The sequence below is a fragment of the Myodes glareolus genome, chromosome 9, assembly GCF_982192425.1.
Source record: "Myodes glareolus chromosome 9, mMyoGla1.1, whole genome shotgun sequence".
Lineage (NCBI taxonomy): Eukaryota > Metazoa > Chordata > Mammalia > Rodentia > Cricetidae > Myodes > Myodes glareolus.
In genome coordinates this window covers 74814235-74936341 of record NC_142034.1, presented here as the reverse complement: position 1 = coordinate 74936341, position 122107 = coordinate 74814235, and the positions used below count along the sequence as shown (strand labels likewise).

At 46.4% G+C, this 122107-nt stretch overlaps 2 protein-coding genes across 7 annotated transcripts; both read left to right on the top strand.

Moving 5' to 3' along the window:
* The first annotated feature begins 6434 nt into the window (after window positions 1-6434).
* Window positions 6435-47776, top strand: Mapk9 (mitogen-activated protein kinase 9). Of its 6 annotated transcripts, none has more exons than XM_085694887.2 (12): window positions 6435-6635; window positions 15666-15835; window positions 24815-24944; window positions 26458-26516; window positions 28678-28816; window positions 35543-35708; window positions 36703-36774; window positions 40999-41181; window positions 41591-41715; window positions 42877-42940; window positions 43706-43774; window positions 44711-47776. In XM_085694887.2, exons 2-12 carry the CDS (start codon window positions 15714-15716, stop codon window positions 44851-44853), a joined length of 1272 nt encoding a protein of 423 aa, XP_085551013.1. In that variant the 5' UTR covers window positions 6435-6635; window positions 15666-15713; the 3' UTR covers window positions 44854-47776. The 6 variants fall into 6 exon arrangements, with proteins under 6 accessions (XP_085551013.1, XP_085551012.1, XP_085551014.1 ...); XM_085694886.2 differs by lacking the exon at window positions 36703-36774 and adding an exon at window positions 37123-37194 and having other exon boundaries at window positions 6438-6635; XM_085694888.2 differs by lacking the exon at window positions 36703-36774 and adding an exon at window positions 37123-37194 and having other exon boundaries at window positions 6438-6635; window positions 44706-47776.
* Window positions 47777-59400: 11624 nt separating this feature from the next.
* Rasgef1c (RasGEF domain family member 1C) lies at window positions 59401-121850 on the top strand. Its single transcript, XM_048451784.3, has 14 exons — window positions 59401-59530; window positions 99607-99789; window positions 99935-100057; window positions 101253-101390; window positions 103210-103410; window positions 104031-104105; window positions 109926-110015; window positions 111776-111878; window positions 112310-112389; window positions 112471-112566; window positions 113615-113710; window positions 117893-118016; window positions 120525-120597; window positions 121118-121850. The coding sequence occupies exons 2-14, from the start codon at window positions 99613-99615 to the stop codon at window positions 121140-121142; spliced, it is 1401 nt and encodes a 466-aa protein (XP_048307741.1). The 5' UTR covers window positions 59401-59530; window positions 99607-99612; the 3' UTR covers window positions 121143-121850.
* The last annotated feature ends 257 nt before the right edge of the window (window positions 121851-122107 follow it).

The window sequence follows — 122107 nt, the reverse complement described above, 5'->3', positions numbered from 1 at the left end:
TTTTTTAAGAGCACTGATACCGTTCATGAGGGCTTTTCACCTTCATGACCCAATCACCCTATAAAGCACTGACTTTATGTGTGCAGATGTATATACATGCTCATATGTGTGTGGGAGCATGTGCATGTGTGTGCGCAGAGGTTAACACTGGGTATCTTTCTGGATTGCCCTCCACTCTCTTTATTGAGGCAGTTTCTCTTTCTGAGCCCAGAGTTTACTGTTTTGGCTAGTCTAGCTACCCAGCATGCCCTAGGGATCCATCCCCATCTCTCCTTCCTAAGTGAAGGGTTGCAGGCAGGCCACCACACCATCCTGGCTTTTATGTGCATGGTTCTTCATGCTTACTCAGCAAGTGCTGGATCCACTGAGCTACCTCCACAGCCCAGGCCCCACTTTCATTACCAACATATGGGGTCCTCCAGGGCCATAAACACTGGTTTGGAAAAGAGATACAAATCCAATAGACCATGGCAAGAGGTAAATTTTGAGACCTTAATAGATCAGGAAACTATTACACTTCAGTGAAGGTTTGCCTAATGTAGACCTGCAAGTCAGAAAAAAAACAGTTCTTAGAATTTTCCATTCTCTTGTTCCTTGTATTGTTATTGAGTCTAAAATCACCCTGATACGTCTTTGTCAGTCTTTCATTTCTTAAAATTTTCTTTTTGCTCCTGATGTCCTCAGATATTGCAGTGAAGTGCCTTTATTTAATGTTAAGCTCAGTCAAGAAATGACTTCACTTCAGGTCTGGGAGAGAAAGAGATTAGTTTATGTGTAAGCCCACGTATGCCATGTGATTGCCTGGTGCCTATGATGACCAGAAGAGGGCATGAAATCCCCTGTAACTGGGGTTACAGAATATCGTGGGTGTGGTGGGTACTGGGAATCAAATCCAGGTCCTCTGGAAGAACATCTAGTGCTCTTAACCACTGAGCCATCTCTCCAGTCCCAGAGTTCTGAAAAATCTCGAACTACTTTGTTAGAGAGCTCTGTTCCCTTTCATCTGGCCTCTTGCAAATACAATGCCTGATTCAGAGCTTGAAGTTTTTTGATGGGATGAGTCTAAGTCTTCTTTCCTGTTGTCGGTCTTGTCTTTTGGTTCAACTAGTTAGGAAATTTGTTTAATTTTGTCTCCCTAATTATATCTATTACCCTATCTACAACCCACCTACCCACTAGTAAATTACATCAAGTGTTAAGGAGCACAGGCAGGGATCGTAGACCGTCCACCACTTGTGTTTGTCTGACGCTTTCCTAGTGGTTGGAATGGGTTTATGGAGCTGGGGGTGGAAGAACAACATTCTCTTCACTTCATTCCAGGATACAAACCACTGACGATCTTGGCCCCCGTGGTGTTAACCTTCATCTGATATTAACCTACCTGGAGCAGTCAGTGCCAGATTTTGCGTCTGCAAAGATCCTGTGTCAGGTGCAATTTGCTGAGATTCTAGCTCTGGCTGCCGGGAGCTGTTTGAGTTGGCCTCTGTGTTTCTGACACGCCCCCATCATTCTGAGTCTCTGTGTATTTTGTAGGTGCTTCCTGGTTTACACTACACTGAACTCCAGTCTGACTTGTGCATTTCCTAACCAGCCCTGATCTACCACATCTACTGGCTCTTGGCCGCTTCTGTCAGAGAGTACAGAAGCAAAGACCTGAGCTCTGGGTGTGCTTTCTGCTACAGGGACGTCATTACTTCTAGGTCACCTCACCTGAGACCAAGGACATGTATGAGCATTCAGAATTGCTTCCGAACTGGCTCTTGTCTCAAGGGTGTGATATATTTTCAGTCCCTCTGAAGCCAACAGTAATATTCTTTTTTCTTTTGGAATTTATCCTCTGCTTGGTCTCTCTACGAGGTAAGATTCAGTTTTCTGTTTGACTGTATTAATATTCTCTTCCATATGACCTTGGACTGTCTTGCCTGGGTTCAAGGTAGGCTGATCAGAAGTTTCGTGGACACATCTCTTAACACGGCGTTCACTGATAGAAACCCCTAGATGATGGGGGCGTGTCATAGCGTCAATGTCCTCTTAGAAACCTGTCAGACTTTAAGAAAAGCTGTCTGGTCGTCCAGATGGGAGTCAGGGTCAGCCACTGGCACTCTGGAAGATGCCCAGAGGAAGAGGGCTGAGGGTCAGAGCAATCAATCTCGGTTATACAGCTCCGAGTGTCTGCTTCCACTCAGCACAAGTCCCCTCCATGTCACCTCTACACCCTCTGGTTATCAGAGAATAGACCCCAGACCACTGCTTTTCCCAGCCAGTTCAGTCACTTGTGATGCCATATGAGCCCGCGTCCAACCCTGATGTCACATGTGTCGAAGCCATGAGAACGGCAGCTCTCTGAGCCTTTGAGTTGTCAAGACAGAGGGCTCTTGCTCTGAAATGGTGGAAGAGCAGACTGGAACCCAGGTGGCAGGCATCCCACAGCAAGAGAAAGATGCTGACCCAGAGAAGAGCAGGATGCGATGGAGAGTAGACCCCTCTCTGGCTTCTCCGGCCCTGGCTCCTGAGCAGATGGTGGCTGAGCCTTGGCTTTCGCCACAGTGTGCAGCGCAAGAGCATCCCAGGACATGTCCTGCTGTGACTGGTGGGTTGTGAGTGACCCCTAGGGCTACTGTGAGGCAAGAAGAGCTGGAAAGTTATTTTGATCACGGTGTTTAGAGGTGAGGCTTAGGGGGGTGATTAGGATTGGATAAGGTCATTAGGATTAGAACAGACTTCTGGTGGTTTTATGAGGAAAAAGACCAGACAGACACACATATACAAGTATGCAGTCTCTGTCTCATACAATATGGTGTCCTGAATTGCCTGGAAACTTTGCCAGCAAGAAAGCCATAACCAGATAAGGCCACTCAACCCTGTACTTCCAACCACACAGCCCCCCTTCTCTGTCGCTCGCTCTCTGTCTCTGTCTCTCTCTCTCTCTCTCTCTCTCTGTGTGTATTCATGTGGTCTCCAACCAGAAGTCAACTTTGGGTGCCATTCCTCTTCAGATGCCATCCATTTTGCATTTTTTGAGATAAGACCTTTTGTTGGAACCTCAGGATCACAGGATAGGCTGGCTGGCCGGTCAGCAAGCCCCAGGAATCTTCCTGTCTCTGTCCACCTAGGTTTAAGATTATAAGTAGAAGCCAGCATGCCCAGCTTTTAAAATGTGTGTTCTGTGGGGGGGGTCTGGATTCTGGTCTTCCTTTGAATGATCACTCCCGCCACTTCTTAGGGTTTCTAGTTTAGCTCTAACTCATGGTACCGGGGACTGAAGCAGGGGCTCTCACCTGCCAGGTGCTCTTCATTGTCATCACCGTGGTAAAGTAATGGACAGGGACAATTGGGGGGAGAGTTTCCTTCGTACATGGTGCCAGAGACTCACTCCGTCCCGGCAGGGAGAGCCTGGAGAACAGGGCGGTTGATATCCTAGCATCTGGGAGGCAGAGAGAGGGGATGCCCACACTGGGGCTTACTCTGCCTTCCCTCTTTTGTTCCATCTGGGACCCCAACCTGTGGAGTAGTACTCACACTCAGGGTGTGTGTTCTTCCCTTAGACAGTCTTGGGCAGTAGTCTCAAAGACATGTGGATGCGTAGTTTACCAGTTTCCCAGTCACTTCTTAATCTAATGAAATTCATGGTAAAAAATTAACCATCGCAGTAGGCAAGGGTTCTATCACTGAGCCAAAGTCCCTGGTCCCAAATTTGTTTCTAAAGTGGCCTACCTCTGGTATTTCCTCCCTGCTCTCCCTCTCCCTCTCCCTTTCCCTCTCTCTCTCTCTCTCTCACACACACACACACACACACACACACACACACACACACAGGGCAATACTTGTCCCCATTGGTTTATGAGCAGATTTCGCCTCTACAAAACACTTTTGAAAACGGTCCAGTTAGATTCGTCAGCACTGGTAACAGTTGGGGAGAAGAGAAGAAAGACTGGAGAGGATCAGGAAGGGAAGAGAGAGAGACAGAGGAAGGAAGCCAGCAGAGGCATTCTCAGGCCTCTCTTATCACTGCATCCCCTACAGGCTGTAATTACTATTTCCGACAGAATTGGCCTTGGAGGAATTAAAACCTCGCCCACTGCTGATAAGAAGAGTTAGATTGGAACACAGACCCAGGAAATCTGTCAGTCCAGGGATTGCCTGGAAGCAGGCCTCTGGACAAATCCTTGTTATCCAGAACCCCAGCCTAGGACTCAGGCCTTCTGTGTTCTTTCCTTCCTGGTAAAGAGGTCAGTGTGGGACAGGGAAGTGGGTGGTGTCTTTCTGTCTGCCCCAGCATCAGGATTGTGTAGAGCGGAGAGTCACAGCAAAAGGGAGAAAAGAAGTCAATGAAGGGCGGAATGGGATTTCTGAATGGCATGCCCAGTGTATTTTTAGCTTTATCCAAAACTGCTGTACTATTCTGCAAAATATATTATTCTGCCTTCCCGCCAGCAGGGCATGAGAGTTCCAACTGCTTCATGTCACCACCGACACTGATATTAAACTTTAGTGCACTAGTCCCAGTGGCTGTGTAGTGACAGTTCACTGCAGATTGATTTCTAGCTCCCTCAAGTCTTGAAGCAGTTTTAAAGGCAATTCCTTCCTCTTGGTACCTACAACCATGGCCCCAGCCAAAGCTTCAGGTTCTCAAAATGGCCTTTGCCTTAGCCCTCGATCAGTCGTGTGGCCTTAAGCCCACCGTTCTTCAAATCTTACAAGTTCTAGTGATCTTTCTAAAATACATATTGAATCATACTCCTTAACCCCTTGCTTAACACTCTCAATGACAACTCTTTACCTCCATGCCTGGTTTCCACCCTGTCGTGCTGCAAAGGTCACCAGCTAAGTGTGAAGCTGTGGCAAAGTGGTGGGGAGGGTCATAGGAAGAACAGGGTGGAGAAAAGCTGGGGCCTCACCTGAGGGGTAGCTTCCACGCAGTCCTCATGGCCACTACTCTTTATGTGAGCAAATGACTCTGTAAGATGGGCCTATGAACAACTTAATGGCCCCAGCCATCCCTAATCAGCAAGACAGGAAGTGGTGTTCAGCCATGGCCTCTGCTTCAGTTCCTGCCCGCAGGTTCCTGCCCTGAGTTCCTTACTTCCTTCAGGGGGAGTGACACCTGAGGGCTGTATTCCGAAATAAGCCCTTTCCTCCCCAAGGTGCTTGTTAGTCACTGTGCTTTGTCATAGCAACACAAAAGCAGTAAAAGATAGGGACACCATGACTGACTGAATCCCTTTCTCCATCACTGCTCCTAGGAAGCCAATGCTTCCACCACCCTAGCTGGCTCAGTACTTGAAACCCGAGTCACAGGATTGCAGCTCTCTTCAAATTCTGCCGAGAATCCTCGGGGGCTCCTAGTCTCTTGACCTTCTATATGCAGGTTACTGCTCCCTGGCAACTCCTTGGCATCCTGTGACTACAGCTGTACCACCATAGTCACCGTTTTTTCCAATCCCCCAAAATCCAGCTCTCAGTCTATCCTGTTTATAGCGCTCAGAGCTTTTCCCCAAAGGGTCAACCTCCCTGTCTCACTTGCAGCCTTTCTATCAAAACTCATATTGGTCAGCATCCCAAACTCTGTGCTCGCCAAACATACAACCTCAGACCTGCTGGAACCTATCTAAGAGCCCGAGGGCTACAGGAGAGGTGGCAAAAGCCCAGTGTCAAAGACCCCTGTCTAGGTCTAGAAGCCCTTCAGCACTGAATGTCCTCCTGGCCCCCATCACCGAAGCAAAAGTTTGTCCCTCACAAGAGTTCCTCTCCAGGCCATACCCCATCACTGATTCACTAGGGTTATGGTCACCATCTTCCCAACCCCCACTCTCTGGTCACGTGGCCGCACCCCTGTTATGAGCCCATTCAGTGTGGCATGCGCAGCACACCAGTCTTAGCGAGCAATAGACCCTAAGGCCTCGCGCTTCTTCTTCCTCCTCCGGGAGGTTCCTGGACCCCAAGGTCTTGATCCTGCCCCAGGATCCTGTGTAACCCGGTCAGTTCACGTCTTTTTCCAGGCCCCCTCGCCACTTGCACCTGCTGCCACCGAGGCCTGACTATTGCTCTTTAACTGTAGCAAAGCCACGCCTTGCCCCTCCCCGGCTCCCGATCGCCTTGGTCCACGCTTTCCGGCGCATGCAGTCCCCTGTCTCTGGAGGGCTGGCTCAGGAGATGGTCTTAGCTTGGCCAGGATCTCCAGCCTACTACGCACATTGGCGAACGCGCTTACAGCAAGCAGCCAGCCAGGCCCGGGAGCAGCCTAGAGGGCGCCATTCGGCACTCGAGTCCCCATCGCCCGCCACGGGCCCCGCCCACATCAACCCTACAGCCTCGCCCGTACTGCCCAGCTTTGACCCGCCCCCTTTCGCGATTGGCCCCGCCTGCCAGACTCTCCTTGCTCTAATTGGCTGGTCTGAGGATCCGTCAGACTGAGCGCCGCGGCAGCGGCGGCGGCGGCGGTGGCAGCGGAGCTGAAGGGAACCGGACCGGAAGGGTCGTAGCGCCCCGCGCCCCTCACACCCACTGCGGCGGCGACGGGGCGGAGCAGAGCGGGGCGGGGCGGCCGGGTCCGGGCCGCGAAGCCGGGAGCCGCCAGAACACATCGCCGCCTGCGTGCCCTCCCTCTGCCTCCGGCGCGGCGGCGCGGAGCCGAGGTGAGCCCGGCGGGCGGCTAGGCCTGGCGGGGCTGCTCGGGTCGCGCAGGGGCCTGGGTTGCGGGGCGCGGGGCGTGGGTTGCTCAGTACCTCCCGGTTATCCACGGTGCCGCAGTCGCCCACTCCTGCCTGGTGTCTGTAGCCCCGGGCTGCGGACCCGCTGTCTGGCCGGGCCCCAGTAGACCTGCCCGCAGGGATCTGAGGGCGCTTTCCCTCCAGCTGTGAGGAACGCAGCTGCACCTCGCGTCGTGTCCAGGAGCCCAAGCTCTGGTCCCCGCGACCTTGGCGGTGACTCTCAACCCTCACCGGCCCTCTGTTTTCCCTTTGGAGAAGTGTTAGACTGTCTCGGGGTTTGGTCGGGGTTGTGTGACCGTCTCAAAGCGCTAGGGCAGAGACCTAAGGCGCACATTTGTGGGCATCTGGGTGGGTGAGTGCTCCCTTGCTAGCATGAGTGTCGTAGAAACTCTCCCTCATCCGCTTCGAGTCCTCCCCCCACCACTTCTCTCTCCCCCCCCCCCGCCCCCGTGCCTTGTCATTCATCTTCAGTGCCCAGCAAAGCCAGAGTGGGCCCTGCCCACCTCTTTTGCCACTCCCTCCCCTCCCCTCTGTAGAGAAGCAGAGCTCTCCTCTCCTACTCTCCTCACTTGCCTTGGGTATGCCAACATCATTTATTTACCTCAGGACCTTTGCACGTCCAGTTTTCCACGTTAGGAGTTGTTCGTAAGACTCTTGTTACCTGCTGTCGCTCACGGATCGATCCCTCCTGGGCCTCAGCGTCTTGTTTTTGATGAGACCCGACCATCCTTTTCCCTCGCTTAGTCACGCTAGTTCATCAGTTTTTTTTGATTTTCCTTCTAACACCTACTCTAGTCTGACGCTCTCTGATTTACTGACTCGTTCGTTGTCTGTAGCACTGTGAATGGTAGTTGGCTGCTGCGTTCACTCTTCGGTAGTGTCCGCTCAGTGAGCAGTAGGACCATCCCTGCCTGCCTGTTTTGTCTGTTTTGTCCATTTATGTTGATGGCTTTTAACTTGTGAAGCTTGTTAGCAAATAGACTCCTATTCTCATTTTGTGAAATAGTTTGATGCTTTTTTTATCTCTTTCTAATAGCTGTCAGAACAATTTATGATAAACATTTTTTATATTTTGCTAAGAGTTTTGCTCGAGCCTCCTCCCACACATTCAGGAGTTATCTACTGAATTCTGCACTATCTAGGTCATGCTTTCTACTGGGCTCTAGGGACACAAAAGAGATAGCAACAGGGTACCTTCCCCTAGAGAGCCCAGGAGCCCCAGAGAGCAGGCTGACACACACACAGTTCTAGGCCAGGATATGACACCTGCTGTAGTGAAGGGTCTGTGCCCTAGAAATGCAGGACATGGGGTGGGGGTGCTGGTGAGCCTTGAGCAGGGGCAAACATAGAAAATGAAAGAGCAAGATCAGCAAGGAACTTTGCCCCCACGTGGAGCCAGGAATCAGCCCTCCAAAGTAAGTGTGAGGTTGTGGAGTGGTCAAGACACCTGGAGGCCCGGAACTTCTCTCAGCAATTTTTGTAAAAGCTAGGTTTCCAAGTTTGTGTCTGGACTCTGATTTTCCAGTGTTGGCAATAGCTAATTGAAACTAGTTACTTGGTGCCAAGCCGAATGCGGACCTCATGCAGCACTGCTAACCTCCCGAGCAGGCTGTGTGGGAGGGAGCAGCGGTGAGGAGCAGGAACAGTAGCCCGAGGCCAGAAGGGCTAGGCCCTGTTCTGCCAGATACCAGCCAGGTACTCACTTGAGGGTGGCTGGCACTTCACAGAGGAAGAAACAGGCTCACTGAACTTCTGTAGTCTGCTTCACCTTAAGCAGCTGGGGAGAACTTGAACCCAGATCACACAAGATCTACGGTTCTCAGCTCTATTTGTGTTTGGCTTTCAGTTTGTTCTGAAAGAACAATAGCCAATCTATAAATGTTTCCCCCTCCCTTCCATAAAGAGTCCTGCCTGGTTAAAAATAAGTGTCTTTTTTTGGGGGGCATAATCTCCAGAGAGTTTTGGTTTTCCTGAGGTTTTAATTTGCAAGTTGCCAGGGCTTTATAATAACTTGTTAACAGATGAGAATGGCTTTGCTCCATCCCTTAAATAAACGGTCAAGGGTTTACTTGAATATGTCAGTTTCAAATGGAAAAAAAAAACAAACTTAACTTTCTGCAAGGAAAAAAATGCCAAAAAGTGATTATTTATGAGCAAACCGGTTTGTAAAAAAAAATTATATATAAGATGAAACAAAAATCTGATTTTTAAGGAAAACCTTTGATTTGTCAGTAGGGCTGCTGTTTTTTGTCTAATTATGAAGTTAGCTTTCACACCTGAGTAGGAAGGTAGCAATTTTATTTTTAAAAATTTCTTAATGATTTGTGATTTGTACTTGACCTTGGTGTGAACTGATTTCAACAGCAGTCTGTTATTTTAATTGTTTATGGTGGGGACTTTCAAATATGTTCAAAAATAGACAGCTTAGTTTCAGTGTCTGCAGGTTGGGACTCTGGCAGTCTTGTTTTACCCTGCATCTCAGAGTGTGCGGAGCAGGCTCTAAAGCAGGACTCTGAATACCACTGCTGACTTCTCAGTCATGCCATAAAAGATAGGGACTCCCTCCTACTTTACAAAGCAGTAATTCTTTCATAGCATCGAGTGACCGGTCAGAATGCAAATTGTCTCATGTATTTTACTCAGGATGTTGAATAAATATTCATTCAAGGTGTGGAATTCAGTATTCAAGGTGTCTCACATATTTTATAGTTTCTGTAATCATTTGAAAGGAGAGCCAAGGTTATGTTGTGGTTACTGATGTCTTTTTGATTCTCTTCCTCTGTTGACTTTTGGTCTTTGGTGTTTATTATCATTATCATTATTATTATTGTTTTCTTCTTTCAGACATAATTTCACATTGTAGCCCAGGGTGACCTCAAATCCATGGCAGTCCTCCTATCTCAGCTTCCCATGTGCTAGAATTACAGGCAGAAGCCACCACATTCAGCGACGTTTCTTTAATTTGTTGCTTTTTCCTTGTAGTTTACTGGTGGAAGCAGCTGGTGGTTTGGAGTACCTCCATGGTTGGAGTTCACAGATACCATCTCTGTGGTATAATATAGTGTTTCAATATTCTGGAGAAGTAGTAGTTGAATCTAGATGACACTCACTCAGATTGAGGGTGACTCAAGTCAGAGTGCCTTCTCAGGTCAGCTGACACTCTCACCTAGAGGTGTCCTGAGGTTCTGTGTTCATCTCTGTTTTACAGATGAGGGTAGTTGCGTGGCACTGGGTGAGTGACTGGCCCACCACACGCCTGACTGGAAACCTAACCTTAACCTGTTCCACAGTGCCTCCCACATTTATCCTTTTACTTAACTTTGCTTTTAGTTGACATTGCTTGGACTGTATAATCGACCAGGCTTCAGGAATAGTCAGGTACAGCCTTTATCACTGGTGGGCTTCCCACACTAAATGAAAGGAGCGCTCGTTGCTGCTTAAAAGGAAAGGCCGAGTAGGAAAACGTGCATGAGAAGCAGGTGCTTGAACTAGGTTTTGAAGGAGGACGAATGCTGGCTGGAGGAGCAGAAGGGACAGAGAGGTCAGCCCAGACAGATGGAGCTGCTGAGCAGAGGCCTGCAGGTGTCTGGTGTCCCAGAACAGCCAGGGGGCTTGCAGCCTGCTCTTATGCTAAGGACTTCAATCAAGCTCTCAGAGTCACTATCAAAAGAATTCAAACAGAAGAAGGTTGGGATTACTGTATATTTTCAACAAATTTCTTTTTTAATCCTTTACTGTGAAACAATTACAGATCTACAAGAAGGTTGAAAATTCCACTCAGTTTTCACCATTGATTGTATCTTTACATAACTCCAGTATAGTACCATAACAGGAAGCTGGCATTGCTACAGTGTGCGTGTGTGTGTGTGTGTGTGTGTATGTGTGTATGTGTGTTTGTGCACGTGCGCGCAATTTAGTGTCATTGTATCATGTGCAGATTCCTGAACCAGTGCAGGATATGGAACCTTCTTAACATCTCCAAGGTCTCCTGTAGCCCCTTTGTAGCCTGCCTAACTCACCAGCTCCCACCTTTGGCAACTGAGATCTGTTCTATATGTCTACAGTTTTGTCATTTGAAGAATCCCTGTAGGCTTATGAAGTGACTTTCCGAGAGTCACTTACTTTAGTAAATACAGCTGTTTCCCAGCTTCCTTAGGGGGATTGGATCCAGAATTCCCAGATGAAGCCAGGCAGTTGGTAGTGCACACCTTTATCCCAGCACTTGGGAGGCAGAGGCAGGCAGACTCTGTTTGAGGCCAACCTGGTCTACAGAGTGCATTCCAGAACAGCCAGGACTATTTCACAGCGAAACCCTGTCTCGAAAAAACAAAAACAAAGAAAAAACAACCAAACCAAACCAAAAAAACAAACAGACCAGAATTCCCAGATGGATGCCACAGTCCATGGGTGTTCCAGTCCTATAAAATGGTGTAGAATTCGTGTACTTTCTCCGATGTGTCTTCCACGTCTCTACAGTAACTATAAAGCAAATGCTCTGAGGTTATATTATATGACTTGAGGGAAATGACAAGAAAAATGTGCTCTACACATTCAGTACAATTACAGTTTCCCCCAAATGTCACTTTTAATTTATGATGATTTTAATTGATACATGAAAATATGAAATTATGCCTGTTAATGGTGTGCTGTGTGATTTTTTTTGATACACGTAGTGTTTAAATTAGGTCAAATCACATCTAGATCATTGAGCATCTGTCATTTTGTGTCATAAAAACTTTCCAATGTCTTTTAGCTATGTAAAGTATGCATATATTAATGTGATTTGTAGTTAGTTATACTACTATCCAAGCACATAGAATTTCTTGTTCTACCTAACTGTACCTTAGTGAAGTTGATCTTACCAAATATTTCCTACCTATGGTTGGTTGAATTTCAGAAGTTCAGAATCCATGAATATGTGTACGACATTTGAGATCTACCTACCCAGTGGTCCTTTCCGTGCTGGCTAGTATTCCATGGTCTAGATATGCAGCCATGCATATTTGCACTCTTTCTAGTTTTGATATGTGTCAGAGTTCTGAGTATCTGTGGGCAGTTCTTATGTGGGCAGATAGCTCTCAGCTAAGGGGCCTGATACCTGAAAACAGGGCTGCCAGACAGAAAGCTGCCAGAGTCCTTAGGTGGTGCAGTGAACACCATGTCCTGTATTGAGTATATACTGTAATACAAAACAGAAGTTCAGAAGGGAGGCCCTGGTTCTTGAATATCAAACGGTTGTGTGTCTACCTGATGAAAGTGCAGCATCAGGTCTTGAAATTGGCTGTGGGAATGTCACTCAGTGGTAGGGCACTTGCCTAGTGCTCTACCACTCAGTCCTCCCGCTCAGTCCCCAGCATGGGGGCAGTTTAAATTGCCATAAGCTAGGGTTTTTTTCCCCATGAGAATTGTCATAAGGCAGTGAAACTTTATGAGAAAAATGTAAAGAGCATGTTTTAAAATAGTGTGACTTAAGAATCTGCTTTTAGCCATAGCAATGGGTCCTTAGTCTTGGGCATCCTGAAGCTTCAATGTAATTAGAGGGTTAATTGAGTATGAATCACTCAGTCTTCTTTAGAGAAGAAGTGTGTTGGTGAGGGAAGCCCGTTTTGCTCTGGCTTGGTACTGACCAACCCTTGGACGCGTGGCTTTATGTCCTACATTAATTAGAAACGCGTGATTGGTGTGCAACGAAGAAGGAGTGTGCTGTGGTCAGATACACCTCAGTTCAGTTTTGGGCCACACTGGGAATTGGGCAGCTCCTTACTGTCTGGAAACCTCAGCTTTCTCCTTTGCTGTCAGGGTGGCAGTGCACCTCTCACAGTTGCTGGAGAGATTTGTGAATGTGTCCCTCAGAGCCTGAGCTGTTTTCCCCACCCCAGTGTCATCCATTTGTCTCAGGCTCACCCTTCCTGAAGATGCATTTTGTAGCTTTTCATTTTCATTTTAAAATGTTTATTAGTTTTTTTATATAAACATGTGCTTAAAACAGAACAGGAAGTTCTAATGGAAACATTCCTAACGTCCCATTTATTTCTCTGTTCTTACTGGTATAAAGTCTATGAAGTGTGTGTGTGTGTGTGTGTGTGTGTGTGTGTGTGTGTGTGTGTGTGTGCATACATGTGCATTATGTGCTCATGTGTGTATTCGTGTTGTGTGTTTATACTCAGTGCACACAGATTGACATTATGTGAACTCTAATTCAACTTGCTTTATTTCCTTTGTGTATCTTAGATATCTTTCTAAGCCGGTACACACAGTCCCTAGATTCTGTTTAATGACTTCATTGTACTTTATGTTTTGAATTGTTTATAGTCTTACTGGTTAGCTATGCTCTGTTCTTGTACAGATAGCTTTGAGTATTGAATACCTACTCACCCCGTACATTTCTAGACTTGTAGTTGCTGGGTTAGGATTTACATGCATGCACATTCTTAGCTATAGTTGTATGATTTGCTACCTTAGAGTTCTCATCAGTATTCATAAGTGTCTTTGTCCATAGTGTGAACAAACTTGAGGACAGGTCTTGCTTTTGTGATGCCTTCCTTCATGACAGTCTGTACTGTTCTGCTCACTCCTTGCTCTTGTGTTCTTCTCCTACCCCACTCTGGAATGAACCCAGGGCCTTATGCCCGGCAAGCACTCTACCAGTGAGTTACCTGCCCGACTCGTTTCTCCCTACTTTGTGAGAAGAAGCTCATGGCCTGGGGAAAAGACAGCTATGAAAACCTTTATAGCCCCAGCTCAGCATGTTGCCAAGACTGTGGAGTGACATGGATGGAGCACTGTGTTGGACCCATGCTGGTGGCATGTCAGAGGCAGCACATCCAGGTTTGGATGTGTGGCTAATGTGGTTGCTTGAGGAATACTTGTACTTGCCTGCTTGTAAAATGGTTTTCCTGAGCCCCAGTTTATGGATCTTTTATTTAAAATATCATTCCCGCTAAATAGATCCATTGGTAGCTAACTTATTATGTTTTCTCAAGTTGTCTTGTGTGTGTGCGCAGGGGTCTAGTGGGGGGGGGTCTTTGTTTTGTTCTCATGCAGCCCAAGTGTAACGGGGGGAGTGGCTTTGAAAGGTTCGTTCTTAGATGTTCCCCTTACCTAACAAGAGTATTTATCTTAATTTTAGAATGATTTTAAATCTTGGGATGAAATTATATTAATAATTACTGAGCTCTAGCCCCCAAGTTCAAGGAAATTGTTCTTGTATTGTACTAGTCCAGCTGTGGATGTGAGCAACTGAAGAAGAGAGCTGCCAGAGAAGACTGAGATTTGTGCCAGTACAGCATGGGCAGGTGGTCCAGAAATAGGGATGACTTTGCACCACAAGGTCACTCAGTAATCTGGTTGGTGGGCAGTTCAACTGTTTGAGGCATGTGATTTCCATTGCTTGTTTGACCTCAAGCCTTTGTTTGTGCCTTTACTAGCTTATTTTCAAGTTTAAGGGAAATTCTAGGCATCATTGTGTTGAGGAGAAAATTCTTATTGCAGAAAACTCACCTGGTGGATATTAAATATCAAATGGTGGAACATAAAGGTAGGGGCTTGGCAGAGCTGTAGAAATAATGATGCTGTAGAAAAAAATTTGCTTATGAAATGTTTGCCTCTATGACTTTGTTTCTGGCATCTTAAATTAAAAGACCAAAATAATAACTCACTAATTTTCCAGATAATACCATCCAGCCTTTCACAGGGTGAGCACATCAGTCACATCTCTCCCTTTGTAGTCGCTGTCATGGAATGCATGACAGCAGCTTAGGGGAGAAAGGAGGTCTTCTGACTCATGGCTTATAAGATACAGCCCACCCTGATGGAGTATACAGTGGTGGGAACCTGCTGCTGGGATTACTCAGACTCCACAAACCAGGGAGCAATTTGTTCTGGAAGCAGTGAGACCATTACCCTCCATGCTGTCCTCCAGCAACCCACTTTGTCTGGCCAAGCCACACCTCTTAAAGGTTCTTTATCCTCCCCAAGCAGTACCCCCTTCTGAGGACCAAGTGTTCAAACATGAGGCTTTGGAGAACATTTTACACTCAAGCCAAACTGGGAATCAGCTTGCCGCCCAAACCAGAAGGAAACTACTTTCTGAAACCACTGTTTTATAGCCATATTTGTGAATGTACTTAGAGTGTAGATAATTATTTTACTGTGAGCTATAGCTGAGTTTGGGGTGCAAGAATGAAGGCCACCTCTGGCACCACCTTCATGAAACAGACCCATCTGTGGGGTGCACACCTCACATCAGTGTTTCTAATCCTTGTAAGAGCCTTTTGCTTTGGCATTATAACTCTCACTTTGTGATTTATCATGTTAGCTTGAATCCAAACACTTAGATGACCAGTACTTGCTATCTACAGCAATTCTAGAATCAGTCATTCTGAAATAATGCTCCCGTATGTAGCCAAGACTTCCTAGACTTAAGCTGATCCCACAGTAAGGAAGTGGATGAGACACATTTGTGACATAGTGGTTGTACCATGGCTGGGAATAGTGTGTACGTTCTTTTCTCCAGAGGTGGGTATTTCACTACTGCCACGTGTTTTTCAGGTAAACTCACTGCCTTGTACATGCTAGCACTTGACGACTGAGCCCCAGCCCCAAGATAGTTTATTATAATTCAGTCCTTTAAAAATGTGGCCTTTCTGCATCTCAGAATTCCTTCTTTTCAGGGCTAGAGAGTTGGCTCAACAGTTAAGAGCACTGGCTGCTCTCCCAAAGTACCCGGGTTCCATTCCTAGCACCCATGTACCGACTTACAGCCGGCCATGCACGTACATGCATGCAGACAAAGCACCCAGATACATAAATAAATGTTAGAGAAATTTTGTTTTAATTCTTTCTTTTGATGGTCTTACACCATCAAATAAATAAAATGTCTATTTATTTATTTATTTATTTATTTTGGTGTGTGCCTCTTGCTTAACTCTCAGTTCATTGTGTTTTCCTCTTCAGGCTCTGACGACGGTACCAGCTCTTTGGAATACTGTATGACACTACATCATGAGTGACAGTAAAAGCGATGGTCAGTTTTACAGCGTGCAAGTGGCAGACTCAACTTTCACTGTCCTAAAACGTTACCAGCAATTGAAACCAATCGGCTCTGGAGCTCAAGGAATTGTTTGGTAAGTCTAGGTGTTCTAATAGCATAGACTAAATCTTTAGTAAAAAGTAAAACTAAATCAGAGTTTAGAAGCACTGATTAAAAAATACCCCCGTTGCAGATTAGATTTTGAGCTAAACTAAATCAATCCTTGCTGTAGTTATATGTAGTTATATTTGTAGGATACAGACTCAATTTTTCTTTTGCTTTGTTGTTGGTTTTATTTATTTATTTATTGGTTTCTTTTTCTTTTTTTCTTTTCATTTGCCCTGTCGTTATGACATCAGAATAATTGGTATAACAGTGAAGAGTAACAGGAATTTGGCGTTTTATTCATTTCTTCATCATGGCCACCTTCTCCCCCCTCCTCCTTTTATTCCCAATCACTCCTATTCATTTCCAGGCGCCATCATTGCAGTGCCTTGCCATTCATTGGCAGGATGAGGCCAGGCAGTATCATTATCACACGATGGATTAACCAGGAAGGGCTGCTGTGTGAGGGGTTGGGCTGGCCGTCTCTTCTTTGGTGTCTCTCTTCAACTATGTGTCCAGCCCAGGACATCAGAACCATTAGTCTGACCCCTGAACCTTAGGCTCTTGCATGGTAAGACAGTCAGCTGCTGCGACGTCACTGGCCAGACAAAGGTAACGTTTCTCACGTGTTTTCTAGACTACTGTTATCAGCACCTCAAACTTTAGACCATAATTTTCTGGAGAAAGCTTTTTTTTACCCTCCACTGATTAACAAAACTATTTTTGTCTTTAAAAGAAATTGTGATAAGATAAAACATTTAATGTTATCAGCTGGTAGGCAAAGAGGATTGAAAATGAAAGACCTCTCCTAAGCATTCTGGGAGGAGGGCTTGGGTTTTCCTGTGAAGACGCTGAGTGTGGCATCATCAGTGGGCGTCAGCTGATGCTGTACTGCTGAGACTCTGTTTTCCTCAGTGTAGGCAACTGGGGCCCTGGTGCTCACAGACGGTGCTGCATGGAAGGAGTGCCAGCTATGTGCACACAGCGGGGTCTTAACTTCAAGTGTTAGCGAACATTAGTGCGGACGGAATGTCTTTTCTTTGAGCTGCTCAGAAGCAGAAGTATTTCTGGGCTTAGATTTTTGTAACATTTTTCAATATTTGTATTTACTGGTGGGCATCTCGAATCCCAAAATCTAAAATCTGAAATGCTCCAGAATCTAGCACTCTGAGCACCATGGCCATGCTCAAAAGGCTTCTTCAATTTTGGAGCACTGAGATTTTTGAATTTACTCTGGAGACTGTCAAACCAGACTTAAACCCCTTGTGACAAGAAAGGTTTTAAAGTCAGTGGATGACTCAGGTAAGGAGACATGGTGATAGGAAGTTATGGGTGTTTACTTGATTTGTAAATAGACAGTAATTTGACAAGAGGATGGAAAAAGGGGGAACATGAATTATCTTGGAGGAGTTTGCTTTATAGGGTGGACAGAGCATACATATTAAATATGGGTTTCATTTATTCACTTGGCCTATTATTGACTTGTTTTTGAAGGTTAAAAGTGAAGTAAATAGTTTATATTATGTAATCACATGGATTCTGCCATGATTATGCATGTGGTGCAGTTGAGGACTAGCTCATTGACCTTTCTCTGTCCTGTGGATTTTAGGATAGAGCTGGGTCTAAACCACCTGTCGATCTCTTGGGATCTTATTACATTTAGCTAAAGCTTGATAGTTTAAATCTCTGATACTTTTTGTATGAACAGGATTGTGACTTAATCTCTATTTAAGATCTTCATAATAATAAACAAATCAATATTCATTAAATACCTCTTTAGAAATTCTTAATAAATTATATTCATTGCCATAGGACGATTGAGACGATTATATAAGAACTGTTTAGGGCTAGAGAGGAAGTCAGTGGTAGACTGCTTGTCTAGTGTATGGAAGTACCTGGGTTTCTTGCCAGCACCAAAATCATCTATTATATGCATTCATAATACATATACACACATATGCACATATATGTATATGTGTATACATACTTGTATACATACAAGTATATGTATTTGTACATACACAGATACACCTATGCACACATACTTACACATGTATACACACATGCATGTATACGTATATATATATGTGCCTATGTATACATATGTGCATATGTACATACACTTTGATTTTGTAACTAACTGACAGTTCTTTTTGTTATTATTCTACTTGTACTTTAAAGCTGTTCATCAGTGAACCTTTGGGGATGCAATGGGCAGAATAATGCCTCCTCAAAGATAGCTACATCCTAACCCTGGAGTCCTGTGAATGGGTGACCTTACAGGACAAAAGGAACTTCGCAGACTTGATGAAATCAATGATCTTAACATTCAAGTCCTGAAAACAGAAGGATTACTTTAAGTGGCAGATCAGGCTGGGCCACATAGTGAGTTCAAGACCTTCCTGGGCTACAGAGTGAGACCCCATCTGAAAAACAAAGCAACAAATCAGTGATCTTGCAGTGGGAGCATTGGCCAGGTGGGTCAGTATGATGAGAAGTTGTTAGGAAAAAGGGAGTCAGAAATGTCTTGGTCAAAGAAGGAAATGTGATCACAGAGTGTGGAGTGCTGTGCAACAGGAATGCAGGAAGCTCCTACAAGTTGGAAAAAGGAAGGAAATAGAGTCTTCCCAGAGCATCCATGAGGATCATAGCTCAAATGACCTTAATGTTAACCCCTTAGGACTAATTTTGGACTTCTGAAGTGTAAAATAAGAAATTTGTGTTGTTTTAAATCAATAACTGTGGCCATTCAGTAGCCATAAGAGCAGCACTGGAAGCTTATGTAGAGGAAGCAAATGTAGTTTTACAGTTTTGAGAAATAAGATGTCTTAGCACTACTCTGTGGTTTCTAAACCAGTTAGTTTTGTTAAACTAGACCGTTGTAAACACCTATGGTCAGATGTGCATGGAAACCACAGTGACCTGAAGAGTTAAGTGTAATAGCTGGAGCCAAAATAGAATATTCTGACCCTAATTTTACTTTTGCTTTTGTTTGCAGTGCCGTCAGGCTCAGATTCAGATGTGCTGGGCAAGCCTCTGTTGTTGAGCGGCATTCCAAGACCCACCCCCTTCTGTTCTGAATTGTCTTTACAGTTGTTGGCTTATTTTGATTTGTTTCTATGTTTTTGTTTCTTAGAAGAACTTATTAAGAAATAAGTTTTTAAATGTTACCATTTTAGAGCATAAATACCTATGAAGTTATTGTACTGTTGACTCAAGATTTAGTGTGTACTTTTCCTTTCTCCTTCTAAAATCCTAAGTTGCTCAGCCCAAAATGTAAACCTTTGATTCTATGACATGCTTACCCCTTTCCTTAAGTTTTTGATATTGGGTGTGGCAGTTCCTAGGAGTAACAGTTACAACCTTGATGCAAAATAATGAGTATAGATAGATCTGCATGCTTTCCTTCCAGCTTTCTGTAAGCATGAACATTCATCTGTCTTTAAATGGTCTTATTTATCTCTATTAATATAAGCAAACCTTAAATAATGTCCAGATTAACATGTTTTTGATAAGGAGGTTTTGGTGTGAAGCCCAGAATGACTGTGAGATAGGAGACTTGGCTTTTGAACCCAGTGCAGATGCTCAGCTAGAGTTCTTTGGTTCTTTATGACCTTGGGCAACCCACTATGTCTTTATGAGTTTTTATATTTTCACCTCTGAAATGATGGCGAAACTTCTGACTTCAGATGGTAAATCAAAGAGCCAGACAAAAGAGAATGACAATAATCTGTAAACAAAAATAATTGTGATAAATTTCTGCAACATTAAACTAAGCTGGGGTCTTGATGCAGATAACACTGCAGAGGAAGTGAGCGTAAGCACAGAGCTGATTGTAGCAAGAAAGGAAGCCTTTCCACCACAGACCACAGAGGGGAGAGGCTAGAGCCAGGAATATTAAAACACGTTTATGAAACAGATTCCACTTTGCCACCAGCATTCCCATTCTGTCCTCCACGGTCAGTGTTTTCCCCTAGAGAGCTAGTAAGTTCCTGAAGAGCCAGTGTCACATCCATCAAGCCTAGTATAGGAAGCCCAGCCTTTGGGCTGGCTGTTTCTTGGGATTATTTAAATTCTGAAAGGGACTATTGTAGTAAAGAGGAATGGCGGGCTGCATCCTGCCCGGCTCCCATCCACCCAGCTAGCTTAGCCTCCGAAATAATTACACGGAAACTGTATTCATTTAAACACTGCCTTGGCCCATTAGTTCTAGCCTCTTATTGACTAACTCTCACATCTTGATTCAACCCATTTCTAATAATCTGTATGTCACCACGAGCTCGTGGCTTACTGGGAAAGATTCAGCATGTCTGACCTGGCAGCTTCATGGTGGACTGTTCTCTGCCGCTTTCTTTCTCCCAGCATCCAGTCCTGTGACTAGAGAGTAGGAATTAGATCCTGAGGCTTTCTTCTAACAGGGCCTCTGAGAGAAAACTTCCTCTGCTTTGTTTTGGGTCCCTTAAAAGACCACTCCCTAGAAGTAATAGGGTTAGCTTGACTGAGGCACTGGCACTCAGCATCCAGACATCACCCTTCACAGAGGTGAGTCTAAGCTGTTAGTGCCCCCACATGCCCAGCAGAAGCAAATGTCAATCCTGAGAGAGGATAGCGCTATCTTGGATGTCAGAGTATTTCTACAGCAGCCTTATAAACGCAGCATCTTAACACAGTAAAAATGTCTAGACCTACAAGGAGATGAGATAGAAAGGTTAGGTCAGCAAGTGGTTCCAGCATCATCAGATCCAGAATTTAAGTAGCTGGGGTAATGTGTTCAAGATGATAAAAGCCGAGATGAAAACTTGAGTGGAAGAATAAGAACTTCAAAAGAGAGAACTAAGTGGGTTTTACAGAAGCGAAAGTGAAAGCTATGGTAACTGAATTACAAACTTAAAGAAAGAGCTTACAAATATTAGATGTAACTGAAGAGAGAATGACTGATATGGAAAATACCCAGATGAAGCTTCAGAGACCAGAGTAGGGATACAGAAGAGAGATGTGTTAGTTCTTATTGCTTCATAATTAATTACTACAAGATTAATGGTTTAAAATAACTCAACATGTATTTATCTGATGGTCATTGTTCATCAGAGAATGCAAATTAAAACATGATGAAATACACTCAGCCCAGAGGGTAAAAAGTGAGTTGTTTGTAATACCAAGTGTTGGTGAAGATATTCACATACAGCTCTCAGACATGGACTCTTGGCATACTGCTAATGGACATAGACATTGATGAAACCATGTTGGGAGACAGTCTGGCTTTATCTATTAAAATAGAATCTGTGCATTCCCACTTGACTATGTGCATGTCAGAGATGCTTGCTTGGAGGAATGGAGCCACACACATGAATGCCAATGGCAGTGAATCTTATCATCACTTGAAAACTGAAAATAACTAAAGTAGGAATATGACAGCAATGACAAAGTGAATTATAGTACTCAAACTCGTGGGTGAGTCATAAACACAGTGCTGAGTGACGTCAGAAACTTCTAAAAAACAAGCAGAAATAAGCCATAGATATGCATATAAGGGCACATATTGAATTTGTGAAAGCAAGAAAATGATTGTCATAAAAGTCAGAAATTAGGCCAGACTTGGTGGTACACACCTTTAATTCTAGCACTTGGGAGGCAGAAGCAGAGGATCTCTGAGTTTGAGACCAGAAAATCTGGTCTACACAGTGAGTTTCAGGACAGCCAGGACTATGTAGAGAGCCCTTGTTTCAAAATACCAAAAAGTTAAATAAAAATAAGATAGGAAAAAAACTTCAGAAGTTATTTTTGTCTTTGGTGGGCAAAAATTATAACAATTAGGAGGGGTTGTTAAGGGAACTTTTGGGGCACCAACAGAGCATGGCTTTCTGTGATATATCATTGAGCAGAGGAACAGAAAACAAAACGAAGCAAAGGAGTGACTGTTGGAGAAAAGCCTCCCTCACCAGCAGCCCCCAAAGCTGGAAAGCAGTGGCCTTAATGTTCTGAGAGAAAAATGGTTTTCAGCTTAAAAGACAGACTGTCAGCCAAAGATGAGGACAGAGTAAGATAATTTATCTTCAGTGTATGCTGTCTGAGAACATTCTTTAAGGATAGACTTTAACAATTAAGACAACATGAGAACATGTGTTACAAGAAGGCAGTTAAATACAGGAGGCCAGAAATGGAATCGCTGGATAAGTTCTGTGAAGCAGGCTTTGAGACATCTTCAAAGGATGGATCGATTTCCAAGCATAGATGTCTGAGTGGTAGGGCATGGTACCAGTGACAGGCTTTGGGAGATGAGCTTTTCTTCTCTCAGAAAAAAAAGATGTTTATTAGAAACTTGTGGAAAGAAGTATAGAAAGAGGCATGGTCCACGTAAAAAACAGAAGGGCAGGTTGTTCAAGCAACTGATAGGCTGGAAGGACAGAGAACCCATCTGACCCCCATGCAGCAGACATTCTAATTTTGGGTGTGTAATTGGCAGCAAAGATTGTGTGATCTTTGGAAAATGAAGCATAATCCCAGCTCTGCAACTAGTAGTATTTGCATGTGTGTATGTACTGTCCTGTTGGTTGTCTGTGTTTATAGACAGCTGGGAGAAGCAACACAGAGGCTTAGCTTAGTTTAAAATAAAGATGCTAGCAAGCTTGAGTGTTTAAGACAAAGGTTTGGAGGAAGAGAGAGGAAGATAAAGAGATGGAAGAAAGCAGGGTGGAGGATAATAGTCACCTTCTCTTGTGGAGGAAGAGCAAGATAAGGTGTGTTAACCCCCATACAAAGAAAACCCTGAAATACCATTAGGACAAAGCTGGAGGTGCCAAGTAAGTACCTAAACCTCTGTCTCATACTAGGAAGTGTCTGTAACTTTTAGTTAAAGGTGTGCACAAGGACAGAAAACATGAATAGCTGAAGGTCATTGTTTCTAGAGCTAGAACAGGAGTGGAGAAGCCTGTCTCCAAGTGCTTAGAATTAGTCCATTTGACTCATCTTATACATCAAAGAAGGTTTAATTGACCTAGGTATATATGTTTATTTTATTTAGGTAGGTTTCTATTGCTGTGATAGAACACCATGACCAAAGACAACATAAAGGAAGAAAGGGGTTATTCATCTTACAGCTTGTAGTTCATCATCCAGGGAAGTCAGGGCAGGAACCTAGAGGCAGAAACTGAAGCAGAGGCCATGGAGAGTGCTGCGTATTGGCTTGCTCCTCCTGGCTTCCTCAGTTTGTTTTCTTATACCACCGCAATGGGCTTGACCTCCCATATCAGTCATTAATTAAGAATACCCCACAGGCAAGTTTGTAGGGTGCATTTTCCAATTGAGATTCCCTCTTCCAAAATAACTCTATGTCAAGCCAAAAAAAAAAAAAAAAACCTGGCCAGTACTTACATACATACATGCATACATGCACACATCTATACATAGTGTTTCAAAATACATATACAGTATAGAATAGCTAAATTCAACTAATTTGCATACACATGTCTTACATGTTTTCTGTAGTAGAAACACTTAGCATCTACTCTCTTAGCAGTTTTCAAGAATACAGTATAAGAAGGGAATGATAGTGCATGCCTTTAATCCCAGTGCTCTGGAGGCAGGGGTGGGCGGATCTTTTGAGTTCAAGGCCAGCATGCTTTACATAACAAGTTTCAGGACTACATTGAGAGACCTTGGCTCAAAAGAAGAAAAAGAAAGTAAATAAAAACAACACAGTATAGTAGTGTTATTACTGAAGACGCCATGTTATTCTGTAGAGCCCTTGAACTCAGTCATAACTCCTTTTTGTGTGAAAATTTAGACAAAACCTTTTGAGATCAGAAAGGTGAATCTAAGGAATACACATACATATAAGTGTACACATACACACAGACACGTTAATGACTTCTCTCACAATAGATTTTCATCATCATCCTATATTCATATGAGTAGTAAGTTTGCCTATGAGCATGTCGGCTTACCTATGACTTGTATATATGTACACATATATAAATTTAATACATGTAGTGGTTCTCCTTAGCCAGTTCTACCATGCACAGCCTTTAACTTAGAAACAGGTTGAATTAAGTTAAAGTTGTGCAGCAGAAAGTATTATTAACAGAAAGGAGTAAAAGTAAGCAGATTACAAAGTAGAATAAACACAGAAGCAGGGCTTGGAAGGATACCTGGGCTCGCAGGTTGTTAGCAGCCCTGAGCCCCCGTTGAGCCCTCAGAAGGCCTCACACTGATGACACTGTATACTACTAGTTGAAACCTGAAAATGTGTCATCTTATCACTTTTTTTTTTTTATATCCAATTTCTGGAGAAAACCAAATTCCGTGAAGGAATGTGAGAGCTGGAAACTGAAGCTTTAGGTTTTCTCTTACTATAAAAGGAGGCAGTGTTTTCTGCAGAATTTTATATATAGCAAGTGCTTTATATTGGTACTTTGTGTCCTGGGAATTTACCGTGAGCTGAGACTTGGGCTTCTGTGCCTATTTAGATTCTTTGGCCTGGGAAAGCATAACCAGTCAAAACTTAGATTTATTAAATTCCTTCCATGAGCTCAACTACAGAATCTGCTCTGATACTCCAAAATATACTGGCATTTTCATCAGTGATAATAGGGAAGTTTTCAATTTCTTGATATGTTTAAGCTGAGAATTTCATTCCTTGACCTGTGTTACATACTTTGGATTAAGTTACCTGGTTCTATGAACATGCTAATCTTAGCTAATTGAAAATTCAATATACAGAGAATTGCTGAATCCTGCTAGAACTGTAGCTGAAAGGCGTGTTGCCTTTGGTTGAAGGGGGACTGTTAGTCTGTCCTGCCAGCTCAGCCACTTCACTTTCCGTATGTAGATAAAGCTTGACTGGGGGAAAACAGACACATTTCTCCTTGTCTGTTATTTGCTTTGTAAGATAATGCATTGAATGTATATTCTCCATTGCTATTTTCAAAGGCCATTTTAATAGAATGTTTATTATATTTCCTAATTATAGTGCTGCTTTTGATACAGTTCTTGGAATAAATGTTGCTGTCAAGAAGTTAAGCCGTCCTTTCCAGAACCAAACGCACGCAAAGAGAGCTTATCGTGAACTCGTCCTCTTAAAGTGTGTCAATCATAAAAATGTAAGTTATAGGTGCTCCTTCTATGTGCTTTGATGTTAGCAGACTGATAGATTATAAGCTGTAAGCTGAAATAAACCCTCTCTTTCCCAGGTTTGGTTCCAGTGCATTTTCTTTTTATATGTTTATGGGTGTATGTGTCTCTGTGTGAATATTTTCATGTGTGTAGGCACACCTGTGTGTGCAGCTCTGCCATGTGTGTGGTTGATATCATGGGTCTTCATGAATCACTCACCACCTAGTGTGCTGAGACAAGATGTCTCACTTGAACCTAGAGCTTGCCAGTTGGGCGATATAGCTAGCCAGCTTGCTCCAGGGCTCCATCTTCTGAGCTCTGAGATTACAGTACAGTGGACCACCATTCCCATTGACATTTATGTGGGTGCTGGGAGTCTGAACTCAGTCTTAACTGAGCCATCTCACGAGCTCCAACTAGTTTTTATTTTATTGAAAGTTTGATTTTTCATGGTTGTGGCTCTATTTTTCTCTGAAACTGTTTGGTGTCTTTTAAATTTATTTATCGGTGGTTTATGCATCAAAGTTATTAACCTTTTTCATTCTTGGATTTTGCTGTGTAGCCCAGGGTAGCCTTGCACTCTGTAGCTAGACTCAAACACACATATTCTTCAAATGAAAAAAATAGGATGGAAATAGTTAAAGCTGGACGTGGGTTTCATGTCTTCTAAAATTACATGTGATATGCCACCCATGCCCAGCTTCAACTATTCTTCTCCCCATTTTAACACTTGACTTCATATGTTGCTTTAGTCATGATAATTTTTTTATTGTTGAATTTTGTTTTGTTTCTATGTAGTTAAATATCCTAGGTTTCCTGTCATGCTTAGAAAAGATTTTATTATACCTGAACAATAGAAATGTTTGCTCATATTCTTTGCTTTATACTTTAGTGTTTTAGACTTTGTTCCAGTTTGCTTCCCAAAACTGAAAGGTAGATTCAGCTTTCTTTCCCTTCCCACAGTGTATGTAAGAGTAATTCACCTTTCTCTAGTTCATGTGAAATGATTGCGGGTGTGTACTTGAAACATGTGATTTGTAAGCACAGAGCTTGCTACAAGGAGTGAGCAGTGAGGTCTACTCTGTAGCCCTCTCAAGGGAACATAAGGCCATGGAGCCTCATTGTCTTGACCATAAAGTACAAGCTCAGCCTTCATATTTAAAAACTTCCAGAAAGTTATATATAGAATTTAACTTTCCAAAGTTAGCATAGTACTTTATTTTAGTGTGTTTCTAACCATTATTTTTACTCTTTTATATATATGTAAATTCCGTAGTAATGATTAAGTTACTGGGAACATGAATGATTCTATTTAAGCACATCTTTCAATAAATGGTTAAGTTTTCCAATGCTTTCTACTAGAATGCTTTGATTATAGCCATAGTAATGATGAATATTGAGTTCTGCCATTACTTTTCCATCTTTTAATACATTTCAATATTCAACCTAATTTTATAATCCATCTGACATATTAAAGTATAATGAATTTTCTCTTTACAGATAATTAGCTTGTTAAATGTGTTCACACCACAAAAAACTCTAGAAGAATTTCAAGATGTGTAAGTATCTTTTACATTAGATTGGAAATTTAGAAAGTTAGTGATTTTTATGCTTGTGAAACAGTAGACCCTAGCAAGCTCAAGACCCTAGGATACTGCCAGTGAGACTCAGTCCAAGTCTAAGGGCCACGGAATCAGGAGCCACTGACTATGTCAGTGGTGTAGCTTTTAGCCTGGGGCTGAAAGCCTGAGAATTCAGGGAGTCGCTAGCATTTTCATTTTGATATAAGCCCTAGCATTTTGATTTCAAAACAATGGGAAAAGTCTGTCTCAGCTCTCAGAGAAGAGATTCCTCCGTTCTCTAGATTTGATCTTCCTGGGTCTTGCTCAGTTGGATAGTGTTCATACACATTGAGCACTATGCTTCCTTACTTAGTGCATTCAGACTCACAAGATAGTTACTGCTCCAAACACCCTCCAAGACACACCTCACGTAAGGCTTTAACACTGCAGTCTTCCTTGACCTTCTATAATTCACCATTGCAGGGTAGATGGAGAAAGACTGGCATTAGGAGAAAGGCTTAGGGGAGGTGAGGAGTTTGTCCTACAGATACTGGGACGAGATGTAATTGAGAATGAAGGAGTAGCCAGAGCAAAAGAGCAGCAATGGAGCATGACTGATGTGTGCTGCTACCAACAAGAGGCCTGTGTGGCTGGAGTGGGGAAGCACACAGGGCAGAGAGGGTGGGCTTAGAAGTGGCATGCAGATAGGAAAGGAGTCAGAATGACATTTCCAGCAGAGCAGTGATCTCACCTGGCATGTTTTAAAAGAGCAATTTTTGGGATGGGGGAGGAGCTGAGAATCCACTGTGAGAGGTAGGAACAAAAAGCCTAGTTAGTATGAGGAAGGCATCACAGCAATGCATGTGAGAGGTTCAAGTGGATAACAGGGTGAAGGCATGAGATTAAACACAAAAGCTATTTGAAGGTGAGACATAGGATCTGCTGACAGCTAAATGTGAGAGAACTGGAAAGCCACACATGAAGGCTTACAACTGAGGTAGGAGAGCTGTAAGAGGACTAGATGGGGTGGTGAGCAGGTAGAATCAGGAGTATAGTTTTAGACATGGACTCAGAGATGTCTGTTGCCTATTCACATGGAATGGTGAAGTGGGTAGATGGGAAAGATCCTGAGTTCAGAAGAGAGGCCTAGATTTAAAGGCATCAAGGAATTTGTAAGTGGTCCTTAAAGGCATGGCAGACTGGATATCACCAAGAAAAAGTGTTGTGAGAGGAGAGCCAGCATCTTATTACAGCCACCCCACAGGAAGAAGTAGTTGGTTGCAGAAACATTGACCTTGTGGGTCTCTGCAAATGTAGAAACCTTCAGTTTTAGCAGAGAATTGGCATAGGCCACGTCAGAATGGCATGACACACAGTGGGAGGAGAATTAGAGAGGATGTGTCTAAGCACCTCTTTGGGCAGGGCTATGCTTTCACAGTGAGCCAAAAACATGTGCTGACTGTGGACTGTGAGCTTGAATGTTTTCTGTTTATTGTTGTATGTTCAGTTTTGAAGAATACTTTTCAGCCAGGTGATGGTGGAGAATACCCTGATCCCAGCGCTCAGATGGCAGAGGCAGACAGATCTCTGTGAGTTTGAGGGCAGCATGTCTACAGAGTGAGTTCCAGGACAGCCAGGTCTACACAGAGAAACTCTGCCTCCAAACAAACAAACAAAAAAATTCATTTTTTGAGCAGTCCAGATACATAAAAAACCTGAGCAGAAAGTTCAGAGTTCCCATTTACCCCTATGTAGTAGAATTTCACATCAGCAGCCCTACCAGAATCATGTGTTGTTAAAGATCAAGGAATCTATAGCAGCACAGTGTAGATAAAGGAAGGATGATCTAATAGAAGATAGGTAGGTAGGTGGATGGATAGGCAGACAGGTAGATAAAAAAGAAAAGTAGAAAAGTTTGTATAAAATTGTTTCTGTGATATAAAAATTGTTTCATTTATAATTTCAAAGAAAGACATTGAGTAAGTTAGTTAGTTGTGTGTTCATTGGGAAATTTTACAAAGCAAAACACCTTGTGTTTTTACTTCTGCTGTGCAGTAATTATATCTCATTATTACTATCTCATAATAATTGTAATCTAACAATTATGAAGGGATTTAAAAATATTAATGAATATGGTTGGTCTCTTTTGAATATTCAGGTACTTGGTTATGGAATTAATGGATGCTAACTTATGTCAGGTTATTCATATGGAACTGGATCATGAAAGAATGTCATACCTTCTCTACCAGATGCTCTGTGGCATTAAACATCTACATTCAGCGGGTATAATTCACAGAGTAAGTAAGCACATAATAGCTTTATTTTAAAAATAATCACCATTTGTTGTCACAGTTAACAAAAGAACTTAATATTTTTGTGTGAGAGTGTGAGTGTGTGTGGTGTATGTGCACATGTGTGAGTGCACACTTATTTACATGTGTTTAGAGGCCAGAGAAGGATATCAGGTGTTCAGTCTTGGCCTTATTTCTTGGAGGGAGGCTGGTGGCTAGCAAGCCCAGGGATTCTCCTGATTCTACTTCTCCCCGGCCCCATAGTTCTGGACTTACATTACATCCGTAATTACATCGAGCTTTTTATGGGGGCACTGGGGATTTGAACTCTGGTCCCCATGCTTGTATAAAAGCAGTCTTACACATCAATGCATCTCCCCATTCTTATAGAGAAAAACTACAAGAATAGGAAAGAACTCCAAAAAAACCAATGACCCTATGTGAAACTATTGTTAATATTCTTGCCATATTTGAAACTTCCTTTTTAATGAGCAAGAAAATTAGATTTGGAGGGCAGGAGAAAGCCAATGGCCAAGGAACATAATGGTGTTGTTACTGTCAAGACTTGAAATGTGAAGATTGGAGAGATAATGTGGTTGATACTCTGAGCTGCTTTTATAAGTTTTTGTGTTTTTTTAAAATTTGTACTGCTATATGAACAGAAAATCATGATAGAATTTTAAAAATACCTGGTACTAGAGACCTGGCTCAGAGGTTAAGAGGACTTGCTGCCCTTCTAGAGAACTTAAGTTTGGTTCCCAGAACCCAGGTCAGACAGACAGTTAGCAACTGTCTGCTCTAGAGGATCTGAGGCCCATTTTTGGCCCCCAGGGCTCCTGCACACATGTGTACAGAGTACCCACGTGCATGTATCACTAAAAATAATTTTAAAATATACTCAACAGGTTGCATGAGACAAGGAGCAGAGACCATAATTGGGATTTTACTGGGAAAATCACAGCTTTCTTTCTCTTAACTGCTTCTAGGCTTCTTTTGCATAGACTGCCTCCAGACTCTTTGTTCCAACAGTAAGAAGTCCCCTTCTGCAGGGAAACTACGATGAGATACAGAAACAGAGCTTTGGGCAGAATTCTTTCTGATCAGTTAGGCACCAAGAAAGGTTGGGTCTATCACAGGCCACTGAACAGAAACCTCCCAGGGTGTATTCCCATGCCTGCCCTCCCACCTGGGAAGGTAGAGACCTGAGCCTCCCTACATACTGTGTCCAAAAGCCTATGTTAGGGTCAGCATTTCACTCCCTTGTGCACTGCCACAACCAAGTTGTTATTCAGAGTATAGCTTTTGCTGCCACCAAGTGGTCGTTCCAAGTGATAGACATTATGATGGCAAAGTTCACTTTTAAAATAGTAACTAAAACATTTCCAGTGAACCGTTCTATTTCTAGAAAATTCTGCCAGACCTCTAAATAACTGAAGGGATCCTTTTCAGTTTTATTTAAGATACTGAATTTTCCACCAACAATATGATGCTTATAAAGTCCAATCCTGTTTTCTTCTCTTGTACAGAAGGCATTTTTCAAAAAAAGGTATATTCATTTTATTTTATGTGTATGGATATTTTGTACCACATGCATGAATGGAGGCCATGAAAAGGCACCAGGTCTTCTGGAACTAGAGTTATAAATGGTTTTGAGCTGCCGTGTGTCAGGTACCAAAACATGGTCCTTTGGAAGAGCAGTAAGTGCTCTTAATCACTGAACCATCTCTCCACCCACCCACCTCCCAAAGGTATTCTTAATGTCTCCTAAATATGTTGCCTCTGTGTGATGCTGAGGATGGAACCTAGGATCCTGTTCAAATGAGGCATAGACTGAACTATGTCTTCAGCCCTCTAAATACACCTTTAATGAAATGCATGCCTTATGATAATTTCCCAGATTTACAAGCTGTATTAATTTTTGGAGGGGAAATGTTTTCCCTTTCTTGTTTCTTCCCCTGAAATCAGAGGTAAGGGCAGGAAGAATGTCCCCAGTTCCTGGAGATTTCATGAGACTGTGACATGTACTTACCTTTTCATGGAATATTTGTTCCTTTATTGGAGGGACAGCATTCCTGCCTACAAGCAGGTGAAACAGGGTCCAAAGAAGTATATATTTTGCTTAGCACAGTGTTTAGAGCCCATGGCGACCTGAGAAAATGTTCTATGGTCACCTTGTTCTCTGCCCAACACCTCCACCATATCTTACCAATTCCTTCTGGATCCCTTGTACTCTCCTGCCTCATATACTCACTCCTGTGTCTACTTGGAAAAGGTATGAGCTGCCATTGAGGAGATATTTCATATATACAGGTACATTGATGTACCAACACTGAAACCAACCAGTACTGAAACCAGCATTGATTTTAAATGCACAGGTTCATTAAACTGGATGACAGGCCTGGGTGAGGAGCCCAAAATAGCTTCAGAGTGCCAACTGTTCAGTGTAAGCAGTGCTGGCCCCCTTTCTCTAAACAGCATCTCTCACGGAGGTACATACCTTCAGTTTTGTTGTTAAATTGATTTGTCACACACCTGTAATGCCAGAACTCAGATGTTAAGACAGGCGAGTCATAAGTTCAGGGACAGCTTAAGCCATATACTCTGTCGTGAAGAAACAAAAATGGTTTCACAATAAACAGAACTTTTACTTATTGAAAGTTTTTAGAGTGAAACATGGCAAAAGGTGAAGTTTTATCCCTCACCCTTACCACTTTTGCTTTATAATTCGCAAACTTTGGAAAAATGAAAGCCTCTGCCAGCCCTCCAGCCCCCTGGAGCAACCTGCACCTCCTTTCAGCTTTCTGCAGATGCTTCCCTATCCACCTGCACCAGTGCAGGCCTGCCTGCACACACGTCCATCATTGGCTAAGAGTTTTCAAAGTTGGAATCCTCTTGACAGAATAGTGTAGCTTGCTGACCAAATTGGTTGGTTTGGTATTTGTACTTTCATTAAAGATCAAATAGTTATATAAAAATTCATGAAAACCGGATCCTCTCTTCTCTTTGCTTCTATTTCCATCTTCCTTTAGAAGTGTTTCAGATTTATTTTGTTTTGTTTTGGATGTGGTGCCAGAGATGGAACTGGAGCCTTGTGCATGCTAAGTAAGCTCTTCACCACCGAGCTATATAACCAGCCCGAGTTTTAGTTCTTTTCCTGAATTCTATATTCAACGAATTCATTTCCATATCTCAGTGTGTTTAGATCTTGCTGGCCCTTTTCAGTTTGGGACATAAGATAGTGATGTAGTCCTCATCCACAAACCCAGCCCTCATCCCTGTAACTGTTTCTTCCCCTGCCCTTCCACTTTAGTTAGAATTTGACTCTGTTCGAGTTCATGGTATTTTATATCCTCGTAATCATATGAAAAATTTTCAAAGCTGAGCTTTATATAATACTTTGATTATATTTCTTTCCCCTTCAATATTTTGTTCCTGGAGTTAATAGTTATCCTCTATTTGTCCAAGTTCTGTGTTTCCTTGTTTTAAGGGGGTTAGGACTATAGGTTATATGTGTCCTCGTGTTATTCATGTTCATGTGTTTGGGGATGTGTGTCTGTCTGTCTGTAGAGGCTCAGAGGTCCACCTGAGGTATGGTTCATCAGGAACTGCCCGTCTTGTTTTTTGAGTCTTACTAGGATGATCCCCAGAGATCTGGCTCTCTCTTTCCCAGTGCTGGCTTACAAATATTCACTGTCATCAGATTTTTACATGGTGCTGTGGATCAAACTCAGAACCTTATGCTTGCGCAGCAAACACTTTACTAGCTGAGCCTCCTCACCAGCCTGAGACTGTGTGTTCTTATTACTCTTAGAACCCTACATTTTCTACCACATTGTGAACACACCCAGAGGCATCTCAGTCAGTGCTGGATCTTCAGGCTTGCTTCCTCTGGACTACTGTCCAAATACCTAATGCAGGGGTGTCCCTGAGTCTCCCCTAACACTTTTTTCCCCACTTCCCTCCCATGTTGGATTCCATACTTCCTGATCCTCATTCACTCCTTCTCTTTGTTTACTCCCTTCTTTGGATGTACTGTGTCATCCAATAACTGCTTAAAATACTATGTGGGGAACCATCAAGACGGTTCAGTGAGTAAAGGTACCTTCCATCAACCTGATGACCCAGGTTCAGTCTCTGAAGACACACATGGTAGAAGGGGAGAATTGACTCCTGTAAATTAACCTCTGATTTCCACATGTGTGCCATAACATGTATACATGTATACATGCGCGCACACACACACACACACACACACACACACACACACACACACACAGTATGCAGGAGGGAAAGTGAGGCCGCAGATTTTTTCTGTCAGAAGTTAATAGTGGGGTAAGATGTGGGTTCTTAGTTACACATTAGTCTCCTGCAGTAGTGGACATGGTACCCCACAGTGAGGTATTGTAAGCATCTCCGGAGCTTTCTCATGCTCTTTTTACTGCTTCTTTGTAAGACAGTTTTTTGTACTTTTTCTCAGTGTGGACCTTTCCGTACTAACTGCACCGAGCATGTGGCTCTTCAGTCTGGGAAGCACATGCTGTCGACATCTAAGAAATCTGAGTTTCTTCCATCTTTACTTATTCTTTCTCAGAAACATTTTAGCCAGCACATCTCTGTTAACATCTTTAAGTTCCTTTCAGTGGTGCTTGTGCTAGTTGCCTGAGTGCTCTGTCATCTCTGAGTGTAAAAATTTTGAAGTATTTTATTATTCAGTGCATTGATTTTCCTTTTCTCTGAGTTCCCTTTTAATTTGTTTAGTCATGTACAAAGCTTTACATAAATGTCTGTGTATCTTTGCCTCTAATAACAAGCAACTTGGACATTGGTTCTTTGACCTGTGAGGTAAGTGCTACAAATATGGGGAAAGCCAGATAGACACCTGAAGCTACCTCATTAGCACACAGCTCAAGAGACTCATTGCACCCTGTGAGTGTACAGACAGATAGATGTTATTAATACCACCATTAAAGTCTCAGGGATGCAGGAATCGGGGTCCTTCTTGTGACTCAGTATAATTCACTTCTCTGGTCCTTGAGGATACTACATGGATCCTGGAGGATGTCTATGACCACTACATATGGTTGCAGTTTCTGTCCTGGCTCAGTAGATACAAAAACGGAGTAGTAAGACCTTGGGGATGGCATATCGATTATGCCGATGCATTCCTCCTGCTGATTGCAAGCAGGGGTAAGAAACCATTCCCACTTGTATGAGATAGATGGTGATTCTCTCTTGCAGTTTCCCCAGGTCTGTGTTAACTCTCCATCTGTATCCTAACATCTAAGGGGATTTGGTGCAGACTCCAGTTACTCCCTGACCTTCACCAAACTCCCCCAAGTAGAGGAGGTGTGTACTTAGGGTCTTCCAGCTCAGAATTTGTATGCAGTCATCCTCAAAGTTTCTATTCATTCCCATTTCCCACTATGCTGCCTCCTGAATAATAGGCTTGTTACCTATGAGCAAGGACCAAGGAAATCCAGACAGTAAACACTTGTCATGATGTGTAAGGTTCTCCTTCCTAGGACATCTCTTCAGTTGGTGGTTCTGTATTTGGAGTTGAACAAGCAATAGTGGTGATTAAGCTGGGGTTTCTCTTTCTCTCTCTCTGTCCCTCTCTCATACACACACACACACACACACACACACACACACACACACAGCTTTTTTGTTCTTCCCTATTTTGGGTCTTTCTGTTAGCCACCCCTGTGGTGACCATGTTGTACTAACTATTCCCATGACCCTCTGCAGATCTAGCATGACCTGTGGGTCAACTATCTTCCTGTCTTTACCTATGTTTTTATAATTTTCTGGGTTTTGGATGGGCCTCAAGATTTGAAGGGGCAGAACTGTCTTGATTCTTCCACCTTGGCATTGAAAATGTGTCTTTCAAGTCACTAGATAGTTGAGTTTTGAGAAGCTGACTGTTTGTATTGTGAAGGCTGTGGGTGTGGGGAGAGCTGAGGAACCTTAGTGACCTTTTCCCTTACTTTTTTGGCAGGCATCAGTTGCCTCTCACGCCTTGCACAGAGCATGAGGTGTCCTGACACATCCAGAGCTGTATTTTTATTATCCTAGTTGTCCAGCAGATGGCAGTGAAGTGGAAAGCTGTTCCCATCACTATAGTTTTTAGACTAGGGGCTGTTTTCCCATTCTCTAAGGCTCCTTTGACAGATGAAGGCTTTCACTGTTGAGTGGTTTCCAGTGCTATATTTGCTTGTCTTTGTTAGAAGCAGTGCTGTTGCAACCATCCTTGCTCATGCAGCCTAGATGCCACTAGGCTTCACTACTACCTTCCGTACCCTTGGATTCTACATCCATGGATTCGGCTGACCGCAGATCAAAAGTGTTTGGAAAACAAAAGTTTCATCTGTACTGAACACATACAGACTTTATTGTGTCTAATTATCTCTAAACAGTAACATTGTTATAGGTATTATAGTCATATAGAAATGAGTTAAGAGGATCCCAGAGGCTGTGTGTAGTTTACGTGCAGATGTCACCCCACGATGATAAGAGACTTGCAGGCTCTCAGGTTTTGAACAAAGAAGCAAGTGGTAGTGAGAGGCCGGCTGATTTGTTTGGAGGCGGAGTTTCGCTTCCCCGTGATGCCATTCTACCTCCCTCCTTCCCATTCTCTCATGCTTAGATAGCTACTCACAACCCCTTGCCAGTATCAATTATGTCTTTAGTATGCTGTGATTCATTTAAATAGCTAAACTATTTGTCTTCTAGGATTTGAAGCCTAGCAACATTGTAGTAAAATCAGATTGTACTCTCAAGATCCTTGACTTTGGCCTGGCGCGGACAGCCTGCACCAATTTTATGATGACTCCCTATGTAGTGACTCGCTACTATCGCGCTCCAGAAGTCATCCTGGGCATGGGCTACAAAGAGAATGGTAAGTACAGTTAGGACTACAGGCACTAAACAGTGAAGTAGTGCCCTCGTCCTCACTCAAGGACCATGTGAGATGCAGTGTGAGCACTGTGCTGTATATAGATGCCTGTAATCCACAGATAAGAAATCATTTATTTTGTATTTCCATTTGTCAAAATCTTTTTTTCCCCCCCAACTCTGGCTGTCCTCAAACTCACAGAACTCTGCCTGCCTCTGCCTCCTGAATGCTGGGGTTAAAGGCTGCTACTATGCTGGTCTTGAAATATTTTACTTGTGATTAGAGTAGCGTGTGCTCACAGAAGTGCAGCGCTGAGTGTGCAGCACACCCACATGGCCTGCAGCCCTGGGACCTGTGTCCCCTGGTCACCAACATTGTGACTGGGTTTACTGCTTCCTCTTTTTTTTTTTTTTTTTTTTTGCCTTAATGTGAATGGAATAATGAACTGTGTTTTCTTTCATGTAAAGCTGATATTTTTGACATCAAAACTTCCCTTGCTCTAGCAGTGTCTACTAAATATAAGTGAAATTTCAGCTTTTAACAAGTGTGTATGATTATAACATATTAAAGAGTAACAGAAAGAACAACAGTAGAAACTCACTGAAGTTAAGTTTGAGATAAGTTTGGCTGTGAATTTATGTAGATGCTTTGTAGCCTGCTCTGAGAGGCACAGTGCCCTCGAATAGCTGCCTGTGTTTAGCTCTCTCTTCCATGGCTGAGGCACAAGATTCAGCCAAGCCCCATGCTTGACCCCAACCAAGACAGACACCACAGAATCATGTTCAAGCAGGGCCTTGCCCTGAGTCCAGCTTTCCCTTATTGGCTGCTGCCTTTCTCTTGTGGCAGTTTAGAAAATGATCATTCAGATTCGGTGTTAGGATTTTACAGAAGTTCCGCCTGATGAGTATTTACTGGGGCTACCCGTGTTTGGGAGGTGGTTTAGAAACAGAGATGCAAGGCTCTCTGGCTGTTTTTTTAACCACCTGGTATTTGGTAGTGGACATCTGGTCTGTCGGGTGCATCATGGCAGAAATGGTCCTCCACAAAGTCCTGTTCCCAGGAAGAGACTGTATCCTTCACAAGGAGAGACCAGCCCTCAGCCATGGAGGCTGGGGTGGGCTGGGGGGTGTGGCCCTGAGTATTCCATGTTATTGGCACTTTCTGTGTCTGTTTTTTTGTTTGTTTGTTCCTTTTTTGTTTTTGTTTTTAAGCTGTAAAGTATTGGCACTAAAACCACAGATTGCTGCAAACTGAAGGCTGAAGTAGAGAGCAGCAATCCTCATCATGTGTAAAAAGTTCACCCTTAGCCACTTACTCTTCCATGTTTGTGTGTCTACTACACTGTGAGAATTCCTTTTTCCTCACTTTTGTTTTGTTCATGACACTTCATAATTTTATCATTTCATTTTATTTTCAGTTGATATCTGGTCAGTGGGTTGCATCATGGGAGAGCTGGTGAAAGGTTGTGTGATATTCCAAGGCACTGACCGTATCCTTCCCCAGGACCTTGACTGTGGCCATGATTTCCATGCCAAGGGCAGCATGGTTGCGCCTACTTACTGAACGCTCAGAAGGAACTGTCGGGATGCAGACTGCGTTCTCAGGGGGCCTTCGTTACATTTGTTAAGTCAGTGTCACAGACCAAGTGGTTCAGTTTTGCATTTTCTTCTTTTCACTCAAATACCTGTGACAGTTTTGTAAAGACTTAGAGTTAAGCTAAAGCAGTCATAATAGCTCTTTACCAAAATAGCTGGATGTGTAAAATTATTTATCTTTGATAAATATATTCTGGTATTTAAGTAGAAATACTATTTTATAAATTAGTTCATTCCATTAACCGGAAGAGGTGCATTCTAAATTAAATAGGCTAACATGCATGTGTTATTTAAGTCATATATGATTTTGTTAGTTACTGGTGTGATATCAGAGCTACAGCAGACTATACAGACTTAGGTGAAACGGTTAGATGAAAATCTTGTCAGGATCAATATATCACGCTTTCACATTTGTTGCTTTGATGACATTTTATAGACATTTCTCAAGACTCCAGGTAGCAGGGTATCTATGACACACTGGGGAAGGTAAATTTAAACACACAAGATGACTCATCCTGTGGTCAGCAAGTCAGATAACGTGGAGGGTAAAGGGAGCAGACAGCACAGCGGCGCTAGCTCTCTCCCTTTGTGCGTTCTTCCATCTTTCACGTTCTTTACGCTAGCGTACGTCCTCATGCGTACCTTTCCATTTGTGTTCTAACCCTCATATTTTCACTGGCCTTTGATTTTGTGTTTGTTGTGAAAGCTTGTAGTGACCTCTGTCTGGTAGCAAGGGAACAGGCCCTGCAGTCAGGGTTTGGAGTATGTCTGCTTCACAAAAAGTGCTTTTGTTTTTATAATTTCATGAAGACAACATACTTAAAATATGAATTCCTCACAACATGTGCTTAAGATGAAATACTTTATTCCACTCATTTTACATTTATTGTTCTTTACATTTTCCTCATGATAAGTTATAAAGTATGCAAAATTAAATATAGCATTTTATTTTGCTCTAATAATTTCTCTGACATTTTCCCCATAACTTTACCTTGGATTTATCTGTTCCAAACTTATAAATAAGTTTATTTTACAAGTAAAATCAACTAAGGAAAGTCAAGGTACTCTGAAGCCAGTGACTTAGGAATACCATGTGGACTTGTGAAGGGGGCTTACTGTGATGGGCTACAAGTAGCAGTTAAGATTAAATTTGTGCCCGTTCTTACTTGTTTTCTACATTTTTTTCCATTAAGAATTACTTTTCCTGCTGGGCGGTGGTGGCACATGCCTTTAATCCCAGCACTTGGGAGACTGAGCCAGGTGAATCTCTGTAAGTTTAAGATCAGCCTGGTCTAAATTCCAGGACAGCTAGGGCTACACAGAAAAACCAAAACCCAAAACTCAAAACAAAAACAAAAAAAATTAAAAGTACTTTATGTATATGTTACAAGAGCTGATGTTTTATATATAAGGACACCTAAAGTGCTTTAAAGTCACACAGAAATTAATATCATTTTCTAAAGGAAGTTTTGCTCACTTTTTCAAAGATTAGGTTGAAAATTTGGGTGATACAGAAACTCCAGAAACCAAGTTGAGGTTCTCTAGAGGTTTGCCTGTGATGCTGGCAGAAAAGTAACTGCTGTCCTTACTGTGACTTCTGAGAATGAAAACTCTTCAGCCTACCTACCTGAACCCACGTTCAGATGATTCCCCATGCATCTGTGCATCCTGGGGAAACTCAGGGCCATAGCTTCCTATTTTTTTTTTAAATGAAAGACCTGTGTTCCATCTACCCAGAAGGCCCACCATGGTTTCCCAGGTAAACTCACTCCCACCCCATGCTGCCTCCCCGCTGTCTATCAAAATGATCCTGTAGCACTAATCCAGATATACATATATTGAGCACCTGCCCATTTCTAGGTATTTCATCCAAATGAGGGTATAAAAGTCTCACTGCCAAGCTGACTAGAGGACAGTAAAAACAGGAGACACCGCAGAGACTGTTTGTCACCCAGAAAGAGATGGTGGGGGCCCTGGAGTCTGCTCTTAGGGTATAACCTTCAAATGACTTTGTGGACTCCTATCTAATCTATCAAGTGTGCAATTCAAGGCAAAGATTTGGAATAAAGAAAGGAATGTGGAAATCATTGGTCTGTTGATAGCACTGAAAACTTGAGCTGGTGCTAAGTGTGGAAGAGGCAAACAAAGGATCAAGGACTAAGGAAAAGGAGAAAGGACTCAGAACTGACCCTTGGGTGTAGTGTTTGCCCCTGGCAACCTAATGGTAATGTGAAGGTTCTCAAGGTGACTGGAGGGAAGCCTGTTGAGAGGATGTTAGGAGAGGATGAGAAGTGAGAATTAGGCACAGGAGAAGTGAGAATTAGGTACAGGTATCAGTAGCAGGCTAGGGTGTCTCAGGAAAGAGGTTGTTGTTAACTTGGAAGAGAGCATCTGAATGATGACAGAAGGTTCCAGTTGAGATCTTGTTGGGGGTGGGGCCGTAAGAAATAAGAGACATTTGTCCTTCAGTAGGTGAGAAGGAGGTAGGTGGGCTGGGCTTTTAGCCAGAAGCCCAGATGGTTCCCAGTGGTAAGTGGCACAGAATATGGGGGTGGGGCATCCCGTCACTCTTAGGATTAGTCTTCGTAGTGAGGGATGAATTTGAAGATGAGGTGTTAAAAGTATTCGGGGAGAGGGATAACATGAGCCAGTTTTCCTGTTTTTGGCCAAGCAACTAAATAAAATTTGTGCACAATCCCAGTTTGTCAAAGTGTGTGAAAAGAGAAGAAGGAGGGTGCTCAGGATTTCACCTTCTGAACCCATTTCCTGAGTAGGTCCTCCACAGGAACACTGAAAGACTGAGTTTGTGTGATGTTCCAGTGGTATAAGTGCATGTTCTGAGGAAGCCTGTCACTTTCCAAACTCCTGCTCATGTGATTTCATGGCTTGCATTGTCTCGTATGACTGTTTACAGCTTCAGCGTCACCTTCCACAAACATTGTCCCAGTCACCCTAAGCCTCATGAGCACCCTGAGAGCTAGGCAGCGCTGGTGTCACCTGCACATACCAGTGAGGAAGTGCTCCTGAGGAGGACTGACTCCAGCGACCTTGAGAGGAGGGTAGTACACACTGACTCTGAAACCACTTGTCGCTAGATGCTGAGGGGCTGGGCTGGTGCCACCTGAAGCAGAATGGCCTCTGAAAGCATCATTGTCTAAGGCGCTTTCAGGAGGAAGTATGGTCTAAGGGAAAGTCCAGCGCCTGGGCCCCTGCCCTTCCCTCTCCATGCTTCCCTTGGGCAGCCTGTCTCACAGGCTCTGCTACCCAACTATGAGAGAGGCCAGAAGGTCTCTTCAGTTTTTCTCTCCTTTAGAGACCTGTGAGTCTAAGGGATCTTTAGTATGAAAATTAATTTCAGTTTGCTTATGTAATATTTATTTCATTTTTACCATTAATATCATAGGCTGAATCATTTTTGTCATAATTTTATTTTGAATTATAACAGAAAACATATAGATTATGTTGATTTAATGAACCATGATCATAGTTTTTAAGATGCAGAGAGTAAGAGTTTTAGTTAAGTAATTTAGAAACTCAAACCTCATTTAAATATTATTCTAAAATGTTTTTGCTAATCCTGTGGGGTGGCCTAGTTAATTGTCTATGGATATGAATATAATTTTCCTTTGCATGATGGTACTGTATGTATTTTTGACTATGAAGCATTTCAGTTATATTTTCCTCAAGAGAATCCTTAGATATTGATCAATGGAATAAAGTTATTGAACAGCTAGGAACACCATCTGCAGAGTTCATGAAGAAACTTCAGCCAACCGTGAGGAATTATGTGGAAAACAGGCCAAAGTACCCTGGAATCAAATTTGAAGAGCTCTTTCCAGATTGGATATTTCCATCAGAATCAGAACGAGACAAAATAAAAAGTAAGGCATTCTTTTATTCTGCACTTGTCTCTCTACCATTTGAACTGGGTGCTGTGAAGGTCCTTACATCAGTACACAGTGCTCATAAGCACTTCATGCCCACACCCTGGCAGCGCCATAATGAGAGAGGCTTTTGCTGTCTTCTCTGCTGTGGCTTCATAGCTTCAGATCGTCTGAACACTGATCTGAGGCTGCCACCTGTAGTGCCTCTACCTCACGTGACAAAAGCCTGGTCTGTAATAGTGGCCATTGGACTGTTAAAGGTTTGAGCTGTGTTGATCTTGAACCCCTTAAGCTTTTCCTAAGTCAGCGTATCTCTGTACCCTCCACTCTCACATTCGGTTTTCTATTGTGTGGTTTCCTCTTTTCCACGGTAGCAATGTAAGTACGTCATTTGTTTGCACCCTAGCGAGTCAAGCCAGAGATCTGTTATCGAAAATGTTAGTGATTGATCCCGACAAGCGGATCTCTGTGGACGAAGCCTTGCGTCACCCGTATATTACTGTTTGGTATGACCCTGCTGAAGCAGAAGCGGTAAGTGTCTGGAAAAGATGTCTGTATAGAGGGCTCACTACTTTTCTGTCCAGGGCCCACTGTCTGTTAGTCCAGCTACATGAGGATAGCAGGTCAGGGCCCTGACTTTAGAAACAGAACAAGTACTATCTGAAGTCTAGGTTGGTACCCTGGAGGGCACTTGCTCCTAGAGCTGTTGCTGCAGAATTGAGTACTCAGGAGTGCACAGGAGTGTGCTGTGGTGATCAGTTGGCCTTAATGGTTATAAAGCTGATATGTAATAATAATTCATGGAACATCTGCTTCATACTTGGCACTAAGCCATGTAAGGGCTTTGCTTACATCTTATTCAGACCTTTGAATCAGGGAGGCTAAGTAAGTAGCCTTCCCAAGTGACTCACTAGCTCACACCTCCGCCACTGCATCTAGGCATCTCACCCTCTCATCTGTTTTTCGTGTGTGAATGATCTTTAGCTATGAGTAAAATAACACAGTGGAGCATTTACTTCAGGCCAGCTGTGAAACACACTGTCCTGAGTATAGATTTAACTACCATTTTTGACATTATATCAGAATAATTGGATTTAAGAATAGCCAGTTGTGAAATTTTCCATTCATAAACTTGTGGCTTGGGCATGGGTGTCCTGTCATAAAGAATTGTAAACTAAAGTGTGTCCTAAGAAAGTACCAGACCTCACTCAGCCTTGTCCCTGGGAACCTCAGGCTGCCTGTGCGCTATGTCTGCAGAGCGTCTTGAGGTTATATGATTATTGAGGTTTGTCGTTTGTAGCTTGCTTTTGGTTAACTCTAGTTGTTTGGGTTTTTTGTTTTGTTTTGTTTTTTGTTTGTTTGTTTGTTTTGTTTTTTGAGACAGGATTTCTCTGTATAGCTTTGGTGCCGGTTCTGGAACTAGCTCTTGTAGACCAGGCTGGCCTCGAACTTACAGAAATCCTTCTGCCTCTGTCTCCTGAGTGCTGGGATTAAAGGCGTGCAAAAACACCACCATCTAATTGTTTGATTTTTTTTAAAAACTGGTAGAATATACTTACAAAAAATTTTACAACATGTTAATTAAACTAAATCCATGTTATAAGTAGATTCAAAACATTCTAAGTAGTGTTATCTGCCCATCATACCCTTTTAGTTTTGAGCTATTGACCTGACATCTCATTTAATTTTCAGCCACCACCTCAAATTTATGATGCCCAATTAGAAGAAAGAGAGCATGCAATTGAAGAGTGGAAAGGTAAAGAAGTGTATTTTGATCCTTACTTAGGACATTTTCATAGTCCTACAGAACCTGCTTTCACTATTTTTTGATATTAACATTTTGGGAAGGACCATGAGACTCAGAAGCCCTAATGTCCTCTCCTCCCACTTCTCAGCTGGGGAAGAAGGTAACTTCTAGCAATGTCTGTGACATCTTAGTTTGCTTCAGGTGAAACCCAAGGACTTTTCATGTGACTTTCCATTATCACATTCTGATGTGTGGCCGAAGTGACTTGATAATATGGGAGTTTGTGGAGCAAACCCAATGTTCAGGCCACATATTCCCTACAAAGATGCCTGTCTAAGCAGGTATGCAGGAGCCCAACTGTGGGTCATGTCTTTATCTACTAAGTCATATAGTTTTGCTTTAAAATCTAGTTTGAAGGAAATTGCCAAAAATGGGCAAGAAGGTATCACTAGTACACAGCCACATAGCCACAGTGAACTAAATTGGTTAACAAAGAAACAAAACTTGAAAGCTTTCATTCAGAAGGAGGGTCATTAGAAACTAAGGGCCATAGTCAGCATTGACTGTAGACTTTGCAGACTGGCATGCCGGCAGCCCACACAAGGACAGACTCATGGCAGTGCTCACAGTGTATGCTTGCAGTGTGCTAATTTGAGCCTCTAGTAACTTATGTGATAGCCAAAGGAAGCTGAGAAATGAGCTCCGGGAATGTGGAGGTAGAGTTCAGGTGCAGGGGAAATGAGACAGCATCTTAACTTCTGTTTCTCTTTGAAGAACTAATTTACAAAGAAGTGATGGACTGGGAAGAAAGAAGCAAGAATGGTGTAAAGGACCAGCCTTCAGGTTGGTGATTGCTTTAATTTTGTTGTCTAATATTTTGCCTATTCAATGTTTATAAATGGCAATGATGTATTAATGCCACTTGGGCCACCCTGGTGTGACATAGTCACCTTCTTGCATGTCCTGATGCAGTCATTTTTTTTGAGGTGGCAGGCCCTAACTAACTGCAATTGAGACATTCCTGTTGTGACTTGCAGCAACTGCTGCCAGCTGTTTAGAGAGGAAGAGGTTAGATTTGAAGACTTAAAATGTGTGGCCCTCTCTGCACTGTTCCCATCCAGTTTAGAAAAAGATGGACATCTGTGCATGCCTAAGATCCTGACTGTTTTATTTTTGCTCAAGCCAGACTGACACATGGGTAGTAAGAAATAGGACAGCTTTATTTACCTTTGAAATTAAAATAATGTTTTAGACTCGTTAAACAGAAATAAAATTCATAGCAGGCACTAACCTTTTTTCTTTTTAGGCATATATATCAGGAAGCATTTTTATCACAAAAGATTTATTTGAATCCTGATGCTTTTTTTCTGTAGATGAGGTGTGTCTTGTTATAAATGAAATGTCCCCTGACACTTGACTTCTACTCAGGCCTAAGGCTCCTGTGGTAATTATGGGATAAATTCATCCATTTTCTTTTAAGGTCTGTTTGAAGTCAGTGGGTGTATCTTTTAAGTAATCATGATCATACGTAGCCACATACACACTGTCTACAGGAAAGAGAAAGAGAGGATTATAGGAAAAGCCAAGACTGGAAACTGAACTGAAGGACTCAAGGGAAATCCCAGAAGCTCAAAAGTATAGTTGACTGGCTTCTTGGTTCTGTTGATCATTAGGATCAGGAAATTTCAAAATATAGTGTAGGAAGTAGCCTGGTGCCCTGTGCCTGGCGTGCAGGACGCTGTGCCTCAGGTTTTATTCCGTTTGGTTCTCTTAGCACAGATGCAGCAGTAAGCAGCAAGGCCACCCCTTCTCAGTCGTCATCCATCAACGACATCTCGTCCATGTCCACTGAGCACACTCTGGCCTCAGACACGGACAGCAGTCTCGATGCCTCAACAGGACCCCTTGAAGGCTGTCGATGATACGTTGGAGACAGTGCACTTGTCTGTGAAGGAACTCTCGCTTCCATGACCCCGAAGCACATGGGAGTTGATGGAACCAAATTGAAAAACTCCATGTTCTGCATGTAAGAAACACGATGCCTTGCCCCTGCTCAGTTCCAATAGGATTGCCTGCTTAGACTATAAAATGAGGCAGACTATGTCTGAAGAAAAAGTACAAACCACACTGTTAGAAATTTTGTTCAAGATCATTTCAGGTGAGCAATTAGAATAGATGAGTTTCTTTTCCAAGTTGTGTGGTGTCCGTGGTGACAACTCATGTGTAACCGTGGGGACTCATATGCATGTGACCACAAATGCTTGCTTGAACTTAACCCATGTAGCACTTTGGGAATCAGTATTTAAATGCCAAATAATCTTCCAGGTAGTTCTGCTTCTAGAATAATCTCTTAATCCTCTTTAGTAATTTGGTGTCTGTCCACAAAAAAATAGATTTATGTATATTAATTGGCCACCATCATATTATCATATTTTATCCACTTTTATGGTATGATTTATTCTATATTTTGTATTTCAGAAGAAATATAATTAAATTTATTTAATAAATAAAAATATAGCTTTTCTTAAATTTGTGATGTTTTGGGCTGAGAATTACCGCTGCTGAAACCAAGTTCTTTATATAGACACTCTGTGTCCTTTAAACTGCCCCGTGTGGGATAACTTTACATACAGTTTTCTGCATGACAAAATTTCCAGTTGTATTCCGTGCTGCTTAAGACATATATCACCTTGCATCCTGCCCACGCATCTCCTTTTTCTTTGTCCTCTGGTCATGGATTTAGAATCCTCCTTATCACAAAGCACCCATCTCAATAGACGCTGGTGGCAGAGATTCCTGAACCCACGGCCTAGTGTTGGCCTAGAATGGACAGTGGCTATCCAGAACAGCCACTGGACAGTGCTTCCCTCCCCAGAGCCCCCCATTCTCTGCTCCCTTCTCTTTCTTCAAGGATGTAAGGTGATTGGGTCTCATAGCCTTTCCTTCTGGTCTTTCTCACTGACAGAAGCCACACCCAACAAGAGCACGTGGTCTCTTGGGAGGCCAGGCTCACTCCCTATGCCTGTTTGCTGCTGCCATTTTCCATTTTGTGGAGGCATTTCCTTTTCTTAAGGGGAATCTATGAATGTTCTGGAAACATTCTTCAGAAGAGTAAGAAGAAATACCCTAGAGAGTAGCGATTCACTCTTGAATATTTTCTGATTTAAAACTGCTCACCTGAAATCGATACTTTCAGATCCTGGTCTGTAATTACTCGGGATTTAGTAAGATGCTGAGTGTTCTGTGCTGCAGAAATGGAGTTGGGATGGTCATGCCTTGGCTGCCTGTGCTTGGAGTGTCTTCTCCCGTGAGCTTATTTTGTTAACAATTCATATCTTGTGTTCAGTTACTTTGGGAGCTATGGAGTGTATTCTTGTAGGAAATTTGATGAGAGCTGTTATGAGAAGTGCCATCTGATACATGATTCTGTCTGCACCAGTTACATCCTAATGGTTGGTCCGATCACTGGAACCTTTTAATGGACAAAATTAATCTTGAAATAAGGACTAGCTTTCTATCATGTATGGACATTTGTAGGTACAAAGTGGAAGTGCTAGGGTGGGTGGAGGCAGAGACAACTGTTTATGGCTTCAGGTTATTTAGACCCTGGAAGCCTAAAGTCACAGGTATGAATGTTACCACTATACATATGTAAACATGTTACAGTGGTCTTCTCTCTGATCCACATTCTTTTAAAAGACTTCATTAAATTTGTCTTTAAGAGGAAATATAGAAAGCGAGCTTTTAAGCTGCATTATCTGCCCTACACTGTAAAGGGAGCATGCTGTGGTTGAGGCTCATCCGAAGTCCCACTGACAGGAGACACCTGTCATTGGAGCAGGGTGCCCCCAAAGAGTGGCTTTCTGCTCCCCCCTTACTCTGCATACCCAATGAGCCTGTTGTGGATAGAGCCTGTGCTGGTGTGGACAGGGTCTCCTGCAAAGACCCTCTTCCATCAGGCAAGTGCACCTATGACTGGCCACAGAGCTCCAAAGAAATACCTCACCCCAGTTTCAGGGTCCTCCCTCCTGAGCCAGGGTCCTGGGACAATGCGAAAGGTTTCGAACTGACCTCTGTAGGCAAATGCCGAAGTTGGATGAAGAACTGAAAAATGTGCTCAACTTTTTCATCTTTTCTATTTTATTTTTGTAATTTATATTGTACACACCCTGGAAGTCACTATTTTGGACATGTATTTTTATAAACCAGGTAATTGATGATTATCTGGAATTTGCACTAGGTTAGTTTTTGTTATTGTTGTTGGCTTAGTTTTCAGCCAAAAGTAGAAGGACTGCCCTTTCCAGATCTGGGTTTCCATGTGAAGCCCAGGTCTGGAGGGCAGACATGTTCAGCCAGGGTAGGAGAGTGGCCTCGGAACACAGGCTGCATAGTGCCTCGAAGCTTTCGGCCTGCAGTCAGAACCAGGCTGTGCTCTCAGCTTGAGAACACAAAGCCCAGAGCCCTGGTGTTAGAAGGAGAAAGCCCTCCATAGGCCCTTACTGACAGTCAGGGCTGCATCCAAAACAAAAACAGCCTGGGCTGCGTGATGTGTGAGTCATACTGATGGTGTATGAGTTCGTCTGGTTAGTTTCTGCTGTGACTCCTCCGGTGTCTCATGCTGGTTAGTAAATACAGGTGTGACCTTTCAAATTGCTTATCTCAAAAGTAACATTGCCTAATGTTTTATAATAAAATATATTATGTGTGTTTTGATTGGTGGAAAATAATACAAACTACATTTTAAAAGAGAAATGTACAGCATGTCCAATTCCTGTGTGTTTTAAAGTGACAATTGACTGACTGTATCTTTCCACATCACCATTTTGATTACAAACTTAACACAAATAGATGTTGAAGTGTCGTGATTTCGGACATCCACAAATGTTTTCAAATCCTAAGTAAGAATGCTGCTCTGTTAGATCTGTTACTGAAAGTCTTCTGCAAGTCCCTGAATCTGTTTCCAAAACAATGGCAGTAAGTTTTGACTTAAAAATTGTATAATATGCTCAGAATATTGGTGAAGTTTTATTCTCACAAGCTGTAACCAAGAGAGCATGCCAAGCTGTCTCTATTTATGTGTCTTAAAGCCTTAATGGTGCCTGCGTGCTTGTAATTTTGTGCACGGGATGAGCCGTTCTCGTCTCACCTCTGTTTCCAAACACTGAGGACACTTGACACGTCAAACCACAGGAGCAGCAGGCTTCCCTCCCGAGGCTCGCTTTCTTTCTCTGTCAGTTCTAGAACCTGCCCAGATGGTCGGCACCAGTTTTGGTGTTAAGGTCTAGGTTGGGAAACTCTTCTCTTGACCTACCATCTCTCAATGTAGACAGCTCTAGAACTGTTTTGTTAACTGAGATGGTCTGTGTTGGTAGGGTTTTGTTTTTTTGTAGTCGGTGTACTTGTATTTAAGAGTAGTGAGTGATCAGCTACTCAACACTGTTCTGAAGACTGTCTTCTCCTGTGAATATAAGCATAAGATTACCTTTGACAGTAAGGTAGAGGATAGATACATATTTTTTGTTGTTGCTATGAATCAGCAGTCAGCAGCAACATCAATAATGAGATGGCAGGGTGGAGAATTACATCCTTTGAAGCAAAATGTCACCATGATGTAAAAGGGATACTCTTAGAACCATTGGGAACTGGTCCCGTGCTGTGCATCAAAGCCGGGAACAGCATACTCTTCTGTGGTTTAAAAGCCCAGGGATCAAGTTGACTCCCAAGCCTGACCGTTAAGGATACTGTTTGTCCCAGAGGTTCACGTGATGACAAGTTGGTCCCCAGTATAACCAGAATTGAGAGGTGGTGATGCCTTCAACAGGTGGAGCCTAGTGGGAGGTGATTGGATCTCGAGAGGCTCTCACGATGGGACTAATGTCTTTCTTTAGAAATGGGGTGTGTTCTCTTAAGTCTGGGTTGAGTCTCATGAGAGTGAGTTAAGTATTGGATTAGGTTAGTTGCCCCTAACCTAGGGTGGATTGTTACCAAGCAGGTCACGGTCTGCGTTGTTTCTGGTGAGCATGCACCTGCACCCCTTTCTGCACTTCTACTGCACTCTCTTCCAGCAAGAGGCCCTCACCTGAGGATAAGCAGTGCTGCTTAACTTCCAGAACTGGAAACCAAATGCATTTCTCTATAAACTGCCTGACCTTGGGTATTGTGTTAAAGCAGCAAAAAACAGGTTAAAACAGGTTGTCCTGTAAGCTGTGCACCCTCTAGCCACATGTAGCAGCTTCTGAAAGGTTACACTGACCTTTCTTTCCCTTTCTTCAATTTTCTGGAATCCGGGAGGTATTCTCAGACAGGTTCACACGATCTTTCATAATCATACATTTAAGTAATGATGTGTTAAATCACACCCAAAGACGTTACGTATCTCAGTGGCCCACTGCCATAGATCACTCAAGCTGACCACTTGACTAGAAGGATGACAGTCTAATCTCAGTTAGGTCTCCTCCTGTGATGAGAAGCCCGTCTGCGTGGGCTTACCTTGGGGACACCCCATCTGTGACACTTTTCATGCTGTCAGTCTTAGCTGATCATCACATGTGAGCGGGAATCTCATGGGGCCTTCAGGAAGAGTGACTTCCTCAATTCGTCTATCCAGGTGACTGTCATTTGCTGTCAGGAAGCACGTCTTTGCATCAGCAAGGACTGCTTCCGGAAGATGGCCTTTGCGCTTTGTTCTTTCTGTGTAGTCCTTGGTGTTCAGATGGGCGCAGCGTGAAGGCCACTTGCATTGTCTCACTGGAGACTCTTTTTCTTTTCTCTCTGAACATCTCCTTATTCCTTCTGAGACTTAAACGGCCACAACTGTGCCCCCCAAAGCTAATTCCTGTGCCATGTTGATTGATCCCATTAGTCTTCAAGTATTAATTTTGAAGTAACTTCATACTGATAAAAAAAAAAGCAGAAAGAATAGAACAAAGAATTCTTGTATATTCTTTTCAGACCCTCAGATGTTAACATTTTTCCACGTGTCTGTTATACTCTGTCTACACAATTAGACCCATAACACACATATGAACACACATGTATTTTTAATAATATATAGTCATTGATATCCCATTGATTTTTAATTTATTTAATTTTGGTAAGCAACCAGTTTTTTTTTGTTTGGTTTTGTTTTTCTCTGTGTTATAGTTCTGGCTGTTACAGAACTCACTCTGTAGTCCAGGCTGGTCTGGAACTCACAGAAATCCACCTGCCTCTGTCTACTGAGTGCTGGGATTAAAGGTGTGCGCCACCACTGCTTGGCTAAAACAGATTTTTTAATGTCTGTTAGTTAATGTATACAAAAGGTATACAGATCTGATTTTTATAGGCAGAGCTACAAGCAGAGGTATGTTTGTATCTGCTGATATACATACGGTGTTCACAGTGACCGGCATTCATGTAGCTGCATATATCCACATTAACTGTAGAGATATCTCTGAAGAACCCAGATACTTTATGAGGAATCTAAGGGATCATTCAGGAACCTTTGAATACTTCAGGGTAAAGTTACAGAAGGATACATGCTTCGGTGATAGCAATGGAGATGAAGCAGAGAGCCCAGAGGGATGTGAGGGCCTGCTAAAGACCTGCTTAGCATTGAGGGTCACAGAACTGGAGACCTGATATTTTAAAGGGCTAGAGAGATGGCTCAACAGTTAAGAACACTTGCTTTTCCAGAGGGCCTGAGTTTGGTTCCCAGCACCCATATGGCAGCTCACAGCTGTCTGTAACTCCAGTCCCAGGGGATGGACAGCCTCTTCTGGTCTCTGCAGGTACCAGGCATACACATGATGCACAGACATACATGCAGGTAAAACATTCATACACATAAAAAAATAAAAGAAACTGAAGAAGTTAATGGAAAATTAAAATTTGTTACATGAGCCAGAAGGAAATTCAGTCAGGAAAAGAAAAAAAAATTAAAAGTAAATACAAAAAAAAAAAAGAATGTGACTGTAATTAAATTCTACTATCACCAGGAATTACAAATGACTCAGGCAAAGTGATCAGCATGTGTAAGGATTCTGAGGAAATACAAATGTAGCAAAATATGAAATACAAAAACATCCACCCTTACATATTTCATATCATGGCAACTGGGTATATAATGATTGACATTATCATAGGAGAAACATCAAGTTCTCTTTAAAATCTGAGTACACTGCTCTTACAATAGAAAGGTTAGACAGGTCAAAGCTGAATACAGATTTTGAAGTTTGGAGTGTCAGTCTTTACCTGGGCTCATAGGGCATGTTTATACCCCCAGGCAAATGCTTTCTGATCATGCAATGGAAATTAAAGGGAAATCAACCTTCTGTCCACAGAGGACCGTCAGGAAATTCCAAAGTTGGCATTGTAAGATTTTTTGGTATAACAATGTTAACAGAATTGAAAATAAACTTTTAAGGTTTCACACTTTAGATAAAAGAGGGGATTATGAGGAAAAATACAAAATTCCTGAAAAATGTATGAATGCCAAATTTCATAGAAACAGCATGGGCTGGCAAGCATTTGCCACAGATCTCAGTAAACATGTTCAGCTCCTAACTCAAGAAATTGGCTCTGATGAACAGAGCAAACTCAAGCAAAAAGGAATAATAAAGATAGGCGCAAGGATCAAGAGACTAGAAGAGAGGGCAAGGTGGGCTGTGTGGAAAGAGGCTCAGTCAGGAAAGTGCTCGCCTTGGACACCATGAAGACCCAAGTTCAGTCCTCTGAACCCACTACAAAAAGCCTGGTGCGGTGCCAGCTGCTTGTTATCCTGGTGCTGGGGAGGTGGAGGCACATAGTTCCCTGAGCCTTGTTTCCAGTCAGCCTGGCCTGACAGTGAGTTCCTGTCTCCGAAAATAAAAGGGTGGAATGACATTTGAGGTTGTTCTCTGGCCTCCACATACATGAACACATACCTGTATTCATGTGCACCCACCCACACATACACACACACACACACACACACACACACACACACACACACACACATTAGAAAGTAAACAAGAAAAAATATCAAAGCCACAAGAATAAGACAGATAAATCGAGAGTGCAAGCATGCAAAGTGGCATCTGGAAGCAGCTGGGAGAAAGAATGCTTAGAATCTTACGGCAGTTGTGATCATCTGTACAAAGACATTTTCTTATAAATGCACAGTTATGAAATTGGCCCAAGAAACAACAACAGGGCAGATATACCAGGTGTTTTAACTATCTCAGTACTTCCATGAGAATGATAGTGTTATCTTCATCTGCAGATTCAGACATGGAGAGCAAGCATTCAAAAACAAGGGCAGAACTTGATGGCAGACACCCGCCTCCTGCTCTTAGACGGTGTGTTTAGATGGTTTCCAGGAAACTCACATGGGCCAGTGACCATCAAAGAAAATGAAATATAGCCAAGGGCCACCTGCTCCCAAACCCCAGTATTCTCCAAGTTAAAATAATCTGGCAGTGAGTTTGTTGTTGTTGTTGTTGGGTTTTTTTTTTCTTTATACTAACATTAAGAAACAGATAAGCTGGACGATGGTGGCAAACGCCTTTAATCCCAGCACTCAGGAGGCAGAGGCAGGTTGATCTCTGTGAGTTTGAGGCCAGCCTGGTCTACAGAGTGAGTTCCAGGTCAACCAAAGCTACGCAGAGAAACCCTGTCTTAAAAAAGTGGGAGAGAGAGAGAGAGAGAGAAATCCTATTTTACAGAAGATTCTTGAAGCTTCCCTAACCCAGTTTGTCTGGATTCTAAAGTTGGATGAAACTGAGAAAATCCCATGGCCTTCCCGAGGCTGTGAACTGACTCAGGACTGTATGCCTGCTTCCAGAGTATAAGGATGGCTTAGCTGTCCAGATACATGAACTTTCTTTTTCTTAAGTGTCAGAAAAAAATGCACAGAAAAGAGCTCCCTCTTGGGGACAACAGAACTTGTTGGGGATGAGCAGAACTGTCACTTTACACATGTGGGGCCAGGGGAAGGGAGGAACTCTCTCCACCTCCTCTTTAACATGACTCTGAAGTTTTATAAGCCTTCCCGGAAGAGGGCAAAACTTGGTGAAGAGATGAGGCTACCATTATAGCCTCTTCATATCCACCTGTGCACACATGCGTTCATCTCCATCACGTGTCCTCTGAGCATCTCTATTCGGGATCTTTGGCTAGAGGCAGAGGCACACACAAGACCCACCACTCTGCTCTGACGACCAGATAATCTCGCATTAGTGGATATGGTCAGCAGTTGCGTCAGTCCTTGGCCCCAGCTGGAGATGAATGGCCAGTGGGCTAGGGTGGGAAAACTATGACAAGAGGACCACTCCTGACCTTGAAGACTGATTTTTTTTTTTGAGACAGCATTATGTAGTCCAGGCTGGCCTGAAACTCATGAACCTCCTGCCTCAGCCCTCAAGTGCTAGGATTACAGTGGGCACCACCATGCTCGCTACAAAGACCCCTTCTAAGTCAAAGAAAGACTTGGGTGGAGGAGGTGGAGCTCAGTAGGCAGAGCATTTGAACCAGCATACGTAAACATATTGCTTCAAATCCGGGATTGTATTTAGATCCACACACGACAGCAATATGCCTGGTGTTAACAGACTACAAACTCCATGATGTCAAATGCCTGCTGTGAACAGAGGTATGTTTGCTATTTTAAAAACAACCTTCTCCCTGAAATGTAACATATATACAAGAAATAGGACAGGTTTCAAGTGGATGGTTTAGTAAAGTCTTCCAAGCTGAGCCCACCTGTATAGACAGGACCCCCCTCCAGATCTCCACATGAAACTTTATACTCCTCCCCCCAGCCTCTCCCTTTTCCCCTTTACAGTCATAGGCCCTCAAAGTCACCATTCTCCCATCCCTAACCACACAGTCCCCTGTGCTGAGTTACTTCCTCAGTACGGTAGGTGCTGTTTCTGATTCTCTTCACGTCATGAAACGGTTATAAGTCCTTCTCATTGCTGCCACATCCGACAGCATAATTGACTTATCCTTTTTGCTGATAGGCATTTGGATCGTTTCCAGATTAAGGCTGTGGCAAATGGTGCTGTGCTAAGCATTTCTGCGTGTGTCTTGGGGCACGCTTCTCCAATGGGAGCAGGACCGCAGAGCGGAGAGGGGGAGGTTCAGCTCCACTGTGTATTAGTTTTCTGTTGCTGCCATAACAAATGGCCACAAATGCGAGACCGTGTTCAGAGCAACCATTCATCGGCTCACAGCTCTGGGTCTGAAACCTTCAAGATGGCTCCGGTAATGCGTTTGCTATAAGACACGTGAGGCAAAGACAAAGGTGCCAGTGGGGAGGGCTTCTGGAAAGGGCCTGCTTCCTTCAGAAGCATTGGCCAAGTTCAGGTCTGTGGACTTGTGTAATGGAAGTCTCCAGCTCCTTGACATTACCTAAGAGAAGCCACCTTAGTCTTCTCGCTCTGGTCTTTACAAGTCTTCTTTGGGCAACCCTGTGTCCAGAGGCTCCAACTTGGCTGCTTCACCTCTGCAGAAGTTCCAGAGTCTCTGGTGGTTTCTCTGTCTGGTGGGCAATGACTTCCAGTCAAGGCCTAAGGTAAGAATTCTCAGGTTCTGCCAGACTTGAAGTAGGTGATAGCGGCTTTTCAGGGCCAGGTCACTGCCTTCTGTGGTTTGACTGGGTGGCCTGTTGCATTTTCATATCCCTTCCTCAGAGTTCTGGGCTCCTAAACCCTGGGAAATGAGAGGATTTAACTCCGGCTCTCAATGCCTGAGAGGAGAGGCTTCCTGCAGGCCACCCCACAGCTTCAGAATTCAGAACATTCATTAGGGGGAATTTAAGCCCCAGTGCTCCAACCTCACACAACACACACAAAAGTACCCAAAAACAAAACCTTCCCCTCTTCTTCTTCCTCCTCTCTCTCCAATCCCCTCCTTTCCTTTCCTGATATTTTTTAAGATTATTGGCACAAGTCTTGCTGTGACAGTGGTGTGGCTCTGGGCTAGTTTCAAACACAAACAGAAGAACATTTGACCTTGTTCAGAACCACTGGACTAGTCACTCCCTGCAATGTGACAGAATTGCCGAAATAAACAAAAGCCCAAACAACTTCTAGGGAACAGTTGTTTATTTGGGATCAAGGTTTTGAGGATTCCATTCATGGTTCCATGGTACTGTGTTCCTTGAAGAACATTATAGTGGCAGGAGCATGTTCACCTCATGACAGACAGACAGATGGGGGAGTTTAGGGGGCAGAATGTGCCTCTACCATAACCTTCAAGGTGCAAGTGCTTGGATTATTTTTAATGGCTCCAATCTCTTTAATGACCACACCCTCCTTGTCTTCAACTTTAAACACGTTTCTTTCTGTGGTTAGACTTTACATTTTCCTTCCTTCATTCCTTCCTTTGTTTCTTCCTTCCTTCCTTTTTCTTTTTTGAGACAGGATGTCACCATGTATCTCTGGCTGTCCTGGAACTCACTATGTAGACCAGGCTGGCCTAGAGCTCACAGAGATCCGTCCGCCTCTACCTCTTGAGTGCTGGCATTAAAAGTGTGCCCCATCACGCCCGGCTAGGCTGCATATTTTCAAATCGGTTTTTACTCCTGATTCTCCTTGTAAGTCTGGTTAGAAGCAGCTATAGTAACCATGCCACAGCCTACACGTGTGTTTCCTTCACATTTCCTCTGGAAAGCCAGACCTAGTTCCACAGCTACTCAGGGAGCTGAGGCAGGAGGATTGTGACTTTAAGATCCTCCTGGGCTACCAAGCAAGATCAAGGCCAGCCTGGGCAACTATCTCAAAAAATTTTTTTAATGGGAGAAAAAGGGATTATGGGTACATTTCAGTGTCAGGGTACTTACTTAGCATGCACAAAGCCTTGGGTTCAGTCCTCAGCATCTCCAAAAAAAAAAAAAAAAAGAAAAAGAAAAAGAAAAGAGGAGGGAGGGAGGGAGGGAGGGAGGAAGAGAGAGAGAAAGAGAGAGAGAGAGAGATCAGTTTTGTTGCCTTTAAACTCAGTCTCTCGTAAATCCCACAAAGTCTCTGGATGTAGAGATGCGTAGAGAAAGTCTTTCTTTTTTTTTTTTAATATTTATTTATTTATTTATTATGTGTGCATAATTCTGTCTGTGTGTATGCCTGAAAGCCAGAAGAGGCCACCAGACCTAATTACAGATGGTTGTGAACCACCATGTGGTTGCTGGGAATTGAACTCAGGACCTTTGGAAGAGCAGGCAATGCTCTTAACCACTGAGCCATCTCTCCAGCCCGAGAAAGTCTTTGACATGAGCCTTGGCCCAGTTCCCAGCTCTGTGCTTGTGCTGGTCTGAAACCCTGGTCTGCATTCTCACTGGAGTGCTGATCTCCGAGTTCCCACCAGAACTGCCCATTAAGATGAGCATACAACACTTCAGGACTTCTCGAGCCTGCGCTTCCCAAAGTCTTCACATGTCTCCCAGAACCGCTTCCAAAGGTCTAAAGATCACATCATCAGGTCCAGCAACAGCAAACACTTCTTGTAGTCAGTGTTCTCGTTATCATGAACAAGTAACCACCACCAACAAAATAGGTGAAGGGATCACTTATTTTCAGTTCATGGTTTCTGAAGGCTTAGACCACAGTCACTTTGTCCCATGTCCTTGGACAGAGCATCATCATGGCAGGAGTGTGTGATGAGGAACTTCACCTCACGGCAGACAGAGGAAGACGACCAGACTCAGGTTCTACAATAACCTGCAAAGGAATGCCCCAGGGCTCTACTTCCTCCTGCCGGGTCCAACCTCCTCAGATGCCACAGCCTCCAAACTAGCACCAGCAGCTGGGGACCGGAGTGCGACCTAGTGGGGAACACTTCCTGGTCAAACCATAGTAAGAGGTGGTCAACCTTGCTCACTTCAAAGAGACAGGGCTTCTGCAGTATGAAAGGACTCAGAGGCCTTAGGACTCTGTGCTTCCGAGTCTACTTATAACCATAGATGTGCAAATAGCCATGGCTCAAGAGGGACAGCTCTGACCCTGACTCTGCAAGTCAACTTTAGACTTGCACAAAGTGGAAAAGACACTATCTGTGGCTTTGCGTGGTAGAGGAGGGAAGTGACCTCTGGGCTTAATGCAGGACCCACAAGAATCCGAGCGTTCCAATAGGTGTTTTGGAGCAGGCAGGTTTTGTGCCCTCTGTAATCTCTACTGCCTGCACTCAGCACAGTTCCCACAGAGTCTCCAGGAAGACAGGCTTTAGCTGGCTGTAATGGGCACCATCCTAACAATGCATCCTTCCCTGCTCCATCCCTGGCTCCCTGGAATCTCCTTCCACCTCGGCAACCTTCAGCCTTGTCTCAGGTTCCATTGCCAGGAGTCCCATCTGTGATACCATCCTTTATTTGAGGACCAGCGTCATGATAGTACTGGAACCCACCACGCCTACACCTAGACCCATACTTACTCCACATGCATATCACACACACACACACACACACACACACACACACACACACACACATGCAAGCGCGTGTCCTATGCTTGCTATACATGCTACCACTGGCCATACACATAATATACATGCAAATGCACCACATACTGCATACATATTATGTACATATATTCTGCATGCATGTATAGAACACCACCAGAAATCACATACAGCATATTCTTACGATAATATGCATGCCGCCCATACTGTACACATATACACATACTGGCATTCTCTCTTCCTCCACATCCCCAATCTTCACTCAGACTCTGTGGAAAGGCAGGATTCTGGTTTGTTAACAACAGGACTCTCTCTCTCTCTCTCTCTCTCTCTCTCTCTCTCTCTCTCTCTCACACACACACACACACACACACACACACACACACACACACACACACACCTCCTTGTGGCTGACTGTAGGGTGACTTTCTCCTAGTGCTCTACCCTGTAGTAACTTTGGAGGACTTTCATGAGACCCACAAATGGACAGTTTATGGGCTCTGCTGATAAAATACCTTCGCTGGAACCCAAAGTTCCGTCCTTTCTGTTCTTGCATTCTTTTGGTAATCCTGTTTGGCCACCTTGCAGGTTGTCAGTCTCTTTCCTGAGTCCCCTGACGCCTCTATGCTAAGTCTGAGATAGACATGCTGCTGAGGTCACACAGGGTGTCTACAGACACTGAAACCCAGGGGCCTCCTTTTACCCCCAAGGACCCAAACCCAGACTCCATCCACTATTCCAGCCGCCTCCAGGAATCCCCCAAGATCTCCCTTGGCCACACAATCTCACCACCTTCTGGGAAAGGGCTCCTCAGCAAACCCCACAACCACCACCTACCCAACTCCCACCCTGGGAAACTTGCCCCACACTCCCCCACTAACCTGGAAGCCCCCGCTCCTCTCATGTTCTGCCCTGGACCACCAAAGCCCTGGGGGTTTTCTTTTGGAAACAGCCCTTTCTTGGATCTTCCCATTCCCAGGACCTGGTTAGGGTCTGAACTTCTCAGCTGTCCTCTACATTCCCCACTTTACTGACTCCTGAAGCATGCCTCTCCCTCCCATCTCCTCTCAGTGATGACCCTGTGGGAGAACCTTTGTGGTCCAGACCCTGTGACTAGGAGATGCCACCTGGACAACCAAGGCAGGGGGCTTCTTAGGAGCCAAGGCCAGTACAGCTGGGGATGCACCGTCACCTCCTGCTGGAGTGCTTCCGGCGGCGGAGCTGGGCCTAAATTTGTCCCTAGGGTCACACCCAAGGACAAGGTTCAGTTCCTCACCCGATTCAAGAGGCTACTTCAGTCCTGCTCCCTTCCACCTTGGCTTCTATCACTCCCTACAAAAGATTCAAAGTCCATGATTTAACTACTCCAGAAATCAACACAGTTTGATTTTTTTTTTATGTTTTACTAGCCAATAAACCCTGCTTGAGTGAACTGGGTTGGGTTTCTGCCACAATTCATCAGGCAGGTCCTACTGAAGCAGAAGATAGACGCCCTGACCTCCACAGTGAGACACACCTGAATGGAGTCAGGGCAGAAGGTCACAAAGTCCTGTGGACGCTCCTTCTTTTCATTTAAAATTGTCGCAACCCCCCACTTTATCTTTCTAGCATCCCAGTGCCCCTAGAGCCATGAAACACGACTGATTCTCTGCGATGTCCCTCACTACAAAGTTCAGTGGCCATTGTAGGAGAGGCCAGGACTCAGCTTTGAGGCAAGTGTGACCTGGATTTCAGGATGCCAGAAGCTGGTCAAGAGGTCTGTTCAGAGGGCAGTCTGAGTGCAGAGGCGTCAGGGAGCAGGCACGGGAGGGTACCACAACGGCAGTTTTAGCCCAAGGGAGGCGAACCCCATTGGGGTTTCCCAAGCGCAGGCCTGGACATTTGACCCCGACTTCGAGGGCTGGGAGCAGAAAAGAGACTTGATGGGCAAGGCAGCGCGCTGAGCCGACTGGGAGGGCAGCGGGGAGCGCTGCTCAGCGCGGACTCGGGCGGCTCCACCCGCGCTTCTCCGTGCGGCCGCGAGGGGGCTCCGCACGGCTCCGGCCAGGCGCACGGGCGGGCTGCGCGCGGGATCGCGGCGGGCTGCGGGCGAGCGGGCGGGCAGCGCCCGGTTCACGGTGCAGCGGCTGCGGCGGGCGCGGCGGGCGCTGCCGATGGGCCAGGCCCGGGCTGCCGGAGCGCCGGGAGCCGGTGAGTGACGCGCGGTCGCACGGGACACCTGTGCTTACGGACAAGGGCGTGCGGGGCGCGGCGAGGTTCGCGCGTGGAGCAAGGCAGCGGTGTGGGCGGGGACGGCGGATCCGGCCGAGGGCGGGCACGCGCAGGGCTTGACCCGGGGCAAGGTGCGCGCGGGTGACAGTGCGCGTGGCCGGAGCCGCGGCGCGCGTGGCGTGGAGGTGGACAGCGCCGGGCCGAGGGGCACGGAGTCCTCCCCCCGCCCCTAACCTCCCGAGGGCGCGGGACGGCCGTGAGGTCCCGGGATGGAGATGCCCAGCAGCGACTGGATGCCTGGGCCCAGCCAAGGGCACGCCCCCCAGTCGCTGCTGGGAGACCACCTCCCTGCACCTGCTAGTGGCAGAAAATTCCAGTCTGGGCCCAAAATCTCCACTCACATGGGCCTCAGTTTCCCCAACTATGAAACGGGCACAGCAAGCTTGACCCGTGATGTGCATGTGAAGGATGAGAAGGTCCTTGGCCTTCTGGGAATCAGGAGACCAATGTGTCAGTCGTAGGGGCTGTAGGGTGGTGGCATCTGCTGGGGCTCCGGGTGTGTCCCTCAGGCAATGGCAGGGGCAGACTCAAGGATGCAGACAGAAAAACCCTGGAGAGAGGTGGGTGCTCCCAACCCTGCTGTCTACCCAACAGCTTAGGTGGTGAGGTCCCCAGCACCCCAACTGCCTCCTGTGGCTGTAGGACAGGTAAGAGAGTCCCAGAAGGGTCCTGGGGAGTCTCATCTGATGTCCAGAGCTGTGTTTCCACTTCACAGTCAAATAAACAGACTCACTTGTCCTGTCTCAGGGCCATGAAGTGACAGAGGTGAGGTTTCAGGCTTCAGCCACCTTGCCAGGTGCCCTGAGGATGCTGTGTTCGCCGACACTTACTGTGTGCAGCCGGCTCCCTTGCCCTGAACCCTGTGCCAACGCTGGGGTGAGAGGGCATAGCACAGCACGAGTTAGCTGCCAAGGGAAAATCTGAGGGCGTTTCAGATCATTTCTAGGAAGACAATTAAATAGGGTAATGGGCTGGAGAGCCTGGGCCTGGCCAGAGGTGTCTGTCCCTGGCTAGAGACCCTTGTGCTGTAAACGAAGAGTGGAACCCATGGAAAAGTCAGCACATGGGCTGAACAGGTGAAGCATCCCTGGGGCGAGTACAGGTGAGGGATGGGAAGGACTTGGAACCAGATATCTCGGAGAGATGAACTAGGGCTTGGATGTTCTGGGCGGCATGAGAAACCTGCAGACAGATGGAGTTTGAATAGTAGACGGAAAGGTCGAATGGTGGTTGAAAAGGTGTGCAGGGGTAGCCAGACAGAGAGAACGCAGACTGGACCAGAGGATCAGAACTGTCGAGCTATATGAGAGGCATTGGGCTGTGCAATCCACCCCTGGTGGTATAGCCGCTCCAAGGCCCTTGTCCTGGGAAAACCAGAGCCATGAAGTGGGCAGGACGGTGAGTTGAAGAACTCAGGTGGAAAATGAGCCTGGCTTTCTTTCAAGTGCTGTCCCACTCCAGTCCAGCAGGTGGCGCCTGACTGTGGGCGGGGTTGCAGAGGTTCAATGAGATGCTGGGTGTTCGACTAGACCCAGCCTCTGGGACCTTCTCACTTGTCATTAGGTGTCCTGGAGTGCTGGTCCAGCACTCACATTTCTACTTGGACCAAAACTAGAGTCGGCTGGTTCCCTTTGCTTTTTTAAGTGAGAATTGAGGGGCCTAGAAACCACCATCTAGGTTAGGTATGCCCAACCCCAAACCACTACATTGTGTCTGATGACCTTGGGTGTGCGTCCAGAGCTCTGAGCATTGTTTCAGTCTGGTCCAGCATTGGTTTTGTGAGTTTCTCATTGCATTCAGTCCGTTTTTGCACATCCTTGGTCTTCATGATACAATTTTATTTTTGAAACCGTAAAATGTTTTTATGACTCAAAGGTCACAACTATACAAAAGCTATAAGTTATCTAGAGGCGCAATTCTGTCCCTGTGTCTTTGTCCCTGTTCCTCATCAGATGTACCATTTTAAACAGCTTCTAGATTACCTGTCCATGTTTCTTTTTATCGAACAAGCCATTTGTACATTATATTAAGGTATATAATGCATTGTGATAAAAGTTCCTCCTAAAAATCAGCTCTGCACAGTCTGTAGAGACTGTCCTGGGGGCTCTTCACGACTACATACTTTTCCACTGTGTGGCTCTACCCTCGTTTCTTCAATTTGTGTTCAGTGGGTGGACCTTGGAATTTTATTCCAGGCTTTTGATCCCCGCCCCCCAGTCTTTTTTAAAGATTTATTTTATATGTGTGAGTTGTGTGCATGTGTCTGTGGATGTGCAGATGTGGAGGGCAAAAGAGGGTGCTGAATCCCTTGAAGCTAGAGTTATAGGCATTTGTGAGACTGTATTTATCATTAGGTAATTAATTAAGATATTTGTTTATTTGATTTATCTTTATTTAAAGGTAAGAAAAATTGTACCCAGAGCATGGTATACGGAGAGCAGTTGACGGAAGTCTCCCCTCAGTGTTTCTGTGTCTGATAGGGTTAATTTCTGTCACATTTGTTGTTGTTGTTGTTGTTTTTGAGACAGGGTTTCTCTGTGAAAGAATTCTGGCTGTCCTGGAACTCATTCTGTAGACCAGGCTGGCCTCGAACTCACAGAGATCCACCTGCTTCTACCTCCTGAGTGCTGGGATTAAAGGCGTGTGCCACCACCGCCCGACACTGACACTTTTTTTTCCAAAGGTTTTCTAGCTATTCCATGATGTTGATGATATTTGGAATTGGATCATATTGGTGTGTTCACACATGTGCACATGTCCCTTATGCAGGTACCTGTGTGTGTGTGTGTGTGTGTGTGTGTGTGTGTGTGTGTGTGTGTGTGTATAAGCCAAAGGACAACCTTAGGTGCTATTCCTCAAGAATCATCCATCTTACTGTTCTTGAGACAGGCCTGGAGCTTGCCAAATAAACTGAGTTGTCTGGTCATCGATCCCCAAGGATCTATCTGCCCTGTCCCTGCCTCCCGAGTATTGGGATTAAAGGCTCAAGCCGTCATGCTTGATTTAAAAAAAAAAAAAAAGTGAGTTCCAAGGATCAAACTTGGATCCCTTGCTTGGAAAGTAAACACGTCACCGACTTCATTTTCTCCTCGGCTACATTTCCATCTCAGCTTCTGGCTCTGACCTCGTCATGCAGGCATAGGGATCAGGTGTTTTTCTGTCGCAAGGTCACAGTTGCAGGTGAAGCTGTCCGTGCACAGGGTGTTCTCATTTCACCCGGCTGCTTGTTGTAAGTTTCTTCCTCCCATTGTATCTCCTAAATTTTTTTTGATCTCTGTACATGGTGTGTTCTTCAGCTGTATCAGAATTGTTTGAAGATCGCTTGGGTGTTCTGTCAGCTACAAACTCAACCGTGTCGCTTTTCTTTACTCATCTTTGGGGATTTATTACTCTCATCTAATTAAGTTAGCTAACTACTTTCAGTTGGAGCTGGAGAGATGGCGCAGTGGTTAAGGGTTCCTCCTTTCTTCCAGAGGACCCAAGTTCGGTTCCCAGCACCCACAGCAGGTGGCTGTCAACCAACTGTAATTCTAGCTCCAGGGGACCCAATGTCCTCACTGGCCTCTGCAAGCACCTGCACTCATATGGTGTCTACAGATACAAATGTGTGAACAACATAAGTCCCTCTGATTCAGTATTACATATTGGATTCAATGGCCATCTTTACCTTGCTCCAAGGCTGACAAGGATGCAGACTTCAGGGGAGGCAGGGACGGAGATAGGAAGAGAAGGTCTGAGTCCGTTTTCTGCTCCTGTCACGGAGTACCAGACACCGAGTGAACTGTAAACAGTGGCTGTTTTTTGGTTCTTGGTCTGAAGGCTGGGAAGCCCTCAATGAAGGGATGACATCTGTGAGGTTATCCCATGGCAGAAGGCCAGGAGAGGTTGGGGGTGGTGGTGGGGGCGGTCAAGCTGATTTTTCTAACGAACCACTAACCCATCCTACAAAAAATGGCAGTTCATTTGAAAGAGCTGAACACCCATGGCTTTTTATTTGGGCCTCCTACCTTATTTTTGTTTAAAGATGAGTACCCCTGGCTGACCTGGAACTCACCTGCCTCTGCCTCCCACATGCTGGGTTTAAAGATATGTGCCACCATGCCCACCCAGTCTCTGATTCTTATTTCTATACACTGTAGCGTTGAGGGTAAAGTTTCTGACACAAGACCCTTAGCAGACACATTGACACTGTGTCGTGGTGTATCATTCATTCATCCCAATCTTATTGGAAGCGTTGTGTTTTTATTAAAGCACATGTAGTCACCTAGCAATGTGTTGTTTCTCCTTGGCACCGTCAGGACAGTGAGCCATGTTAGCAGATTCCCTAATGTCTAGTCTGGGACAAAGGTGAGGTAAATACATCTGAATCTTAGTTCTCCTCCGTCCCTGCATTCCTGAGACCAGTACCACATGGGCAGGATGCCTTCCACTTTGCTCTGGTTATACTGCTTAGCGGTTGCTGTGTGAAGAGGCATGTCAGCCCCCAGTGGACTAGCGCATGTGCTCCTTACCACTCGTGGCTGTCTCAGTGCGTGTGTTGGCCAGAATGTCACCCCTGTGACCTCATTGCCTCTCCTTAGGCCCCTCCTCTTAACACTGCTGCATTGGGGGATGAAATCAACAGACTTGGGAGGACACTTTCAACCTCAGTGGTCACCTCCTGTTCCCAGGGGCCACCTCCAGTTCCTTATGTGGGAGTCTCCACCATGACCGCTGACTCCACTAAGCTGGTGAAGAAGGACTACAGGGCAACATCGTAATATAGCTTGGCAGAACGCTGATGTCACATGATCATGGACGCAATTTCCTCTCGCCTTTGATGTAGTTCATTAGTTCGAGCACAGTGAAAACTCCCATCTTCTTTCCAGGCATGACTCACAAGAGAGGGATGTTGGATGATGCTGCAGAGACGGGCCACTGTGGTGCTGAACTTCAGCTTGCTAGTGTCTATTTTGCTAGAAGGTGTCCTTTCTTGGACCAAGCTTAGCTTCTGACAGGTTCTTTAAGAAGAATGTGTGGCTAGTGCTTCTTGGTTTTGTTCTCTGTTCCTGATGCTTAAAGGACTGATCGACCGGTTGTAAAGTACTTGCATTTCTTTCTTAAACCCGATATGATGTTGTTATGGGGACTTGGAGATGTCACCAGCCTTGGTACTTGGGGAAACGTCAAAATGAATGGTGTACTGTCAGAACGTACCAGTTTATAAAACAGTTGGAATATTTGCTGTCTCTCACTGCTCAGTTTTTACTGAACGAGTTGAGACTGTTACTGGAAGAGGTCCGCCACTTGAAAGCCAACATTCAAGAGGCATGCATTAGCACCAAGGAATCAGGCTTATTCAAAGCAATTCCTAAAGATTATGGAAAGCTGCCTCCTCAAAGCTCCATCCAGACTCCCCTGGTCCCGAGGAGCCTTCCTAGGGAAGAGGAGGAGGATGGGGGCAGGACTCTTTGTCATCCTTTTTATCCTTCACCTTCGTGGGAGCAGTAGCTCCAGCCGTGCTTCTGAGGGCAATTGCACAGGGCATCGGGCGTTGGAGGGTCTGCAGATCTGATGAAAGACCGTCAGCAGTGAGCATCACAACCGGGTGAACCGGGCTTCTCTTTAGGATTTCGAATGCCAAGCGGCAGTGAGGGAATATAAACTCCCCAAAAGGACTAGGGAGGGGGTAAGAGGAAGTAGCGATGTTAAGGCTTCTCAGACACTTTCCTGTGCGTTCTGTGTCCACCGCCTGAAGCTGCCACTGCTCTGACCAGCACCCTGGACTCTACCACAATCTCTCCTGCTGTCTCAGGGTCAGTGCTCCCCTGCACCCAGCGGTTGTTGAGTCATGCCCAAGGGTGTGTATTTGCAAGCATGGGTACTCCTGAGTGTTTAAGAAAAACTCCTCGTGTCGCAGTCAGGTTGAGACTCTAGGAGATGCACCATGGTCCTGGGGAGATTAAGGAGGGTTGGCAGGATATTGTTGACTGACAGCTGGCCACAGAGAGAGCGACTTTGTCCTTGCATTATAGATTTGAAGAGAGCCCTATCAGTGCCAGCCTCCAGCCAACAGCATCAGGCTGTATGATTGGTGTGGATGCTGGGTCTTAGGAAACTGAAGTGATACTTGGGAGTGCTTATAGATAAATGTTGCTTTGCAGTAGAGTGCTTATTGGGTACCCGCTCCCTACTATGCACTATGCAGGGTGCCAGGTCCTTATCTTATGAGAATGGACATGTATGAAGGAAGAAACAAAGGGTAGGAAAATTTTCTCTGGGAAAGGTTAATAAAGTTAGTCAATTCCTAGCCAGACTGACCAAGGAAACACACATAGACACACACACACACACACACACACACACACACACACACACATGAGTAACAAGGACTTTTTGGACATATACTATGACTTTGATATGTTAGGTAGAAGAGGCAAATATTTTGAAGTTGCAGCTTATCAAAAATAACAGAAGAAAGAAAACCTGCCCAACGCTATTTTTATTATTAAAGAAATTGAATTTATCATTAAGATTCTTGCTATACAGAAAATGTCAGGCCCACGAGCCTTCTACAGTGAATTCTACCAAATATTTAAGAAAGAAATTCTACAACACCTTCAATCTGTCAATAAAAATCAAAACACCTAGCAACTCAAATACCAGCAAGGATGTGGGTGACAGAGACCCTTAGCATCTTGAGGTAGAGGTGTGGATTTCTGTAACCAGTGTGTGAAGTGACTTAGTACAGTTGGTCCTTGCTGTGTATACTGGTAAAGCAGGAGTCCTACCCCCACTGCGTCCATCCACGGGAGAACTGTGTGTGAGAATTACAGGACCCCGCTCTCCATAGCAACCACTGGACCATGTGCATGTAATTGCACATGCATTGTGTTAGAGTGAAGAATACAGCATGCAGGATGACACCATTTTTGTAAGATGCAAAAGTCAGCTATACAGTGTAGTGCTGAGGGTACCTACTCCTGAGAGGAAATGTTTGATAAATACATTTTTAAAGCTCCAGACACCAAAATACGCTGTTCGCTTGATTCTGTCATACCTCTATCAAACAGCATGTTATTTGTCGTAAATGTTTATAATTTTTATTCATAAAATGTGCTTTAAGAGGGGCTGGAAAATGACTCAGTGGGTGAGAGTACTGTGTCCCTAACACTGAGTCCCCGGCATAGCCAGGTGTGGCTGGCACACCTGTAACCACAGAATTTCAGGGTGGTGAAAGGTGTATCTAACCAGACAGCTTCAAGTTCACTGAAAACCTCTGTCCCAAGGGAATAGGGCAAAGAACAATAGAGGAAGACGGTCAATATCGGCTTCTGGCCTCTACACATGCACACATGTGCATACACATGGATACACACCATAGTAATTAATTAATTAATTTTCATCTAATAATACAAATTTTTTATATCATATGTTTTAGATCTGGGGTAATCACATAGATAATTGTGTTGGCTAGTCTTATGTCAACTTGACACACCAACCAGAGTTATCTGAGAAGGGGACCCTTAACTGAGAAACAGCCTCTATAAGATAAAGCTTTAAGGCATTTCTTAGTGATTGATAGGGGAGGGCCCAGCCCTTGGTAGGTGCTGCCATCCCTGGGCTGGTGGTCCTGGATTCTATAAGAAAGCAGGCGGAGCCAGCCAGTGAGCAGCACCCCTCCATGGCCTCTGCGTTAGCTTCGGCCTCCAGGTTCCTGGCCCATTTGAGTTCCTGCCCTGACCTCCTTTGGTGATGGACAGCAATGTGGCAGTGTAAGCTGGACAAACCCTTTCCTCCCTAACTTACTTTTTGGTCCTGGTGTTTCATCGCCGCAGTAAAAACACTAACTAAGACAATGACTAATGGCGATGCTGCTTGGATGGCCAGAATCCCCCAGGTTTCTAATTTGCTCCTGTGATTCATGACAATGCTACACATGCATGAAGAATATTAACATGATTTTTTTCAACAAGCGTGGGTTGACCGTCCCTTATCCGAGATGCCTGAAAAAGCCGAAGTCTATATGTTTAAGGGCTTTTCTTTGGGGGGGGGGTTATTTATGTATCCATAATGAGGCATATTGGGAACAGGATCCAAATTTAAACAAGAAATTCTCGTACAGCTCACACACATAACCTGAAAGTCATTTTACACAGTATTTTTAGTGTACCATCATTTTGGCTGCACCTATCACGTGACATCAGGTGTGAAATTTTCCACTTGCTCAAAAGGCTTTGAATTTTGGAGCAGTCTACACTTTGGATTTTTAGTACATAACAAAATATTGAGATGAGTCCCCACACTGGCTTGCCATGCTCTCCGTGGGCTGTTCTCACTTTGGACACCATTGACTAATGAAGCCACATGGTCACTGTGCCTTTTTGCAGTAGGCTTTGGGTGTGGACCCAGGGTGTTCGTGTGTGTGTGTGTGTGTGTGTGTGTGTGTGTGTGTGTGTGTGTTGAAATGGAGATCAACATAATGGGAGCTGATGTGGGAAAATGATGCTTCAAGCCATCCTTAAAAGTCAAACAGAAGTCAAAGCAAACATGTGCATCTAGGGACGGAAGGAGTGATGGTTAGATCCCAGTGTGGAAGACCCTTTCTTGGTACCCACTCTGCATCAAGCCCTGGACGGCTCTATCATTACCACCCTGAATGCCTGGGGTGAGGTGGTGTATTATCAAATGTGCAGGGTGTTCTGGTCCTTCTTTCTTTTCTGACTTTAAAGTCTTTATTTTTAGACTGGTTCATTGGTATTTATTTATGGAATGCAACACCCAACTGCCGTGCGCACAGACAGTGTGCAATGATTAGACTAGGGCTTCTCCTTTCTCTCTCCGGTGTGATCATTTCTTTATCCTGGAATCCTTCAAACCCTTCCTCTCTGGCCACTGAGGCTTGCTAAACTAATTGTTGTAGACTAAGTGACCCCGCTGTGCTATAGAGCACTGGCCGTCTTTTCCCACCACCCCACCGTATTGGCGCTCATTAACCAGACACCCCACTTTGGTTCCCTGTCAAAGACCAGTAAACTCCACGCACAAGAGGGGCTGATAGAGAAGCCAGAGGTAGGGCCTGAGGCTCTGAGCCACAACAGACTGGGGACATGCCTGGAAAGACAGGTTTCACTCAGTTCCCAGAACCTGACCGCTCTGTTTACAGGTTGGAGATAGTTGAACTGGCCCTGAGTCCTCAGAGGTCAGTTCAAGGGATTTGCTCTCTACTGGTGACAGATTCCCATCAAACGATTTAACTTCCCAGCTCCTCAGTGTCTGGCAGCAGCACCCACCAGCCATTTGGGAATTGGCCGTATCTGGACCACACCAGGGCTTCCTCCAGCTTAGTGCTTCTGGCAGCGGGTCTCTTCTGACAAGCCCTTTAAGGATAAAAAATGGCACACACGGAGGTCTTGTGAGCTTGTGCAAGGCAGATTGCGGGAAAGGCTTAAAGAGGCCGAGATGACAGAGTGTGCGGCAGCTGCTCGGGGGACAAGAATTGCAGATCCCCAGTGGCCTGTGGTTTGCAAACAGATGTTTGGGCATGAGCACAGCCAAATTGTACAGCCCTCCAGGTGATGGGAGGGGCGCCAAATGCTTCGGGTTGCTGCTCTGAAACGTTCACGGGGAAAATGTACTTCTGTTTTGCAAACAGCAAGTGTAAGAAGGAGGAACAAATTAGGTTATTGTGCCGTAACCAATTTCATGTGCAGAGTCGTTGACAGAGGCACATTTCACATAATGAACGTGATCAGCAGGACTGCCACTCACCTTAATGAGGAGAGAGAGCAACGGGGAGCCTAGCGTCCCCTCCTGCCACCGTCTTTTCCCCAGCTCAGACAGGGACCAGGACCCAGCAGGTCTGCCTGTCAAAGCCCAAGGTCACACAGCATCAAGGACTGCCAAGACTTCCAGGAAGAAAGTCATAGACCCTCCTCACTTTCCCCCAACCTTTTCCTACAGAGAATTTCAAAGACATGGAGAGAATAGGTTGAATAGCAGTCACACTGTTCCCATCCCCCAGCTCCCACAGGCGTCAGCTCCCAGCTTGCCTTCTAGTGTGTGTGTGTGATGTGTGTGCATGGATGCTTGTGCATATATGTGCATGAAGGGGCCAGGGTTTGAGGTGGGTATCCCTATCACTCTCCACCCAGTTCTTAAGACAATGTCTTGCACTGAACCTGGGGTTCACAGCTCAGCTGCACTGACCGACCATCGAATCCCAGCCATCCTCCTGGCTCTGCTTCCCCAGTTCTGGGGTCACAGGCACACATCATCCCTTCTGGTGGGGTCCTGTGTGGATGCTGGGGCATCTAAAGTCAGGTCTTCGTGATGAGCACTTTAGTGACTGGGCCATCCCTCTAGGTCCTCCACTTATCTTCCCTGAAATATTCTATTTAGTAGATCGGGCTGGCCTCGAACTCACAGAGATCCACCTGCCTTTGCCTCCCGAGTGCTGGGATTAAAGGTGTGCGCCACCACCGCCCGGCCTCCACTTAGCTCCTTAAAGCAAATCTAAGGCCCCATATCAAGTCCTCTTAAGCCTCTAATATGTATCTTTGGGTGTACAGCAACTGTATTTTCATAACCTTAGTACTCTTGATGTATTTCTTGAAAGTGGTAATAATTTATTACTATTGGGAATAGTTTAATAATATTGTATTTCTGTAACACAACACCTAAGATCTGATAGTATAGCACACAATGACTAAAAGTTTATTTGGCTCATGGCTCTGGAGGCTGGGAAACTCAAAGCATGGGGTTGGCACCAGCTGGTGTCGTGGGAGGGTCTTCTCTCCAGAATTGCAGAGGGTTTCTCAAGGGAGGCAGAGCAACTGTGTCAACTTGGGTCCCCCCTCCTCTCTCCTTACAGACACTGCTACCACCATGGAGCCACCTTCATTGTCTCATCTAACCCTAATGACCTCTCAAAGGCCCCAATTCTCAAATAACATCCACACATGACTTTAGGGATTTGTTTCTAAAAACTTACCCTTGGGAGTGGATCACACTCAAACCATGACAGTCTTGCCCCAGTTACTTCAAAATGAATTTTGAAATCTTTCTGGGGTGTGTGTGTGTGTGTGTGTGTGTGTGTGTGTGTTCCTGTGTGTGAAAATGAGTACACACATGCCATGGCATGCAACCTTCAGTGTTCGCCTGGCCTTCCGTCTTGTTTGAGATGGGGTCTCTTTCTGTGTCATACAGTGCCTGGTACAGCAGGCTAGCTGTCCCTCAGCTTCCTGGAGACTCTCCTGCCTCTACTTGCCATGCTGCAGAAGAAGCGCTGGGATCACAGATGTGTGCTACTATACCCCGTTCTTCACATGCGTTCTGGGGATTCAGAATCAGTTCACACTTCACAGTGAGCGTTGGACCCATTGAGCCATCTCTACAGCCCCCTAATGTCTTTTTGCAGGTGATTTATTCCAGTGGGGAAGAATTCAGATTCCCCATGTGGCCTTGGCTTTTTATAACTCCAACATCTCTTTTCGATTTTGTCTTTGATTTCTAGTCCACTGATTTGTTAAGAGAAATAAGGGCATTTGGAGAGAATACCAAGTTTCTGGATTTGGTTGTTCTGTATTCTTGGGAGGTCGTTGAATTCATCTGTCTATCCCCTAAACAAGGCTTCCCCTCAACAGTGGTTAGACCTACAGGGCTAACCGTCGTGGAAATAGCAAATGGAGCCCATGGGTGACTTGAACTTTCTTAGTAGCTTAATGAACAAGGAAACCCGAGGTCTGAGGAAAAGACTCAGTGAATAAGGCACTGGTCAAGAAGCATGAGACCCCGAGGTCTGATCCTCAGCCCCCACAGAAATGTTGGTGGACATGGAAGCCGGCCAGTAATGGCAGCTCTAGGGAGGCAGAGAGAGGAGAACCTTAGACAGGCTGGATACCTGGACTAGCTTAACAGGCGAGTCCTGGGTTCAAGTTAGAGACCCTGCTTCAATATCTAAGGAGTGTTAAGGAAGACACCAAGCATCAACCTCAGGCTGCCTATGCATGCACATACATAAACATGTGAACATGTATAGATATACACCATATGAACACACATGTGAACATGTATCTATACACCATACACAGATATAAGTATTTTAATTTTTTTGTTTTTTTTGACAGAGTTTTTCTGTATAGCCCTGGCTATTCTGGAACTTGGTCAAACTCTGAGATATACCTGCCTCTGCCTCCTGAGTACCAGGATTAAAAGGTGTATGTCACCACACCCAGGTTTAAATAAATATTTTTAAAAATAATATCAGTACTATATTTTATTTAAACTGGTATATAGTCAAGAAGTTATCACCCAACCTAGTCCTGTGAGAAAGGCACCCACCCTGCCTCACAGCCCCACCAGCTCTGAAAGGGCCCCCAACTCTCCATTACACTGGGGAGTACGTTTCAAAGTGAGTTTTGGAAGTACCACACCAGCCTCCTAACATCAGCCCGCTGAACACGTAAGCAGAAGACCCGACTCGAATGCTCCAGTATCCCAGCCTACGGGAGGTTAGGAAACAATGAGTTTACTTTGTTTTTAAATCATCACATTCATATTCATTTGCTACACAGCACTGAGAAACGAATCTTTGTATCTGTTGTACCGACTGCTGAAGATCTGGGTTGGGAAGTTAACAAAGCTGCGAGGGACGGTCTTTGTGTGCACACAGGATTTTGTTTTTCTTAGATAAATGCTTATGAGTAAAATGGCTTAGTTGTATGCGAAGTTCACTTCAGTGTGTTTGTGTGTGTGTGTGTGTGTGTGTGTATACCCGCGGTGCCAAAAGAGGGCATCAGATCCCCAGGATCCGTGGCTGTAGGTGTCTGTGAGACCCCCAGTATAGGTTCTAGGAATCGAACCTAGACCCTCTACAAGGGCAATACATGTTTTTAATCTCTGAACTGTCCTCCAACCTCCTTCAATCTATTTTTATTTATTTCATGAGGTATTTGTTCCGTTTGTCTTTTTTTCTAACATATTTTGAGATAGTTAGGTATTTGTGATTCTATTTAATGTCCTTTGTCGTCTTACTTAGCCCTTCATCATTCTGTTTCAGCGCTTGAGCGACAATACACACGTGCTACCCAAACATCAAACCACCTTTCAAATGTAAAACACACATGTATTTACTTGTTTATTTTTATAGTGTTATTTTTGATAACTTCATATATGAACCCTGTATGTACAACTCTCCCGCCATCTAACCCTCAGACCCCTCCTGGGTGCCCCACCTGCAAATATGTGATCTCTTCTTTAATGCTATTAAAACACACATTGTTATTTGAGTTTCCGAGAATCAGGTGTTCACAGCTTCTTTAAATCTTTCCACCGTGGTCTCTCCAGTCTGGGACTGGGGCCAGGTCCCAACTGAGACCGAGGGTCTCCTTCCAAGCTCACTTGGCTGGTGACTTTTTTTTTTTAAGTGCCGAATTCATGGCAGCTTGCTTCTTTACGACGAGCGCCTTGGTCTAGACTCTCTTTCCAAGTTCCCCTTATGAGGTTAGGGTTGCTGAAGACAACATCCCTCTTGATTAACTTGGTCAACTGATGAAGGGCCTTAATTCAATTTGCAAAACTCCCTTCGTCTTTGCCAGAGAACATAACCTAATCAGAGGAGTGACATCCATCATTTTGGCAGGTCCCGCCAACACTCAAGGAGGGAATGATACAAGGCAAGGTCCGGCGGGGTGGGAACTGGGGGCCATCCTAGATTTCTTCCCACTGCAATATTAACTTAGCACAACTGACCACCAGACGATACTGCACTTCTTGATAGGGTATGTGAGCCCGGAGCCAGCGTGCTTCCAAAGGCTCTCAGCCTCCTCACGTGTCCGGTTCTAGGACTGCCCTAATAAAGTATTGCAAACTGGAACACCATAGAACAATAGAAGGTGAAGTCTCTCACAGTCAGGAATGAGAGCTAGAAGGCCAAAGCAAGATAAGGGCTGGAGAGGTGGCTAAGTCGCCCAGAGCACTCTGCTCTTGTAGAGGACTCCTAGTTCTGTTGGCAGCATCCAAGTCACGGGGTTCACAGTCACCTGTAACTCCAGCTCCAGGGAATCTGGTGTCCTCCCCCTCTGGTCTCTGTGGGCACCTGAATGCACATGTGTGTATATATGATGTATATATAATAATTTGTGTGTGTATATATATATGTATATATATATATTAAAAAGTAAAAAATATCTTTAAAGGTGGCAGCAGCTATGGTGCCTCTGGACTCGGAGGGGAATCTTCTTTCTCCTGCTCTCCTCTTCGCTTCCAGTGGCTCCCCTGAAATCCTTTGTACTCTTTGATGTGAAGCCACACGGCTCCAGTCTCTCGTCACCGTCACAGGGTGTTCCCCAAGTGTGCCTGCGTCTTCAGCTGCTTCGTTTCTCTGAAGGTCTCTAATATGGGCTTATCTTGAGGAGTGTGTCAGCTAGGACGCTACTTCCAAAGAAGACCCTGTTTTGAAATAGTGAGAGCTGGGGCTTAGCTTGTCTTCTGTGTAGGAGACACGATCCGGCCATTACAATGCGATTACCATCAGAAGCTCTAGTCCACACATCGGTAAACGCCATACCACATTATAATTATTTGAAATGGTCAATTATATATATTATATATGTTATATATAATATATGGCTATACATATATATTACAGCTGCTGAATTCATGGCATAGAATTATATGTATTATATACTATATACATTTACATATGCATATGCACACAAACACACATATATACATATACATATACATACACACACACACACACACACATATATATATATATATATTGGTTTTTCGAGACAGGGTTTTTCTGTGTAACAGCTCTGACTGTTCTGGAACTCGCTTTGTAGACCAGGCTGGCCTTGAACTCACAGAGATCCACTTACCTTTGCCTCTGGAGCCCTGGGATTAAAGGCATGCACCTACCCTGCCCAGCTAAAGGTCATTTATAGTTAAAGGACACATCCAAAATACTTGGGACCAAGAAGTGTTTGCAGTTTCCAATTGTTTTCAGATTTTGAAATAGTTAAACTTCTGTAGCGGGATCAACACAAGACTTGCCGATGTATCATCTGTAACTTACATATGCAGCCTGGGAGCGATGCTGGCCAGTATACTAATGTGTGTGCTTTCCAGGGCGGGGCTGTCCCAAGTGCGGCTTCATGTGGACACACAAAGAGTTCAGATTGCAGCAGTGGAGATTTCTGGATTAGGGATACTTGACTTATATTCTGGTGGGGGAAAAAGTCCTGGTTACTGAATCTGAGTCCCCGATAGATGCCGTCCAGCAGGTGGGCAGATCCCCAGCAGCTGCTTTTTGTGGCCTATCCTGGTGTCCGTGGTGTCAAGCACACAGGGTTCACTATCTTTTTCCTGTGTTCAGGGAATGTCCCCACCTGGGTACAATGTGTTTAAACCTTGCAAGTTGGTATGTAGAGCAATGATTTCCTATGTGGTGCCTCTTGTTCATGTTTCTTCGTGGTTGGAACCTATAGCTGAGTGGAAAATGACACTGGTGGGTTTGTGGACAGCTGGAAACGTCTGTTTTCTAGTGTGGGTGCTGTTGGACTAAGTAAGGTCGTGATATCAGGAGAATTTGCCTAACTGAGCCCTACGATACATGTGCTATAGATTGTAATATATGTATAGACATATATGTATAATATATGTATATACATGTATTCACAATCTATTATATGTGTATAACATATGTATTTATACTATATGTGTGTCATATTATACGCACACACATATTTATTATAAACCCATGCCGTAGGTTATATTTGAGTAAAAACGTCATACAAACAGCAACTGAGTCCAAAAGCGGAGCCAGAGATACTGGAGGTGTGTGGTTTGTCTGTCCCTTGGGCAATAGCAAACTGGCACACTGCCCAGTGGCCGGTCTGAGGCAGCGACTTAGTTCCTTAAGGGTGTATGAAGAACCCAACAGCGGCAGCATCTCCTGTCTATCTGTCACTGCACCCTGTAAACATGACATGGAGTCGATGTGACAGACACAGTACGCTGTAAAAGGCCGCACACGCCAGCCTGATTCTGCAAACTCTAAGGTGGGGTGCGCATTTCGATCTGACTCTGTACACTGTAAAGTACAGTGCAGTAGCTGGTTAGTATTCTGACTACCGTGGGCCCTGGAGCTCACATCAAAGGGCAGCTGTGATGGGGAGCTGGATTCAGCAAAGGAGGCGCCCGGGGTAGCTGTAATTGTAGGTAGCGAGGGGCTACCTTTCATGCCAACTCCTACGTTGACAAATGGCTTGGAATCCATCATCCCTGCTCTTTGTCATACTCAAATGTGCCCTAAATGCTCCGATGTGTTATTACCTCTGCAGAGTAATAAGTGGCTGGAGGGAGAGGAAACTACATCTGCTGCCTTTTAGAGTAATTGGCTGGCTGGCTTCCCCCCAGAGCCGTGACGTCTCTGCACGGGCAGGCTGCCTCCTCCTGGTGGCTGCCCAGAGAGTCCTGGCTGTAGGGCACGGAGAGCAATCGTGCCCCCTTCATCACCTCTCCCTCCTTTCCTTGTCCTTTCTTTCTTCCTTTCTCTTCTCCTCACCCGACCCCTGCCCAAACTGAGAGCACTTTTCTGTTTTTCTATTTGTGAAAATGATACACGCTCATTGTTGGAGGAAAAGTCAGAAATGCAGAGTGGGAACCCAAAAGATAAAGCTCTCACCTCCCACACCCAGGTCACTGAAGACACCTAGGCCTTCTCTCTGGGTTGCATGGTTTTCTGTCAGGAGGATTCTGCCCTAAGCATAGCTTGACTGGTTTGGCTTTTCTCAGTGATCTTCTGTTCAGCCATTCAGCCCGAGGTCCCTGTGTTCATCCCGAAGCTGTGGGCTGTTCCTTGCTTACCCGACATCCATGGCTGGACTAATTGCTTCTCGCTACTCAGTGCTGTGGTCAGGGATTTTTTTTTTCTTTCCAGTTGACAGCTGCTGCATTGACCGTCTTCTTTCTGAATTCGGTCCTCAGGATAATTACTGGGTCCAGGCTCAAAGGTATTGGTTCCAGCTGGCTTCTGCTTTCATGCCATTCTCCAGAGTTGCTCTGGAGGGGGGCGTCCTCAAAGCCTGGGATTATCACACTCTGGGGTTTTTCATGCCCTCAAGCCCCTCTTCCCTGCTCTGCATCCTTGGTCCATTGGCTAGCTTCTTTCTTTCTGACCCCTTGTACTGGCTGACTTTATGTGTCAACCTGACACAAGCTGGAGTCATCAGAGAGGACGGAGTCTCCGCTAAGGAAATACCTCCATGAGATCAGCTGTAAGGCACTTTCTCAACTAGTGATCAATAGGAGAGGGTCCAGCCCGTGATGGGTGGCGCCATCCCGGGGCTGCTGGTCCTGGGTTCTATAAGAAAGCAGACTGAGGAAGCCATGTGAAACAAGACAGTAAGCAGCTGCCCTCTATGGCCTCTGCATCAGCTCCTGCCTCCAGGATCCTGCTCTGTTTGAGTTCTTGTCCTGATTTCCTTTGGTGACGAACAGCAATGTGAAAGTATAATCTGAACAAACCCTTTCCTCCCCAACTAGCTTTTTGGTCACGGTGTTTTGTCACAGCAATAGAAACCCTGACTAAGACACACACTGAGCCCTTTCCGCACACTGCCAAGACCCCCTCCCTTTTCGGGACTCCCTCCTGTGGCTCACGCCTCTCCCAACCCCTCAGGTTCTTTTATATATTCTCCCATGACTGAAGCTCAAACATGGAGTTCCCCTGAACAGTTTAGTGCTGAAGGCTTGGACCCCAGATGTTGAAACCAGCCATTAAGGTAGATAACTAGATAACCATGGGGCTAATTTTATCAATGGGCTATGAAGGGTGGGCCTGGTTGAAGGTTTGGATCACAGCAGGTGGAGGGTGCCCTTGAAGGATATATCTTGCTCTGACCAAGGGAACCAAGGGTTCATGTGTCACATGGCCGCCATCTCCATCCAAACAGTAACCCGACCCGTGGTGTCATCCTTCTGATCTGTCCAGTTAGCTTGCAGCCCTTTCTTGCTACCCACTTAAGTCCAGTTCCTTCCAGACCCTTGACTCTCCCTCTGGTCCGTTCTTCACTTCAGGACTGCTCTGTGGCTTTGGTCAAACCCACTTCCACCCTCCCCTTGCCCCCTGGTAAGGGTCCTCCCTTACCTTGTTCCAGCTGTAATGATAGTGCTCCTCTCAGCTTGCTGTCTTCCTTGGGTAGCACTCACTGCCCTCTACTGCCTCTCCCACAAGCGCATGCTCATACCTCCATCTGCTTCGGGGAATTCCATCCCAAGGTCCTTCCTGCTAGTAAGTTCCAGACCAGATATTGCTTGTCTACATCGGCCTGGGAAGTAGGGTCATTGGGCCCATTTTACAGATGAGGATGTAAATGACTTCCCCAGGACCCCCAAGCCAGCAAGGATCCAACACTTGTGCACTCTAATCAGCCTGTGTGAAAGCCACCGTACTTCTGTTGTGCTTTGACCGTGGTGTGTTCCCTTAAAAACTCATGTTGAGGGGCTAGGAGATGGCTCTGTCAGTAAAGTGTTCACCGCACAAGCATGATGACCTGAGTTTGGGTCACCAGCACCCAAATCAGTCAAAGGACTCAGCAGGTCAAGGCACTCGCTCCCAAGCCTGATGAGCTACCTGTGTTTGATTCCCAGAACCTACGTGGTGGAAAGAGAGAATCAATTTTCACTAGCTCTCCTCTGACCTCTACACATATAGCATGGTGCACACACACATACTCATTTCATAAATAAAAAAGAAATGGAAAAAAAAGAAGCCATGTACAACATTACATACCTGTAATTCAAGATCTGGGGAGGCAGAGGCAGAAGAGTCCCGGGGCCTTGCTGGCCGGCCAGTCTAGCTACGTTGGCCATGTCTTAAAATAAAGTGGAGAGCAATCAACAAGGACACCTGATACCTACCTCCAGCCCCAATATGCATGCACATACATGCACACACACACATGAAGATGTACATGCATGTGCATGTGTGCACGCGCACACATAGTTGTGTTGCAGTATGATTCCCAGTATAACAGTCTGGGAAGGTGGTAGGATTGTTAAGAAGTGCTTGGGTTCTAAGTTCCACCCTCACAGAGAGATCACGACCCTCTAGCAGCACCAAGTAAGCTTTCTCAGTGAATTCATCACCACAAAATAGGTATAAAGCCAAGCAGCCCCTGGCAATCTGTCTTCCACACATGCCCCTGCCCCCTCCTCCTTCCCACCGTGAGAGGGAGCAGAACCATGTTTCTGGACCTCTCCACCCTCAGAAGCATAAGCCAGCATAAGCTTCTCTGTATAAATTCCATAGTCTCAGGTATTCTGTTATAGAAAGAGAAGATGGGTGAAGACAACTTCCCATAGTCCAGACCTGGCTTAATGTCGCCCCCAATGGATGGCAACAGCACTTTCCAGAAACATGCCCGTTCCAGAGCCTGGGTGTTAGGATTCTATTACAAGTATGGAAGCCTGGTTCAAACAAACTTAGGCACTAGAGGAAAATCTCTTGGCTTCATAAATACACTCGTGTGAATAGAAAGTTGGTTGTAAGATGTGGTCTCAGCCTGACTCTTGGCTTTCCCGGCAACGTGCAATGACTTTGCCCTCACCTCCTGTCCCTCCTTTGACCTCAGCAGGAGGAGACAGGCTCTGTGTCGCTGTCCAAGTAAACACCCAAGCCTGGCTCTCATGTCCGTTCCGTCTCACACCAGTGCAGACCCAGGCAACTCGTTTCTATCGGTGTTGGGACTGGGTGTCCTTCTGTCTTAGGCCAGAGAGGAAGGACAAATGGTTCTGTTGTCAGAGGAAGAACAGATGCTGGACAGGCGGAAGCCATGGAGGCTACGACCCTGGGCAGCTGCAGCAGGGCCAGTCCTTGGCGTGGGACCCAGAGGCAAGTGAGGCCCTTCCTGTGACACCCCAGGGCTTACCCCACACTAGCCTCTCTCTGTGCCCATGTTTCCTGGAGCCTGGCTGGGAAGTTCAAGCAATGACATGCTCTGAGGGCCTTCATTGCTGCAGCTTAGATGAGGCTAAAAGTGGAGACAATTAACAGCCTGTTTCCTCGGGGAAGCTGCTGGAGAGCAGCAAGGCACTCCGTGAATTCAGCTTGAATCACAAGTGACAGAGACAAGGCTGGGCGAAGAAAGAGCACAGAGGACTGGGAATGCATCTCCTTCTAGACGTTTCTGGAAGTAACGCTAATTGATTACACCTCTTTATCTTTGCTGGGATCTTGCCTACCACCCCAATTCCACACATCCTAGTAAAATTACCCTTCCTTGCATTCCCTCTGCCTCGCCTTCAGCCTCCTCCTTTAAGAAGCCAGGCCGACTAAGGTGAGGCAAGAGTCAGAGGCCAGACCTTGGGCAATGCAGAAGCCAAGACAGGAAATAGGATTGTTCCCTGCCGAATGGCAAGAGTTGGCATCTCTAGAGTTGTGGTGTTTCTATATTCTATCATGTCTGAATCTGTTTTTGGCACACACTCACAGACACATACACACACTCACACACACACTCATACACAGACTTGCACACTCACACATACTTCCACACACAGACACATACACACACACACTCATACACAGACTCGCACACTCACACACATACTTCCACACACAGAGACACCCAGACACATTCATATACATATTCTCACACATACTTATATAGAATACATACGTACTCACAGACACATACAGGCACACATACACACAGAGGAGACACACATATTTACGTACACACCACACACACTCACACACTCAGACACACATACTTACATCCACATACTTAGACAGACACACATACACACTCTCTCTCACATACACACGCACAGAGCAGATCCTTCTATTACTGGTATAGCTCAGCAGAGCCCACACAACACGCCCCCCCTTCCTGTCCTGACAGAGCTGGGTGGGTGTGATAGATAGCTCCCGAGCTGACCAGAGGCCTCATGCTGAGCCCAGAGCTGCAGAGATGTGGCCGGAAGTCATTATTCTGATGACAGGATTGATGGACCTGGGTGAGGCCCCCGACTTTGCAAGATTAAAGTGGGCACTTAGCGTGGCTGGATCAAGTGCCCTCCAGGGGATTGTCTGTCAGCCAAAAGCCTGCAGAGGGTAGGGAGGGCTGCCTTGGCTTTTGCCTCTGCCTGCAGGGCCCACCTGCTGCACTAAGACCCAGGCTAAGGGGTGTCCTCTTAACGACTCTAATCCTCCAAGGTCTAAAATCTACCCCAGCAGCCGTGTGTCCTCCACCCCTTTGAGAGCAAGCAATGCTGTCTCTCTGGGTCAGGCTAAGAACCGAATACAATGATACCCCATCAGTCACTGTCTTCAGTCATTAGTAGGTGTTTATTGTAATGCATTTTAAAAAGCGTGGAGTTAGCACGTTTTACCCTTGAGCCCACAGATACCATGGTGAGGATAAATGTTCATTTTAAAATGTAAATAACGGGGGAAGGGAGTGCTCAGCCCCAGGAACTGGTCCTTCCACCCACAGGCACTGAAATGGAGCAAACCAGAGATCCTGATCCCAAGGCCAGGTTCTCAGTACGCTCAGAGTCACATAGCACATGTGAGAGGGACCCAGATCTAAGCCCCCTTTTCAGATCACAGGACCTGGATGAACTGAGTCTTAGAGACCTCAAGACTACCCGTGACTTGGGGACCCACCCCCGAAATCAGAAACAGACCTTATCTCTAGGAAACCCCAACCTATCTTCAAAAGTTGCTCAAAACCTATTACCAGTCTTGGTCCATAGGAGGGGCTAAGACTGGCCCATCCGCCCACATTCCTGCTGCTTGCTGCAGTGTAGGGCAGGCTCTGCTGAAGCCTCAGTTTCCCTTCCTGCGGCACGCAGATGGCAACACAATGGCCTTGCAAGAGAAGCTATAGTTTACGTTCTGACCACAATGCGCTATCCACTTCGGGCTGCAGATGTGGCAGTTACTCTCATTCGATAGCTACATGTATTGAAATGTCACATTATATCCCACAAACAGGGACAATTATCTTGCATGAACCAAATAATAGCATTAATAACAAAATACACAGAAAGAGAAAAGTAAGATTATTGAAATGTAAAATTTATAACATAAAAGCTTGAAGCTGGAGAATAAAGAAGTGAGGGCTTCCTCGAGTTCAGGTGCCGTCAGAAGATCCATAGGGAGGAGCATTCCCCAAGCTGCCTCTAAACCCTTGTATACAGCCTCAGAGGACTGCTTTGGAAATTTTGACAAGGTTACCCTAAAATTCATACGGCAATTCAAGGGGCACCAAACAAGCAACTCTTGAATGGAAATCAAACCTGGCCACCCACGTTTTCTAGTGTGCGAACTTACTATAAAACCACAGTAGTGGAGAAAATTCCCTGAGTAAGGAAGGGGCCTGGCTTGTAAGCATGAGAACCAGAGCTCCGCCTCAGAGTCCACAGTTAAAAAAACAAAAATTGGCCAGGTGGTGGTGGTGGTGCACGCCTTTAATCCCAGCACTCGGGAGGCAGAGGCAAGCAGATCTCTGTGAGTTCGAGGCCAGCCTGGTCTACAAGAGTTAGTTCCAGGACAGGCTCCAAAGCTACAGAGAAATAGAGAAACTCTGTCTCGAAAAAAAGCAAAGCAAAGCAAAACAAACAAACAAAGCTGGGTGTGGCGATGAGTGCGTATAATCCCAGGGCTGGGGAGGCAGAGACAGGCAGCTCCCTGGTACTTTGTGGCCAGCCAGGCTAGCCTAGTTGATGAGCCAGTGAGAGACTGTCTCAAAAAGCATGGTGTGTGGCACTGAAGAATGGCACCCACGGTGTCCTCTGGTCTCCACACGAAGGTGCTCTCACATGCACACAAACAGGTACAGGCACACACACACTCACACACATACACACACACACACACACACACACACACACATACACACACACACCCCACATACAGAGAGAGAGCGTGCGTTCCAATAACCAAGACACAGTGGTTTGGGCATGAGGATGGACGTGCACAGAAATGTCCCCGAGCAATCAGAAGAACCCATGACTGTACCAAAAGACACAGAGTTATCCATCTCCTATGGTGGGTGGAGTGGTGTGTCAGCTTCGTCTCAAGACATCTTACCATGTTTGAAAATCCTTAGCAGCAAATTGAAGGGAAGGAGGGTAGTGGTTGTGTGTCTGTGTACACACTGGGTGCTGGCCATGAATAATGGCCCCGCTGTCTTAGAGGCTGTAACCTAGGAAAGGGACTGAGCCCAGAATTTTGTGTGGAAGTGCTGGGAGTGGGGGCGTATACACACACACACACACACACACACCCCTCAGTTTTTCTAACAAGGGCCCTTTTTCTGTGTGCTCGCCTTTTCTAAGGGAAGGCAGAGGAGACACTATGCGTCTTTGTTTTATCACACCACCAATGACTTCATCTTTCTTGTCCTTCCCAGAAAAGATGGTGACGAATTTGTTAAAGTTCAGCCACGAGGACTTACTCTCCCAGCAAAAAAGAAAAAATGAGAAATATTCAAAGCAGCTTCTTGCTTTTCAGAGTTATTTTCAGCTATTTTTGGGTCTTAGTTGGTGTCTTGGTTTTTTTCAAGCCCGTACCATATGGCCTGAGCTCTATGCTGGCCATTTGGTGTTTCTCTGAGTCCCACTGTCTCTAGGGATACCACAAAGACCAGCCCCGAATCCCTCACAGGGTAGGGCTTCTCAGGCTCCTACAGCAGGCTCACAAGTCCTCAACTTCCCGAACCTACTCTGGACTCCCCACACTTGTGTACGCAAGTCACAAATCACCATTATGGAAAAAAAACATACAAGTTTTAACCCATTCCCCCAATTTTCCAGACGTAGAGGAGAAATGTAGATTGTTTGGGTCATTAATTCTTCATTACTTAAGATTTTTTGTACCCTTCGCAGACATCTCTAGCTGAAAGGAAAAGGTCCCAAGGAGCAACGTCCGGGTGGTCATTTCTGCCCGAACATCTGAGGTTCTTGTGGGAATCTGATTGCTGATGTGTCCTCGGGTACCAGAACACTTGCCCCAGCGTCCCTTCCTGATCAGACTCTGGGTAGTCGCAGAAGTTGTTGTAAGGTGAAGACTAGTCTGGGTGCAGCGGGGTAAGCAGGTAACGGGGCAGTGCTGTGGCGGCTCCCTAGGCTGCAGACAGACCACTCCGTTCTTGCCAATGTCCAATCATTGGCATGATTCGGACGGTATGCCTGATTTGGCCAGTCCCCCTAGCTTTCCAGGGAAAGCAGCCACTCTCTCACAAAAGTTACCAGTGGGTAAATAACACCAGTAGATTAATAAATGACACCCAGTATGTTAGCCTCAGGATCATTTATCTGGCGTTACCATCAGTACACACTCGGCAAGCACTTCCCAGACTGGTTCAGGGGACTCCTGGGTAAGGGAACAGGCTGGGAGCTAGCCAGGGAGTGGCAGGACCTGTCAAAGACAAAGATGGTGGGCAGTGGTGGCGCACATCTTTGATCCCAGCACTTAGGAGGCAGAGGCAGGTGGATCTCTGAGAGTTCGAACAAGCCTGGTCTGCAAAGAGGATTCCAGGACAGCCAGAGCTATACAGAGAAACCCTGTCTCAAAACAAAAACAAAAACAAAAACAAAACAAACAAAACAACCCTAAATGAAAAAAAAAAAAGACAGAGGTACCCAAAGGACTGTACACATTCCAAAAAGGGAACCATGGCCTCTAGGATGGGAGATGAGACAGGCTTCCTAGAGGAAAGAACATGAGTTGAGCCTGAAGGGCCCCTGTCAAGCCACCTGGCAGAAAAGGACAGTCTAGGAAGAGTCTAGACTCTGCAAAGGTGTGGGGTGAGGAAGAATAGAGAAGAGCCAGGAGTGAATGCTGTGGACAAGTGGGAGAGCTGGAAGTGGGGAGGGTACGTAGGTGGGTGCATGAAGGAAGTGTTGAGTGGGCTCCAGCTAGGGGTGCAACCCTAGGCAGGGACTCTTGAGAGCAGGAGGATGGGGATCTGGCTCTTTGCTGGCTACAACGCCCTGCCCGGTAGGCAGATGGCTGCACCTTCATGCCTAGGCTTTGTGGCTCTGAGAGGGCGTGAGTGGAGTCAGTATGCAGACTCCATCTGGAAGATACAACTGTTGTGACCTCAGTGTCTGAACTGCTAGGGACCCCTGTACCTCTGTTCCCCAAGATATACCCCAATGCCTTAGCCACCCCTGGACACCAGGACACAGAGGCACTCAGCCAGAGTCTAGATTCTGAGGTCAGCAGAGGCCAGGGCTACACAGCAGAGATGGCTCCCAGAGGTGGGGCCTGAGAGACAATAGCAGGCTGGGCTGACCGGCTACCTGGCAAGCATGCGGGGTCCTGAATTCCTGGGTCAGGCTTGAGACATCCCGTGGCTGCCTTTCCCTTCCGGTCCCTCTCATTACAGAACTTGTCCTCCTAGTCCTCTTGGTCCATTTTGGGGTGATATGAGTCAGGCAGGACCCCCACCAAAGGAACACTGACCCTCTTTAGCTCCTGACCCCACTTTACAAATGTATAACCTGAGACCCGGATAGTAGCGGGGGGGGGGGGGGTCTTTCTACAGCCCGTCAGTGGGAAGACACGGCCTCCACGCAGCCCCCAGGGATCACACTCCTACCCTATCTCTGAAGCAGGTCCTTGAGACCTCACTCAGAGTTTGTCTCTCAGGCTCACTCGTAGACAGAAGTCCCACAGCCCAAGAAGGAAAAATCAAGTGTTTATTTTTGCCCGATGCTCCCCGTTCTGGAAAGAGCCCGAGAGGTGTTTATCAGGAGGTGTGGGTGACTCACACAGACACTTGGAGATGGAACTGGCTATTTTTGCCCTAGACTCTGGAGGAGGGGGGTGGGTGGGCAGCATCTCTCCAGGGTGACGGCACTAGGGTGCAGGTGTTCAGGGTGACTCAGCTGCAAGAAGAGGCCAAGCCCAGAGCGGCAGCATTGAGAGCACGTGCCCATGCAGTGGCACCCCAGATGGCGTGGGCATTCCAAGAGAAGTAAACATGGCACACTTATTCCCGGGCAGGCTCCGGGCGGGGCGGGGAGCCCTGAGCTGACTGTCCAAAGAAGGGTCTTTGGTTCTCCCCTAAGTTTTGTTGGGGTCTCAAAGTCGTAAGGAGAAAGGAGTGGGTTCTTTGTTGACATTCCCTTCCCACACACTTTCAGGGTGCAAACATAAGGCCTCTGCTCTATTCACCCAGCACCCTGCGCCCCCAGTGTGAGCAGGTCAACCTTTGCTTTTGCAGTTAGCTCCCTCATCCTTACTACTGATAATCCATCCCCACTCTGAGAATGGGTCTCAGTGTCTTATGTTCTACTATGGTCTTGCTTCCCAGAAGTATCCTATGCTGGGACTGGGTGAGGAGAGCTGTAGGGGTCTGTGCTGCGCTAGCTGATTTTATGTCAGTTTGACACAGGCTAGAGTCATCTAAGAGGGGGGAACCCCAGTATAGAAAATAACTCCTTGATAGAGTCATCTAAGGGGGGGATCCCAGTAAAGAAAATGCCTCCTTGAGATTGAGCTGTGGGCAAGCCTGTTGAGCATTTTCCTAATTAGTAACTGATATGGGAGGAGCCAGTCCACTGTGTGTAGGGTCATCCTTGGGCCGGTGGTCCTGTGTTCTATAATAAAGCTGGCTGAGCAAGCCAGTAAGTAGCTCTCCTCCATGGCCTCTGTGCCAGCTCCTACCTCCAATTCCTTGCCCCTTTAAGTTCCTGTTCGGACTTCCTTCAGTGGTGTACTATGATGTGGAAGTATAAGCCAAATGAACTCTTTCCTCCCCAAGTTGCTTTTGGGCGTGGTGTTTCATCACAGCCATAGTGACCTTAACTAGGACAGGGTCTATATGGGGAACAATGGCCTATGTCCCACAGTGATTCCCACACCCTAGAACATGGAACTCTACCCTTGAGCTGTCTCTCTACCAAGTGGAGCAACTCAACCGTCTCCCCCTATCCAGGCCCTGGCAGACATGGATGCTTCAGACAGGATGAGCCGGCTCCCAGTGTAACAAAGTCAATGAGAGGCAGAGTGGGCAGTCCGGGGCTGGTGAGATGGCGCAGCTGGTCAAGTGTGCTACATAAGCATCATGATCGAAATCCCCAGCACCCACATAAATAGGCAAGATGGGATGGCCCATGCCTGTAAGCTCAGCACTGGGAAGGATTCCTGAGGCTTGTTGACTGCCAGTCTAGCCAAATCAATGGGCTTCGGGCTCAGTGGGAGACCTTGTCTCAAAAAATAAGGTGGAGAGCAATTGAGGAAGGCACCCTGAGGTTGACCTCTGGCCTACACACACACACACACACACACACACACACACACACACACACACACACACACGAAGGAAAAGAAGATAGGAATGAAGAAATGGAGGGAGAAAAGGAAGAAGGGAGGGAGGGAGGAAGGGAGGAAGGGAGGAAGAAAGGAAAGAAGGAAGGAAGGAAAGAAGGAAGGAAGGAAGGAACTTGAGGCATTGAGCCAAGGAGACCAGTCTGAGGAAGGATCCACAGGGAAGGGTCACTATACTCTGACCAGCCCCTGAGGAGTGGGATCAGGAGAGGGATGTGGCCTGACAGGCTGGGGAAGACTTTGGCTGCAGCACACAGAGAGGATTCAGTCATCAAAGGAGGCCAGGTATGCAGGGCAAGACCCCCAATACAGTACAGCGCTGAAGGACTGACTTTGGACAGAGATTTCCCACAGAGGGTGTACTGGGTGAAGACACCACATTGATTGATTTAAGAGGATGGCAGCAGAGACCAGCTGACCATGCCTAGGCAGGGTAGGCAGTCCTAGAGGATGGGCGCCTCTCAGCTAGGGTGAGGGCAGTTCAGAGAGACAGAGCTTTTGTCCCAGGGTGCTTGTCACTTCATGGGTCTTGGTGGCAAACAGGATTTTTGCACAGTCCGGCATTCATTCCCCACAATAAATAAGGGACTTGTTTTCGCCTCACTGACCATGCTGCTTCCCCACCATCCCAGCTGCCACCCAGCTGGTCAGCCCTGCAGTAGCGGCCAGGTCGCTGCTGTCACCCCTGGCCTCCAGCCAAGCCCATACTGAGCTTTCTCCTTGATGCCCTGACACTCGGCCTCCTCCATCTGCTACTCCCAGTCACCTCCAATGGTGTGGTCCATTCATTCATTCATCTGTGTATCTGGCAAGCCTTGGCAGAGTCTGCTCAGCGTGCTGGGAGGGCAACCGTGAACAAGGATAGGCTAATTAGCAGCTGTTTGGGTCCAGAGGACATCCAGACTGGGGGCCCCAGGAGCCAACCACGTGTCGAAGGTGCTGTGGCTTCAATCTCTCTTGAACCCTCTAGGGCTCATGTTGCAATTTAATACTTAGTATGAGATGACTTACGTGGTCCAGGGTAGAGAGGGACTGGGCAGCAAGTACCATGTAGACCCTCAGTTAAGGGGAAGCCTCTTAGGGAGAAGGAGGCAGTCGGGGGCGGGGGGAGACCTGGTAGGGTGCATCCAATAGAGAACAGCAAACCCTGAGGTGGGGATGAGGCTCACAGCAATGCTCTGAGCAGAGGTTGCGTATTTCATTCCTAAGGATGAGAAGGGCAGGACTTCATCCCACATGTATACGAGAGGGAAGCCAGGGAAGACATAAAATGTTAGACAAATGGGTTTGGTGCGTAAGGGATTGCCCCTCTAAGCCAGCAGAAAGTCCAGGGCAGATCGTAAGATGTCCAGGTGGTACTGAGCTGGGCACGTGTGCTCAGAGCCAATCCCTGCCTTCATGGGCTTATGATCTTTATTGTGCATGGGAGCAGAAACCGAGGCTCGGAGGGGAACCGCGTCCACACCTGTACTGCTCATTTCCTCCCGCCTCCCGACTCCACCTCTGCCAGTTCTTTCTCTGTAGCACCTTTAAAACTCACCTCCTATATGTGAGCAGGTTCATACCGGAGACCAGCGCCAGCAGCGTGGGTTTATATTAAAGGGGGGAGGCTGGGAGCTGAAGGGGTAAATGAGAATGGGTGGAGGAGGGGATAGTGGGTGTGTTAGCCAAAACTAAGGAGGTACTAAAAGCCTCACAGAAACCCTTTAATTAGTAAGCTAGTTAAAAAAAGAAAAAAGAAAAAACAACTTTTTAAAAAGAAGTTTAAATGGAATTATCCTGCAAGGATGGAGAGTGCTACCCTCAGGAGACATAGGTTGTTAGATAAAAATTGTTCGCTTGCTCAGTTCCTGGGTACAGTCCATTATGAAAGGAGGCCTGGCATCAGGGGCTTGAGCCAGCTAGTCACATGCATCTGAGGCCAGGAGTCAGCGACCAGTACATGCGGTGATGCTGTGGTTAGCTGTTTTCCTTTTTGTCGGACTTTTAGGGTGAGTCTTCTGCCTTAATTAATGCTACGTAGATAATCTCTCACAGGCACGCACAGAGACAGCATAATCTGTCAAATCCCTCGTGGATGTGCCCAGGGGCCTGTCTTCTGGATGCTTCTAGAGACTGTCAAATCAACCGCCAGTGTCAACCGTCTCTCACACACTGTAAGACGAGCAGGTTTGCTCCTCTGGGCAGTCTCACCATGGTGTGCTCCTCCACAGGCGAGATACAGTCTGCCCAGTCACAGACGGAACCTTTGGAACCTCGGGGCAGCGTAAACCTTTGTTCTCTGTAAGTTGACTGTCTCTGGTATTTGTTGTAGCAGTGAAAGGCTGGGGAGCCTGGGAAATTCCCCAGGCCACCAGGATTAATAGCAAGTGCTTTATTCCTTGAGCTATCTTGATGACACCCAGCAGTCATATTTTAACTATGAACAACACAGATCTATGAGACAACTCAGTGGGTAAAGGTAAACCCAAACCCGATGACCTACGTTCAGTTCTTGGGGTCTGCATGGTGGAAGGGAGAACTAACTCCCTCAGGCTGTCCTCTGGCCTCCACGCATGCACTACTGCACACACACACACACACACACACACACACACACACACACTTATTAAAAATTAAAATACAGTGATGTTGCTATAACCCTGGCTACATAAAGTACTCCTGAACAAACGTATCTGTGTACAAAATTGGTATGCTAAAAACTGTGAAAGTCTGATGAAATTAGAGTCAGAGCTCTATGTAATTAGAGAGGCACAGCATGTTCATAGATTGGAAGACTCAACAAAGTAAAGGCAGCAAATACAAGACTCTCCCCCAAGTAAACCTACAGAATATCCCAGAGGAGTTTTTGGTGGTGGGTGGGTGGTTGTTTTGGTTTTTTATTTCTATTTTTGTTTTTACAGATAGAGACAAGGTCATTTAAAAACAAATATGAAATACGAGGGTCAAAAATCTAATGCTACCAAAATATGAGTATAATAAACAAACCTGTTTATGATCATAGATACCTGGGAACAACCCATTCCTCAATGAGATGAAGGGAGCTGTTTATCGTTAACAGCAAGCAGCTTAGCTCTGAGAGGCCCTGAGAGGCACAGAGGCTCTGAGAGGCTCACCTTGCTCCTCCGCATGTCCATGAATGGCCATTTGGCTGAGAGTCTGTGCCCCCTCCATCCACTTGAGGGACTGGAGTCGAGAACATGAAACTGGAATGCAGTGTGCTGAGCACAAACACCCTCTCCCTGAGTTTCCTACCTGGTCAGCAAAGGTCTGAACCCTGATGCCTATGAACTCAGGGGTGGATGCTAATCCCACGGTGTAGTAAGACACAAGGAGGCTCAGGGCTAGAGACGAGTGCACATCATCTCGATTTTCAAAGGAGGAAGATGGGGCCTGTGAGCAGGAATCCAGGCAACTAATGACCTCCTGTAATGTTCATGCTTCTCAGCAGACCAGGACTAGGCCCCCGTTACCCTCCCATTCCTTCTAGTTCAGAGAGGGAAATGAGATCGAGAGTAGAGAAGCAATCTGTCCAAGCCACACAGCAAGTTAGTAGTCAAATAAAAACACAACTAATAGCCATCCATTCCCTGACTCCTTTTTCATTTCAGACATGTACCCTCCAGGTGCCCAGCACTTTCTAGGCACCTGGTTAATGGCTATATATATGAGACACCTTGTCCCAGGGCTCACGGCCTTGGGGGGGGGGGGAGACAGAGAAGAAACTAATAAACAAAATGAGAACCTCAGCAGATGCCAGGGGCTGTAGAAAAATAACCCCGTGATGGAATGCTGAGGGACTCGCAGGACAGGTTTGCACGGTGTGAACTGAGAGGTCCTCTCCAGGAGACAGCATCCTCCAGAGCCCAGGGAGCCGACCACATGAAGTGGGAGAGGGGCTCCCAGTAGAGACAGACAGCCATTTCTTGCTATCCCCTGGCCCCACCCCTATTTCCCATGGAAACTAACTCCCTTGCCTTAAGAGTTCACTCACCCTCTGGACAGTGTTTAACTCCCCAAAGTTGCAAAGGCCGAGGAAAAGCCCTCTCCTACCTACCACCAACACTTACACAACCCTTATTCCTGCCATATCCTCTCCCTCAAGCCAGGGAACTTTTTTCTACTCTGTGCGCTGTATTTGACATTTGCAATAGGATATGCTGATGTACATAAATATAGCAGAATTATTACGATAAATAAATTTGCATGACCATCATCTTACATAGATACTTTTTTTTTTTTTAATGGTAAAAGTACCTAACATCTTCTGCCCTGGTGAATTCACAGCACACAGAAAACCGCTGTCGTTAACTGTCGTGGAGGAACCTGCCCTCTGTCCATGACACTGCCCGGACTGAGAGAAACTCAAAGGTCTAGAGAAGAGTCTCGCCTGTCTCTGCTCTCCGTTGCCACCCCTTCCCCAGGGCTCCGAGTGTGGGCGGACTGTGGGAGTGGGGACGAAATGGGGAAAGAGGCGCGCTGGTAGGGAAGACGTCCCTATTTTAAGAAGTGTTCTTCCTTCCCCCCTTTCTTCAAAACCCACGGCCTTCTCCTGCTGTGCCAGTTTGCCAGCGGGTGCCCCCGGCTTAGTTTTCTGTCATCTGCCTAATTGATACTGTTCCTGAATACCACCACATTGTGTTGTACTGTTAATAAAAATGCTATAAATACGCACGCGATTGTGTGCAGGGCAAGGAAGATGGTCCGAAGCACTTGTAGCATCTGCACAGTGGAGCTGCCTGTCTATGGGTGGGTTCCCGAGTGATGTGTGAATTACTACTGGACAGAGGTCCTTGGGGATGTGGGTGGTCTACACTTCCTCCCACTATGTTCTGACCTAGTGGCTCATATTGTATTTCTTAGATAATTTAATAATAATTTAACCTATTATTGTTATTTTGGTTTCTCAAGACAGGGTTTCTCTGCGTAATCCTGGTTGTCTTGAAACTCGCTCTGTAGACCAGGGTGGCCTGGAATCACAGAGATTTGCCTGCCTCTGCCTCCTGAGTACTGGGATTAAAGGTGTGTGCCACCACCACCACTAATATCTTATTTTATTTTTTAATTGCATGTATATATGTGTCTGCACATGGGTATGTCTTATGAATTCAGCTGCTCACAGAGGCCAGGAGAGAGCGCTGGAACTGGACTTAAAGGTGACTGTGAGCTGCCTGATGTGAGCACTGGGAACCAAACTCAGATCCTCTTTGCCAGAGCAATACACACTCTTAATCACTGAGCCATCTCTCCAGCTGTTAAGGCATTGAAAGCTTTCCAGTCCCGGATCATTGGTGGCAGGCGTACTGAATATGGCTTTCCTGAGACAAGGAGCCGGTTCCCAGAGGCAAAGCTGGCGTGGGTGAAGGAGTGATGCTGGAGGATGCCCGAGCTGCATAGATGAATGATGTGCATGTGGGCAGCTGGCTTGAAGGTCTTCCTCTAAAGGAGCAGCTGGGTGAGCCTATGCAGTGCAACGGTGGTTGTATGTGTCTGCAGCACAGGCTGATTCGCCCTCTGTGACATCAACCCCTGACCACAGACTAGGGAAGGTCCCGAGACTCAGCCACTGCATGCCCAGGCACCTGATAGCAAGTGGCACCCATTCCGAAAGCCCCAGAGGCTGGCCGGGAAGGCACTACGATCTGGCATCTACCCCCAGACTGTGCTTCCTCTTTCTGTCCTCGTGATGGGCAATGCCTTTCCAGATACAGAAACGGCCATCTTCGTGAAGTCCAGCACATGACTTCTTTCTTTGTTGGAACACGACTTTGGTGTTGGATCTGGAAAGACCAAGATTGCCTGCCTTCTTTTATTTTCTCTTCTAGGAGTTTCATAAGTCTGTGTTTTACATTTAGATCTACAGACCAAGCTGTCTTGATATTTGTAAAGACTGTGGTAGCTGTGTCTATAGTCACCATTTTCCTTTTTAAAAACATTTCATTTAGTGTGGTGGAGGGGGAGGGGGAAACTTGCAGGATTCAGGTTTTTCCTCCCACCATGGGGAGAGAACTCAGAATTTCGGGATTGGCAGCAAGCGCCTTTACTCACTGAGCCATCTCACCAGTCCGAGGCTAATTTTTGTATGAGACTATCCAGATGTTCTGGCATCACTTGTTGCAGAGGTGAGGTATTCTCTATCCTGTGGCTTTTGTTCTTTTGTTGGAGACCAGTTGACCGTATTTGTATGGGGTCTGCTTCCGGGCTGGGTGGTCCTTTTTGTCTGTTCTTTCTCCAGTACCACAACGCCGACCACTGACAATTTAGAAGAAGTCTTGAAACCAGGAAGTTTCAGTCTTCATGTATGACTCTCCATCTGGCTGTGATATCTGGGACAGAGGCCCTGGAGAGCTTGGCCTAGGTTGTCAACAATATTAGTTTCACAGTCTCCAGATGCTGATGAGGGTCTTGCCCTTTCCACTCTGCTGAGGACGTCCGTGTCACTCAGACCTTTTCAGTGTCCCCTCAAGTCCTGGAGACAGGCCACTGTATCTTAGGAGCAGAGAATGCAGGGAAGCCCCTCCTTCTGGTTATTTCAGTCACGTGTCCAAGATCTAGTCCACACCGCAGCCCTGCGAGGCTCCTAGCTGTGCTGAGTCCTCCCTGCCCCCACCCCCACCCCACCCCCGGCTCCCATTCCCCACCAAGACTCTCTGGTGACCTTGCTGGCAGCTTCTCTGGCTACTGTGAGAGAGGCAGAGGCGAGACCATAACCTTGAAACTGATCTACGCGTACTTCTTCCTGGAGCCTCCATCCAGATGAGGCAGTCCGCTCTTGCAATGGTCCTTGGTCTTCAAAGTGCAGTCAAATGCTATACAACATTTTGGCTAGTAATAGATTACATATGTGACAGACGATTGTCACCCCATGATGTCATAGTGCAATACATCGCTTGCATATTCATGGTGCTGCTGGTGGCAGAATTACTATGCTGCCACCCCATGTAGAAAGCATAGCACGTACGATTATGTACCCCTAACCTTTGATGTATTAGTTACTTTGCACACTTCTGTGACCGAAGCAGTTGAAGGGAAGCTGGACGTGTTTTGACCCACTTTTCCAGAGGCTGAGGTCGCCATGATTGAGAAAGCAGGGCAGAGTGGATCCCATCCGAGCAGAGAGGGGCTCATGATGGCACCCTCTGAAGTCGACAGGATTGGGTGTCTCTGTACCTCCAGCCTTGATGCCCTCAGCACCCAGGCTTGCTCTCGTCCAGTCTCCGCTCTGAGATAGTCCGTGTTCCTCGAATCTCCAGACTCCTGGAGGTGCCTTCCAGCTCGGGCTTCTCTTCAAAGCATCGTGTATGGTTCACTCAGAGTGCAGGGGCTCTGACCCTGCTACGCATGGCCTGATTTCATGGGCTTCCTTTCTGAAGCTTGGATTCACAGCTCTGCCATTTGACATTGCCTGCAAAATTGGCATCCCATGAATTATACCAAGCTTTGCTGCCAGCTCAGGGCTCTGCCTGATCACGGCTGCAGTAGCTTGCAAATGCCTACACAGTCGAACCAGGGAAAATACTTCTCTTGTTTGAGTAAGGTAGGTACCCTAGAGGTTCCATTTTTTTTTCAAACATTCTTTCCAAAGGAAAGTTCATATTTTTACAGCCTGGGGTATTCTGTGGGAAAGGTCTCACCAGCAAGGCACCTTTGCTGTTGTCGCAGTACAAACTGTACAGTGTCTCTTCGACAATTATTTCTCTTTGACCCACTTGTCTGCAGCTTCAAGCGCCTTCTTTCCTTGGCCATCCTGCACATTTTCCCACATCTCTTTGCGGTACCTTTTGCAAACTGATCTCTACATATCTAGCTAAAAGCAGCAAGTAATAGCCATGCTGCAGCCAGAATGTGATGCTGTCTTGAAATCTCTTCAACCAAACCATTTAATCCATTACGTTCGAATTCAGTGTCACCCACGTTTTCCAGACACGGACAGAATATAGCCAAGTTCTTTGCCCTAATAGAACAGAAATGGCCTCTATTTCAATTCCTGATGGAGTCATTCCTGTCTGAGCCCTTGTGGGCATCGTCTTTGCCATCTGCATTTCTCTCAGCATTTGATCTAAACGTCTACCTAAAGGGCCCATTAAGCTCCCTGGGACGTCTCTACCCCACATATCCGAGCTCCGAGCTCTTCCACATTCCTCTCCTAATCCTCGTTCAAAGGCCTATGGACCACATAGTCAGGCCCATCACAGCCACAGCTCGACTCCTTGGCGCCAGGTTTCTGTATTACTCACTTTTCTGGTTGCCATGACAAAATGCCTGGCAGAAACAACGTAAGGGAAGAAAGATTTGTCTTGACTCAGAGCATCAGGGTATTTTAGTTTCTCGTGGCATGACGGTGTGGCTCCTGGCCATGGTGACAGGAGCTTGTGACCTTACATGGTGACCAGAACAGGGAGTTGAGAATTCAGATTAAAGCCAGTGGGGGACCCACAACCTTCTGAGTCTACCCTTCATACTCTGGTACACTTTCCCCAGTTAAGTTCCACATCCCAAAGGTTTGACAATCTCCCAAAATAGCAGTGCTGGCTGAGAGCCAACTTTTCAAACACTAAGCCTGGATGGGACATTTTAAATTTAAACCACAATGCCTGTTAATAACAATGAACTTGATAATGATAATGCTTAATATCTTTTTTTAAAATTTGTTTGTTTAACTTTGTAATAAAATGCCCAGACAGGATCAGCATCAGAGAGAAAGGGCTTATTCTGAGTTCAAGGTACAGCCCATCGAGGCGGACAAATCAAGGCAGCAGAACTTGCATCCATCCACGGGTTACACTGCATCCACAGTCAGCAGAGAGCAATGAATGCATGCGGCCGCTCCCTTCCCTCTCCCCATTTATATGGTCCAGTAGTGCACTCAAGGCACAGCTGACACCCACAGTGGGACGATCTCCCTACCTCAATTGACGTAATCCAGATAACCCCCAGAGGCGACTTTAGAGGCCCATCTCCTAGGTGGTTCAAAAATTCATCAAATTGACAAGCCAGGGCTGGAGAGATGGCTCATTGGTTAAGAGCACTGGCTACTCTTCCAGAGGTCCTGAGTTCGATTCCCAGCAACCACATGGTGGCTCACAACCATCTGTAATGAGATCTGGCGCCCTCCTCTGGCATGTGGGCATACATGGAGGCAGAATGTTGTGTACATAATAAATAAATAAATAAAAATTGACAAGCCAGCCATCACCCTTGATAATACATATATCATGTCACAGGGGCACAACTTTTTACATGTGTTTATCACTTCTCTTGATTGAATCACTTTCTCTTTTCTTTGATTTAATCTCATATTTTTTGTTCCCCATAGCCCTAGAAGCAAGGACATATGTACATATATAGTACACACACACACACACACACACACACACACACACACACACCCTTGGTTCATAACAGGCTGCACCAACTGGTCTAGATTTATATAAGCACGTACCAGTGTTCACATAATGATGAAATCACCTAATGATGCATTTCTCAGTCATTAATAAACTCATTTCCCAAATCTGCAACAATTAAGCAATATGTTGCTGCATATTGCTTAGTGATAGATATATAGGGAAAATGATAAATGAAAGCAAGGAAACTGTGAGCACAAAAGTCAAGATGCTTATCCACCAAGGTTAGGGTGGATAGTGGAACTGATGGAGCGAAGGGCATGGTAAATTTTAATACCAGTGATGCTCATTTTCTTAGCTTAGAAAGTAGGTAGCATGTATTCATTTTATAATAATGATAGTAATAATAATAGTTGTTATTTAAATTCTGGGTATGCTTATAGAGTCTTTTTTAATTTTTACTAATGAAGAGGAAATATCAAAAGGACACCTCTCCATGGCCTTCTCCAAACAGGACTCAGGAGTTCTAACTGTGTAACCTGGGTCACCAGCTCAGCAGGAAGAGGATTCAATACTTCTATTAACCAAGACTCATTCACCCTCACCCTGCTTCCCAACATGGGTGCCCACCAGTGCAAAATGATTTCTGAAAGCAAATAAGCATGGTGGAGTGGGGTGGCGGTACTGGGTTTGGGGTGGGGGTGAGGAACTGAACTCGGTGCTTAAAGGTACTCACTATTCTTGCAGAGGACCTGGGCATTTGTGATAGCTCACAACTGTCTGAAAACCCAGTTCTGGGGGATCTGACACACTCCCTGACTTTCATGGGCACCAAGCACATACATGGTGTATATACATACATGCAGGTAAACACTTGGACATATAAATTAATAGTAATAATAGCAACAATAATAGTAGCACAGTGATTGGAGCCAAGCATGGTGGCGCATGCCTTTAATCTCAGCTCTTAGGAGGCAGAGGCAAGCGGGTCTCTGTGAGTTCAAGTCCAGCCTGGTCTACATATCAAGTTCAAGGACAGCCAGCGCTACATACCCTGTCTCAAACCGAAACTTTAAAGCATGGTGATTGGGAAGTAGAAACAACATCCCTTTGCTGTGGTTGGGGGATCAGTTAAGTGGGACAGCCCTTTAAAGGGTTAGCATCCTTTGACCCAGTGCCTCTCCTCTAAGTAAAGTTTAGGAAATAACACCCTCAACATGGCTGAGGGTGGATAATGGAACAAGGGAGAAGCCCTGTTTGGAGAGATCTGTTTTTCGGCTCCCAATCCGAGTTGGGTCTTGGTGTTTACCATTTGCAACAATAGATTTTCCTGCAAGTGCCCTGAGCTCTCCAAACCACTGCTTCTGGGAGTGTGGAAACAGCAGGCTCTGTCAGCAGGAGCAGGGGGCCACCTGAAGCCCCAAATAAGTCAGCCCAGTTCTTCTTTCTCAGCTGGTCCTGTCACCAGCCTCCTATGGAGGAAGCCAGGTGAATTCTCAACCTTGAAAAGCCTCAGGCTTAGCAGGGGCCATAGAATCCTTCAAACTGCAGCAAACAGGGAGGACTCCTTCAGGTAGAATGAGATATGAACACCCCCAGTTTTTTCCAAGGAAGAAGAGGGGGACCTTAGAGTTTGTAGGGGGGCTAGACAAGATCAGAAAGCTAGAAATGAGACGGCATGGCCAAAGCCCATATTCTAGCGTACAGTGACTTCTCCCGGTCACCCACAGTGTTGCTATGCACTGGAGTCTCTCCCTTGGCTGCATCCAGCAGGCCATGCTCAGAGTCATCGTCCATCCTGGAAGACTAGGCTATATTGGGGGGTCCTCATATTAAGGTGCTCTTTCCTCAGCTCCCAGACTCTGAGTCCTGCTGAGTATTTAAGCGATGTCTGTCATCAGCTCAACTCAGTATTTATCAAGTCCCACCTCACAGGATCAAGGACAGGAGCTTGGTCCAGAATTGGGAGCCCAGGGACCCAGGGAAGTCCACTAGTCTCCTCCTGGTGACCCTGTCTACGCACACACCACTTAGGGCCTAGGTTTGCTACTGTGAAGTGAGAGACCATCTACTAAAAGAACGCCATCCTCTAAGGATTAAGTGACCAGGAGTGACACAGAATCTGTTCCTTACTGAAACCCCTGGAGGTCAGAACCCGTCTGACATGTATTGACGGAAGAGTGAGGGCAGTGGAAGAGCCACCGTGCAGGTGGGACAGTGTGTTCCGGGGGTCAGAATAGGAGGTGTTCAGACAGGAGAGCATATGGTGGGGTTGGCAAAGCATGAGGGGAAAGGGAGGAAGCAGAGTTGGGCAGGCGAGTGAGCCCATATCACAAAGTGCCTAGAATGGCAGCTGCAGGAGGCAGTGATTTTAACTGCGCAGGCAAGAACTCCAACTTAAGCAGGTGTATCTAACAGGTAAGTCTGCAGCACGGCTCAGGCAGAGCATCCAGGAGCAACAGCACTGTTCTTGGAAGGTGTTTGCTTTCAGGCAGCCCTGGTAGTACAGGCCTGTGATCTCAGCTACTCAGCAGGCTAAGGCAAGGGGATCATAAGTTCAAGGCCTGCCTGGACTACAGAGTGAATACAAAGCCAGCTCGGGCAACTTAGAAGACCCTGTCTCAAAATGAAAAGTAGCAAAGGGGTTACTCAGCACAAAGTACAAAGATGTTAGCTCAGTGGTAGAGCCCTTGGGTCGTACGCACAAGGGTTCACTCCCAGCTCTTTCCCCCCAAAAAGAGTGTGCCTGTTTTCCCAGATCCTCACAGTGACAGGGTGAACTCAATGACATCCAGCTCACAGTCCCCAAAGCCCAGTCAATAGGACCCCAGGGGAACAATAGCTTCCAAATGTCAAGGAAGATCTGGGATTGTTCCTGAACCCCTATCCTGGATCAGGATCCTACGTGAGCCAGACTTTGTGGCCAGTAGCTAAGGTGACTACTGGGGACTTGGAAAAACAACTTTTCGTGTGTATGGTGGCCACAGTGCCAACACTAAATGTATCTGAAGCAGCAGGAGGGTTGCTGAGAGCTACAGCCAGCCTGAACTATAAAAACGAGAGGAGAAGCAGCTTTTATGGAGGGGTTTTCCAAGAAGAGAGGTTCTGGAGAAACAGACAGTAAGGAAGAGACAGTTCCTGGGGGAGGAAATGAGGGGCTGTAAGAACATGGAAAATGGATGCTGGGCTGTGAAGTAAGGGACACTGGCCGCTTCACATGATGCGGACAGCCAGAGACAGAGTCCTTCAGCCTGGAGCCCAGGGAGTCAGTGGGCTCCAGCTTAGGTTACCCCAACTGTTTCTCACCATTGCAGGCAGGCATGCCCCGGACACTGAGTGCCTCCGACATGGTCACCCCGGGCAGCCTCAGCCCACCTCCCACAGAGTCCACAGAAGGCGAGCAGGCTGGACAGCCCCTCCTAGATGGAGCTCCATCTTCAGCCTCTCTGGACACCCTGATTCAGCACCTAGTGCCCACAGCCGATTACTACCCCGAGGTAGGTGAGCCGCCTTGGGGGAGGGGTAGCAGGGGAGTGCATGGGGCAGCTGGTGGGACTCAGAATGGCCTTGTGCCGGGGGAGTTGGGGCAGGCTGGCAACACACTCTCTGTGCCCTGATGAGCTTGTGTGGTGTCCTCACCAGAAAGCCTATATCTTCACCTTCCTGCTGAGCTCGCGTCTCTTCATCGAGCCCCGGGAGCTCCTGGCTCGGGTGTGCCACCTGTGCATAGAGCAGCAACAACTGGACAAACCGGTGCTGGACAAGGTGAGGGGCTGGGCAGGCCAGGGAGCCCCTGAGAGCATCCGTATCCTGGGACGTGACCTCACAGGGTCAGCCTCTCTGGGAGGAAATGGTTGCTCTGCCCTCTGGAAAAGGAGTCTATTAAGTTACCCAAGGCCCAAGACCTGCGAGGATGGGCACCTTTGCACCTGTGCCATGTCCCAAAGTCTGGTGAGATCTTCTTAAAGCTAGTGATGTGTCCCCAGAGCCTAGTTTATAGGGCCCTTACCCGCTGTGGTGGCCTGGGATGGCCCCATGCCTCTGCTGGGCTTCGATCCAGTTACATTCTGTTTCTGTAGGAGGATAGTCCTCCATGTCATGGCTCCTCCGATGCTTTCCCTTCTCCCTGACCTGGTCCTGTGAATTATGATTTTCTACACCTGTGTCAGTCTGGCTTTTGGGTAGTGTGGTAGAAACGCAACGCCAGGGGCCTGGAGAGATGGCTCAGAGGTTAAGAGCACTGGCTGTACTTCCAGAGGCCCTGAGTTCAATTCCCAACAACTACATGGTGGCTCACAGCCACCATGATCTATAATGAGATCTGGTGCCCTCTTCTGGCAGACATGGAGGCAGAAGTTGTATATATAATAAAGGAATAAATCTTTAAAAAAAAAAAAAAGAAAGAAAGAAAGAAACTCAACTTCAGCTGACCCAGGAAAAGGGACTTGGCTGACGCATGTAACTGCCTTCTCTTTGAGGAGCCCAAATCACAGAACTAGGACAATGCCGTCCTCACTTGGATGTTCTGCCCCGACTTCACCTGGGACTAAGGGCTCACCTAGTGCTGGCAGATTCTCATGCATGGTGGTAGGTGGCCTCCTTTGTCAAGGAGACCTTCTAACCTTTCAGTCTCCTGGAAAGACCTTTAAAAGTAAAAGGTTGAGATTTCATTGGTCGGCCTTCGGTCACACGCTTTTCCATGCGCCGGTCATTACTCACGATAAATTAGAACGCGAGGATCTGATTGGCCAGAACTCATATGGTTCCGTCTCTGAGTTGAGTCAGCTGGGCCTGAGCCTCTGGTAAAAGAGAAGGAGCCCCATGGAAAAACTAAGATACCTTAACTCCCAGAAAGGGAGAGGCCAGGGATGCTCCAGAATGGGAGAGCGTGCTCAGTGCGGCCCTGACAGCTCCTCACTGCACCCTGCCAAGCGGCCCCTGCTTCTGCTCTGCCTTGCAGGCCCGAGTCCGGAAGTTTGGTGCCAAATGGCTCCAGTTGTTGGCCGAGTGGACCGAAACCTTCCCACGGGACTTTGAAGAGGAGTCCACCATCGGACACCTGACAGACGTGGTGGGCCGCATCGCCCCGTGTGATGAGGTGGGCCAGCCAGGGTGGACGTCACTTCCCCTTCCTGTGTCTTTCTCTCCGGATCCTGAGCCTTTCTCCCTACACTGCATAGTACAGCCCCTCAATGGGCCCTCTGGAGCCCATGGAGGAACCAGGCCCTACATAGCTGACCCTGTTTAGGCCCAGTATCTCCATCTCTCCCTTCCATCCTGGCAATGGCGTTAGGTGGTGAGTAGGACCCACCAATGCACTCAGATGGACTGGTGGCCCGGCAGTGACTCTCTGACCCACTAAGCTACCTGCAAAATACCATATCCAGGGACCTGTGCCACAGAGGCCCCCCCCTCCCGCTGCCCCATGCAGGGTCAAACTGGCTGTCATTGCTTGTGGCCAAGGACCTGTCATTTGGGGGCATTAGAGCTCTACAGATGAACCCCAAGAACACCTGAGAAAGCCGGCTCCCCCAACTGCCTACTGTTGATCTGCCAGCTCCCAGGATGACTCCTTGGCTCATAAGGAGTGGAGTCATCTCTATGTGTGACATTTGCCACAGGTTAACACACTGGGGTCTATTCTGGGTTACTGGTCAAAACTCTTCTGATATGTGGATGTCTCAAATAAACCCAGCTAGACTGATGGCATCTCTGTTTAGAAGTAGTGTCTCTGGGGCTGATGTGACTCAGGGGTGGTTAAGAGCAGAAGGACTAAGGTCAGTTCATCTACACCAAGCAGCTCACAACTTACCTGTAACTCAAGCTCCAGGGGAACTGAAACCCTATCCTGGTCTTTGAGGGCACCTCCACGGAAGTGTACACACCCACACACAAACACGCATGCATCTATTTTTTATTTTAAAAATTTTTTTTTTAAAATAAATATGATCTCTGAAGGAGATACGATGGATTTCCCCTTGTGGTTAGAAGAGGATGCCCCTGTAGGAACCTCTTGTTCCAGCCCCCAGCCCAGAGCATAATCCAGAGCAGGCCATTGGCCTGAGCTCCATATGGAGCAGGTTTGTCCCTGCCCTGTTCATGGAGTACGTGCTGCATGCCCAGAACTGGGCTGGGCTCTCGTGACAGAGATGGCACGTCCTGTCCTATGCAGCATCATTCTTGCTGGGGCCCTATAAGAGAAGTCACACTGAAGAAGGTAGCACTGCTAGGGGCTGAGGCAGGAGCATGAGACTGGTTGGGAAGGCCTTTCTGAGCTGGCTGGGTTCAAGGAGCAGGATGGTTCCCACTGGAGCCAGTAAGAGGCCAGTGCTCCAGGCTGGGCCTGTCCCATGCCTTGCCTTCCTTCTCTCTCCTTCCCTGGATTGCCTTTCCCACCCTGCCCTGCAGCCACGTTAGCCAGAGATGTTCTACCCAAAGTATTTCCTCAGCTCCCACCTGTAACCCTGCAACCTTCTCCCAACTGGCCTCACTTTGGCCCCAACTACCCCAAGTTCAACGAAGGGTCTTTTTGTCAGGTCCCAGGTCCCAGCATGTTTGCTGGTACCTGGCCTTGTCCACAGAGGCACACACACACACATGCACACGGACACACACACAGGCACACACATGCATGCACACACCTGCACACACATCCATGTGTACACACAAGCACACAATGCATGCACACACACATACACGTGTGCACACAAGCACACACATGCCTGCCCATGCGCCTGCACACACATGCATGCATACGCGTGTACACAAACACACAAGCACACACATGCATGCCCACGCGCCTGCACCACATGCACGCATATGCACGCTCACACACTCATCCTAGAGCCTGCAGCTGTGGTTGAGTTTGGGGTGTGGGTATTCAGGCCTGAGCACCTTCTCCCCTTGCCCCGCCCCAGACCTATGGAAACAGGATGCATCAGCTCCTGCAGACTCTGCACCAGAAACTGGCATCGCTTGGCCAGGGGCCAGAAGGCCTGGTAGGGGCGGACAAGCCCATCTCGTACAGGACCAAGCCACCAGCCTCCATCCACAGGGAGCTCCTAGGTGTCTGCAGTGACCCCTACACGCTGGCCCAGCAGCTGACCCATGTGGAGCTGGTGAGTGGGACCCAGGGAAGGGAGCAATTGCAAACAGCCAATGCTGCTCCCAGTCTGTCTTTTCTGATCTCAGGCTAGCCCAGGAATCTAGGCCCAGGGACCAGAAGCATCTGCAGAGGACCCTGGAGTAGTCCCTCGGCATTCTTGGGGGTGGCACCAGGGATCTAGACTCAGGGACCAGGGGCATCTGCAGAGGATTCTGGAACATTCTTGGGGGTGGCACAGGAGGTCTAGAAATGCCAGCATAATAGTTTAGGCTGAGGACAGAGGAATTGGGTTCAAACTCTATCATGATGTCATTCACTGTGTGCTCTTCTCAGGTCGAAGGAATTTCCCATTGGTGCCCTACATGCCTGGGGGTGGGGGCAGGGGAGGCTGCCCTTTCCAGAGCAACAGCTAAGCCCTCCTTCGTGCGCGGAAAAGGGAATGAGCTGACCTTGCCCCAAACACACGGGGTTCTGTGTAGGTGCAGAGGCCAAAGGGCCCCCGAGAGAAGCAATGAAGGGAAGTGGGCCCATTCCTGCCACACTTGCCCCCCTGATGGCACCCTTGCTGCCTCCCCACGTGTACCCCTCCCCACACCTCCCCTCTCTTCTGACTCTTCTTCCTTCCCTGTGCAGGAGCGCCTAAGACACATTGGACCCGAGGAATTTGTCCAGGCGTTTGTGAACAAGGATCCCCTGGAGGGCACAAAGGTAAAAGATTCTTGGAAGAGCCCAGGCAATATTGGCCTCCACCTAGTGGTGGCCATGCCAGGGCTTGGGGAGTGAGAGGGTAGGGGTGAGGGGGTGGATAGGGTGGAGGGTGGGGTGAGGGATGTTTGATATGGATGGATCTCACGGGCATCAACTGGGGGAGCCTTGATGATGTTCAGAACGGAATGGAGGGCCCCTGGCCACCCTACCCAGGGCTTTCCAGCTCAGATGGCAACAGCACCGAGTCCCAGGGAGCCCAGGAGACTTACTGGGTGTACCCCATCAGATCACTCATTCAGCCGGGGTGGAAGCGTGTTCGGTAAACCTGCTATCACCTTGAGTCTGGCTTCTACACTGGGTAGAGATTGGATACAGGGTGCATCTTGCATGACCTAGGACCTGCGGGTCCTCCCTGTGCATTTCGACGGGCGCCGGCGCCCTCCAGCGACCACTGACGGAAGTGCCGGCTGGTGTCCGTGCTTGAAAAAATTGGCCGCCTTGAGAAGATTGGGCACGTTGAGCCACGCCAGGATTTAGAGCTAGTTCTTAGCTCCTAGAGGCCCAACCACCGGAGTAGGGCGTCTAACCAAAAGGCTAGATCCAGCCAGAACTGGAAGCAGCCTCTATTCAAGGCCCCATCTAACAAAAGGAGTGCAAATTAAATGCTGTAGTGTGTGAGCCCGTCTTTTGCCCTCTGAGAGAGGCAAGGAGCGTAAGCTAGACGTCCTGTGCCCCTGGAAGGAAAACAGGGCTCTTGCGCGCAGTTGGTAAAGATCACGTGACTTTACAAGGTCGAACAGTGCACCAACTACGTCAACGTACGTCCTCAGGCCAGAAGCTGGAGGTCAAGGGCAGAGCTCTTTCTTCAGGAAACCCTAGGTTCCATCCCAGAGCCTGGGGGGAGGGGCCTTCACAAGTTTGTAGTTGAAAATTTGAAATCTTTGAAATCCGTGTGAGATATCTGTCCATATTCTTGTTAGACATTGCAAGTGCTGATTTTTAAACGCTCATTGTAGCATAAGATCCAAAAATATATCATCGAGCTTTCCATATACCCTGTCACTCACTGGACTGTCACGCACCTTAACTATGTGATTATGCATACATCGGCCACCTGAGAAAACCCGGAGATGCCGAGTGAAACAGATCTCCCTACTGCTGGGGGGAAGAAAAACTGAAAACCCAGAGGCGGTCAAGCTCACAGAGGTGGACAAGGGTTTTGTAAGTTCCAAGTTTCTCTTGAAAGCTTGAACTTCATCATTGACTGCAAATGCTATGAATTGTTTGTTCTCTTGGAGGTGACAAGCTTTTCATCCATTATCAAGGCAAAGTCAGCCAAATGCTGCTCTGACTAATGAGAGTTTCTCTGCCGTTCAAGTCAAAATAGTATTCAGTGAAAACCGACTTGAGGCCAATCAGGTGCTCCCCCTTAAGACAACAGTAAGTTTTCCGTATATCAATTTTGTAAGTGACAGTACTAAACAGAGCTTTGTTTTAGGTATTAGGGATTGACCCTAGCTCGAGCCTTGTGCATGCTAGGTGAGTATTCTACCACTGAGCCACCACAGAGATGCTGGGAGCCTCTAGCAAGTGCTCTTAACCACTGAGCCGTCCCTCCAGCCCCTGAAACAGTATCCGTTTTGTTTTTGTGGCAGCCATAAAATAGAAACCCCTCAGGTATAAGAGGGACAGGGATAATAGACAGGCCTTCCTCTGTCGCTTTAGGTCTCTAAAATGCTAAGGTCCTTACTTAATGCGGGACTCCCCACCCCACCCCACCCCCCGCCGATTTTGCTTATAGCACCAACTTGCACCCCACCCAACCTCCCCCCACCTATAATGTCAAGCAGGGGTGTTGAGGGAAGAGAGCCTTCTTTTCCTGAGTTTAGAAGGAACGCTTTTAGCAGGTCAAACCTGAGTGTGTTTGCTGTTGGGTTATTTCCTCAGGTCTCGGAAAGGAGCCTTGCGTCTTAGTTTGTCAAGAGGTCCCTTCTGCATGGTTGTTCAGTTCTGTTGGATTCTTTCTCCAGCTCTATTACTCTGCACAGACTGAAGGCCTTAGACGCAGTCTTGAATTCACCAATATGCATCAGCATCACATTCAGGAAAGCATCTAACACCTCCTCTTGGAGGACTTTGTCCAAGAGTCAGCCCAATTTGAATTCTTCACTCCTCTCCGTGTGCCCTCTGTCACTGTGTAGCTTATGATTTCTGAGCTGTCTGTAATCTGTCTGTCAGATGAGTCTGATACTGAACCTGCCTGAACCTGTCCCTAACAAAGGACTTTGTTCTCCTTTATTAAACAGCACAGAAGGCATCTCATGAGGGAGGACCGATGGGCACTTTACAGAAATCTCTAACAGAATTTCACGAGGGATGAGCCTACCTATTCCAACTGACGCAGACAGCAAACGGTTCTGCAAACAGATTGTCTCCATGCTGTCTTGAGCATTTGTGGCAGATACTTTATCTCACAGAGTCTCTTTTGTCCTGTCTGCTATTTCCAGACAATGATTTTCATAGTGCACATGCAAACACACATGCATTGCTCTGGGCCAGGGGCCTGGAAGAATACATAATTGAAGATTAAAGCTAAGCTATGGATTAGCTGAGGCTGCAAAAGCTGATTCTGTGGAGAATCCATGGCAAGTGCGGATGTTTTTACATCGTTCTCTTAGAGGCAGGTTGAGCAAACGGGCCGAGTACACAGCAGAATATCGGACACTCTTACGTGACCTCAAGGTATATTATAATCTTGGCTGTAAGGTCCAGCAAAAGTTCCTGTCTCTGAGATGTAAGAAATATTTTCACAATGATGCATTGCCACAGAACTCACATGTTGCTTCTCCCCAAACTGTGAAGTGGCTGTATTTATTAGCTTTTTAAAAATCAATGTTGAATCCATCTTACATTTCTGAAATAAGCAGAACTGGGATGAGCTAAGCCCCCATCTCTTCTGTGCGTCCCTGGGTCCTGTGTGCTGTTTTGTTTAGAGCATCTGCCACTGTTAATCATAAGTAAGACTGACCAGTACTTTTCTTCCTCATACTATTTTTGGCTACTCTTTCTCTTTTCTCTATTATGTATAAAAGACTGGAACTGCCTATTGCTGGAGCATTAGTCAGCGTTTACCCAGAAAATGTCTAAGTCTGATGCGTTCTTAAAGAAACACGGTCCTCCAAAAATAGTCAAGAGTTTTCTCGTTAGATACTTAGTTTATTCTTCTTGTTATTTAATGACTATAAGACTGTTTAGATTTTCTCTTTATCCTTTCTCCACCCTCACAAAGGGGTACTGAGGATCAAACCTAGGGCCTTCTGTTTCCTGGGCAGGCACTCTACCATTGAGCTACACTCCCGATCCTCCTTTGTGCTTTTTTTCTTTTCTTTTTATTGTGTGACAGGCTCACTAATTAATTTAGTCAGATCTTGAACTTAGAATCCCCCTGCCTCAGCCTCCTGGGTATCTGGTTCTGGCTTTTCTCTTTCCTCTTAAGTTGTTCTGTAGCTTCTGGCAATGTTATAGGAATTCAACCATTTTCCCTTCCGTTTTCACATTTAAAATAGAAAGTTGCTCACTAACAACTTCTAAATTTCTTCACAACCACATTGGCATCTCTTTAATATTCTTTATGATTTATCTTGCTGTTTCTTCATCAATATAACAATCACATCAGTGGGATTACAAGTGAGTGCCACCAAGCTTGGCTTTTCTGTGGTTCTGGGCATCAAACTCGGGAAACCGAGTCATCTTCTCCACACTTTGAAAACATGTTACTTAGCACAAGCATGTTTACATTCATGACATTGTCCCAACAGATTGAACCTCCTATTGTGTGGTTGCCCTTTAATTGCTTCTACAAAGCTTTTCCCTCAGAATCGTTTTTGCCTTAAAACCTGTCCAGCTATTACAGTTATTTCTGTACTCCCAATGGGGTTCTATCCTGATAAGTCCACCATAAAGTTGAAAAATCTTAGTTGAGCCACAAAGATTGGGATCGGATCCTCCAAATAGCTATGTGACATTTATCAAATGTATAATTTCCTATTTTCTCTTTTGCTTATATCCTTGACTTAGAAAATGACAAGAAATGGGATTTGATTATAATTGCTGATCTGCAAGGGCTTGTCCGCATCGACTGCTGTGGCTTTGTCATTCTCTTCCTTGATCTCCTGATTTATTTCTCTCTCTTTTCTTTTCGTCTTTTTTCATCTACCTCCTCTGTTAATTGGAAATGATTCTGGTAGTTTTAACATACACATCTCTTTGTTTTTGTTTGTTTGTTGTTGTTGTTTTGAGACAGGGTGTCTCCATGTAGTCCTGGTTGTCCTGGAACTCGCTGTGTAGACCAGGCGGACTTCAACTCAGAGATCCGCTTACCTCTGCCTCCCAACTGCTGGGATTAAAGGTGCGCACCACCATCACTGGCTCAACATACACATTTCTTGACCTTTAGTTTAATTGTTTTAACAATGGCACACACATGCATACACACACATATGTATGTATATATACCATACATAGAACATTCAGCATAGAATGAAATTGAAATTGGGTTTTCCTCAAACATTTTATGACTCAGGAATAGGTTAAAATGAAAATCTATAGCTACAAGTATGCACATACATACATACCACACACATTCATAGAGTTGATTCTGCTATTCCCAGTCATTATGTGAATGCCAACACAGACATCAAATCAGCAGTTCTAAACCACTGCTCCTGGGGAGAAAATGCAACATTAGGCTCCGGCAGACTTCTCAGCACCTTCTACATGAAATCAGCATATAGTCATGGTTATGTGTTCATGTTTAAAGACACTCATCTACTGTGCATCCCTGTTTAGCCCTGAGCTCAGGGCAAATGGCCAGGCCAACTTGTGCCTAGGTCTGAGCCCTAGCTCTGAAGTAACATGCTTGCCTGCCATGCACAAGATCCTGGGTTTCATCACCAGCACCACAGAGAGGAAATATCTATCTGTATGTGTATCTAATCTATCTACCTACTGTCGTCTGTCTGTCTGTTCACCTGTCTATCCATATATCTGTCTATCTAACTCTGTATGTCACAGATAAATGAAGGTCCCCTAGCACCTCTTTTCTGTGTAGGACGCACCTCAACCTTGTGTTCTTAGGAATGAAATCTATCACTTCAGTATTATTCTTGGGATCCTTTCAAAACACTGAAACTATCCTCCAAAAGAAAACACAACAATAGAAGAGACACCAAACCAAAGGCAGGGGAAAGGATCCTTGCTCACAGCACGAGCAGAAACAAGACACAAGAGCTTCGTTTCGTCCAGTCTTAGCTGGAAATGCTTGTGTGAGTTGAGGGGCTCACATGTTTTGCCTTTCTGTCCCTGCACGCCAATGGATGGGGACACAATGCAAGCTGCTAGACTTACAGAAACAATTAAGCAGTGGACAAATTTATAAATACAGGCTCTGTGGCTAATAAATATCGATTATGTGTGCAGACCAGTAAATTCTGAATTACAGCCTCATTAATTCATATATTTGTACTTCATCTGGTGCTGTGGATGGCACCAAGGCCTCCCATATTGTGAGCGTGCAGGCTACTGCTGAGCTTTCTACCCCAGGCCTCCTCTGTCATCTCTCCCACACTGTGATGGTGGGGACCAGTCTAGAGCCTCCAGCCTGTAGGAAGCAGACCAGGAACACAGTTACACTTCGGGCCACTGTGTTTCTGGCTGACTTTGAGACAGTCACAGTGTCTGGGTTCTCTGTTATGGCTCTGATCTGATTCTGCACCCTGAAAACTCACCAACAAGGAGATTCAGCCCACATGTCTTTCCTAGCCCCGCTTCAGCGACAAGACGAACAACGTGGAGGCCTATGTGAAGTGGTTCAACAGGCTGTGCTATCTCGTAGCCACTGAAATCTGCATGGTGAGTAGCTGCTCGGCCCTGCCTGCCAGTCACAGGCTACCTGGGGGCCGACCACCGTGCCAGACCATGTCACCTCTTCCCTCCAGTGAATGTCCCCTGTAGGTAGATCTCAGGGTGACTCCACCAGCCGAGACTGCAGAGGAAGTCAGATTGGTTGTTGAGGCGTGAGGGCAGCCCACTATGTGCATCAGTCTAGGCCTGTCTGCCTCGGGCTGCTGGGTTATGTAGCTTGCTTGGGGCTTGGGGGTAAAACATGGTCTAACCTTTAAGAACTGGAAAACTGCAAATTGAAAGTCCAGGCCAACAGTGAGACTGGAAATAAATCTGTTCCTAAGTCCTTTGTTTTGTTTGACACCAATCCCCTCTTGCTTTTGACTAGTGTCTTCTGAGGCTACTTGTTAGTGCTGTTAGTGGATGACGTTTGCAGGAGAAAAGCAGGCTCTCGCTACAGGTTCCACGGTGTGTAACAACCTTGCTTTGAATGCTGTTCAGTGCTCTGAAGGATATGAACGATTTCATTCAAGCCATCAGCCTCCTGGGCACTTTTGATCTGTCATTTTTTTTGAGTATAGAAAATGATGAAGCATAATTCTTTAAAAAAAAAAACTGAATTGCAAAACAAGTCTAGGCCAGTGACTGCTTCTGTCAGCAGGACGTTTTGGCATCCTGGTGTTGGCCATGTTGGCCATGCCCTGCCTGGCATCTTCGTTTCTACTACCAAGGGTAGTGTCCTCTAAGGTGAAGTACAAGAGGAGAGACTGCCTCGTCCAGTTGGGCTCACTGGGACAGAGGTCAAGGGTCAATGCTCACTAGGGGTCTGCCCCTGAGAGAGAGACAGAGCTGTCGGGCGTGTGCTAAGCTGTTCTGCGGTGTCCACGGTGGGGTGAGAGGTCAGCCTTTCTCTAAACCTCACCTGGTTCTGTCACTGTCGTCGGTGAGTGTGCTGCCTTTTGAAGGGCCGGACTACATCTCGGGTGGGCAGCTCTCTGCAGCGGAGATCACTGCTTGAAGGGGCTTTGGTGGCACAAATCCAGATGTGTCACAGTACACTTCTTGGTGGCCAGAGAGACCATGACTGTGTGGATGGACAAGCAGGATCTCCCTGAGCTGTCCTGTCCTGGCCCCGTTCCCATGGTCACATTGCTGGCTCAGCGGCTAAGCTGGGGGTTTTTACCTGTGTGGAGCCTGGACAGAGCGCAGCTGGACACTCAGGAACCCTCTTGGGATGGCCCAGGGGCAGTTTGATTCTGACCCACCAGAAAGGCAGAGTCCCAAGCTCTTGTCCCCGAGGTGACTTTTCATAGTGGCGTAGTTTTCTGACAGAAAGCAATAAAGGGGCAGCACAAAAAGCAATGGCAGGGGCGGGGGGCAGAGGGGAGACAGCATAAACGGCAGGCCCCAGGCTTGCTGTTTGGCCCTCACTGAGAAGAGAGCAAATTCCATGGTGGGGAGGAAGGAAATGGCAGTACTTCTGTCTTTCACGGGAAGTTAAGCCTTGAGGGGGCACCATCCCAAAGACGCCTCGCAGCCCCTTCAGGGCACCTGTGCCCCACAGGAGCGTCGCGGGGTCACATCTGCCCTCACACTTCAGAGGCATGTGCTGGCTCTGCCACACAGGGTCCCGAGACCCTGGGTCTTGGACTTAACCACAGTGAAGTGGGCTTTGAGACGGACAGGAGGAGGCTGCTTGAATGCGGTGTTTGAGCAGGACGGGGGGAGGGGGGGATGCGGGTCCGCTGAAGCTCTGATCCTGTCCCCAGCCAGCCAAGAAGAAGCAGAGAGCACAGGTGATTGAGTTCTTCATCGACGTGGCCCGAGAGTGCTTCAACATCGGCAACTTCAACTCCCTCATGGCCATTATCTGTGAGTGAGCATGCGCAGACCTTAAGTAGCCTGTGTGAGGACCACTGGAGAGGTTAACGTGGGCACGGCCGGCAGGTGGGGTGCATGCCGAGGTCTTCTCCACAGTGGGTGGCTGTGGGCCTAGTGTGCCCCAGAGGCTGATGGAGGTGGTCCATTTGAAGCAGGCTCTGTCCCCCACGGGTGCATTTGAAGTAAGTGTTCGTCAGTATACACCTTAAGACAGAGATCAAAATGGATCCTGGTAATGCCACGGTAGACCTTTGTAGTTGGTATAGGGTTATCTGACAACCTCAATATAATGAACACCAGCCCCTACCCACTCAGCTACCCTTCAGTCACACTCAGGGCACACTGAGACCTCTTTGCCTATGGGAACAAAGGGGACTGTCCAGGCTGGAGGGGCCCTCCCAACTCTATACGCCTTCTTCTAGCCGGCATGAACATGAGCCCTGTCTCCAGACTGAAGAAGACTTGGGCCAAAGTGAAAACAGCCAAGTTCTTCATCCTAGAGGTAAATGAGGTTTCTACTCTAAGGGTGTAGCCAGCCGATCCTCGAATATAGCTACTCACATGCCTCCCTGTCTCCTCCCAGCACCAGATGGATCCCACGGGGAATTTCTGCAACTATAGGACAGCCCTGCGTGGGGCAGCTCACCGCTCGCTGACTGCTCACAGCAGCAGAGAGAAGGTAAGGAAGAGACCGTCAAAGGTCCGAAGTGTCCGCCTTCATAGCCCCTTCCTTCTCAAGGCCGTAGTATTGACTGGATAAGACTGTATCAGTCTTATTAATCAGTTTTCTGTCACTGTACACAGCCAACTTATAAAGGGATTGGTTTTGACTGATGGTTTCGAAGGTTTCAGTCCATGACTGGAGGACTTTGTTGCTGTGGGCCTTTTATGGGAAAGACACGTGATGAGAATTAAATTGCTCACTTGATGATAGGGGAGCCAACGAGGAGAAAGAATTCAGGGTCTCATAGTCCCTTCAAAGACATATATCTCTTGCTAACTAAACTCTACCTCCTAATGTTTCCACATCCTCCCACAAACACCTCCCTGGGAAGCAAGCCATAGCCATATGGGCCTTTGGAAAACACAAGGTCCAATCTGTAGCAGTCAGGAACCTGGGGGACCAAATCACCTGGCCCAATCTCTGTCCTAGTAAGCCTGTCCCATCCCAGGAGCCAGGATGTTAGAAAGTCAGACAGCAAGGCAGGGACCTCTCTCCAATGAGCATCTATGCATGTGGGCTCCATGCTCCCCGGCTCGCCACTTAACTCTGCTGGGCTTCAGCATCCCCATCATCTGGATTGGAAGGCTGAGTCCCTGAGAGGATTCCTCACTGTACAGTTGTGCTGTAAGGCCATGGCAGAGCCAGGTATCCAACCCCGTCTTGCACAACTGTGACTATCACAGTCTTGTTATAGTCCATCCTCTGCTCCATTGTTCTCAGGACACAGGTGGTGCCGTGTGTCATTTGCAGAGGTACAGGCTCACAGCTCAGGAGGTGGACTGTAGGGTAACTATGCAGAAGCTGGGCTGAACTCCGATTGGAGAAGTCACTTGCCACGGTGGATATCTGCATGATTTTTCTCCCGTCCATGCTGAGGCCGGGTGACTGTGGGGCAGGTGGACAAGCTAGGACTCCATGTGCCTGTGCTCTGAGCCCTCCTCTAGCTCTGGGCTGCTGGGGTGGGGCCCGTGCTTTTACGTTGATCTGACCCTCTCCCTTCCAGATTGTCATCCCCTTCTTCAGCCTGCTCATCAAGGACATCTACTTCCTCAACGAGGGCTGCGCCAACCGCCTTCCCAATGGGCATGTCAACTTCGAGGTAGGTCCACAGGCCTTCAGTGATGCCAACGAAGAAGACAAGCTGCTAAAAGTCCCCAGCATGAATAAGGGGGGAAGCTGGAGAGATGCCTCAGAGAAGTACTTGTGGTGTGCTTTCCTGAGGACCTGAATTCCATCCCCGGAGCCCATGTGAAGAAATGCTGTTTGTTAGCACGTGTTCATAATCCTAGACCCGGAAGGAGGAGAAAGGTGGATCTCTGCGGCTCTCTGGCCAGTCGGCCTCGCCTAGTTAGCTTGCTTTAGGCCAGTGAGAGACTGTAGCATGAGGGCCGGCTTGTTGGGGTTTCCGTCCCTCCTGGTACCCCAACAGCCGGCAAGCAACAAAGAAAATCACCCACAGGACTCCATAAGGTTATAAACTGATTGGCCCATTAGGTCAGGCTTCTTGTTAACTCTTATAACATATATTACCCCATTATCCTTATCTATGTTAGCCACATGGGCTCAGTACCTTTCTCAGTGTGACAGCTTACATGTTGCCTCTTCGGTGGTCTGTGCAGGAGTGGCAGAGGAACCTCTCTGCTTCCCAGAATTCTCCTGTTCTCATTGCATCACCTCTACTTCCTGTCTGGTTTTCCCACCTATACTGCCTGCCTGGCCAATCAGCGTTTTATTAAAATATGATTGACAGAATACAGATAATTCTCCTGCACCAAGAGACTGTCTTAAAGAGCAAGGTAGAAGCACTTGAGGTTGTTCTCTGGTCTCTGCTTGATCACATGCACCTGTAGTCATACAAACACAAACACACACACAGACAAAAGTTGCCAACATGGAACTGCTAGCCCCCCAATTGCTGGATTAACGGGGTCTTCAGGGAAGAGAGAATGCAGCAATCTACATCTCAAAGTGGGATTATCTGAGCCCCCCTAACATCACCCAGAGCGAGAGGCCGAGGCTCAGGCACATGCCAGCCAGCACTCTGGGATAAACGCACACAGGGTACATCATTTTGATACTTGAAGAGCACCAGGCTGAAGAGAAAGCCAGCAATGTAGACTTATAAGGTCAGCTGGCAAGGTCCTTCAAGGACCACACAAATGCATAGTACACGGCAACCAGGGCAGGTCCCCAAAAGGAGGGACCTGGAATGGAGTTCTGAAGCAGAAACCACAGAGGGCAGGAGCAAAAAGAGATGTCTGCTCCTGAGAGCTTACCGGGTTCATCAAATGTCCCCTCCTCTAGGAAGCCCCCATTACATCTCAGGCGGAAAGATCTCATCTGCAGGGGTCCCAGCAGGCAGGGAATCAGTCACTCAGAACTGGAGTTCCTGAATGCCTCAGAAGAGCCCACCCGCATCCCTGTGTGGCTGGTGGGCTCTTCAAACAGAGTCCTGCAGGGCATGAAGTAGTAGGACCTTCTGATCTGTGGGAGGAAAGAGGCCCTCGTCCCGCAGGAAGGTCAGAAAGTGACCTTCAGTGGTCACCTGGTGCCCTTGCAGCCTTCGGCTCCAAGAAGCATAAATCCTGGACCTGTTACTGACTCTATATTAGTGATTCTCAACCTTTGGGTTGTGAACCCTTTGGGGGTCAAATGACCTTTTCACAGGGGTTGCCTAAGACCTCAGAAAACACAGATATTTACATTACATTTTTTTTTATTTTTTGGTTTTGGTTTTTTGGTTTTGGGGGTTTCTTGAGATAGGGTTTCTCTGTGTTGCCCTGGCTGTCCTGGAACTTGCTTTGTAGATCAGGCTGGCCTCAAACACAGAGATCTGCCTGCCTCTACCTTCCGAGAGCTGGGATTAAAGGCGTACCGGCCACTATCACCTGGCTACACTACAATTCTCAACAGTAACAAACTTACAGTTATAAAGTAGCAACAAAAATAACCTTACGGGCCGTGGGTCACCATGTGAGGAGTTGTATCAAAGGGTCACAGCATTAGGAAGGCCGCTGCTGCTCTATCGGAAGTTCATCCCCTCCCTCTGTAAAATGGGCCACAGCTATGGTCAAACAGAGGTCCTGGAGGCTGTCAAAAACTCTGTGGGTGTCTCCTGCTCTTGAGGACCACAGCACAGGCCTGGGCTCTCTGTCCTGTAGCTGGTGTCTGCACCAATCTCAGGTGACCCACAGGCCTGGTAGTCCCAAAGCTAGCAGAGTCAGGGGGACTGTCCAATCCAGCATGTGGTCCCAGGCTCTTGTCCAGAGGCCAGGAGGATGAGACAGCAGGGGCCCAGGGGCCTGGGATGGGCTTTTCCTGGTGGTGATCCTGACACATAACTGGGAGTAGGGACTCCATCATTTCCTCTTCTTGAATTGGTCCCTAGAACCGGAGCTAAGGAAGACTATGAAACACCCACTCATGTGACCACACCCTGAGGGAGCAGGTGCCAGATGTGGGTGTGTGTTAGACCCTGCTACTAGGGCTGATTGAGGAATGACACAGGGCAGGTTCTTCGCTCCAGACTTGACTTTGGGCTGTGTCCTATTTTCTTTGCTATGGGGTGGGGGAATGAGAAAGGATTTATTTTAGCTTATAGTTCCGTAGGGATGAGAGTCCATTATTGAAGGGAAGGAGTGGAGGAAAGAACAGGAAGCTGGCCGACCACATTGCATCTGCATTCCAGAAGTGGACCCCAAACAGAAAGTGGGGCCAGGCTGTAACCATCAAAGGCCACCAGCAGGGCCCTACTGTCACCCCCAGCAAATCTCCACCTCCCAAAGGTTCCATAACCTTCCAACAGCGCCACCAACTGGGGAAGAAGTGCTCAAACACATCAGCCTTTCACAGGAAGGAAGCATTTCACAGTCAAACGACAGCCGGCTGCTATGTGTTTAAAACCTTGCTGCTATGTGTTTAAAACCTTGCCGAAAGTTAGCATACTTTGAATATTTAAACACATATGCAACTAGCCCTCTGTTTCCACGAGTTCTGCATTGGAGAATGGAAAATATTTCATATTTACATCTGTCCTGAAGGAGTACAGACGGTTCCACTTGTCACCGTTCCCGGGACAATGCACACAGAAGCCATCTGCATGGCTCCTACATTGTGTTAGGTGTGAGGAGCAACCTGGAAACGGTTTAACAGCCAGCAACAGGAGGTGTATCTGCTGCGTGGAAATACTACACCATCTTAAAAAAGGGATCAGAGCCTCTGTGGATTTGGGTATCTCAGTTGGGGTGAAGGGATCCTAGAACCAATGACTTGTGCATATTAAAAGATGATTTTATTTTTTAAAAAAATACAGGTAAAAGAATTAACTTAGGGCTGTTGAGGTAGCTCAGTGGATGTAGATACATGCTGCTGGCAACCTGAGCTCCACCCCGAGGATCCACATGGTAGAAGGACAGAACTGACTCCAGCGAATTGTCCTCTGACCTCCACATATGAACACATATGCCTACACGTATACATACATGCACAATAAACACATGTCATAAGATTTTTTAAGACCTCACCTGGGCTGCAGAGATAGCTCAGCAGTTTAGAACATATACTGACCTTCCACAAGCCCCCAGTTTGGTTCCCAGCGCCGTGTCACTCACGAATGGCTGTGGCTCCAGCTTCAGGGGTTCCAACACCCTGTTCTGGTCTCAGTGGGCACCGGCACTCCTGTACACGTACCCACATATTTACATATAATTAAAATAGCATACATCGCTTTCCTTACATTTTGCTGAAAGATATTTGCTGAACTATAACCCTATAAGTCAACAAGTGTGTGTAACTTTCCCAAAAGAAAAACACAAAAAGAAATTCAAATGAAGCTATTTAGTCTTGCTCCATGCAGGCAAAGGCATGGGCAGTCAGGTGTGACACACACCTTTAATCCAAGCACTCTAGAGGCAGAGGCAGGAGGATCTCAGTGAGTTTGAGGCCAGCCTGGTGTATGATGGTAGTTCCAGGCCATTAGGGCTACATAGTGAGACACTGGTTGAAAAAGCTATGGGCCAATGGCTGCCACCACCACCACCCCCCCCCCCCCGCCTTGATGGGGAGGCTGAGAGCCCAAGGTGACAGGGGTCATGGACTGCTAAGAGGAATGAAGGAGACTTGGCAAGGTGGCTCTTAAGGAACTCCCAGCAGCCTTTTCCTATCACCTGCGGCCCCATGTCCCTTCTCAGATCCACAAGATCACTCAAGGGTGATGAGTCAAGGCTTTTGCCAAGGCAAGCCACTCACTTTGCTCCATTCTGTGTCTCTGTAAACCCTGCAGAAATTTCTGGAACTGGCCAAACAGGTTGGAGAGTTCATCACCTGGAAACAAGTGGAATGTCCTTTTGAGCAAGATCCCAGCATCACCCATTACCTGCACACTGCCCCCATCTTCAGTGAAGACGGTAAGGTTGCCCCATGGTCTCAAAATCCAGGCAGTAGGACTATCCTGCCTAGATTAGTCAGTCACCGTGCCTAGAACTCAACTCTGGGCAGAGGCACAGCTCAATCCTGCTGGCCCCAAGCAGAGCTGTTTAGATATTCCCTTGTCTAACCAGCACCAGGTACCTCCTAAGGAGCACAAGACAGACCCAACAGGTCGCAGGCTAGGACCTCAAGGACCCCTGAGTTCAGAGTCCTCTCTGAGCACAGAGTGGTCATTGTTAAGCTTTCTAACCATGCCCGCTGCCATGAGAAGCCTAAGGAACATGGTTGTCTTTCCACGGTGTCAGAATTCTACACAAAATGGAAGAACTAGAGTAGGGCCTGGGCGCATTTCAACATCAACCCCTCCGGTTTTCCTCATTAATAACATGGGAGCGAGGGTAAGAACCGGGGCTCACGCGAGGAGAGCAGAGTTCTGGGTCTCTCCATGGATGGTGGGTGAATGGGGGCACGTGTGTGAGGGTAGCGAGGGATACACACTAGCAGGAAACACTGATGTCTGGAAACTCCTGACCCCAAGGCCTCACACACCTCCAGGCAAATGTCCTCTCTCTGAGCTCTGTCCCCAGGCCTCTTTTCTTATTTTGAGTCTCACTAAAATAAAAAACTTTTTATTTTAAGTCTCACTAAGTTGCCTGGGATGGCTTTGAATTTATTCTGTAGCCCAGGCGAACCTGACCTTGTGATCTTCCTCCCTTGGCCTCCAGAGCAGCTAGGGTTGCAGGCCCGTGGTGCCGGGTCTGGCTTGTTGAATGCACAGATTTGGCAGTAGCGGTTTCGTTCTTCAGAGGTTTACTGGGACATGACCATGTCGTAACAAGCAGCGTCACATCCCAGGAAGTGTCAGTGTAGACAGAGAAGTCTTGGTTTGGGGTTTGCTGGTTTCGCTTTTTGCGGTTACCTACATTTGTTTTGTTTTGTTTGTTGAAGTAGAATCTCACGGTGTAGCTCACGTTAGCCTAGAACTTATGCAACCCAGATAGCTCCAAACTCACACTTGGGTCCCCCAGGGTTGGGATTTCAGGCAAGGACCAGCATGCCCAACTGACAAAGAGTTTATTGTAAAACTGAATACTGGTGACATCTTATGACGAAGAAACTGCAGTCCTGGGCATTGGCTCATTCTAGACAAATGCTATCCATGCTCAAAGAGAAACAAAACCCCATATATCAATGTCTATAAGTTCCTCTTGTTACAACATCAAACTGAAAACAATCCCAGTATCTGTCAGTGAGTGAACAGTTAAATGAACTGTGATACACCCCTGCTTTAGACAAACAGGATACATGCCCTTGATACATGCCACCTCATGGATGAATCTCCAGTCTCAAAAAGATTGTGTGTGTGTGTGTGTGTGTGTGTGTGTGTGTAATATATATGACTATTTATATTATGTTTTTCAAATGATTAAAAGAAGGAAAAGGAGAATAGATTAGTGATTGTCAGAAATTAAGAGTAGGTGTGGGGTCATCGGGGGTGTGGCTTGGTGATAGATTTGCTGCCCTGGGTTCAATCCCCATCATCACAGAAAGAAGGAAAAGAAGGAAGTAAGGAAGGAAGGAAGGAAGGAAGGAAGGAAGAGAGAAGAGGGAGGGAGGGAGGAAAGAGGTGAGGGGAGGGAAGATAAAGGAAAGAGAAAGTGTGGGGCAATGAAGGATGTGGGTGTGACTCTAAAGGGTACCTTTGCCCATGGGTGCTTTAATTGTTATGGAAATGTCCTGTGTCTAAACTCTGCCAATGCCAGTGTCCTGATTATGGTACACACTGTACCAGGGTACCTCAATTCATGATGGAATGACATCCCAATAAATCCATCCTAACACAAAGACATCTAACACAAAGACAACTATTCTTGGTTTTGGGCATTTTTTTTAAGACAGGGTCTCACTATGTAGCCCTGGCTGGTCTGAAACTTTCTATGTAGACCAGGCTGGCCTTGAATTCACAGAGATCTGATTGCCTCTGTCTCCTGAGTGCTGAGCTCAAAGGTGTGCCAACATGCCTTGCCTAACATAAAACAGATTATATCACTACGTGTGGAATAGTCCATGTTGTCTACTGAATAAGATACACTGCATGTGTTGGAGGCTGATGGGGTGTGGCTGCAGCTCACGGAGGGGAGCGCACTTCCTATTGCTAGCCAAGGCAAAAGTGCAAATTCAAATTTCAGATTGTGTTTTCTACTAAATGTGTCACCTTATAGCATCCTGAGTAGGAAAAAAATTGTCCATTAAACTATCATAAGTGAGGGACACGCTCTGTATTAGAGTCTTGCACGTGGGCACTGTGGCTGAAACTGGATAGAGGGGCCATGGGATCTCTGCATGCTGATTCTTAAAACTGTCTATGACAATGACCTCCAAATGAGAAGTTTAAATCACAGACAAAAAGCAGATCAAGTTCTGGGTAAGCAAAGAGTTACGGTCACTTGCCATAATTGCCTAATTTCACTTCCGTTTTGGTTTAGGTCTGTATTTGGCTTCCTACGAGAGTGAGAGCCCAGAGAACCAAACAGAAAAGGAGAGGTGGAGGTCTCTAAGGTGGGTCTGGGTGCAGGATGGGGCATGTGAGGTGGCTGGAGGGAGACAGCTGGGCCACTTGGGGCCAGGACAGGCCTGAGGGAGGGAAGAGGAACAAGCCAGGAACAGAGACATCAGAGCAGAACTCAAGGGCTCTGGCTAATGCAAGGAGGCTGAGCCAAGGACCCCTCATTGGGGTCATTGCACTTCTGTGGGGTGATTGGGATGCGTATCTCTGGATGCTGGATCCAGAGCCAGGAATTCCTGGTCCATGTTTTAATGCCTGAAAATAGCACACATGCACGTGGACCCCCACCCCACCCCATCCACACTGCCTCCAGCTTGTTCAGCCTGTTCGCACAACCCATTGGAAGTCAAAGAGAAGCAGTGGGCTCAGTTTTCTGAAAACTGAGTTTTTGAGAAAACTGAGCCCAAAGGATCCACCACGCCCTCTCTGGCCACCTCTGCTGTGCTGAGAAGGTGCCCTATGGTGGATACAGGGAGGGGCTCACTTCATTCTCCCATGTGTCTGAATCTGCAGATCTTCTATTCTGGGGAAGACATGAGAAGTCCCGAGACAGAGGAAGAGGAAGCAATGGAGCTGACACAGCCCATCCCAACTTCGTCGCAGATGGCCCAACGGGTGGAGGTTGACACAAAACCTCACTACTTTGCAAATCAGTCCCTGTGGCCTGGCACCTGCCGCAATGGCCACATTGGTACAGGAAACCTTTTCTGGGCTCTCAGCCCTGGCTGACCTGACAGGGCCTCCATGAGCATGGGTGACATGCCTGGGGCAAACTTTGCCTTGGTGACCGAGTGGGTCACATACTCAATCTGTCCATTCTGGACAGGGACACAGCGCTACCGCTACCGCAATGAGCTGGGCGACCGCAATCACGTGATCTTGTTGAGTGACCTGTGCTGTGGAGATCACCGCCACCACCTGTCACCAAGTGACTTGGGAGCCTCTGTAGCTGCAGCAGGCACCACGGTGCAGCATGAGATGTGCTTGCACCAGCTCGGAGCCCACTCTGGCCCCTGGCATTCTGCTGACGGGCCCCTGTCCTGTCCTTCCCAGTGGACTTGTTCCTGCGGTCACCCATCTCCTTCTGCATCCTGCTGGTATCAGGATAGCCTTCTGGCGGCAGCGGTGAACCAAGTCAGTAAGACAAATGGGAGGCACGGAGTTGGCAATGTGTATATCGTGACCTTCTGCCTAGCTCCCTTGTAAACGTTAGAGTTGGAGTAAACACGTTTATATGCCTATCCTGCCCATGAGTGTCCGTCGTGTGTCTCTGATCCTTAGGTCCAAGACAAGCTTCAGCGGAGTACAGATGGTCCCTGGGATCGTATGTTTCAATACGTTTTTTGAATAGGATGTGGGACTGCGAGACTGCTCTCTCAGTGACATACAGACGTGAGGCCTGGAGTTTGGAGCCCCGCACCTGTGTGTTGGTGGAGCCCATCTGTAACCCGGTGCTGGCTGGGCAGAGATAAACAGAGCCCTGGAGCTTGCTGGCCAGCCAGT

What these genes read in the sequence shown, in the direction of transcription:
- Mapk9 (XM_085694887.2), top strand. Translation starts at nt 15,714, where the DNA reads ATGAGTGACAGTAAAAGCGATGGTCAGTTTTACAGCGTGCAAGTGGCA. An exon ending in AGAACGAGACAAAATAAAAA is followed by an intron (nt 41,182 to 41,590) that starts GTAAGGCATTCT and finishes TTTGCACCCTAG; the next exon opens with CGAGTCAAGCCAGAGATCTG. An exon ending in TGCAATTGAAGAGTGGAAAG is followed by an intron (nt 42,941 to 43,705) that starts GTAAAGAAGTGT and finishes TTCTCTTTGAAG; the next exon opens with AACTAATTTACAAAGAAGTG.
- Rasgef1c (XM_048451784.3), top strand. Translation starts at nt 99,613, where the DNA reads ATGCCCCGGACACTGAGTGCCTCCGACATGGTCACCCCGGGCAGCCTC. An exon ending in ACAAACCGGTGCTGGACAAG is followed by an intron (nt 100,058 to 101,252) that starts GTGAGGGGCTGG and finishes TCTGCCTTGCAG; the next exon opens with GCCCGAGTCCGGAAGTTTGG. An exon ending in ATGGGCATGTCAACTTCGAG is followed by an intron (nt 113,711 to 117,892) that starts GTAGGTCCACAG and finishes TAAACCCTGCAG; the next exon opens with AAATTTCTGGAACTGGCCAA.